We start from the raw sequence: 144,179 nt of genomic DNA, 5'->3' as shown, positions 1-144,179 counted from the left end.
GGCAGCCGCCGACAACCAGGCAGGGGTTGGGTGAAGGTTCCGGGAGATTGACTGCAGATAGAAACAAAACGGAGGTCAGTACACGGCAAGCCAACAAGGTGCAAAACAACAAAACTAACGCTAGAAACTCCAAGGCTGATACTCTGACAAACATACTGTTCATGGCTAACGATCCGGCAGGGAATGGATGTCAGGTCAGGGCTTAAGAAGGGTGATGATCAGGACCAGGTGTGCAGACCGCTGATGAGATGCAGGTGCGGTTAATCGGGAGATCTCCCGCCTAGCAAAGTCGCCCGGCAACCAGGCCGGGAGCGTTCACGAACCCTCAGGAAACTGGAGATTCCGAGCAGAAAAATGGCAACACAGGCAGGAACCGACTCAGGATGCAGGGTTCATGACAGTACCCCTCCTCCGACGAACGCCACCGGGCGGACTACCCGGAGCGCCAGGATGGAGGCGGTAGAAGTCACGAAGGAGGTCAGCATCCAGGATCTGGCGCCGAGGAATCCAACTCCTCTCTTCAGGACCATACCCCTCCCAGTCCACGAGATACTGGAAACCCCGGCATACTCAACCCAAGGCAACTGAGAGACCCAGGAGGTGGGGTTGGAGGAGACAAGGCAGCGTAGCGTGGATTCCATCTTCTGGTTGGCTCTCTCCGCCTGACCATTAGATTGGGGGTGGAAACCAGATGTGAGACTGACTGTAGCTCCAATGGCCAAACAGAAAGACTTCCAGACAGCAGAGGTAAACTGAGGGCCACGTCGGAAACTATGTCACTGGGCAACCCGTGGACCCTGAAAACCTCCCTAACCAGGATCTCGGACGTCTCAGAGGCCGAGGGAAGCTTGGAAATGGGCACAAAGTGGGCGAACTTGCTGAATCTGTCCACGATAGTCAGAATGACCGTGTTCCCCTCGGAAGAGGGCAACCCAGTGACAAAGTCCAGGGCCAGATGCGACCATGGTCGCCGGGGAATAGGGAGGGGGTGAAGTAGTCCAGAGCTGGGCCGGTTGGCACTCTTATTCTGCGCACACACTGGACAGGCAGCAACAAACCTCCGAGTATCTTCTCCCATGGCCGGCCACCAAAATCTTCTGCGAAGTAACGCCATCGTCCGGGCCACGCCAGGGTGACAAGCCATCTTGCTGGCGTGGGACCATTGGAGGACAGCAGAACGAACCGACTCAGGCACAAACAAACGACCGGCTGGACCGTTACCGGGACCGGGCTGCGTCCGAAGGGCCGCCATAACCTCCTCCTCAATCCTCCACATAACTGCTCCCACGACACAGTTCCGGGGAAGAATCGTCTCGGTCTTGGCCCCACTCTCCTCCGTCTTGGAGAACATCCGGGACAAGGCATCCGCCTTGCCGTTCTTAGACCCAGGTCGGAACGTCAGGGAAAAATTAAAGCGTCCGAAAAACAAAGCCCACCTGGCCTGACGGGAGTTGAGACGTCTAGCCGATTGCACGTAAGCAAGATTCTTGTGGTCGGTCCAGACAATAAACGGTTGCTCCGCCCCCTCCAACCAGTGGCGCCACTCCTCCAAGGCAAGCTTCACCGCGAGGACCTCCCGGTTACCCACATCGTAGTTCCTCTCCGCAGACGAAAGACGACGAGAGTAGTAGGCGCAGGGATGGAGTTTCCCGTCAGTGGAGCATCGCTGGGACAGGATGGCGCCAACCCCCACATCAGACGCATCCACTTCCACGACGAACTGACGGGCCGTGTCAGGTTGAGAGAGAATCGGTGCGTTGGTGAATCGCCTCTTCAAATCCAGGAACGCTCGGTCCGCCTCAGGGTTCCAACTGAAGGTCCTGGTATTGGAAGTCAGGGCAGTTAAAGGAGCGGCCACACGGCTGTAATCCCGGATGAATCTGCGATAGAAATTCGCAAACCCCAGAAACCTCTGGAGCTGCAATCTCGTACCGGGCTGGGCCCATTCCAGAACCGCCCTAACCTTCTCCTGGTCCATCCTGATCTCTCCCCTGGAGATGATGTACCCGAGGAAGGATGTAGTGTGGGCGTGAAATTCGCACTTCTCGGCCTTCACGAACAGGCGATTGTCCAACAATCGCTGCAGAACCTGCCTGACATGCTGGACGTGGCTGGAACGTTCCTTCGAGAAGATAAGAATGTCATCCAGGTAAACAAACACAAAGAGACCGATCATATCTCTCAGGACGTCATTCACCATACTCTGGAACACTGCTGGAGCATTGGTCAGTCCAAACGGCATCACCTGATACTCGAAGTGACCCATCGGTGTATTGAAACCGGTCAACCACTCATCCCCTTCTCTGATCCGGACCAGGTGATACGCATTGCGTAGGTCTAGCTTGGTGAACACAGTAGCACCCTGTAAGGAGTCGAAGGCAGAGCTCATCAAGGGCAGGGGATACTTGTTCTTGACCGTGATATCATTCAACCCCCGATAATCAATACACGGTCGAAGAGAGCCATCCTTCTTACCCACAAAGAAGAATCCTGCCCCCAGGGGTGATGATGAGGGACGAATGAGACCAGCCGCTAGGGACTCCTTGATGTAGGTCTCCAAAGCCTCACGTTCAGGTCGGGAGATGCTGTATAACCGTCCCTTGGGATAGACAGCTCCAGGGAACAGGTTTATGGCACAGTCATATGGTCGGTGGGGAGGGAGTGACAGAGCCCTCTGCTTACTGAACACTTCCCCCAAATCGTGATATGTCTCGGGAACCAGGGACAAATCTGGGGGTCTAGCCTCAATCACCTGACTGGGAACAGAATGGGAACAGGCAGTCTTGAGGCAGTTAGCATGACACTCAAGGCTCCAACTAGTTACCTTGCCAGTCACCCAATCGAACGTGGGATTGTGTTCTTTCAGCCAGGGGTATCCAAGGACCAGAGGAACATGGGAAGAAGGCAGAATGAAGAATGAGATCACCTCAGAATGATTCCCTGACAACAGCATCTTAACCGGTTCAGTCCTCATCGTGATACGTGCCAGACTACTGCCGTTCAGAGTGGTAGCTTCAATGGCTTCCGGTAATCGCTCCTTGGAAAGCCCCAGCTGTTCCACCACTTCTGTATTTGTTTTCTTAGTTCACCTTGAGTTCATGTACGTATCTTTCATTTTTGTTCATTGATTTCATTTATTAGTTACTCACCTGGTCTCATCAGCTCCTTATTTAGTTCAGTTCTTTCAGTTTGTGCCTTGTGAGGTATTGTTCGTTTTGACTCTACTAAGCCTTTTCCTAGATCGTTTGTGAGAACCAGTTTTAGCCTTCAGTCCTAGTTGTTTCAACAGCCTGTGTGCCTACCTGTGTATGACCATTGTCTGCCTGTGACCACGATTCCTGCCTTCTGCGAAGGCGTAATAAACACCTGCCATGCTCTGCGCGTGAATCTACACCTTTTTCTCCCAGAGTATTCATTACAAAGTCATTCAATAGTTGTACAATAGCAAATTCCTTAAATAGTCTTGCAATAGCAAAGCCATTAACTTGTCTTACAATAGCAAAGTCATTAAATTGTCTTACAATAGCAAAGTCCGTAATGGAACAGAGGCAGGAATATAGTTTAGCAAGAGAACATTTGCTACACTTGAAGCCTATTGGGTTTTGCTAATGTACAGTGGGTCTGTGATCAGAGTGAAAGCAAAGGTGAAAGCAACATTTAGTATTCCGTGCAGGCCTAAACAAGTTGTTTTCCATTGATTTTGTTGGAAGTCTCATATAGCAGAAGCCAGCATCTGAAGGCTATGAGATTTTGGGAGCTCAATATGAAAGCTTGGAGCCCCAAGTTGTTAGGATCGCTTATCGGCACTTGAACAGAACATTCCAGAAGACATTTATCCAAATTTGAAAAAAAATATTTAATATGTTTTAGGCTACGTTGCCAACCTCAAATGCGCATATATATATATATATATATATATATATATATATATATATATATATATATATATATATATATACACGAAACAAATGAACATTAGAAGAGAAGTCATAAGAGATGTTATGCACTTTATAACCACACTTGTATTGCCTACCTCAAAGTGCAGTATGCAATGCAGCATTGTATTGACAATAATAGGTGTATGGAATATCAAGTGCTGTTGTAAAATCCATGTAATGCAACGTCAACTATGTTTTTCTTGAGAATTAACTGATATTATGTGATCCCAAGGCTGGCTGGTAAGGGTTGTTTGAATTTGTTTGAAGTAAGGATTTGTTGGAATGTGATGGGATTCCATAATGATTTGTTCAGCTACAACTGCTTGTCTAATACGAAGAAGGTCATATTTATGTCAGTGTAATAACTAAGGAATATGTTTGTTTCACTATTTACTTATAGGATACATAATTTGAATCATGTTTTGACTCGTTAATTAAACACTTCCTCCATAAGAGAATGACTATGTTAATACTTGGTTTTCACATTCATGATGTTGCAAACGTCTCCAAAAAGCCAGATGTTAGATGTGTAGAGGAATATGTTTTGGTCTCATTGTTGTGTTTTCAGGTCTTATGGTTTATTAATGGGATTTTACTTTCTGATGCTTTATTCTCAAAATAGGATTGCACTTGTGTGTGCATGTGACCTTTCCAGTTAACCTGTCGCTACGGCACTCTTTCCACAGCCGTTACGACACCATAATGAGGCATAATTCCAGGTAAACTACACTAGTTTAAATGCACTGCAACCTTTTGACCCTCAGAAAATCAGAGTCCTCTGGGCACCAGAGTCTAGTGTAGAACATTGTTGTTAATGAATCAATATATCCTATTGTGCACCACTGCTATATTAACTGCAATGCCAAGATTCTTCATCTAGTCTTACTCTGACAGAGGCCACAAGAGTAATGCTTCGAGACATATCACATGAATTACCACATAGGCTACTTGATATACAGAGTCAACACAATTAGGCCTATGTGCTAAAGCAGCAGCAATTATCGGTTATTTGTAAGCGTCTAAATAGATTTGAAATTTTCAAAAAATCCTCTCCCAGCTAGGCGATCATTCTCATCATCTTCATCATTAGCGGCTGCCTGTAATGACTCCTGTCACCTTCATACCATGTGATTCTTTCAGAGCTGAGGAGACAGAAATAATTCCTGAAACACCCTATACTAAAACATACTGGAATCTAATGCAGAAATTGCGATCTAGTGCAGAAATCAGCCCATTTGTGTGCTTAAAGATTGAGAGGCACATTACCTGCCTCTCTAAAAAAAGGCCTATCTGCTTTATAAAACTGTTTCTTCCTTTTATGAATGCCTTTGATTGTGGGACTAGCTAATAAAGCCCAGTTGGAGTTGCAGTTCGTTTCAAAACGCTGTCCTATCAACATTTTAGTTGTTGACTCTGCACTGGGAGCGTCCTATTATTTCAAGTGACAGGTCACTGTCACTTTTAATTACTTCAGAGGCCCATCTACTTTCCCTGCTTGCACTTTTTAAGACAAAAGAGAGAGAGACACAATCCCTGCTGATTATTGGTTCCCTGTGTCCTCTAGTCCAGAAGGAGCTCTGTCACATATCTCCTTAGAAGACAACTGATCCCACCCTCCCACTGCATGCACCACCTCCCTCTCCTGGGCTTTCACTGGGCTCCTGCTCTTTGAAGATTCCTGCTTCTGCAGCATCTGCTCTTTTCATTCCCCCAACTCACTGCTGCCTTTATACTTTGATTGCATATCTCTCATTGGAGTCGTATGGCTAATTGCATCATTCGAATGCTCCTTTTTATGATCATACTCTCTGGGAAGTTGATGATTTATGTAACTTATTATTTCAAATTAGCAAGAAGAAAAGGTTGAGGAAGTAAAACGGAGAGAAACCGCTGATCTCAAGTTTGAATGAACAAATTGAGATTGTCTGGGTTCTGAGTATTTGGAGCAGAGTGAGATCAGGTTTAGAGAAGCTTTTCTATGAGTTTGTAATACACAGTACTTTATCTTCATGTTAGGGACTACGACAGTTTGTACTTCAGAAAGATATTTACAGTACCAATCAAAGGTTTGGACACACCTACTCATTCCAGGGTTTTTCTTCATTTTGACAATTTTCTACATTGTAGTGAAGATATCAAAACTATGAAATAACACATGTGGAATCATGTAGCAACCAAAAAAGTGTTAAACAAATCAAAATATATTTATTACTTGCTGTTGTGGCTGGTGTTGGATCTCGGTAAACATGATTATAAAAGCACAGCACCGCCACAGCCTTATCTACAGGTAGGGATCAATTGAGTGTGATAAGAAGTTCAGTCTCTTTCCTTTTTTGCAAGAGCTAACAATACTTGAGTCTGTTTTAGATGCTACATAATCAGCCTCTCCGCGGACATTGATGGAGTCGTTCAAGACGGAGAATGAAAAACTATATGAACAATTCCATACCCATACCTGTGAGCATTACATCAAAGGGAATGAGTCTGAAAGGGCATGTGTTTTAAATATGCTCAATTCCCCATTAAATAAAATCAGACAGAACATAACATGCTGCAGGGGTCCACTGTCAGACAATTCAAAAAGTTGCCCACATTGTGGACACTCGTACTTTGTCTCATGTTCTGTACTTTCTATAATGTATTGTTAAATGTATAAATCTTGAAATTCTGGGATTTTGCTAGTAACTTCTCAGCGCAGAGTGAAATAATGAAGGGCAGGTGAATCCTAGTGAATCCCTCCAAGAAGAGCCCTGTCTCACCACATCAGTCAGAATTCCTTCTTCACAATGTCAATCATGTGCTGCCTTCACCTACCCCTCTTCTCATGCTCCAATTGCCCACCTGAAACCCTGCTTAACGATTCCCCCCTATTTATGGAAGAGGGAAGCCAACTATGGCTATCCACACATGCAGTAAATCTCAAATCTCAAGGAAGTTGTTCAATTTGAACAATAACAGTGGGGTAAGCTACCAAACCCACCACAGTAGTGTCTCTTACTCATTCACCTAGCTTTAAGATAGGTAAGTAGCACTCTGCCTCCTCGTCCTATAGTCAGTTTCATAGAACTAGGCACCAAGGCAGTCTCAGCTCAGTCTTTGCTTTATGTAATGTAATTTCACAGTTCATTAGGGGCCTAGAACCACTCCTCTGAGCTGGTTTGAGTACAGGCACGGTACTTAGTTCCCATTGGCCATTGACTGCATTGGTCAGTTCATCAAATATATAGAATTACAATATTCAATGAGCTGGACTTGTCTTTATGAATACAGTATGTGTCCTTAAGTGGTTGTAGATGCTTAAATAATAGTTTCAAATGACATGGGTCACAAATGCAATTTGTCTTAAGTCTTCTGTATGCAAAAGTAATAAACAAAGTAATAAATTACATCATTATAATGAAAATTAATTACGCTTTTCCAGGAATGAATTTAGCAGCAACCACAGGAGCGCTAACATGTATTTTTTAATAGGTGTATCTTCACCGCTGAAGCTTTAGTAATGATAATTAAATGTGCACTGATAACGGTTAGATCAAAGCAAATATTATTCAGGACAAAAACAAGATAAAATATTTGTGTGTGTGCATCTGTGTGTGCATGCATGTGTGTGCCTAGGTATACTTTCTTCTAGTAAATGTCATTTTACCACCTGCTCCTGCTGGGTTGCAGATAATACACAGCAGGTCTCAGGATCAAATGAACTAATTCAGGATACACTGAACCAGTTTATTATTTTGCATTACCCTTTGACCTGCTGGTATTTTCCTCTCCTGCAAAAGGCACGGAGCACAGTCACCGGTACTCTGGAGAGGTTTTGCTCTCCCCACTCCCCACTTACCCCCTCCCACCACCCACTTGGGTGGGCCTTTGTGTGTAGAGAGGGCCATTTTGATTGGTCTCACCTCCATCAAACCAGAGACACTTGCCTTGTGTGAGGTGCCGCCATTTCAATTCCTTTCAAAATCATGTCTACTTAGTCCTTGTGTCCAACCCTCCCTCAGTCCTAGTGATGTCTCCCTGATTATTGCCAAGCATATCTCCACTACCTTCTCCTCAAATTTTTCCAGAGTATTAACGTATGACATGTCTCCGAGATTACGAATGGTGGCTGTGCAACTCTCACTTAACTCTCCATTAACCTTGTGGGATTGAAAGTGCTTCTTGTTTCTTGCTTTAGGTTTTAGGGAGCAATTGTTTCATTAGGCCATACAGGACGATAAACAGGAGTGGGGCATCATGCAATCCCAGAGAAGCATGTGAGCTGGGTAATTCGATAAGCAAAAGGTCTGTCGACCGTTTACCTTTCTGTATGGTTAACTTCTTCTCTTTTAATATATTGCAGGACATGAAAGGAAAACTCTCCCTTTGAATTAATAATGAAAGTCTGATTGATCTAGAGAGTAGAGCACATCTTACATGGCACTGACACAACAAAACACTCCTCGTCTGACATCTACCCATGTGCTCTAGTTGGCTTGTGTAAACCTCTGCCTCCAAACTCCAAGGTTTAAAAGGGCTGTTCACAAATCAAACCAAATCAAATGAAATTGTATTGGTCACAAACACATATTTAGCAGATGTTATTGTGGGTATAGCGAAATGCTTGTGTTCCTAGCTCCAACAGTGCATTAGTATCTAACAATGCACAACAATACACACAAATCTAAAGTAAAATAATGGAATTAAGAAATATATAAATATTAGGACGAGCAATGTCGGAGTGGCATTGACGTCCTCCCGAGTGGCGCAGTGGTCTAAGGCACTGCATCGCAGTGCCAGCTGTGCCACTAGAGATCCTGGTTTGAATCCAGGCTCTGTCGTAGCCGGCCGTGACCGGGAGACCCATGGGGCGGCGCACAATTGGCCCAGCGTCGTCCAAAGTAGGGGAGGAAATGGCCGGCAGAGATGTAGCTCAGTTGGTAGAGCATGGCATTTGCAACGCCAGGGTTGTGTGTTTGATTCCCACGGGGGGCCAGTATGAAAAAAAATGTTTATGCACTCACTAACTGTAAGTCGCTCTGGATAAGTATCTGCTAAATGACAAAAAAAATAAACAACAACACTTAAATACAGTAGAATATAATACATTATATACATATGAAATGAGTAAAGCAGTATGTAAACATTATTAAAGTGACTAGTGATTCCATGTCTACGTATATAGGGCAGCATCCTCTAAGGTGCAGGGTTGAGTAACCGTCTGATGGCCTTGAGATAGAAGCAGTTTTTCAGTCTCTCAGTCCCAGCTTTGATGCACCTGTACTGACCTCGCCTTCTGGATGGTAGCAGGGTGAACAGGACGTGGCTTGGGTGGTTGATGTCCTTGATTATCTTTTTGGCCTTCCTGTGACATCGGGAAGGCCAAAAATATGTGCTGTAGATGTCCTGGAGGGCAGGCAGTGTGCCCCCGGTGATGCGTTGGGCAAATGGCACCACCCTCTGGAGCAGTGGTTCCCAACCTTTTTTCCTTGGAGCTCCTTGTATCTAAGAAAAGCTGTACATCAATTAAAGTTTTTTTTTTCCTTTTGTCTCTGGTTTGCCCTGGTTATCTTTGTGTATAATTAACTCTAGGCCTATACACACACATTGTTACCAAAATAATCAGCGTAAAAAGTGATTAACAGCACCTATATAGCTCTGTCCTAGATCTCCCTCAGACCAATTAACTGAAACGGGGAAGTTTGTTGCATACACACATACACATCATGTGAACACTGGTTTTGACACAGCTATAATGTATGTGTTATAAAAATAACAATAAGTAACAATAACAAACAGTAAGTTACAATCAATAACTTTTTCCTTCCTTAAAAAACGAATGGCCACCTTGGGCCTGCATACCTCTGACCAGGGATGGGATGTCAGGTGTGATGCTTGTGACAGCCAGCCTAAAGTCCTGGTGGACATCGAGCCTGTTACGGGCTTTTGTTTTTATTGTTACAAGCGCGCTGAAGGCCATCACAGACAGGTACGTAGTGCTGAATGGTAGAATAACCCTTGTAGCTGCGTGGTTGGCCAGTCTGGGTGCAACACTGTGTCCTTTGACAATCCAAAACTTTTTGTATCCGTTCTCATGGAAATATTTATTTGACACAGAATCTGCTTGAAGGTCAGCAAGCTCATCTTCACAGCCGAGGTATTCCACGTCCTCGAGACTGCAAATGTAAGGGTCCATCACCCACGATTCCTTTGATAAGTATTCGTCAACATCGGCAAAACAGGATTTAATTGCCTCCCGAAGCATGTTCATGTGCCTGGTAAACTCAGTGCATAAAGACGCAGGCACAGTGCCACCAGACTGTTTCATCAGCAGTGGAAATTGTTGTAGCTCCCCTTTTGACATTTTCCCAACTCTGTACTCCAGTTTCTGCACAAAAGCGTTGAGAGCGTCTTTGCACTGCATAACGTTTGATTCAGGATCCTGCATCCGCTTGTTTGTCTGATTGTAGAGAGTGAATGTATCCTCTAGGTATGCCGTTTTGATCCAAAACGCATCAGTTAGCTGTTCGCACAGTGGTCGATTGTGATCTTGCAAGAATTCTTAAATTTTTTCCAGCAGTTCCATAAAATGCACAAGCACTTGTCCACGTGACAACCAGCGTATCTCTGTGTGTAACAGCAGTGTTTGATGCGCTTCATCCTCACACAGCTGGGCAAACCGTCTCTTGTTAGTAGGGCGAGACTTAATGAAGTTTTCAACTTTAACAACAGTTGCCAGGGTGTTACTAAGGTCTTCTGAAAGTTTTTTACTGGCTAATGCTTGGCGATGTAGCATGCAGTGGAAAATTGCTCACACCAGGGCTTTTTCCTTAAATCGGCTGTTAAATCCCTTGTTTTTGCCCATCAACGCTGCAGCCCCATCAGTGCAGCATGCAACAATATTCTCGTAGGGCGGATTGTTGGACGAGAGATATGAGTCCATAGCTATAAAAATATCTTGGCCTGTTGTTGTCGTTGCTAGATTGGTAGACATAAGAATGTCTTGTTTCAAGTCATCACCGTCAATATATTGCACATAAATTATGAGCATGGATTCGTCTGAAACTGTTGTTGTTTCATCCAAATGAATGGTAAAGGGAACATTCCTAAGCTTCTCGTGCAGCTGGATTTGACAATCTCCAGCCATTTTATCAATTCTGTCTTTGACAATGTTGTCAGAGAGTGGGACGGTTCTCACTTTATCCACCACCTGTGGGCCACACAGCCTCTCTACAATTTTCAGGCAGGTGGGTTTGATTAACTGCTCTCCAATATTGTGCAGCTTTTTAGCCTTGGCAATTAATAGGGAACACTCAAATGACGCCACCGTGGCGCTGTGTAAATCACTGCCTGCTCTTTCAAATGCTTTTCTGATGTCTGTGGATCTTTTTGATAGTGCCAAATGCTTCATCCTCTCAAAAAAATACTGACCTACACCAATAGTCTCCTGGTGTTTTGTTTCCAGGTGTTGTTGCATTTTGCTTGGCTTCATGCTGTCATTAGCTAGCTTCTCGCCACAAATGACACATTCTTGCCGAGTCCTATCCTGTCCTTCAATAAAACCGAAGTTGAGATAACTCTCGAGATATAGCATTACTTTCTTTTTTGATGATGAGTCATCAGCACTTTTACAATTCTTAGACATGTTGTTTTATTCATAAAATAGTGAAAAACGAGCTGCTAGCTGAAACTGATTGAGCGCGGGTCATTGACGAGTACACATTTTTTTTTCGGGGAATTACCGCTTTTATGTTTCTCTGCCATTATTATTATTTTTTAGATTGGCCTTGGCATTGCAAGCATATGATTTTTTAGAAAATTTTAAATTGTATTAATTTTACAATTAAATTATAGTGGAACATTTTATGCATGTTTCACCTCAAAGCAAATGAGATCATGCGTCCCCCCTGTGAACTCTGGCACCCCCTAAATTGGGCGTGAACCCCAGGTTGGGAGAGTCCTGCAGTTGCGGGCAGTGCAGTTGCCATTTCTGTCCACGATCAGTTTCTTTGTTTTGTTGACGTTGAGGGAGAGGTTATTTTCCTGAGCACGCACCCTTGTGGGGCCCCTGTGTTAAGGATCAGCGAAGTGGAGGTGTTGTTTCCTACCTTCACCCCTTGGGGGCGGCACGTCAGGAATTCTAAGACCCAGTTGCACAGGCCGGGGTTCAGACCCAGGGCCCAAAGCTTAATGATGAGCTTGGAGGGTACTATGGTGTTGAAGGCTGAGCTAAAGTCAATGAAAAGCATTCTTACATACAGTTGAAGTCGGAAGTGTACATACACTTAGGTTGGAGTCATTAAAACCAGTTTTTCAACCACTCCAAAAATTTCTTGTTAACAAACTATAGTTTTGGCAAGTCGGTTAGGACATCTACTTTGTGCATGACACAAGTAATTTTTCCAACAATTGTTTACAGACAGATTATTTCACTTATAATTCACTGTGTCATAATTCCAGTGGGTCAGAAGTTGACTGTGACTTTAAACAGCTTGGAAAATTCCATAAAATGATGTCATGGCTTTAGAAGCTTCTGATAGGCTAATTGACATAATTTGAGTCAATTGGAGGTGTACCTGTGGATGTATTTCAAGGTCTACCTTCAAACTCAGTGCCTCTTTGCTTGACATCATGGGAAAATCAAAAGAAATCAACCAAGACCTCAGAAATAAATTGTAGACCTCCACAAGTCTGGTTAATCCTTGGGAGCAATTTCCAAACTCCTGAAGGTACCACGTTCATCTGCACAAACAATAGTACGCAAGTATAACACCATGGGACCACGCAGCCGTCATACCGCTCAGGAAGGAGACACGTTCAGTCTCCTAGAGATTAATGTACTTTGGTGCGAAAGGTGTAAATCAATCCCTGAACAACAGCAAAGGACCTTGTGAAGATGCTGGAGGAAACAGGTACAAAGGTATCTATATCCACAGTAAAACGTGTCCTATGTCAACATAACCTGAAAAGACGCTCAGCAAGGAAGAAGCCACTTCTCTAAAACCGTCATAAAAAAGTCAGACTACGGTTTGCAACTGCACATGGTGACAAAGATCGTACTTTTTGGAGAAATGTCCTCTGGTCTGATTAAACAAAAATAGAACTGTTTGGCCATAATGACCATCATTATGTTTGGAGGAAAAGGGGGTTGGCTTGCAAGCCGAAGAACACCATCCCAACCGTGAAGCACGGGGGTGGCAGCATCATGCTGTGGGGGTGCTTTGCTGCTAGAAGGACTGGTGCACTTCACAAAATAGATGGCATCATGAGGAAGCAAAATTATGTGGATATATTGAAGTGACATCTCAAGACATCAGTCAGGAAGTTAAAGCTTGGTCGCAAATGGGTCTTCCAAATGGACAATGACGCCAAGCATACTTCCAAAGTTGTGGCAAAATGGCTTAAGGACAACAAAGTCAAGGTATTGGAGTGGCCATCACAAAGCCCTGACCTCAATCCTATACAACATTTGTGGGCAGAACTGAAAAAGCGTGTGCGAGCAAGGAGGCCTACAAACCTGACTCAGTTACACCAGCTCTGTCAGGAGGAATGGGCCAAAATTCACCCAACTTATTGTGGGAAGCTTGTGGAAGGCTACCCAAAACGTTTGACCCAAGTTAAACAATTTAAAGGCAACGCTACCAAATACTAATTGAGTGTATGTAAACTTCTGACCCACTGGGAATCATTCTCTCTACTATTATTCTGACATTTCAGATTCTTAAAATAAAGTGGTGATCCTAACTGGCCTAAGACAGGGAATTTCTACGAGGATAAAATGTCAGGAATTGTGAAAAACTGAGTTTAAATGTATTTGGCTAAGGTGTATGTAAACTTCCGACTTCAACTGTAGGTATTCCTCTTTTCCAGAAGGATAGGGCAGTGTGCATTGCGATGGCGATTGCATCGTCTCTTGATCTATTGGGGCGGTATGCAAATGTAGGTGGGTCTAGAGTGTCAGGTAAGGTGGAGGTTATATGATCCTTAACTAGCCTCTCAAAGCACATAATGATGACAGAAGTGAGTGCTACGGGGCGATAGTCATTGAGTTCAGTTACCTTTGCTTTCTTGGGTACAGGAACAATGGTGGACATCTTGAAGCAAGTGGGGAAAGCAGAGATTGAATATGTCCGTAAACAATCCAGCCATCTGGTCTGTGCATGCTCTGAGGACGCGGCTAGGGATGCCGTCTGGGCCGGTAGCCTTGCGAGGGTTAACACGCTTAAATGTCTCACTCACATCTGCCACAGAGAACAAGAGCCCACAGTCCTTGGGAGCGGGCGCTGTTTTATCCTCAAAGTGGGCGAAGAAGGTGTTCAGCTTGTCCAGGAACAAGACGTCGGTGTCCGCGATGTGGCTGGTTTTCCCTTTGTAATCCGTGATTGTCTGTAGACTCTGCCACATGCGTCTCGTGTCTGAGCCATTGAATTGCGACTCCACTTTGTTTCTGTATTGTGGTTTTGCTTGTTTGATTGCCTTACGGAGGGAATAACTGAAAACTACACTGTTTTTGTATGCAACCATATATCCAGTCACCTTGCCATGGTTAAATGTGGTGGTTCGTGCTTTCAGTTTTGCACGAATGCTGCCATCTATCCACAGATTCTGGTTTGGGTAGGTTTTAATAGTCACAGTGGGAACAACATCGCCTATACACTTCCTGTTGAACTCAGTCACTGTGTCCGTGTATACGTCAATGTTATTCTCAGAGGCTACCCGGAACAAATCCCAGTCCGCGTGATCAAAACAATCTTGAAGCATGGATTCCGATTGGTCAGACCAGCGTTGAATAGACCTTAACTTCCTGTTAGAGTTTCTGCCTATAGGAAGGGAGGAGCAAAATGGAGTCGTGATCTGATTTGCCGAAAGGAGGGCGGGGTAGGGCCTTGTAGGCATCCCGGAAGGGGGAGTAGCAGTGATCGAGCTTTTTAGCAGCAAGAGTACTAAAGTCAGTGTGTTGATAGAACTTCGGTAGAGTTTTCCTTAAATTTGCTTTGTTAAAATCCTCAGCTACAATAAATGCGGCCTCAGGATATTTGGTTTCCAGTTTCCACAAAGTCCAGTGTAGCTCCTTGAGGTCAGTAGTGGTATTGGCTTGAGGGGGAATATACATGGCTGTGACTATAACCAAATAAATTATATTGGGATGTAATATGGTCAGCATTTGATTGTGAGGTATTCTAGGTCGGATGAACAAAAGGACTTGAGTTTCTGTACGTTATCCCAATCACACCATGAGTAGTTAATCATGAAACATACACCCCCGCCTTTCTTCTTCCCGGATAGTTCTGTATTCCTGTCTGCACGATGTACTGAGAACCCTACTGGCTGTATGGACAGGGACAGTATATCTGGAGAGAGACATGATTCTGTGAAACAGAATATGTTACAGTCTCTCGGCCTGAGCTCGTATACTTTATTGTCCAGAGACTGAACATTAGCGAGTAATATACTCGGAAGCGGTGGATGGTGTGCACGCCTACTGAGTCAGACTAGAAGTCCACTCTGAATACCTCTTCTCCGCCGGCTGCGTCTTGGAGCAGCTTCTGGGATGAGTTTAATTGCCCTGGGTGGTACGAACAAATTATCCAATTCGGGAAAGTCGTATTCCTGGTCGTAATGCTGGTGAGTTATCCAAAAGTTATATCAGGCTGTATGTAATAATAAAAAAATAACGTTCTGGCCTAATAATGTAGGAAATAACACACAAAAATACAAAATACTGCAAAGTTGCTTAGGAGCTAGAAGCAGAGCTGCCATGTCTGTCCGCACCATCATTCAGACAAAATGTCACGGTTCAGACAGACGACCAGAGGACCACAATTGCGTCACACCAGAAAGTTTATTAAAACTTAAGGGAAAAGGGAAGTAGGGAGTGAATGAAGGCTCCAGGGGTAACAGGGATCCCGTCCAATGTGCTGGGTCTGTGCCCCCCCCAGTGGCAGCGATGCGTCCTATGAAGCCGGTGGTGGGTGGTCCAGAAGTCCTGGGGGGGGGAGACACAGACACAACAGGGCGGAATGAAACAAGGCAGCAGTACAGTTCAAGGGAAATCCAAAATACGTAGTAGCAAGGCAGAAGGCTGGTCAGAGTTACCGGGATTGAAGAGTAGTCAGGAGTCGTTATGGCAGAAGCAGGTCTGGATCTCCTGGGGCAGAAGAGTATCCAAAAATCAGGCAGGTCCGGGGTCACAAAACCAGGGTGAGCCAGAAGCGCGAGCAAACAGGTTCCGGGTGTGAGCTTTGCAGACGATCTGACACCGGAGAGCTGAAAGACAGGGCCTTAAATACTGGGAGAGGTAGTGGGTAATGCAGCGCAGCTGGCAGAGTAATTAGAGCAGAGCAGAGCAGGGACAGGTGGAGCTAGTTAGGCTGAGTAGAGAGAGTGGTGAGCAGAGTGGAAGAAAATTAAGGTGGTAACCCGGTGGAGTGAGAGGCTCATGACAGAACCCCCCCCCCAAGGGACGGCCCCAGAAGTCCCAAGAGCAACACCACGCCGGGCGGGAGGAGGGGAGCCGGAGGAGGGCTAGAACTCCTCCGAACGGTCCGAGTGAACGTCCTCATCCTCGGAGGAAGCCGGAGGGCCGTGGTCGGGAGATGGGACAGGTCCCGAGACAGGATCAGGCACAGGACAGGAAGCCGAGCGGGCAGGACGGTTAGGGACCCCTCTGGGGCGGCCCCTACGGATTGCAGGTTGATCAGGATGCCGTTGGTGGAAAGCGGTGATGAGAGTCCTATCCACAATCCGACTAGCTGGCACCCAGGTCCTTTCCTCAGGTCCATAGCCCTCCCAGTCAATGAGGTACTGGAGACCCCTACCCCTCCGTCTGGACCGAAGCAGGCGGCGGACGGTGTAAACCAGACCACCATCGACGAGCCGTGGAGGAGGAGGACAAGGCGCAGCAGGGACCAGCGGACTCTCATGGATGGGCTTAATCTTAGACACATGGAAAGTGGGGTGCACCCTCAGGGAATTAGGCAGTTGGAGCCGGACAGCAGTTGGGCTAATCACTCTTATGATAGGGAATGGGCCAATGAACCGAGGTGCCAGCTTCTGCGACTCCACCCTGAGTGGCAGGTTCTTCGATGACAACCACACCCTTTGACCAACATGGTAGGTGGGAGCAGGAATTCTCCGACGGTTGGCCCCGGTAGTGTAGCTGGCAACGGATCTGAGGAGTGTGGCTCGGGCTTGTGACCAGGTGCGGCGACATCGACGGGCAAAAGCAAGTGCAGATGGGCAAGTAACCTCCTCTTCCTGGCTGGCAAATAGAGGAGGCTGGTATCCATAAACACATTGGAAAGGGGACATACCGATGGCAGAGCAGGTCAGAGAATTGTGTGCGTACTCCACCCATGTCAATTGCTGCGACCAGGAGTGGGGGTTGCGTGAAGTCATGCATCGCAGTGCCTTCTCGAGCTCCTGATTAGCCCGCTCTGACTGCCCATTGGATTGGGGATGGAATCCGGAAGTCAGACTGACTGTGGCTCCCAGCAGGTGACAGAACTCCTTCCAAAAAGCGGAGGAGAATTGTGGACCACGGTCAGAAACTACATCCTTTGGCAGTCCGTGGATCCGGAAGACGTGTTCCAGGACCACCTGGGCGGTCTCCTTGGCGGTTGGGAGCTTGGGGAGGGGAATGAAGTGTGCCATCTTGCTGAAACGGTCAACTATGGTGAGAATGACGGTCATGCCACTTGAAGGGGGCAGCCCCGTGACAAAGTCAAGGGCGATGTGAGACCAGGGACGTCTGGGCACAGGCAGGGGCTGCAGCAATCCGGCTGGGGGCTGGCAGGACGACTTGTGTTGGTTGCAGATGGGGCAGGCTTGGACGAATTCCCGTACATCCTTTCTCAGAGAGGGCCACCAGAACCTCTGGGCGAGCAGGTTGTAAGTGCGGGTGGAGCCAGGGTGACAAGCTAGGCGGGAGTCATGTCCCCACTGAACGACCTGGGACCTCAGGTCTTCGGGGACAAAAAGGCGGTCAGCTGGGCAAGTGCTGGGACCTGGCTGGTTACGGAGAGCCTCCAGCACCTGTTCCTCAACAGCCCAGGTCAGAGCTGCAACGATGCAGGGACTTGGCAGAATCGACACAGGGTCCTTGGAGGGGGTGTCATCCTTCTGGAATTGACGGGAGAGGGCGTCTGGCTTGGTGTTGCGTGATCCAGGCCGGTATGACAGAGTGAAATTAAACCTGGTGAAGAACAGGGCCCAGCGGGACTGCCTGGAGTTCAACCGTTTGGCCGTGCGGATGTACTCCAAGTTCTTATGATCGGTCCAAACGAGAAATGGAATGGTGGACCCCTCCAGCCAGTGACGCCACTCCTCCAAGGCAAGCTTCACAGCCAGCAGCTCACGGTTCCCTATGTCGTAATTGCACTCAGAGGGGGACAACCGACGTGAGAAAAAGGCACAGGGATGGAGCTTCCTATCCTCCGCAGCCCACTGAGAAATCACAGCACCAACTCCCACATCCGAGGCGTCCACCTCCACAATGAATTGCCGGTCCACATCAGGCATCTGGAGGATGGGAGCGGAGGTGAACCTCACCTTGAGGGTACTGAAGGCTTTGTCGGCTGCTGGGGTCCAGGTGAAGGGTTGCTTGGTGCTGGTTAGAGCAGTGAGAGGGGCAGCAACGGTACTGTAGTTCCGGATAAACTTTCTATAGAAGTTAGCAAACCCCAGAAACTGTTGCAGCTTCTTTCTGTTCTCCGGAACTGGCCATGAAGTGACTGCTGATACTTTGGCAGGATCCATTTGGATACTTCCCTCTGCCACTATGTACCCCAGGAAGGCCACTGTCTTGACGTGAAATTCACATTTCTCTGCCTTGGCGTAGAGGGAATTCTCCAGAAGACGATGAAGGACTTGCTGGACATGGCGGGTGTGTTCAGACAGGTTTCTGGAGTAGATTAAGATGTCATCCAGGTAAACGAAGACAAACTTGTTTAACATGTCCCGCAGTACATCATTCACTAGAGCCTGGAACACAGCAGGAGCATTGGTGAGGCCAAAAGGCATAACCAGATACTCGTAGTGGCCTGTTGGTGTATTGAATGCGGTTTTCCATTCATCTCCCTCCCGGATCCGCACTAGGTGGTAAGCGTTTCTGAGATCCAACTTGGTAAAAACAGTGGCTCCCTGGAGCAACTCAAAAGCAGAGGTGAGCAGAGGCAGAGGGTAACGGTTTTTCACTGTGATGTCGTTGAGTCCCCTGTAGTCGATGCAGGGGCGAAGAGATCCGTCCTTCTTCCCCACAAAGAAGAAGCCAGCACCAGCAGGAGATGAAGATGAACGGATTAATCCTGCGGACAGAGAGCCATTGATGTAGTCCTCCATGGACTTTCTTTCAGGAGCAGACAACGAATAAAGACGACCCTTTGGAGGGGCTGTTCCAGGGAGGAGGTTGATGGCACAGTCGTACGGTCGGTGAGGGGGCAGAGATGTGGCTCTTGCTTTGTTAAACACCTCTCTGAGACCATGGTAGCATTCTGGGACATTGGAGAGGTCAGGAGCGGAGTTAGTAGGTACTGGCCGAGGGGGTAGTGCGGCAGCAAGCAGGCAGGTTCGGTGGCAGTCCTCTCCCCACTCCCTGATCACCCCGGTCACCCAGTCGAGCTGAGGGTTGTGCCGGCGGAGCCATGGGTAACCCAGGATGAGGGGTTGGCCTGGAGAGGGGAGCAGGTGAAACTGGATAGTTTCTTGATGGTTTCCGGACAGACCCATCGAGACCGGGGCCGTGACATGAGTGACCGATCCGAGTAAGTGTCCGTCCAGTGCCCGGGCAGGAATAGGAGGTGTCAAACGGAGGTTCTCCAGTCCCAGTTGGCGTGCCAGCTTGATGTCCATTATGTTGGCTTCGGCGCCAGAATCCACCAGAGCAGCCAGGGTGTGAGTTGAGTCAGAGAGGCGGAGGTGAACTTGCAGCAGGGGTTTGCGGTCGGAGGACTGGATGGTCATTGAACTCAACCGGACTCCCCCTATGCCCGGTGAGCTTCGGCCCTTTAAAGGGCAGGTTACCACACGATGTCCATCACCTCCACAATAGAGGCAGAGGTTTGAGGTGAAGCGGCGCTGGCGCTCTGCAGGAGTGAGAGAGGCTCGCCCAATCTCCATAGGCTCAGACTGATCAAGCTGACCTGGGTAAGTGGCAGTAGATGACAGGAGCCCAGTCGGATCTCTCCGAATGCCGGTAGTAGGTGGACCTTGGCGCCCCCTCTCACGACGACGGGTCTGTATCCTTCTGTCGATCCTGACAGTCAGTGCGATGGCTTCATCAAGAGTGGAAGGCAGTTCATGGGAGACCAACTCGTCCTTGATATAGTCAGCCAAACTATGGAAGAACGCGTCCACCAACGATGGTGTGTTCCAAGAACTTCGTCTAGCCAGGGTTCGGAAGTCGATGGAATGGTCTGCGACTGTACGTCTGCCTTGTCGAATACTGAACAGTTCACGAGACGCCTCTGCGGTTGGTGAATCCAGGTCAAACACCTTCAGCATCTCCTCAGCAAACAGGTCGAAGGTTGCACATGCGGGGGTTTGACGTTCGAACTCTGCTGTTCCCCAGAGTCGAGCTCGGCCCGTCAGGTGAGTGATGGCATACCCAACTTTAGCCCCCTCCGTGGCGAAGGTCCTTGGCTGCAAGGAGAACTGAAGTCGGCAGCTAGTCAGGAATGGCCGGACCTGGGTTGAATCGCCGTTGAACCGCTCGGGGTTTCCAATCTTGGGTTCCGGAGCAGCGGCTGCAATGACCGGGGCAGGTAACTCGGGGGCAGGGCTGGTGGGCAGACTGGCTGGGGTAAGGTTGGTGAGGAGTTGAATGATCATGGCGAGTTGTTGTTGCTGCTGCTGGAACTGCTGCTCATGCTCATCGGTTTCCATGTCGGGGAAAGTGTGCGCTGAGTCCATAATGGTCAGATCGTACTGTCACGGTTCAGACAGACGACCAGAGGACCACAATTGCGTCACACCAGAAAGTTTATTAAAACTTAAGGGAAAAGGGAAGTAGGGAGTGAATGAAGGCTCCAGGGGTAACAGGGATCCCGTCCAATGTGCTGGGTCTGTGCCCCCCCCAGTGGCAGCGATGCGTCCTATGAAGCCAGTGGTGGGTGGTCCAGAAGTCCTGGGGGGGGGAGACACAGACACAACAGGGCGGAATGAAACAAGGCAGCAGTACAGTTCAAGGGAAATCCAAAATACGTAGTAGCAAGGCAGAAGGCTGGTCAGAGTTACCGGGATTGAAGAGTAGTCAGGAGTCGTTATGGCAGAAGCAGGTCTGGATCTCCTGGGGCAGAAGAGTATCCAAAAATCAGGCAGGTCCGGGGTCACAAAACCAGGGTGAGCCAGAAGCGCGAGCAAACAGGTTCCGGGTGTGAGCTTTGCAGACGATCTGACACCGGAGAGCTGAAAGACAGGGCCTTAAATACTGGGAGAGGTAGTGGGTAATGCAGCGCAGCTGGCAGAGTAATTAGAGCAGAGCAGAGCAGGGACAGGTGGAGCTAGTTAGGCTGAGTAGAGAGAGTGGTGAGCAGAGTGGAAGAAAATTAAGGTGGTAACCCGGTGGAGTGAGAGGCTCATGACACAAAATGCCTTTAAAAAGGCAGTGGAAGAATGGGACCTCCTTATTCTTAGAAATACAAACATGATTTGTGAAAGAGAGTAATATAGTGTATGGGCAGCCATTATTTGAGAAGTTATTGTTCACTTCTTTCGACCATCCTTATCTATGGGTTCAATGTTATGGCACATTTTTTAGAAGCCTAATAAAGTAGGGATGTTTATTCAGAAGTGAAAAAAAGTATCACTACATGCCTCGCTTCATGATCAAAGCACTCAAATGGGTTTATGCCATTACACTAATTTGTTTTTGTTCAGAAAACCAAATAGAACCTTCCACGCCCCTCTCCTTGCCTCTCATTGGGGCTTAACAGAGCATTATGGGAAGGTAGTAATTACATGTACACAAACTGAAGGAGTTCTCAAATATTCTATTTAATTTGAATTAATCTGTGCAACTACTACTCAAGCAAGTAAACACAGATTCCCTTTCCGTGAGTAAAGCTATGTAAACTGGAAATATGGTCCAATGACTGGCGTTGTCCACAGGTATCACTGTATCATACACAGAGAGGGAATGGTTGGAGTAATGAAGCGTGTCCAACTGTTCATGACAGAGGCTGTCTGCTGCCACATCTCATCTGTTCAACCAGCAGAGAGTGTTCATTCTAAAGCATTAACGCACATTGTAACACTATTACTCTAAAACTAATACTCCCCATCTTATCCATCTCTAGAAGTGATCCTAAAGGTCCTGCCAGCTGGCAGAGAGGTAAAGAAGATGTGTTGTATCCCCAACGGATCTCAGACATCAATAGTCTGGCGGAGGCCCAATCATATGTTGTATAAAGAGCAACCAACACTTCATAAGGAAGGTGTTCCAGTATTACACAGGGAAAACAGTATTTTCAGTAATTTAGTCAAAATTGGTTTGATTAATTAAGAAACTACTGAACAGTCTATGTCATAATAAAGTCAAACTAATCAAGGGGAATGGCATTTAAAATTAAAATAAATACAGGTTTAATTATTTTGGTTATTAACAGTAGGACACATGTACTATTAAACAGTTCAGATGTGTGTCTCATGGTCAAAACTCTCCTTTAAATTGGTAGGGTTCTGTTTAATTGGATGGTTTCAACTTGGGAACCCACACATACACAACCAGTCAAAAGTTTGGACACACCTACTCATTCAAGGGTTTTTCTTTATTTTTGCTATTTTCTACATTGTAGAATAATAGTGAAGACATCAACACTATGAAATAACACATGTGGAATTTGTAGTAACCAAAAAAGTGTTAAACAAATCAAAATATATTTTATATTTGAGATTCTTCAAATAGCCACCCTTTGCCTTGATGACAGCTTTGCACACTCTTGGCATTCTCTCAACCAGCTTCATGAGGTAGTCACCTGGAATGCATTTCAATCAACAGGTGTGCCCTCTTAAAAGTTAATTTGTGGAATTTCTTTCCTTCTTAATGCGTTTGAGCCAATCAGTTGTGTTGTGACAAGGTATGTGGGGTATACAGAAGATAGCCCTATTTGGCAAAAGACGAAGTCCATTTTATGGCAAGAAAAGCTCAAATAAGCAACTAAAGTTCATCATTACTTTAAGACATGAATGTCAGTTAATACAGAACATTTCAAGAACTTTGAAAGCTCCTTCAAGTGCAGTCGCAAAAACCATCAAGCGCTATGATGAAACTGGCTCTCATGAGGACCGCCACAGGAATGGAAGACCCAGAGTTACCTCTGCTGCAGAGGATACATTCTTTAGAGTTACCAGCCTCAGAAGTTGCAGCCCAAATAAATGCTTCACAGAGTTCAAGTCACAGACACATCTAAACATCAACTGTTCAGAGGAGACTATATGAATCAGGCCTTCATGGTCGAATTGCTGCAAAGAAACCACTACTAAAAGACACCAATAATAAGAAGATACCTACTTGGGTCAAGAAACACGAGCAATGGACGTTAGACCGGTGGAAATGTGTCCTTTGGTCTGGAGTCCAAATTGGAAATGTTTGGTTCCAACCGAGTGTCTTTGTGGGTGAACGGATGATCTCCGCATGTGTAGTTCCCACCGTAAAGCATGGAGGAGGAGGTGTTATGGTGTGGGGGTACTTTGCTGGTGACTCTGTCTGTGATTTATTTAGAATTCAAGGCACACTTAACCAGCATGGCTACCACAGCATTATGCAGCGATATGCCATCCCATCTGGTTTGGGCTTATTGGGACTATCATTTGTTTTTCAACAGGACAATGACCCAACACACCTCCAGGCTGTGTAAGGGCTATTTTACCAGGAAGGAGAGTGATGGTGTGCTACATCAGATGACCTGGCCTCCTCAATCCCTCGACCTCAACCCAATTGAGATTGTTTGGTATGTGTCGGACCGCAGAGTGAAGGAAAAGCAGCCAACAAGTGCTCAGCATATGTTGTAACTCCTTCAAGACTGTTGGAAAAGCATTCCAGGTGAAGCTGGTTGAGAGAATGCCAAGAGTGTGCAAAGCTGTCATCAAGGAAAAGGGTGGCTATTTGAAGAATCTCAAATATATTTTGATTTGTTAAACACTTTTATGGTTACTACATTATTCCATATGTGTTATTTCATAGTTTTGATGTCTTCACTATTATTTTACAATGTCAAAAATAGTAAAAATAAAGAAAAGCCCTTGAATGAGTAGGTGTGTCCAAACTTTTGACTGCTACTGTATAATACTAAGGGTACCATCCCTTTGCACTGGTCGACATGTCCGAAGAGGATCAGTCAAGAGTGGGAGACGATAGGATTACTGCAGGTCAGGATATTGTCTTGAAAAGTTGTGCCTGTTAAGTCCTAGTGCAATATGTCTGCAGTTGAAATCACTTTCCCAGGTTCAAATCCCCATGGTTGCTGTGGGATGCTATGTCTGCTGCGTCAGGCTTAGAGCAATACATAGAACACAAGCAACACTCTCAGAACTCAGGGCTTTCCTTAGAATCCATTCTAGCCACTTTGAGCCATGTTAGGATCGGAGAGCAGAGCTACGGTAGTGTGTTGGTCTAAGTGTATTACTGTCTCAATACATGTGAAGGCCTGGATCACAGGCAGTCCTTCATTCATAGGTTAACTACATGGAGATGGAAGTCTGGGAACCTTTCATAGAACATTAGAAAAATAATTTAGCTATTAATAATTCAGCTTCATAAAATCAATTTAGAGAAGGGAATGTTATAGAGCAGCAATGTGGGAGTAAATGTGTGCAAGGGATTTAGTGGGATTTCCTTTGAGGAGTAGAAGATGTACTGTAAGGATCTGATCATTGTTTGACAAGTTCCTTTTGGAGAATTGCTATCTGGAAATGTACAGATTAGTACCTAAGAATAGGCCAACAAACGAAACATTACATTAACAATAGTTTCCGCTCAGTAGTGTTTCTGATCACATCCACACTTCCTTCAAATACTGTATCAATGGTGAAATCCAATGATACAAGATAATGTATTTCTGTTGACACATGCAGTCCTTTTTAATTAGTCCACTCAGACTAATACGGTGTAGATATCGAAGGCAGAGGAACTGGAAGTTGACGTTTGAACATGGAAATATGACATTACACTGTGAAAAAGGTGGCATTTGGAGAGGTCACAACCTGAATAGAAAATCACTTCATTAGGAAAGTCAAAGAATAGCTGTGTGAAAGACAGGTTTTTGGGGAATAAATCAATCAAGATAGTGTAATGTCATAGAACCCTATTATTAGTGAAGATCTAGTGAGGGCCTGTCCAGACTTCACATCCTGCCACTGTTTGACTGACGTAAACTATGCCTGAGGGTGACAAAGTAGTGCCAGACGAAGCAGCATAATTCAAATCAGTACTTGTGTTAAAAAGTAATGATCGTTGTTGACATACTGAAAGCTTGACACAATCGTGTCTGTCTGTTTTTTATTGAAAGTATGGCTTTGAATGTGCCTTCAGAATATCTACTCTCTTGACTTTCGTGACCCTGAAAATGATCTGAGCAACAACAACTGTCGGGCAAGATCTAATTAATGATGCTATTTCTGGCCTACTACATATTAAAAGTATAATAATTCATGACTAAGTAAATCTTAGACCACTGGTGCACATGGAGGCATCCCTTGGTAAATAAACTCATGAAATGGATAACGTTTTCAAGAAGGATTAGGAAATGCCAGATGCATTCGCTGACGTCAGCACGTTACTTTCTTTAGCCCTACAGCGGCATCATAACCACATCATGGAGAGGAGAAAAGGCCTGCTGCATTTCCCTGGACAGAGAGGAAGTTTTAGAAATGATATAAGCTCCACAAATTGATGACTAGCAAGATCACTGACACAGAACTTCAAAGCGGGCTGGATTCAGGTCACCTGCGAGACATTAGAACCTCCTGATTAGAGAGGGAAGTACTGATCTGCATCACTCAGCTCTGTGAGTTTGTCATATTCTCTCTATGTGACTGTGGCATAACGTCTTTCAAAAAGGAAAGCACTACAACAATCACCACTGAGACTGAATCTGTAGCAGTAACTCCTAGAGAACAAGTTTGTGACTAGTCTCATTAGCTTTGTTTTTCAAATTCAGTGACCAAGCCATGCTCCATGTCTTCAGATTACATTTGTGTACCGTATGCAAACTCATTTGTTTGCACCGATGGCTATCCGTCGCTTATGTACACGGCTTACAACACTGCTCCAGGGAGCTGCTGGACCCAACAGGCTTATAGTTAGCATTCATTTCCAGAGAAGGAGACATTCACAGAGAAGGATAGGAAGTTGTAATTTTAGTGAAGCAGTTCTGAAGTGCAGCAGTGCAATTAGTATGACAGAATGCTTTATTTCATGACTTCATGCTATATGACAGCACATTGAGCGCTATTTCCTTCCTCATTTGTGACTGCAACCCAGACATACTATGCTTAGCAAAGTATGCAGAAAGTATCTGGTCTAGAAAGTGTTGTCTGCAAAAAGAGTGGACGAAGGCATGAATAACATGTTGGAGATATGATTTACACTTATTTTATTTGTATTGATACCTTGTCAATCATAACCATCTTTTTACTCAGGCAAGTGTTTAAGAGTGGTACAGTGTTGTTCTTTTCACTCACTGGAGTGTTACAGAGTGGTACAGTGTTGCTCACTCTACCTGATATTATACAAGGGGTGGGTCTAATCCTGAAAGCTGATTGGTTAAAACCTAATTCCTGCCGGTGTCTATTCCACAAGTTACCACCAGCTAAATATATGATGTTAAAATGCCTATTTACGCTGTTCCATCTGACAGCCCAATCCACTGTCTCATCAACTCAGTCAGGCACTTTATAAACTTGATCTCCACTATAAAAAGCATCTAGACATTATCTCACATTTCTTTTAGACTAACATTTAGTTTTCAACAGTGGAGATGTGTATAAACCTTGCTGTCTGTCTCTCCGACATTTGCAACATTGTTTCAATATTCAAATTCGATCTCCTGCTGTCCCATAGTATTGAACATGTCAGGAGTCGGGACGGGACAGAAAGTCAGGCAGCGTTTCTCAGCCGGTCGAAATCATGAATCAGCTGGCATCATTTTTATGGACATATACAAAAAAAATGTCAATTGAAAAAAGGTACAACGAAACGCAGCTAATGTGCAGTCTTTCCAACTTCAGTTTGAAGTGATTGTGTTACTGTAGCTGTGTTGTTGGCTAGCTCCTCTGAACAACAGTGTCCTGACGAGTGAGCACATTCTCTATGCCAGGCGAAATCACGCCTCATTAGCTCATTGTTATGGATGTATCCAAATAAATGTCACTAGAAAACAGTTTAAACAAATGCAAATGCAGCTACTTGCTGTTATTCTGGCAGAAATGTTTGACGTGACTGTAAATTAGCCGTAGTTGGCTAGCTAGCATGCAAGGGATAAGAACGTTGCCAGCCAGTATGGCAATGGAACATTTAGAACGAACGACTGGGTTGAATCTATACATACAGAACAAAAAGACTGAATGACTGGGTCGCGTTTCTAGCAACCCTAGATTTGTGTCGGGACTATATCTTGTGTATGGATGAAATAGTATGAATAAATTCATAAAAATAATGTTTTTAATGAAAATATGTCAAGCATTATTTCAATATGTTGGTAACCCGTTGTATAAAAGTGATAATGCCCTCGAAGCCGGTGTTTGTTGGATATATTGGCACGGTTTGTCGGCCCCCAACTTCGTCTCGGGCCTAACAATACCCGTGCCAATATATCCAACAAACACTGGCTTTTCTGGCATTATCACTTAATCATAACACTATGTTTCAGCTACCACTTGACACACACACAGGCAAAGTTTGCTTTGGAAGCTACACTCTTAGAAAAAAGTGTTCCAAAAGGGTTATTCGGCTGTCCCCATAGGAAAACCCTTTTTGGTTCCAGGTAGAACCCATATGGGTTCCATGTAGAACCCTCTGTAGAAAGGGTTGTACATGGAACACAAAAGGGTTATACCTGCAACCAAAATGGTTCTTCAAAGGGTTCTCCTATTGGGATAGTCGAAGAACCCTTTAAGGTTTTAGATAGCACCTTTTTTCTAAGAGTTTACCAACACAATCTATCTAATAAGAGCAAGGCATACTTATTACTCTATCCAATGAGAATATACCAAACAAGCTTTCACGGACTTTCGAACCAATCTCTATACAAGATCACAGCTTAGTGAAGCCTGTTGAAGACAATTTAAAGTTGTGAATGCTACAATAAATTTGTGAAAATAGATTAATTATCGAAAGACATGAATTTTCCTCAATCTGGGTACTCAGACTTTAGATTAAGAACAAGCCATATACAGTTGAAGTCGGAAGTTTACATACACCTCGGTTGGAGTCATTAAAACTCGTTTTTCAACCACTCCACAAATATCTTGTTAACAAACTATAGTTTTGGCAAGTTGGTTAGGACATCTACTTTGTGCATGACACAAGTAATTTTTCCAACAATTGTTTACATACAGATTATTTCACTTATAATTCACTGTATCACAATTCCAGTTGGTCAGAAGTTTACATAAAGTAAGTTGACTGTGTCTTTAAACTGTTTGGAAAATTCCAGAAAATGATGTCATGGCTTTAGAAGCTTCTGATAGGCTAATTGACATAATTTGAATCAATTGGAGGTGTACCTGTGAATGTATTTCAAGGCCTACCTTCAAACTCAGTGCCTCTTTGCTTGACATCATGGGAAAATCAAAAGAAATCAGCCAAGACCTCAGAAAAAAAAATAGCAGACCTCCACAAGTCTGGTTCATCCTTGGGAGCAATTTCCAAACACCTGAAGGTACCACATTCATCTGTACAAACAATAGTATGCAAGTATAAACACCATGGGACCACACAGCCGTCATACCGCTCAGGAAGGAGACGCGTTCTGTCTGCTAGAGATGAACGTACCTTGGTGCAAATCAATCCCAGAACAACAGCAAAGGACCTTGTGAAGATGGTGGAGGAAACGGGTACAAAAGTATCTATATCCACAGTAAAATGAGTCCTATATCGACATAACCTGAAAGTCCGCTCAGCAAGGAAGAAGCCACTACTCCAAAACCGCCATAAAAAAGCCAGACTACCGTTTTCAACTGCACATGGAGACAAAGATCGTATTTTTTGGAGAAATGTCCTCTGGTCTGATGAAACAAAAATAGAACTGTTTGACCATAATGACCATCGTTATGTTTGGAGGAAAAAGGGGTAGGCTTGCAGAGCCGAAGAACACCATCCCAACTGTGAAGCACGGGGGTGGCAGCATCATGCTGTGTGGGTGCTTTGCTACAGGAGGGACTGGTGCACTTCACAAAATAGATGGCATCATGAGGAAAGAAAATGATATGGATATATTAAAGCAACATCTTAAGACATCAGTCAGGAAGTTAAAGCTTGGTCGCAAATGGGTCTTCCAATTGGACAATGACCCCAGGCATACTTCCAAAGTTGTGGTAAAATGGCTTAAGGACAACAAAGTTAAGTAATTGGAGTGGCCATCACAAAGCCCTGACCTCAATCCTATAGAAAATGTGTGGGCAGAACTGAAAAAGCGTGTGCGAGCAAGGAGGCCTACAAACCTGACTCAGATACACTGGCTCTGTCAGGAGGAATGGGCCAAAATTCACCCAACTTATTGTGGGAAGCTTGTGGTAGGCTACCCGAAACATTTGACCCAAGTTAAACAATTTAAAGGCAATGCTACCAAATACTAATTGAGTGTATATAAACTTCTGACCCACTTGGAATGTGATGAAAGAAATAAAAGCTGAAATAAATAATTATCTCTACTATTATTCTGACATTTCACATTCTTAAAATAAAGTGGTGATCCTAACGGACCTAAGACAGGGAATTTTAACTAGGATTAAATGTCAGGATTTGTGAAAAACTGAGTTTAAATGTACACTGCTCAAAAAAATAAAGGGAACACTTAAACAACACAATGTAACTCCAAGTCAATCACACTTCTGTGAAATCAAACTGTCCACTTAGGAAGCAACACTGATTGACAATACATTTCACATGCTGTTGTGCAAATGGAATAGACAACAGGTGGAAATTATAGGCAATTAGCAAGACACCCCCAATAAAGGACTGTTTTTGCAGGTCGTGACCACAGACCACTTCTCAGTTCCTATGCTTCCTGGCTGATGTTTTGGTCACTTTTGAATGCTGGCGGTGCTTTCACTCTAGTGGTAGCACGAGACGGAGTCTACAACCCATACAAGTGGCTCAGGTAGTGCAGCTCATCCAGGATGGCACATCAATGCGGGCTGTGGCAAGAAGGTTTGCTGTGTCTGTCAGCGTAGTGTCCAGAGCATGGAGGCGCTACCAGGAGACAGGCCAGTACATCAGGAGACGTTGAGGAGGCCGTAGGAGGGCAACAACCCAGCAGCAGGACTGCTACCTCCGCCTTTGTGCAAGGAGGAGCAGGAGGAGCACTGCCAGAGCCCTGCAAAATGACCTCCAGCAGGCCACAAATGTGCATGTGTCTGCTCAAACGGTCAGAAACAGACTCCATGAGGGCCCGACGTCCACAGGTGGGGGTTGTGCTTACAGCCCAACACCGTGCAGAAAGTTTGGCATTTGCCAGAGAACACCAAGATTGGCAAATTCGCAACTGGCGCCCTGTGCTCTTCACAGATGAAAGCAGGTTCACACTGAGCACATGTGACAGACGTGACAGAGTCTGGAGACGCCGTGGAGAACGTTCTGCTGCCTGCAACATCCTCCAGCATGACCGGTTTGGCGGTGGGTCAGTCATGGTGTGGGGTGGCATTTCTTTGGGGGGCCGCACAGCCCTCTATGTGCTCGCCAGAGGTAGCCTGACTGCCATTAGGTACCGAGATGAGATCCTCAGACCCTTTGTGAGACCATATGCTGGTGCGGTTGGCCCTGGGTTCCTCCTAATGCAAGACAATGCTAGACCTCTTGTGGCTGGAGTGTGTCAGCAGTTCCTGCAAGAGGAAGGCATTGATGCTATGGACTGGCCCGCCCGTTCCCCAGACCATCCGCCAAGCGACTAAATTACCACCTCATCAGGAGGGGGATTGCGCGATAAACTTTCGGGTAGACGCTGTACCTCCCAGGAGTCATGTGTATCCCCTGTTGCAGGCGGAAACGGAGGCTATGGTAACATACATCACAGAGTCCCTGCGCCAGGGGTATATACGTCCCTCCACTTCACCTACTTCCTCGAGTTTCTTCTTTGTGAAGAAGAAAGATGGCGGTTTACGCCCGTGCATTGATTATCGACCACTGAATAAGGTGACGGTACGATTTAATTATCCTCTTCCCCTCATTCCTTCAGTGATTGAGTCAATGCATGGGGCCCATTTTTTCACCAAATTAGACCTCAGGAGTGCCTACAACCTGGTGCATATTCGGGAAGGGGATGAGTCCGAGCATGTGTCCCTGGTTCGCAAGGTACTGGTCCGACTGCTGGAAGATGATCTTTATGCCAAGGCAAAGAAGTGTGAGTTTTTCCAGAAGTCAATCTCCTTCCTCGGATACCGCATTACTACCACAGGTGTGGAGATGGAGGGAGATCGCATTTCAGCCGTGCGTAATTGGCCGACTCCAACCACGGTGAAGGAGGTGCAGCGTTTCCTTGGCTTTGCCAACTACTATCGGAGGTCTATTCAGGGCTTTGGCAAGGTCACAGCTCCCATTACCTCCTTGTTGAAGGGTGGGCCATCCTGGCTCCACTGGTCTGTTGAGGCTGATTTGGCCTTCAGTAGATTGCGGGGTCTGCTCACCTCCACCCCGGTACTGGCTCACCCCGATCCATCACTACCATTCATAGTGGAGGTGGATGCGTCCGAGGTAGGGATAGGCGCTGTCTTATCCCAACGCTCGGGCATGCCACCCAAGCTCCGACGGTGTGGAGGCATTGGCTCGAAGGGGCGAAACACCCTTTCCTCGTTTGAACAGACCATCGTAACTTGGAGTACATTTGGGCAGCGAGGAGGCTGAATCCTCGCCAGGCCAGGTGGGCCCTCTTCTTCACCTGGTTTGATTTCACACTCTCATACATTCCGGGTATGAAGAACGTGAAGGCAGACGCACTGTCTCGGCTGTATGAAACAGAGGAGAGGCCCAGAGACAACACCCCCATACTCCCGGCCTCATGCATTGTGGCGCCGGTAGTATGGGCGATGGACGCGGATATAGCGCAGGCATTACACACAGATCCATCTCCACTGCAGTGTCCAGCTGGGCTGCAGTACGTGCCTGCACTTATCCATGATCATCTGATCTACTGGGCACACACATCACCCTCCTCTGGTCATCCAGGTATCGGTCCTACAATGCGCTGCCAGACCGAGAAGTACTGGTGGCCTACCTTGGCTAAGGACGTGAGGGTGTATGTTTCCTCCTGCTCAGTGTGCGCCCAGAGTAAGGCACCTAGGCACCTCCCAGCGGGTAAGCTACAACCTTTACCAGTTCCACAATGACCATGGTCTGACCTTAGTATTGATTTTCTTACTGATCTTCCCCTCTCCCAAGGTAACACCACTATCCTGGTTGTTGTGGATCGCTTTTCAAAGAACTGCCGCCTCCTTCCTCTGCCCGGTCTCCCCACGGCCCTACAAACTGCAGAGGCTCTGTTTACTCATGTCTTCCTGCACTACGGTGTACCAGAGGATATAGTGTCCGACCGAGGTCCCCAGTTCACGTGTAGAGTCTGGAAGGCGTTCATGGAATGTCTGGGGGTCTCGGTCAGCCTGACCTCTGGATTTCACCCGAGAGTAATTGGCAGGTGGAAAGGGTGAATCAAGATGTGGGTAGGTTCCTGCGGACCTACTGTCAAGTTGCCGGGGGAGTGTTCGGTGTTCCTGCCATGGGCAGAATACGCTCAGAACTCTCTCCGCCACTCCTCCATTAACCTAACACCCTTCCAATGTGTTTTGGGTTACCAACCGGTCCTGGCACCGTGGCAGCAGAGCCAGACCATGTCTCCTGCAGTGGATGACTGGTTTCGGTGCGCAGAGGAGACTTGGGACGCTGCCCACATTTGCCTCCAGCGCGCCGTGCATCGTCAGAAGGCGAACCCTGACTGCCACCGCAGGGAGGCCCCGGTTTTCGTACCGGGGGACTGGGTCTGGCTCTCGACCCGGAATCTACCCCTCCGCCTGCCCTGCCGGAAGCTGAGGCCGCGGTTTGTGGGGCCGTTTAAAGTTCTGAGGAGGATAAACGAGGTTACATACAGGTTGTTACTCCCCCCTGATTACCGTATTAATCCCTTGTTTCATGTGTCTCTCCTCAGGCCGGTGGTAGCTGGTCCTCTCCAGGAGTCTGAGGTGCGGGAGGTTCCTCCACCTCCTCTGGATATCGAGGGGGCCCCGGCGTACTCAGTCCGTTCCATACTGGAGGCGTCGGGTGGGGGGCCTTCAGTATCTCATGGAGTGGGAGGGGTACGGTCCGGAGGAACGGTGCTGGGGCCCTAGGAGGGACATCCTCGATCCCTCCCTTTTGAGGGATTTCCACCGTCGCCATCTGACTTCCTGCTCCTCGTCCTCCTGGCCGTCCCCGAGGCTGGGATCGGTGCACTGCTGGAGCCGCGCGTCGGGGGGGGGGGGGGGGGTACTGTCACGACTTCCGCCGAGGCTGCCTCCCCTCCTTGTTCGGGCAGGTTTTGGCGTTCGTCGTTACCGGCTTACTAGCTACTGCCGATCACATTCTCATCACTCCACTTGTCATGTCTTGTCTTGTCAATCACACACACTTGGTGCTTCTTCCCCTAATTAGTATGTGTATAAGTATTCCCCTTGTCTTTGTGAGTGATTGTTTATTGTGAGAGCGAGTAGCTCGGTTGTTAAAGTTTTGTTTTGACGCTGGGTGCATTTTATTTATGTAAACGGAATAAACTCTGGACTTCGGTGTTTTACCTCCTGCGCCTGACTCCTTCATTCACACCTCATCACACACACAATAGAGTTGATGGGGGTCTTTCCTTTTGAGTGTGAAGCGCAATTTGGAGCGGGAGGGAAATCTATGTACAGTATGCAGTAGAGTTGTGGAGTGTAGAATTTCAGATTAGTGGGCCTGTCTCTCTGCTGCTGCCCGGACTAAAAGTCCTCTCTCCATGGTTATCCCTTCACTACTCAGCCATGACTGTTGGCCACACACACACACAGACACAAGCTCAGAAGATGTCAGTACTGTAGAGCTGGGGAGAGGCACATGCAGAACAAAGACAGCTTTGGTATGGCACAGCCATGGGACTACACATTGTGGATGGAGCGGCTAGTGTTTCATTTCCCACATTACCCAGAGGTCTTAATTAGTTTAGGTTAATAATGTGCTGCCGTAATTGGCTACTCTTGTTTCTCCTTTTCATTTATCATTTTACTGCCTGGAACCAACCTGCAGTGGGGGGACCTCATTTCACATAACAACAGCGATACAGCCCAATTCCCTAGTATGAGATATGATATATTTCTTTATACATTTCTCTTTCGCTGTCTCGCTTGCTCTCACTCGCTCTCTCTCTCTCGCTCTGTCTCTATAGCTCTCTTCGCTCTCTCTATAGCTCTCTCTCGCTCTCTCTCTCGCTCTGTCTCTATAGTCTCTCTCGCTCTCTCGCGCTCTCTCGCGCTCTCGCTCTGTCTCTATAGCTCTCTCTCACTCTGTCTCTATCGCTCTCTCGCGCTCTCTCGCTCTGTCTCTATAGCTCTCTCTCTCTCTCTTGCTCTGTCTCTATAGCTCTCTCTCACTCTCTCTCACTCTCTTGCTCTGTCTCTATAGCTCTCTCTCGCTCTCTCTCGCTCTCTCGCTCTGTCACTATAGCTCTCTCTCACTCTCTTGCTCTGTCTCTACAGCTCTCTCTTGCTCTCTCGTGCTCTCTCGCACTCTCTCTAGCTCTTTATCTTTTGTATTTTGTGTGTCTTCTTTCTCACACTGATCTGGTTCCACTTTACTTTAACAAAACTTCCAGTGTTACAACTACAACTACTTCAAGTGTGATGAAAAGGAACAGTTTTTTTCTACTGAAGAGAGTCATGTCTTGGTTCTTAGAAAGAGTGTGAAGAAATTAACAACCTTCACCAATCAAAGGCTATCTTAATAATATTTGCAGAAGAAGAAGCTGCATTAGAGGAGACCTATTAAAATGATTAAGAAATCAATACTGTGTGGTTGTGATTGACTGACTGTTTCAAGGATTAACTGTTGATTGACATTGTAATTTGATTCCTAAGAATAATCATGGTTTGTGTAATGTTGTGGACTGCAAGGTATTATGCTCATATGGGGCACCATATAAGAGTTGGGAAATTGAGCACATTTGTACTTTAAAGTATGTTTTTTAAGGCAAACAAAGAGCCAAAATGATGTGAATGTCTTCCTTTTGACTCTCACATTATTCCCACAGCTCTTGTTAGAGGCAATCTACCAAGCATACCAACACATTCAGCTCTAAGGCATCCTAATCACAAGGTACATCTGAACAACATTAATCAGAGCTGGTACAAGGTACATCTGAACAACATTAATCAGAGCTGGTACAAGGTACATCTGAACAACATTTATCAGAGCTGGTACAAGGTACATCTGAACAACATTAATCAGAGCTGGTACAAGGTACATCTGAACAACATTAATCAGAGCTGGTACAAGGTACATCTGAACAACATTAATCAGAGCTGCTAATTACATTTTGTTTTCTTCCTCTCTTTATTTCTTTATTTAAATCTATTTCTTTATTTTCTTTCATGGATGGAGCGAGGGAAGGTGACTATGAGATACCTTCTGCGGCTCAAGATAAGTTACAAGATGATTACTTTTTGTGGTTTCTAAATGCTGAAGTTTAAACTATACGTTTAAGCATAGATTACACATGTTATGAATTTTGTGACTAAATACTGAAGTTTAAACTGTGTGTTTGAGTAATGATATTTAGCATAGATTACACGTTATTCCAATGTTTGTGGCTACTACATAGATTACACACTCAAAGAACACTGGTATGGTCATGTTATCAGAATCACCAGCTTCTTCTATGAATGGCTTTGTCATCATTAGTCATCATTAGTCCTTGAAATTGATGTGATCCATCATGCAGTAGACTGAGAGGCATTATCTAGTGAACAGTCCACTTTATTGAAGATCATGTGCTAGCAGAAATATTTTACGATGCTTTATTATGGAGCAACCTGGACTCAGGGGTAGACGTAACATAGTAAATGTAAATCCAAGACACTCCAATTAGTATGATCTGTAAAGTTTCATGTGGTATGTATTATTTTGTGTATGTCCATCATCCATTTTGTATGATATGTTACGAATTACAATTTGTACAATATGTTACGAATTTTCTAAAAGTATGATATGTTACAAATTCCAATTCGTTATGGCTAACATTAGCTAGGTGGCTAACGTTGACTAGGGGTTAAGGTTAGAAGTTAAGGTTAGGTTTAAGGTTAGGGTTAAGGTTGGGATTAGGAGTTAGGTTAAAGTGTTAGGGGGGAGGCTAAGCTAACATGCTTAGTAGTTGCAAAGTAGCTAAAAAGTAGTAAGTAGTTGCAAAGTTGCTGACTAGCTAAAATGCTAAAATTGTCCGTGATGAGATCATAGACATTAAAACCAGTAGATAGTGATGGAGCTGATGTCATCCAAGTATTCCTTTGGAGAAATCCCAATGGCACAAGTATTTGAATTTGAAGCGTGCCATATTGCTGAATGGGTCTGAATGGCACCAAAAAAATTGCTAAGGATCATGGTGAAAGTGGCCGTAACTAGCAAAGGATCATGGTCGATGTAATTGTTTTCATCCTACCTGAAAGAGTCAACCTTAATGTCTATGGAGCCTCCTTGTAGCTTGCCAGCCCGTGATTGGTCTGTCAGCACGTGGTCCTGTGTGACGACAAATGTGGTAGTCAGAATGGATCACTATTTAATTAAATATCTCGATTTGTAGCAAACTTTTAAATAATTCACCGTGGGGATGAAACTTGATCATAATAAACAAATTTTAGAGCCCAAAACGGGCATAAAAAAATGTTTGGTTTGGCCTTCTGGCGATCGTAAGTTACATAGGCTTTCTAGGGCAGACCAGGGCTTGTGACTTCACGCTCCAGACCGGACACTGGGGGCCTGGATGAGATTCGAACATGCAACCTTTGGGTTGCTAGACCAACCACCCTACTTTATTGTTTGCCTTAAGTAACCTTCTGTTTTATGTCCAAAAATTTATACTTTTGAGTTATCTGTCCATAGAACATTCTTCCAAGAGTCTTGATGATCATCCAGGTGATTCCAGGTGCTTTTTGGCAAACTTGAGTCAACTTTTTGGACGACATGGGTCCCATTATGCTTGGCAAAAACCAAACACTGCATTCCACAGTAAGAACCTCGGTCAACCATGGTGGGGGTTGTGTGATGGTTTGGGGATGCTTTGCTGCCTCAGGACTTGAACGACTTGCCTTAATAGAAGTAACCATGAATTCTGATCTGTATGAGAAAATTCAACAGGAGAATGTCAAGCCCTATGTCTGTGAGCTGAAGCTGAAGCACAGCTGGGTCATGCAGCAAGACAATGATCCAAAACACACAATAAAGTCTACATGAAAATAGCTGAAAGCAACACATTTGAAGTTTTGGAATGGCCTAGTCAAAGTCCAGACCTAATCCCAATTGAGATGTTGTGGCAGGACTTGAAAGGAGCAGTTCATGCTTGAAAACCTACAAATGTCGCTGAGCAGTTCTGCATGCAAGACTAGGCTAGAATTTCTCCACAGCGATGTGAGAGACTGATCAACAACTACAGGAAGCATTTGGTTGCAGTCCTTGCAGCTAAAGGTGGCACAACCAGTTATTGAGTGTAAGGGGGCAATTACTTTTTCACACAGGGGAATTGGGTGTTGCAGAACTTTTTACAAAAAAAAAAAATATGTAAACTCAGGTTCCCTTTATCTAATATTAGGTTTTGGTTGAAGATCTGATAACATTCAGTATAAAAAATATGCAAAAATAGAGAAAATCAGAAATGGGGCAAATACTTTTTCACAGCACTGTATGTGATGAGTGCAAAAAGGGTCAATGCAGATAGTCCTGGTAACTATTTGGTTAACTATTTAACTAACTATTTAGCACTCTTATGGCTTGGGGGAAAAAGCTTTTCAGGGTCCTGTTGGTTCCAGACTTGGTGCATCGGTACCACTTGCTGTGCGGTAGCATAGAGAACAGTCTATGACTTGGGTGGCTTCAATCTTTGACCATTTTTAGGGCCTTTCTCTGACACTGCCAGGTATAGAGGTCCTGGATGGCAGGGAGCTCGGCCCCAGTGTTGTACTGTGCCGTACGCACTACCCTCTGTAGCACCTTGCGGTCAGAAGCAAGACCTTGAGGGACTGTTAGTATCTACTAGCATTGGTTAGAATTCACCTGGTGCCTACATAAAGCCAGACAACATAAAGGCATTTCACACCAACTGTCTGAAGCAAATGTGTTTATTTGTTTTTTTTGTCACATTTTAATGGAGCCTGTCCCTCAAGGGAAACCTTGCTGGGGGCACTTGATTGTTTCAGATGAAAGAACATCCCCACGGTTGGGCCACACTCCAGGTAGTCTAGCCTCACTGAGTGTTTGTTTGCCAGTTGAATCGAGCCCATAGTTTGTGTCTGTCTAATTTTAGTGTGCCACTTTCTTTCTTTGGTGACTAGGTCTCTCAGGCCAATGCTAACAGACAGACAGCTGTGGCCTGGGCAGGCTGCAGGCCATAGGAAAGGGGGTGGTGCAAGGCCATCTGTTCCTCTGGAGGCTCCAGGAGAGAGGAGCCATGGTGCGGCACAACAGGAAGTCTCAGTTATTTCTGGGGTTTAGTGAGTGTTGAGTTCCAGCCCCTTGTGCCACTTGGAAATACAGGAATTAAAATGTGACAGGACAGCCATTAGAGGAAAATAGAGGACAATCATGCACAGTATTATTACAATGGAATCAAGGCCAGAATCACTGCTTTATTATTTCCCCCCAATCATTGAGCAACCCATAATGCTAGTTAAGGGTATACTCACACGGCACTACGTCAGGAGTCTCATTGGCCTGTTAATTGCATTTGTATTGATAGAATCGGGGAGATTTTCACATCTGCAACATCTGAGCTGCTTTGTTGTTCAGGTGAAAAAGGGAATGGAATACATCAAATGAACACACAGACACACACATTGTGGCACTTGGTGGATGTGGGGGGTTGCAGTCTAACTCCACAGTGAAAACACAGTATTTTTATATTGCTGCAGGACTGAAAACAACCCCTCATTAATAGGTAACACCTCTTCCCCAGTAATGTTGCAAAGAAACCTCTCTACTTTACAGGTATAGACACAAACAAGATGTGCTTATTTTATAATTGTACCTTTATTTAAAAAAAAAAATAAAAAATTTTTAACTAGGCAAGTCAGTTAAGAACATATTCTTATTTACAATGACGGCCTACTCCGACCAAACCCGGATGACGCTAGGCCAATTATGCGCCGCCCTATGGGACTCCAAATCACGTCCGGTTGTGATACAGCCTGGAATCAAACCAGGGAGTCTGTAGTGACGCCTCAAGCACTGAGATGCAGTGCCTTAGACCGCTGCGCCACTCGGGAGCGGTGTGTTGTTCCATTATGGTTGCTGATTTGTTGATTGAGCTGAAGACTCTGGATTTCATTTCCTTAATGTTCTTAAAGCCATTGTCCCCGGCATACAAAGCAGGGTGTGAATTATCTCTATTGCTCTCCTGCTGCTCTCTCCGCTCCTCTCTCAGGGAACAAACAGTGACTTTCAGACGACTTAAGTCCCAGTTCAATGACGGTGACAATGACAGGCAATAATAACACGTATAAAACAAATGCGCCAAAGCAGAACAATAGTGCAGTGCTAACAGAGAGCAACAGAGACTACTGGCTTCCATTGAGGAACTTTTCCATTGTTAGATATAATCATCTTCTGTTCTCTGTGCACAGTGCACACTGGTGGAAATCCATAGGGAGATAATTTACATGAAACTTTGCTTGGCAAATTTAGCAACTTCTCTTTAGCTCACGGCTTTGTTTTTCAGGCTAATAGATCCTGCTGTATGTGTTTCTGTGAGCAGGGACTTTTTTATTGGACCTGATTGATTGCTATGCACGCTGTATTCAAGAAAAAGAAACATACTATTAAGGTTATTGCATATAGTTTTGTTTGTGTGTGTGTGCTCAATACTAAGAAAGACGTGTGTTCAGACATTTTTTTATATATATATACAGCACAGGTCAAAAGTTTGGACACACCTACTCATTCAATGGTTTTTCTTTATTGTTACTATTTTCTACACTGTAGAATAATAGTGAAGACATCAAAACTATGAAATAACACATGGAATCATGTAGTTACCAAAATATGTTTTCTATTTGAGATTCTTCAAATAGCCACCCTTTGCCTTGATGACAGCTTTGCACACTCTTGGCGTACTCTCAACCAGCTTCACCTGGAATGCTTTTCCAACAGCCTTGAAGGAGTTCCCATCGTATGCATTCCAGGTGAAGCTGGTTGAGAGAATATGTGAAGAGTGTGCAAATTTGTGAAGAGCACAAATATTTCTGTTTCATCTTGCACTCTGGTTGACCTATCATTACAGTTCGAGTCATTTCATGATTTCTTGTTCACTGACAAAACCATTTTAGCATGGCATGTCGTGAAGTTCCACTTTCATTTTCAATAAACCATCTTTCAAATTATGAGTTATTTTCTACAACCTTCATTTACATTTTCCGAGAGAGAATGGACATTATCTGTCAAAAAGTGGCATGTGTGAATGCATCATTTAAAGACACATCAATCTCAGACATTCTTGCAACATTTATTTATTTATCAGACCTTTCTCCCTTAGCACTCAGAAATATCACGACTTGTGAACTCGTCCCTATTACACTCCATCAATTAGCCAAATGTCAAACTGACTGCTTGACAGCATGGAATGATATTTGACTTATTTTTGTATTATGTTTCAGAGTAATAGAAAGGATAAAAAGGAGCTAGTGAATAAAATGAGTTCTATCTCTAAACATTTAACAGGAGATGGGAGTTGACATATATCTCCAAACATTTAACAGGAGATGGGAGTTGACAACAATGACACATACATGGGACCTTTTCAGAATCACTCACAGATCAATCAGTTCATCCTTTTAAACATTTACAGCATAACTATTCCTAAGGGAGATAGGAAAATGTCACACTTCTAAGATGTTCTTAAAAGAAACATGACGTGTGTTGTGAAATATCTTCTGTATGAATCATTCAGATGAAAATGGAAAGAGCCTCAAACAAAACAGCTCAGTTGCTCTTGCTCAAACCTTCCTTATGAGGACACTGAGTGACTGCACAGCCAAATGCCCAACAGCTATCAGTGTTAGACCATTAAAGACACTGTAATATTCATGAAGCTCTCACCTTGCACTCGCATACACAAGTGGTTTTGAGTGTAGTCGTTATGCTATGATGACAGTGATTGTGTCTTCTGGCGCTGTGGGCGAGATCTTCTCATGTTACCTCAGACTTTTCACCAGCGAGTGAAGGAGTTCACTGTTTACATTCTACTGTAAGGTTGTCCTGTATGTATCCTCCTCTCAGCCCTTCTGACTGTGGTCCAATAATGTCTGTATACCCAGGGCCGGCCTGCCCATTAGGCAGGATTAGGCAGCCCATATGGCGTCAGATTGACGACGGCAGCATTTTCAGAGCTAAACTGACCAAGACGCACCTCCAACAACACATAGAACCTCACATAATTCTGCCCATAATTCTGGGCTTTTTAAGTGAGTGCTGATGCCATCCTGTGATAAGCAGTGCCCACTTTGTCAAAGGCAGGGGCGCAAAATATTCTGCTTGTCCATTCAAAGCGTGCCTCTCCATGGTGCTGTTGGAGAGACGCATCACTCCGGCGCTCCATCAACGTTCCGTCAAAAAATCATCTTACATAAATCATGTAGCATATAGCATATGGTAGAAAGAGTATGCAGCCTTTTCTGTAGCCTACAGGCTGGAGATAAAATATATGACAATGTAATGAGATGCACTTTCTCCGACCAAATAGCCTAACCTAAATGGGGCCCAATCAATAAAAAATTAGCTGACATGTTAACAATCACCATATCCTAAAAACAGGACAGGTCAAATTAAAATGGACAACATGGAATGGACAATCAGGCTACTTGCAACTGCTGTCCAGGAGTTTCACCCCGTGGGCTAAATTGTCATGATCAATGGTTTCAAGTTTGTATCTGTAAATGTTTGACGATCTGATCATAGCGAAAAATAAAATAGCCTACTTCTGCATTTCCCGCTGTGTAAACACATTGATTCTCATTACAAATAGGTATCTTAATGTAAAGTTGGGTAGCTGATATTCAGAGCTTATATAGCCAAATTGATTAGTCACAGGAATCAGGGCCAATAAAGCCTGTTTTACAAATAATAGGCCTATCACATGGATGGGCATTCATAAAATTCCATTGCGGTAGCCTACATCCCAGTAAGCACAAACTGACGACAACAGACGTCTTTTTATGGTATTTTACCAACTGTAGGCCTACCACATGGATGGGCACCCATAAAATACCATTGTGGGCCGAAACTGTAGGCTACACCCCAGTAAGTGCTGATGTCTTTTGGAAGTCTTATTTTGGTACTGTCCGGACTGGCCATCTATTTTGGTGCGGTCCCGAGCTGCCTGGATTTCCATGTCCACGGACGTTGATTTTTGCTCCTGTACGGACCAAATCTGAACCAATCATAGACGTCTGTGTTTGGTTCAGATTTGGTCAGGTCTGGACCAGCCTTGATTTGGCCCAAACATAAACATCTATTTTTGGTTCAGATTCTTTCCAAACATAGACGTCTATAAATTATGTATTTTCAACTTTCATTCAGAACCAAAAATAATCCTGATTTCAACGTCCGAAAAATACACCAAATGACCAAAAATATGTGGACACCTGCTCATCGAACATCTCATTCCAAAATCATGGGCATTAATATGGAGTTGGTCCTGCCTTTGCTGCTATAACAGCCTCCACTCTTCTGGGAAGGCTTTCCACTAGATTTTGGAACATTGCTGCGGGGACTTGCTTCCATTCAGCCACAAGAGCATTAGTGAGGTTGGGCACTGATGTTAAACGATTATGCCTGGCTCGCAGTCGGCGTTCCAATTCATCCCAGAGGTGTTAGATGGGATTGAGGTCAGGGCTCTGTGCAGGCCAGTCAAGTTCTTCCACACCAATCTCGACCAACCATTTCTGTATGGACCTCGCTTTGTGCACGGGGGCATTGTCATGCTTAAACAGGAAAGGGTCTTCCCCAAACTGTTGCCACAAAGTTGGAAGCACAGAATCATCTAGAATGTCATTGTTTGCTGTAGCGTTTAGATTTCCCTTCACTGGAACTAAAGGGCCTAGCCCGAACCATGAAAAATAGCCCTAGACCATTATTCCTCCTCCACCAAACTTTACAGTTATGCATTCAGGCAGTGTTGTCCTGGCATCCGCCAAACCCAGATTCGTCCGTCGGACTGCCAGATGGTGAAGCGTGATTCATCACTCCAGAGAACGCATTCCCACTGCTTCAGAGTCCAAAGGCTGCGAGCTTTACACCACTCCAGCTGACACTGGGAATGCGCATGGTGATCTTAGGCTTTTGTGCGTATTTCAGACCTATTTTCAACGTCATTTTGCTTATGGGACTATTCTAGTTTTGATTTATTTTCACCTAGGGTGGCAGAACAGCCAGGACTGGACCTGAGTATAACTCTGAGAAAGAGATGTGTCCATCAGACAGTGCCTAATGAACTATGTAGCCTTGTGCTGAGATATTGCTAGTTTCTCAGTGGGCAACATCTTCAGTTAAGGTAAAGTAACATAAAAAGTAAAGTACTTACATTTTCATCAAAATATCACAAGGTGGAACACAGGTGAGGTGCCCATTGACCTTTCTCCAGTGAGGAGTCTTTTCAGCTCAGGAATCTAATGAACCTCTTTTCAGTGATTTGAGAGCGTTAATTAATTAAAACGATAAACATCACTAATCATCCCATTAAGAGGATACATAGATCAACATGTCCCCACTATTCATTCAGAATCACACTGTCATTAAAAACCATAACTAAGGACAATAGACCTTTCTTTGAAGCATTCAGTTGATTTAAGTTTTGTGTTACTGCAACTATAAGCCTTCTTATAGAAACCGCTAGTGACGTGGATGGATTCAAACTTTACTTACTGTCTTTCTTAATATGACTAATAATAATAATGATGAATAATGATTAACATGACGAAAGAACACCCTTGCTATCATTCACACCTGCAAAACTTAAGGAAATAAAGGAAAGTTTTAAAAAACATTATGCAAAATGGTTCCACCTGAAATGAAAATAGTATTCAGCAATACGTTATCATTGCATTTTAGGATGCTAACAAACTGTTAGAACACGTTTTTTATGTTGAGAGAAAAATATTTGGTTTGAGGGGATAACACTCATGCTCACACGCACGAAGAAGCTCACACACGGTGAATGCATCCGGATCCCTCTTGCTTTTAACTTGTGTGGGTTGACACAAAGGGGTTTCTTCCTCCCACTTCAGCTGAGGAGAATGGCAATCAAAATGACAGAAAGAGCCGTCTTGGTATTCAGCTGGGGAACAACTCCTTTCTGTCACCGCTGACATGCGATGTGAGATCACTGTGGGGACCCATGACCCTCTTCTCCCCATCCCTGGGTGTTTGTGTTGTGATGTACAAGCCTCCTCTCTCTCCTCTATCAGAGGCAACGGCATCTACATGTTGCACAGTGACTTCTTCATAGACATGAGGGAGGGTGGAGAGTAGTGACACAGACCACCAGTAGCCAAGTAGGACAACTGACTAGCATTTCAAGAACTGGGAATATTGTTGTCGGCTGTGACGTGGGCCAACTTCCAAAGTGAGATCAAGTGAGTTGGGACCTAAGTGGGAGCAGACAGGATTGTGGGTAGTGACGTTGGTCTGCTTTAATCCCCTTTTGTTGGTTAATTCTTGGGAATAAAACCAAATGACTGAGAGGTCCTTGTCTGGGTTGAGAAGGGAACACTTGTTTGCCAAGAGGTGAGACGTGTAAATACGAAACATGTTTCTGTGCTAATGTGTAAAGCGGCAGAAAATCCTAATTTGGAAACTGGGGTACTCTCCGAGCGCTTTGATCAGCCACAATGGTTCCAATTCCTCCCCCTGTGTGCATGTATCTTGTTTTTGATTAGATCCAGGGCATACGCCACCACACACACAAAAGTGAGGGAATGAACGACAAGGAAATCTTTCAATCTGTCGCTACAACGTGATAATAAAATGCCATCCATCAGAGCCAAATTGGCAGGGACAAATTGGATAGGTGAAACAAAAGCAGCCAGGGGGTGTGTGCTTTCCTATTTTGGAACAGTGTGAAAGAGGAAAAGTGGAAAACATCTCCTGTCAGAGCAGGAAATGCTGCACGGCGCTCAGCTGAGGGGAGAGAATGCAAACTGTTCATGGTGGCTTAGACATTTGTCGAGGTGAGCCCCGAGCATAAAGAGGAGGATGGAAATGTCCTTCTGTCACATCTGTAGTGTAGCTTTAATATGTGGAGGCAATGCAAGGCATCGACCATCCACGAGATCACAAAACTTGAAGTTAGAGTTGAAACACCAACCACTCCTCCTGAATGGTATTGTAAGTGAAGCTGGTGGGATATTTGAGATGGTGTCGTAACTGACACACATTTGCAACGTCGCAAGGGATAAGAAGAAATCTATAATCACATTATAGGTGCCAACACATACAAAACTGGTACACAGACAGTTAGACATGGATTTTTTTGGGGGGATTTACAGGTGAATCTAATTCAAATAGTCACGCATTATAACACCACATTCCATGCACTGGAAAACACAATAGGAAATAAAACACATGCCCATTTTAAGCAATTCAGAGCTGTGTTTGTGTTATTTAATGTCCCTTGAAAAGCAATGTGCTGCACCAAAATATGAAAAAGTATTATGCCCAAGAAATCTTGAGCCAGAGAATGAGCAAAGGGATTCACTTTCTAATCCTCTTTCAAATGTTTATAACTGCTTTGGCTTTGCCCACTGTGGCCATGTATGTGTAATCCACTGTAAATTGTATTCATGCTGTTAGACAGCATCTGCCCCACCCTCCATGGTTCACACACAACATTTTCTCAGTGGTAATCCCACAATTCTCACTCCTCGACAGTGCGGTCACCTCGAAGCATGAGCCCTGCTACGGTTATCAGCCCCCGCCACATTGCATTGGACCGCTGCCACACCAACTACATGCCAACAATCCCGCTTCCCAACACAGCCGCCCCTTCCTATTTACCAGTGCTGATTGCAATCTCTCAGGCCGAACTCGGATACAGAGTGGTTCCAGCTCTGGAGAAGAGATGCCATTCTGAGCTACACCCCTCAAACAACCCCCTTTCCTTTAATTTGGGTCACTGTGTCACCTCAACTGAGAACAGAGGCCTCTCATTACCACAGCAATATGAGCTAATGTATCACTGTCCAGAGGAACAGACGAAAAAAGAACAGCCTAAGTTAAAAGAACTATGAACGAGCTAATGCAATTATGGGAAGTTATACCTGGATTATATAGAAATTTGTCATATTTTATGGCTTTCAAAAAGGCAATAAATGGGTGAGTAGGGAGGAAGTGATGGGCTATTCTTTGAAACCGAGAGAGGGCCATCAATGATTTCCATTTCACGGCCAGGTGAGCACATTCACAAAGGTCCCGATAAGGACGGAGAGAGAGGGGCTCAGTATCACCCTGGGCACCTGAGAGAGCCGGGGACAGGGACAGGGTCAGCCTGATTCACCCACTTCATCCTTAGAGGCAGCATTGCAGTGTAGGTATCCACAGAACCTGTTCTACCCCACTATGTTGTACTTGTGTCATAGATAATGAAGTCAACAGCAGCGAGGACGTTTATTTGAGTGTCAGATTGTATATGTCTAGTGTAATAGCATGATGATATCTGTGTAAGTGGCTATGAATGTGGAAATAGATGAGGTGGTTCTGTGGTGGTATTGACATTTACAGAGCTGTTTTATGTTGTGTCAATATAACAACAATATCAAGGTCATCCTATGATATAGCCTAAGCCCTAGTTGACAAATACAATTCATACAATTTATCCACTATAACTACACATTGCTTTATACGAGTGAATACATTTTTCATGAATATGATTAATTTACATTCAATTAAATGATAATGCATGCATACACTATGCACACATTCCTATCCAAATATCTATTTTTCCATTGAACACTGGTGGCCAGTGTCCTAATTAGCGCCACTCGTTGGTTGCTTCAATCACTAGTGCCATCTGCATGGCATGCATTACTAGCATCATTAACAAAACAAACTCCCACACCATTCCAAGAATGGAACGTTACCATGGCATCATGGAACACAGTTCACTGGATCACTCTCTGGATTAGCTTTAACCTCTAGAACCAAAATCTGTAAATAAAATACCAACAATAACGTTAAAGGGAATGGATTGGCATGTTGCTGAGATAGAATGATTGTATGTCTGGGGCCCTACGCTTCACCTCCCTCCAGGAACACAGCTTTATCCGCTGTTTACTCTGCTTAATTAGCCAAATTCCCCTGTCTGTGTTTCCATGAGAGCCACCTGTACGACACACCTAAGAACAGACGTGGAGTATTATGGTAGTGGATCCCAGGGGTGCTTCAAATCAGCATCTACTTATGGCTGCTCAGCTGGGACCCTGCGACATTTACTCAGGGAACTGGCAAAACAACAGCAAACAGGCATCATCACATATATGCACCACATGAGGTTGGTGGCACCTTAATTGGGGAGGACGGCCTCATAGTAATGGCTGGAACGGAATTAATGGAATGGTATCGAACTCATGAAAGACATGGTTTCCATGTGTTTGATACCATTCCATTTACTCCATTCCAGCCATTATTATGTGCCGTCTTCCCCTCAGCAGCCTCCTGTGATATGCACAGAGGCCTTGCTTGCACTCACAGACGCACAAACACACGCACACGCACACGCACACACACACACACACACCTGCAGATTATAATCAACAAAAAAAACTATAACCTACGTCACTGATCTTCACAATAATATCAGATGACGATCATTTACATTGATGAAAACCTTAATCATGTTATAGTGTTTCTACACCAAGATGAAGTATTTTACAAACCATCATTATGAGAAGATGATCCAGCAGAGTAAAGCGTGTGATATAATTTAATACTTTAGTACTTGGAGGAGTTGCCCGTGCTCTAATTTTGGTTAGAATAACATCTGTTTATTTGATTTCCTTTGCCCGATAAACCAGGGGAGGCTCAAACAGATTAAAGAGCAGCTAAGCGGCCTAAATTGCATGTCAAGGAGTCCATTACTGGGCAGGGAAAGGATTGGAGAGTTGTATGTGATGCAATGAATGGGTCGATAACAAACTAACAGAACGTAGCAGGCGTAAAATAAACTCCTGAGCGGGGTCTAACATCCGGTTTTCAGGGGAAAGGGAAGCTAGGTTGAAGATACTGTATCTCTGAAAATGGTTTCCAGTTAATGTTGACCCCGCTGCAAACAGCAAACAGACATGTTTACAACCCGCTTAATGACTTGCTGTTCTAATCTCATTGTGACACCACAGGGTACCTCCAGTTCATCACTATATCTAATGTTATCATTGCTTTGCCACTGAAGATTCGTATTTTCTAATGCTCGCTGTGCGTGAGTCTGTGTGTTTGTGTCGGTGTGTGTGTGTGTGTGTGTGTGTGAGAGAGAGAGAGAGAGAGAGCAAGGTAAGTAATTCAACGTCAAGAGATTGCTTATGTAATTCAATCCTCACCGTATTGTGTGACCCTACCCCTTATCAGACTTCAAATGAAAATAACATGAATATATATATTTCATGAAATGGTGTGATATTGGGCAGTGCATGTAATATCCCCATGGCGTGTAACTACATGTGCAAAGTTGAGTTTACTGGATACAGTAGGAAAACATTGAGATGTTAAGACTACTTATTTATTCTCAGCATCCCTCAATACTTGCCTGTATATAAGAATCCATTTTGTATATCATTGTTGATTACGTGTAAGGCATGAACTATTACATATAGAGTACCAATCAATCAATCAAATGTATTTAACAAGCCCTTTTTACATCAGCAGATGTCACAAAGTGCTGTACAGAAACCCAGCCTAAAACCCCAAACAGCAAGCAATGTAGATGTAGGACCACGGTGGCTAGGATAAGGCTACCAATGCATGACTCTCCTGTGTGTGTATTCGACCGATGCAGTTTAGCATGGAAATCGGAAGGCCTTTCTTTCAGAACAGCTAGGAGTTGACACATTACGATTTCCTGTCTTATCTCAACCCCCTCCAGTCCTATTCTCAGAAGGAGGCTTTAAGGCTTTGCGTTTCTCTTCATATGCCATTACTGGATTTGTTTAGATGCATGAAATGCAATCAATTCTAGGCGCCTCAATCTTCTTAGAAATGCCGTCCTTGGGAAGTATGCAGTCTAAAGACTAAAGACGTCATAGGGCATTGTGTTATAAGACAAAAAGAAAACTCATACCTTACCTTTTAAGCAGCCAACTCCAATAAACAAGCCAACTCAAATAGCTCTTATTTGCTTTTGTGAAGCAAGTGTCAAGACAGTCAAGTAAAAAAAAAAGATACAAATATGCAAATACAACATATCAAAGAAACAAGGAATGTCAGTAACTCTGGTATGCTCCCATGGTGATTTAAAGTGGAACTGAGAGCATTTTAACTACTCTGCAGATATGAAACAAACAGACAATCGTAATATCAGTAAAAAATATCAAATTCCCAGTTTATGCTACAAAACCAACTTTATAAGAGGTTTTAAAAATAGGTTATATTTGACTCAACATTCCATGACGTACACTAAGGCATTGTTGGCAGAAGAGATGGATGCAGTTCACTGCATGATTAATATAATTCACCAATACTGTAACGTCGACGCAGGGAGTCAGGAAGCAGGTGCAGTTAGTGAATTTAATAATAACGAACATAGAACGATACAAAACAAGAGAACCGTCTGACAAGGAAACATAACCAATGCTACCTGATAACTGATAACAAAAGAGTGCTATATAAATGGTATGTAATCAGGGAGTAATGAAGTCCAGGTGTGACTGATGAGACGCAGGTGTGAGTAAAGATGGGTTGTCAGGACCGGTGGTTAGTAGACCGGCGACGTCAATCGCCGGAGAGGGGAAGTGGGACTAGACTTTACCTTTATTTAACCAGGTAAGCCAGTTGAGAACAAGTTCTCATTTACAACTGCGACCTGGCCAAGATAAAGCAAAGCAGTGCGATAAAAACAACAACACAGAGTTACATATGGGTAAACAAAACATAAAGTCAAAAATACAACAGAAAATATATATACAGTGGGTGTGAATGTAGTAAGTTATGGAGGTAAGGCAATAAATAGGCCATAGTGCAAAATAGTTACAATTTCGTATAATACTGGAATGATAGATGTGCAAAAGATGATGTGCAAATAGAGATACTGGGGAGCAAATTAGCAAAATAAATAACAATATGGGGATGAGGTAGTTGGGTGGGCTAATTTCAGAAAGGCTGTGTACAGGTGCAGTGATCGGTAAGCTGCTCTGACAACTGACGCTTAAAGTTAGTGAGGGAGATAAGTGTCTCCAGCTTCAGAGATTTTTGCAGTTCGTTCCAGTCATTGGCAGCAGAGAACTGGAAGGAATGGCGGCCAAAGGAGGTGTTGGCTTTGGGGATGACCAGTGAGATATACCTGCTGGAGCGCAGACTACGGGTGGGTGTTGCTATGGTGACAAATACATGTACAGTGGGGGAAAGAAGTATTTAGTCAGCCACCAATTGTGCAAGTTCTCCCACTTAGAAAGATGAGAGAGGCCTGTAATTTTCATCATAGGTTCACGTCAACTATGACAGACAAATTGAGAAAAGAAAATCCAGAAAATCACATTGTAGGATTTTTAATGAATTTATTTGCAAATTATGGTGGAAAATAAGTATTTGGCCACCTACAAACAAGCAAGATTTCTGGCTCTCACAGACCTGTAACTTCTTCTTTAAGAGGCTGCTCTGTCCTCCACTCGTTACCTGTATTAATGGCACCTGTTTGAACTTGTTATCAGTATAAAAGACACCTGTCCACAACCTCAAACAGTCACACTCCAAACTCCACTATGGCCAAGACCAAAGAGCTGTCAAAGGACACCAGAAACAAAATTGTAGACCTGCACCAGGCTGTGAAGACTGAATCTGCAATAGGTAAGCAGCTTGGTTTGAAGAAATCAACTGTGGGAGCAATTATTAGGAAATGGAAGACATACAAGACCACTGATAATCTCCCTCGATCTGGGGCTCCACGCAAGATCTCACCCCGTGGGGTCAAAATGATCACAAGAACGGTGAGCAAAAATCCCAGAACCACACGGGGGGACCTAGTGAATGACCTGCAGAGAGCTAGGACCAAAGTAACAAAGCCTAGCATCAGTAACATACTACGCCGCCAGTGACTCAAATCCTGCAGTGCCAGACGTGTCCCCCTGCTTAAGCCAGTACATGTCCAGGCCCATCTGAAGTTTGCTAGAGTGCATTTGGATGATCCAGAAGAGGATTGGGAGAATGTCATATGGTCAGATGAAACCAAAATATAACTTTTTGGTAAAAACTCAACTCGTCGTGTTTGGAGGACAAAGAATGCTGAGTTGCATCCAAAGAACACCATACCTACTGTGAAGCATGGGGGTGGAAACATCATGCTTTGGGGCTGTTTTTCTGCAAAGAGACCAGGACGACTGATTCGTGTAAAGCAAAGAATGAATGGGGCCATGTATCATGAGCAAGGGCATTGAAGATGAAACGTGGCTGGGTCTTTCAGCATGACAATGATCCCAAACACACCGCCCGGGCAACGAAGGAGTGGCTTCGTAAGAAGCATTTCAAGGTCCTGGAGTGGCCTAGCCAGTCTCCAGATCTCAACCCCATAGAAAATCTGTGGAGGGAGTTGAAAGTCCGTGTTGCCCAGCGACAGCCCCAAAACATCACTGCTCTAGAGGAGATCTGCATGGATGAATGGGCCAAAATACCAGTAACAGTGTGTGAAAACCTTGTGAAGACTTACAGAAAACGTTTGACCTGTGTCATTGCCAACAAAGGGTATATAACAAAGTATTGAGAAACTTTTGTTATTGACCAAATACTTATTTTCCACCATAATTTGCAAATAAATTCATAAAAAATCCTACAATGTGATTTTCTGGATTTTTTTCTAATTATGTCTGTCATAGTTGACGTGTACCTATGATGAAAATTACAGGCCTCTCTCATCTTTTTAAGTGGGAGAACTTGCACAACTGGTGGCTGACTAAATACTTTTTTTCCCCACTGTATTTTTAGTCCAAAATATATTGCTATCAGGTAGTAAATCACAGCTGGCCTGATACATTGTTTGCTGCCTCCATTCAGGATGCACTGTTTCAGTTTCCATGACTCAATATTTTGGACAAAAATGGACGAATGTAACTAAGGATGGGAATGTCAATACAATCAAACTAGCAATGGCAATGATCACAAGTCAGTCATAACGTTGCTAATAGGCTACGTATGTATTTATGTAGCAAGCTAAAAACACGGAGCCTAACGTTAGCTAGCTAGCTGCTAGGAGGATGTCATGTCATGTCATGTCATTGGAGGAGTGGGTGAGTGACTGACAGCTAGAGATGCAGGTGTCATTAGGTTAGCAATATTTCTATAGGCTTTTCAACTGCGTGAGAAAACAGAGTGATGGCCTCTATTAAAAAGAGGATGATCCCATCAGCTTTCTATAGGCTAGGCCTACTGTATTTATTTCTCAACTTTCCTAATATTAAGCACATTGGTTCTCTTTACAACAGGAGCATAGCCTACCTGGCTGGCATGAAAATGAACCACGGGAAAAGCGTCCTCCATTCGCTATTTAAGTGCATAGATTACATATATTTTTTTCCCTGCCCCTGTTTCGAGACAGGTGCATGATAATGGTCCATTCTAAATCAAAACAAATTTCACACATATATTATTTAGTGTATGTAAAGACAATATTAAATGAAGAACAGTCTGATGGGTGACAATATTAGCCTATCACTTGTGATTGATATATTATCACTTATGAATGATGCCCCAGTTTGTTGTTGTAAGGCAAGAAACAGTGCATGCCTTTTTTTGAGACTTTTTCAAATCATAGTCGCACACCTCATGTAGCCTAGCCTATAGGCTTATATGTTTTGATAAGGTTTGTATCACAACTAAAGTGGACAAATAACTTCTTAAAATTAAGCACATTAATCCACTTTACAATGGGTGTAGAGCCTAACTGGCATACATATGCAGCGCGTGAGTTTCAAGTTTGGGGAAGATAGTTTTACCCAATAAAATGCACCTTCATAATAAAATCATTACATGCATAATAACATTTGCAGTTACTTTTGAGAATGGTGTTTTCCCGCTAATTGATTGTGTTTTGGAACATTCAAATCAAATCAAATCAAATGTGTATTTGCCACATGTAGACATTACAGTGAAATGCATTCGCGCTCATAGCCTACTGCTGTGTGCGCATTGCAGCGCTTATAATGTGAAGAAATAGCCTAATAGTTTATCAACATTTGAAGCTAAACGTTCTGATCTGTTGCGTCAGTCTCATTGCTTAAATTGTTTTATTTTTATGCTAATGTTTGTATTAATTTGGGATCTATCGCATTCCACAACTGTCCCAGACTATGTTTGGAATATTTCTTTAACACACAGAATAGAATAGGTCAACTTTTGTACAATGGGGAATAGTAGATTGATATAGACAGCCTACAGTGGGGAAAAAAAGTATTTAGTCAGCCACCAATTGTGCAAGTTCTCCCACTTAAAAAGATGAGAGAGGCCTGTAATTTTCATCATAGGTACACGTCAACTATGACAGACAAAATGAGTAAAAAAATTCCCGAAAATCACATTTTTATGAATTTATTTGCAAATTATGGTAGAAAATAAGTATTTGGTCAATAACAAAAGTTTCTCAATACTTTGTTATATACCCTTTGTTGGCAATGACACAGGTCAAACGTTTTCTGTAAGTCTTCACAAGGTTTTCACACACTGTTGCTGATATTTTTGCCCATTCCTCCATGCAGATCTCCTCTAGAGCAGTGATGTTTTGGGGCTGTCGCTGGGCAACACAGACTTTCAACTCCCTCCAAAGATTTTCTATGGGGTTGAGATCTGGAGACTGGCTAGGCCACTCCAGGACCTTGAAATGCTTCTTACGAAGCCACTCCTTCGTTGCCCGGGCGGTGTGTTTTTGTCATGCTGAAAGACCCAGCCACGTTTCATCTTCAATGCCCTTGCTGAAGGAAGGAGGTTTTCACTCAAAATCTCACGATACATGGCCCCATTCATTCTTTCCTTTACACGGATCAGTCGTCCTGGTCCCTTTGCAGAAAAACAGCCCCAAAGCATGATGTTTCCACCCCCATGCTTCACAGTAGGTATGGTGTTCTTTGGATGCAACTCAGCATTCTTTGTCCTCCAAACACGACGAGTTGAGTTTTTACCAAAAAGTTATATTTTGGTTTCATCTGACCATATGACATTCTCCCAATCCTCTTCTGGATCATCCAAATGCACTCTAGCAAACTTCAGACGGTCCTGGACATGTACTGGCTTAAGCAGGGGGACACGTCTGGCACTGCAGGATTTGAGTCCCTGGCGGCGTAGTGTGTTACTGATGGTAGGCTTTGTTACTTTGGTCCCAGCTCTCTGCAGGTCATTCACTAGGTCCCCCCGTGTGGTTCTGGGATTTTTGCTCACCGTTCTTGTGATCATTTTGACCCCACGGGGTGAGATCTTGCGTGGAGCCCCAGATCGAGGGAGATTCTTAAAGAAGAGGAGCCTCTTAAAGAAGAAGTTACAGGTCTGTGAGAGCCAGATATCTTGCTTGTTTGTAGGTGACCAAATACTTATTTTCCACCATAATTTGCAAATAAATTCATTAAAAATCCTACAATGTGATTTTCTGGAAAAAAAAATCTCATTTTGTCTGTCATAGTTGACGTGTACCTATGATGAAAATTACAGGCCTCTCTCATCTTTTTAAGTGGGAGAACTTGCACAATTGGTGGCTGACTAAATACTTTTTTCCCCCACTGTATGTCAATCTACTATCCTCCATAGTACAAAAGTTGATAGGCTAGTGCTTTTGCTGTTCGTTAAGCCTACACATCTTGTTGGCTGACGAAAAGTAAATGTGGACAGTTCTTCCAATATCTTCAATATGCACCTCGGAAATGGATAAGGACGCGTGCAGTTGTGTCTCCGATGTGTCTGTCTTCACTTGTAGCCTGTGAGAAAGACCTGATCATTTGACAGGCATTGGCTAATAAGAATTGAGCTATCTTAGAGAGCCATGTGAGTGAGAGGTGCTTCAGAGCACGCAGCCGGGAGATAATTATTATATTTAGCCCAAGGCCACAACGGCCACTGGCATGGATATTTTTAGGGGGCATTACGGCGACACAAAGGGGATGCCGCCGGGAAATCCGAGGCATTATCAAGTGCTTGTCAAATTGTGAATGAGACACTGATGAAGTGTGTGCAGCCTGCGCAAATAACAAAGCAGAGCTCATGCCTTACATATAACTTCTTTCAAATCATCATTAGAGTCGCATCATGCAGCCTTCAAATTGATAACAAATTTAAACACATAGCCCAACGTTTGTATCACAACTAAAGTTGCATAAATAACTCTAATTAAGCATATAGGAGTACCTGTTTCTTTGTTAACAGCTCAACACAGAATAACTGCATGCTATTTAGAGCAAATATCCTTTCTATATTATTCAGCTATGTTCAATTGTATTCTTCACACTATAAAATAATATAAAATAATGCCACGGAATTCTAAGCAAATCTTTTCTGCTAAATTAACTAGTGTAACCCACAGCCATATGGCATATCCAAATCAGGGCCGGACATAAGGACAACTCAGAGTATGCTATACTGTTATTCTGAAATAGACTACATTTTCTTCGTATCATGCTTCTTTAGACCTGTCTAAAATAAATAATGCATGGCTATCATGGATTTATTATGTAGATGTTTCAAAGGTCTGCATCAGTGGCTTGTAGGCTGTCCGTGGAAGCGAGGAGATGCTAAATGTGTTCATGTTAATTAACGATCAATTACCGTAAGACCGGCAGTTATTTGCTTGACAATCACCGGTTGACAAAATTTCATGACCGCCACTGCCCTACTCCCGTGGTATTGATATATTTGCAGAAATCCATTCAGGTGTATTTTGTGGCTTTTAGCGAATGCGTTCTATTGATCTAAAGTCATGCTGTTGCAACTGTCCAGTTCAATGTGAATGATGGCAGGCTTGTGAGGCAAATGGCTTCTTTAAATAAAGGCCTACTTTAGCTCTGATTGGCTATGGTGCATCCGTCTGCATAAACTCTGGTCCTGGACAATGTTTTTATTATGATTTATTTACTGCAGTGTCTATTAGTTGTCCAAAAGCACGGCCGTTTTCCCACTCTATATTACTATAGAATTTTCACAAATGCCTTAGAATAAATAATTTCCAAACATTCTAAGAATTTATATAAAAAACGTGAAAATTACCATATCTATGTGCCTGCTTGTCAGATTTTTTTTTTAAGTGTCACATTCTTCCTGGGGGTGTATATGAACAGATTTTAATAAGATTTTATGTTGCTAAAATGCTGTCAGTTCCACTTTAAAAAGACAACGTTTCGATCCGAGATGGATCTTCGTCATGTCAATCTGATCCAACTCGGCCTGAAACGTTACATTTTTTGTGCGTCTGATTAAATCACCAAGTGTGCATACCAGAGTTGCAGACATTCCTTTTTTGTAAGACAGTCAAGTAAACACTGCCAGTGGTTTTCTGTTGGACCAGCAAAGTCATCCAGCCACTGATGTGTACTGTGTTGTGTGTGTGTGTGTGTTTGTGTGTGTGTGTGTGCATGCGTGTGAGTGTGTTTTTTTGAAGGATAGATTTTTCAAAAGGGGAGAGGACTTACAGTGCATTCGGATAGTATTCAGACCCCTTAACTTTTTCCACATTTTGTTACGTTACAGCCTTATTCTAAAATGGATTCAATAGTTTTTTCCCACCCTCATTAATCTACACACAACACACAATAATGAACAAGGAAAAACAGGATTCATAAAAATTTTGAAATTTAAAAATATCACATTAACATAAGTATTTAGAACCTTTACTCAGTACTTTGTTGAAGCACCTTTGGCAGCGATTACAGCCTCGAGTATTCTTGGGTATGACGCTACAAGCTTGGCACACCTGTATTTGGGAGTTTCTCCCATTCTTCTATGCAGATCCTCTCAAGCTCTGTCAGGTTGGATGAGGAGTGTCGCTGCACAGCTATTTTCAGGACTCTCCAGAGATGTTCGATCGTGTTCATGTCCGGGCCACTCAAGGACATTCAGAGACTTGCCCCGAAGACACTCCTGCGTTGTCTTGGCTGTGTGCTTAGGGTCATTGTCCTGTTGGAAGGTGAACATTCGCCCCAGTCTGAGGTCCTGAGCGCTCGGAGCAGGTTTTCATCAAGGATCTTTCTGTACTTTGCTCTGTTCATCTTTCCCTCAATCCTGACTAGTCTCCCAGTCCCTGTTGCTGAAAAACATCCCCACAGCATGATGCTGCCACCACCATGCTTCACCGTAGGAATGGTATTGGCCAGGTGATGAGCAGTGCCTGGTTTCTTCCAGACGTGATGCTTGACATTCAGGCCAACGAGTTAAATCTTGGTTTCATAAGACCAGAGAATCTTGTTTCTCATGGTCTGAGAGTCCTTTAGGTTACTTTTGGCAATCTCCAAGCGGTCTGTCATGTGCTTTCTACTGAGGAGTGGCTTCCGTCTGGCCACTCTACCATAAAGGCCTGATTGGTGGAGTGCTGCAGAGATGGTTGTCCTTCCGGAAGGTTCTCCCATTGCCACAGAGGAACTCTGGAGTTCTGTCAGAGTGACCATCGGGTTCTTGGTCACCTCCCTGACCAAGGCCCTTCTCCCCCGATTGCTCAGTTTGGCCGGGCGGCCAGCTCTAGGAGGAGTCATGGTGGTTCCAAACTTATTCCATTGGGGACCTTCACTGCTGCAGAAATGTTTTGGTACCCTTCCCCAGATCTGTGCCTCGACACAATCCTGTCTCGAAGCTCTACAGACAATTCCTTCGACCTCATGGCTTGGTTTTTGCTCTGACATGCAATGTCAACTGTGGGACCTTACATAGACAGGTGTGTGCCTTTCCAAATCATGTCCAATTAATTGAATTTACCACAGGTGGACTCCAATCAAGTTGTAGAAACATCTCAAGGATAATCAATGGAAACAGGATGCACCTGAGCTCAATTTCGAGTCTCATAACAAAGGGTCTGAATACTTATGTAAATAAGGTATTTCAGTTTTTTATTTGATTTTAATTTGTAAAAAATACTAAACACCTGTTTTTGCTTTGCCATTATGGGGTATTGTGTGTTGATTGATGAGAAACATTTTTATTTTATCCATTTTAGAATAAGGCTGTAAAGTAACACAATTTGGAAGTGAAGGGGCCTGAATACTTTCCGAATGCACTGCATATCAGGTTTCTGTGGAAACCATATTGACCATCGTGCTGTGACTCCACACCTGAACGTGCAGCTATGTAAACGGCTCGATACGGCCCTTTTCATCAGACCTAGACGTTAAGCCCTCCAAGGTGCACAGGGGACATTGCAAAGCCACAGTATGTTTATCTGCCCTCACTTCATTCCATAGGCACACATACTTGGGTTCATTCAGTGGGATGGACAGTTCTTTCTATTTAGCAATTTTTGTGTACTTTTTAACTCTGCATTGTTGGGAAATGGCTCGCAAGTAAGCATTTCACGGTAACAGCTGTTGTGTTCGGCGTATATTTGACAAATAACATTTTATTTTATTTGGCATAACGACCGCGCACAGCAAGTTATTTGTTCCTTTTGCCACCTATTCAATGTCCCCTGAGCCACAGACAAACTGAGGGGCTGCTCCCTAAAGTTCACCGCATGACTTTCTGTGTTTACTGAATTAAAGACCACAGTGACTCCCTACTTATGTAACCCTTCCACCCCTAAAAATACCCAAACACACAGACATGCACATACACACAGGCACACACACAGGTGCATGTACACACACACACACACACACACACACACACACACACACACACACACACACACACACACACACACACACACACACACACACACCACCACCACTACCACACATAGTTTTGAGCCTTTGTGATGTGACCTTGCCTCCAAGGAACGTTATCTGTGCCAGCATCTATCTTGTTAAAAGTGAGATGGGCAGGCTAGGCAGTTTAATGTCGGCTTATTTTTCGTCAACTATAAATACAGTGCATGAAACTCAGCAGACTAAAACTCAGAAATCTTGCATCCGCCAAGATTATGCCTTGGCAGGAATGGCATATGAGATTTAGTGTCAATAAAAGTTCAAAACAAAGCATCTTTCTCTTGTCATCAGCTTCAAAGATAGGACGATAAATTCAATTTCCCACACTGTGAAACAAACGCTGAATAAATATAGCGAATCATAAATGCCATTTTAATCCAATAAAATAAGTCATTCATGTCAGTTTTTCCTCATGCTGTATTGAATCTAACTATCTTAAAGTTATCCAATATTTCAGCAAAGTTCAACTGAAAACTTGAGCAGAAGAAGTGTGAAGGTGATCTACAAAAACTCTTGCATAAAGTGTATTTTCCAGTCCATTTTAGCCAATGCTTAATCCACTGGTATACAATAGATTTAAGTGTCAAGAGCTAATTTTCCTCTGTCACACACTGTAATATATTATTTGGGCCGAGTAAAGTGATGTCAGTTGCAGTGTGATGGAGTGTTATCATTCCTTCATGACCCATGATCAGTCACCACATTCAATTTGAGGCTGATAGTCAATGCAGGCACTGCGAGCCAACAATGAGACAGGGCAAATTTAGGACAGTGCTCCATGCTGGGTGAATACAGATGAACCGGCGGAGCTAATGTTGGTGTCAATGTTTAGATTACTGCTGTAGATTACTTTTGCCATTACAGGGGAAATAGCTAGCCAACCTTTCTGACTTTTTCTGTCAAGGCTACTATTTCAATCTTTGACTGAAACAATTTCTTTTTGTGATTCATATTTTTTACTGTCACTGTACAGCATTACCTTGGTGTGCTTATTAGATCACGGGAGAAGTAATGCAGTGGGGTGTTGCCAGGATGTATGCAGCACAGCCAATCATTAGAGCAGAGTAAATGGTGATCAGAGGCAGTCCTTGCAGCTCTCCTCTCTCTCTCTGTCACTCACTCTGTCTCTCTCTCTCTCTCTCTCTCTCTCTCTCTCTCTCTCTCTCTCTCTCTCTCTCTCTCTCTCTCTCTCTCTCTCTCTCTCTCTCTCTCTCTCTCTCTCTCTCTCTCTCTCTCTCTCTCTCTCTCTCTCTCTCTCTCCACATCGCTCTCTCTCTCCCCCCAGCCCAGCAGAGCCACAGTGTAATCTCCACTCCCCGTGGGCCTGGGGAGTAAATCAGCACAGCTGGATCACAGGCATCAATCTCAGCCAGCCCTCAAGATGGGCCACTTGTGGGCCCCCAGGGAGGCATTTCTTCTTTCCTCCAAATGAAAGACAAATCTAGGAGTGAGAGAGAAGGCGTAGATGATGGGGGGGGGGGGGGGGTTCTGAGGTGGAGGGTGTGTATCAGAGAGAGAGGGGGGAAAGGGGGGAGGGAGAGAGAGAGAGGGCGAGCACATTTCAATAGCCTTAAGTGGCTTTTTCTCCTTCATTTGCATTGATCTGAGAAGACAGGTGAAAGCTGTATGGACGAAGCCTACATGGAAAGTTGCTTTTACCTATCCAGTTATATATGAAGGGCAGGAGAGAAGGACAGGATATCATTATTGAGATGCCAGAGGGATGTGAATGGTGTTGCCTGTTAAAGTCGGTGTGAAAAGTCCACATGGTTGATATTTTAATTTAGTGCTGGCAAGACACTTTTAATATGATTTGTTCTCCCATGTCTGTGTCTGTGAGTAATATAGTAGGCTGAAACCTTAGGGTGATATCTTGATTATTACTATACAATAGCAGCAGACTTATTTCCCTGATGACCATGCAAAATGAGGAAACACCCCAAGTATGCCATACAACACATAATATAGTATCAGGTGAATTTAAAAAGTAATATAAGCCACACGGTTAGATATTAATAGAATGATATTATAACTTGACCAAGCAGTATCATTTTAAGGTTTAGCATAACAAAAATTCATTGGCATATCATGCCATCACTATAGTTGAGATATGGACTGGGGGGAGACATTCAGAAATGTCTGACAATTGGAGCTGTTTTCCGATTTGGCTCATTAATTCCCAAGGTTAGAGGGTGATTACACAAAATACTCCCTCTATCGAAGTGGAAAATATAATGAACATAGCACAGCACCAACACATGGTCATCTATTTCCCAAGTCCCCCACTTCTGAACGGTACTGTAAGACAAACAATGGGACGAGTTGGCTGTAAGATTATCAGGTCCAGGGGTATTACAATGGTACATTGTTGTCCTCTGTAGCTCAGCTGGTAGAGTACGGCGCTTGTAACGCCAAGGTAGTGGGTTCGATCCCCGGGACCACCCATACACAAAAAAAAAATGTATGCACGCATGACTGTAAGTCGCTTTGGATAAAAGCGTCTGCTAAATGGCATATTATTATTATTATTATTATTATTATATTATTACATACTCATCTGGTGTCCAAAAGCCCTGAATTGGCAGCAGGGAGCTGATGCATTTTGTTGATTAAGAGGCTCAATATTTTATGGATTGTCATCCGATTTTATAAATCAGTTCCACACTGTCATCCTTCAGCCAGGATCTTGGGTACACTTTGCACTGCATTTGTCATGTAAAATGCAATCTGTACAATGCTGTGAATGAAATGGATTGTAAGAGCATTGGCCACAGCACTTTGAGCTGTATTCAGAGGGATTTCTTTGCCTTTTTCTCTTGTACACATGACTGTCACAGTGCTAAACCTTGACGATGAAACTCAGACTTTGGATAAGCTTTTTCTTTCACTTATTCTAAAAAGTGACAGATAAAAAAATGTGCCTCCTCTTTATCCCTGAATTAATTTAAACTGCAATGATTTGATAATCAAAAATGGCAAAGAAAATCTCCACAGTGACCATTTTATTTGTTGAATTCAATTTCAGCACGTGATGATCATAGAATTCTCTATGAAAGCTTTATTTATTCCCTTTTGAATGTGTCAGCGTCTGTAGTTCAAACACCCAAGATCTCATCAGCATATAATCCTACACTAACAATAAGTTATACAAGCATTCCAACTAACTAGCTCATTAAATAGGAAATAGGTTTGCCTGACAAAAGGGATACATTGATAGTCATACAGTGTTATTTTTATATAAAAATATGCAGTTTTGCTACCCCTTTCACAAATCCCACAATAAGAGTAACGTGTGATGCAGAGTCCCCGGATAGAAAATGCAGTATCTCTCTTCTGATATCTATAGATTTCATCAAAGGAATTGTTAGCCTTGTGTTACGCTTGTAAATCACCCAATTGACACTTGTGCAAGGATGTCTGACATTCGTCAGAGGCTTAGGCTGTACAAAGTCTATTTTCATGTGTATGGGAAATCATACTGTGTGTTTGGAAGCTGTCTCACAAGGGCTGGAGTGTCCAGACACAGTCATGCAGAGTGTTGACAGATCATACAGAGACCATACCTGTGTGTGTGGGAGACAAGACATCAAACCCATGGAGCCATTGGAGAAAGACACCAAACCAATGGAGGTAGAACAAAGATACAGGCTGCATGTCCTCATAGTCTCAGATGAAAAAAGTGAAGCCATGAAGGGCCATGGCCTTGCAATTAATCAATCTACAATGCCATGATAGTAAACGTGACGAGGCCATCATTCTGAATTCCACCAATCATCATTTCTCCAGGTATACTTAATAGATTCATAGAACATAATGTATGTCACATTAACAATACATTAAAGTAAAAACACTTAGACATTTATGTGTGTTTGATGGGACAGGTTCTTTAGCTAATGATATTTCAAGATGAGACCTGGTTGTAGGTCAAGCCTCATTGCAATCCACTGCAGCCACTAAGTTCTGGGAATTGGCTTTACCCATGGTACCAATGATTCATGTAAATGTTATGATGGATATGTTTTTGCTAAATGCTGCCTCTTCACTCATATGAATCCATCAGTCTCTAAAGTCTAAGCCTCCATCACTATTCCAGTCAGGCTGTTGTGGTGCGTGATGCCATTGGTGCGATGCTTTGAAAGGCCTCTGAGGAGATACAGCAGATATGCTCCTGCTATTCTGCTGAATTAATCTGCTCATGCAATCTGTGAATTAATGGAGTTTTGCAGGTGGGTATTTGAGTGAAAACCCCATTTAGAATCATGTAACCCCTCTGTCAGTACATTGTAATGTCATTGGACTGTCTCATCTGCACACAGAGTTCACTCTAGATCCTGCACAAAATAAGTATATTCCACATCGTAACCCTGTTTCAGTGTGATATTTACATGACACCTAGATACTTTTTTTTAAATGCCAGTGGTGTCTAGACTCTATGAAGTCTAGTCAGAGGAAGACAGACAGGGTGGACAAGTGGAGGAGGTTTGATTGTGGCCTTTATTGAGAAACATTTGCCGTGGAAGCAACAGCTGTCACAGGAGCAGACCCTTCATTAACAGTCCTGCTGGAATGTTCCAGGCCTCCGTGAAAATCCTAGAGTTGTGCTGCTGGAACACTCTCTAATCTTAAAGCAGGAATGATGGGGAGGGAGAGAAAATTGAAGATTTGGAAAGGATTTAGGCAGGGAAAAGATTAGAAACCCATATCTGTCTTATCGCAGTGCCTCCACACTGGGGAGTTGAATGAAGCAGCTGTCAAATTTGAAACATACAAAAGCAGTAATCCTACAGTAAACAGAATGTCAAGTTTTAAAACAGAAAAGCAGAGGGGGTAAGGAAGAAAAACACAGCAAAGAATCTATCAGCTGCAACACAGCCTGCTAGCGGAGGGAGAGAGAACTCTCTGGGAGGGAGGGACTGTTAAGGTCTGGGTCTGACTGCAATCACTGGCAGGAGCATGGGGCCGCATGGGGAGTGGGCGAAAGTGAGAGGCAACGAAGACGCTGACAAAGCCTCTTGGAAGCATCACATATGGAGAGTTGTGGTGTGACATCATGTGAAGAAGAAGGGGCCATGGCCAGGGAAGGAGCGGGTTTACATGCATCACAGACTGGAGATTAGGCTGGCGTTAACCCACCACAGGGGCCTACATATAGCTGCTGTCTGCTACTTCTGCTGGAAGTGAGCAAAAAATGTTATTTCTGTGACATATTTCTGGTTGGTTTGAAGGTTTCACACAGAGCGTTTTTATATGACTCTGAGTATATATACATATATACAGTACCAGTCAAAAGTCTTAATGTTTTACTATTTTCTACATTGTAGAATAATAGTGAAGACATCAAAACTATGAAATAACACATATGGAATCATGTAGTTACAAAAAAAAAGGGTTAAACAAATCAAAATATATTATAGATTTTAGATTCTTCAAAGTAGCCACCCTTTGCCTTGATGACAGCTTTGCACACTCTTGGCAGACTACGGTTTTCAACTGCACATGGGGACAAAGATCGTACTTTTTGGAGAAATGTCCTCTGGTCTGATGAAACAAAAATAGAACTGTTTGGCCATAATGACCATCGTTATGTTTGGAGGAAAAAGGGGGTTTCTTGCAGGCCGAAGAACACCATCCCAACCGTGAAGCACGGGGGTGGCAGTATCATGCTGTGGGGGTGCTTTGCTGCAGGAGGGACTGGTGCACTTCACAAAATAGATGGCATCATGAGGAAGGAAAATGATGTAGATATATATTGAAGCAACATCTCAAGACATCAGTCAGGAAGTTAAAGCTTGGTCGCAAATGGGTCTTCCAAATGGACAATGACCCCAAGCATACTTTCAAAGTTGTGGCAAAATGGCTTAAGGACAACAAAGTCAAGGTATTGGAGTGGCCATCACAAAGCCCTGACCTCAATCCTATAGAAAATCTGTGGGCAGAACTGAAAGAGCGTGTGCGAGCAAGGAGGCCTACAAACCTGACTCAATTACACCAGCTCTGTCAAGAGGAATAGGCCAAAACAAATTGTGGGAAGCTTGTGGAAGGCTACCCGAAACGTTTGACCCAAGTTAAACAATTTAAAGGCAATGCTACCAAATACTAATTGAGTGTATGTAAACTTCTGACCCACTGGGAATGTGATGAAAGAAATAAAAACTGAAATTCATTATTCTCTCTACTATTATTCTGACATTTCACATTCTTAAAATAAAATGGTGATCCTAACTGACCTAAGACAGGGCATTTTTACTAGGGTTAAATGTCAAGAATTGTGAAAAACTGAGTTTAAATGTATTTGGCTAAGGTGTATGTAAACTTCCGACTTGAACTGTACATGGAAACATGAATGTGCTCTGGCTTTGAACACACCCTGCAGGATCAGTCCTCTTCATATCCAGTAGCTAGTTGTATACAGTATTTCTGAACAGGTCATTTATATACTGAACAAAAATATAAACACAACATGAAACAATTTCTATGATTTTACTGAGTTACAGTTCAAATAAGGAAATCAATCAATTGAAATAAATTCATTAAGCCCTAATCTATGAATTTCACATGACTGGGAATACAGATATGCATCTGTTGGTCACAGATACCTTTAAAAAAAGGTAGGGGCGTGGATCAGAAAACCAGTCAGTATCTGGTGTGACCACCATTTGCCACATGCAGTCTGACACATGTCCTTCCTATAGAGTTGATCAGGCTGTTGATTGTGGCCTGTGGAATGTTGTCCCACTCCTATTCAATGGCTGTGCGAAGTTGGTAGATATTGGCGGCAACTGGAACACTCTGTACATGAAACATGGGACCAACACTTTACATGTTGCGTTTATATTTTTTTTCAGTGTATATGCATATTCAGCACTGTTTTTGATACCCCAGCCTCCCTCGTTGGCCGCCTGTTTGAAACAGTGCTGTTCTGCTTAGTATGTGTCTCACACATGCCCTCCTTCAGGTCCTTCAGGGCATCATCAGCGGAGGTTGATGTCTGTTAAGGAATTAGAGAAGGGTAGAAAGAAAGAGAGAGAGAGAGAGAGAGAGAGAGAGAGAGAGAGAGAGAGAGAGAGAGAGAGAGAGAGAGAGAGAGAGAGAGAGAGAGAGAGAGAGAGAGAGAGAGAGAGAGAGAGAGAGAGAGAGAGAGAGACTAGCACCATATACCCACAAAAATGTCAGCAGATCCTGATGTAGTCAATATTTTCATCACAGTCTTTTGATTTGACAATCTAGTTCTAGGACCCTAGCGCCACACCACCCCTCCAACCCCTGATTAGTATGGAGCTTGTATGACCTGACTACACTGAGATTAAGCCATTACTTGTACCTTGTCCCACTCTCTGTTAATGTACAAGCCTAATACATCAATCTACAGTATAATTACATTTTCTTGGTTTGTTCAATGTGGACTTCTGTTAAAAATGAAGTACCTCAATTGTGTTTACTCCTCATAACTCTCTGTGCTGTGACTGTGTGCTCTGACTGTGATTCATTGATTGGCCACCACTGAGTTGAACCTTAATTGCGTTATAAGTCATGCCTGGCACAGAGCTATCATCCCCCTCTCGGGCTGGTGCACTTGGCTGGCACCTTGCTCTTTGAGCACAGGTCAGGGATTTGAAGAGTAGGGCTGGAGTTGGCCCTTTTGGTTCCTCAGACCCATCTGGCCAGATGTTAGGCTCTTTTTCCCTCGCTTATGTTAATGTTAATACATTTTACATTTACATTTTAGTCATTTAGCAGACGCTCTTATACTCGTAAGTTCCTCCACATCACAATCTTCCAATGCAAAATGTTTAATGGGCAGAGTACTTCAGAGCTCATAAATGAATTGCGGCACGCTGAACTAATAAAGCGAGTCAATCTGTTTTGTAAATCCGGCTTGTGCTATTTTTAAATGAAAGGAGAACGAGAGCAAAATGAAAGAAAAATGACGGAAGAAAAAAGATTGCCTCCATTGCTGGAAGCTTCCCAGAAATCATTTTTTTCTGCTCTAAGCTTATGGGGTATATATTATTAGATATGTCTCTGCCATACACAGTTATTGTGCTGGGAGTCTTTTCCAGGCCCAAATCCCAGAAAAGCCTGTAATAATCTGTCAACTAAGGGAGATGCCCCCACAAACAAGGGGTCCTAATCCACCCAGATCAATAGCACACTCAGTCTGGTTTCTCAGCCCCCTGCGTGCCATTGTCCGCTCAGTGACAGCAGCCCCTTTGTGCCTGGTGTATCCCCTGCCATGGATCCCATTCCCCCATGGTCGCCCTGGGCCCTCAGTAGGTTAATGACTGGGATAATGGAGACATATTAAGGTCAATATCTGACCTCCGGATCAGGCTCAATGAGAGCACCTGGAGGCTAGCACACCGGGGCCAATAAAGCAGTGCTGGAACCTAATAGCCCCTTTATGGATACAGACGATCCAATTATCCTTCCTGGTTGATCACACAGACTGTCTACTGTTGGCTCCACTTGTCAAAACACAGAGGATATTCCACATCCAAGAGAGGCTCTGAATAGAAGGCTTGATTTTCATCTGCAGAGAGGGCCTGGTGGATTCCATATTGTTCTATTGATGAGACTCACTAGACTGATACTATTGCATCAGCCTGACACAAGAAGCAAAGCAGGTGGAAGTGGCTGTGACAGGCCTGGGTCTTTGTTCCCTCCAGCTCTGGAGCCAAGCCCTGGTGAAGCTCCGATGAACTCTGGATGAAGAATGACGACAGAGGCTGCGACGACAGAGGGATAGCTGGAGCTGCTTTGTTAGTGGGATTGATGTAGCTGATGATTCCTCATATAATAGGTTCATCTAGTCAATAGTCAATCATTTGTAACAAGACAGGGTCATTGGTATTGGAGTCTCTAAGGTGGGTTCCTCTAGGGACCTACAACCTAAAAATGATTACGTTGAGGGTTAATGAGCAAGGGAGGTGAGAAGGAAGACACCACACTGTAACGGACAACTGTAAATTATACTGTAATTTGGGGTATTATAAACAGTAAATTACTTTGAAACATTTTACTTACTGTAAATGATGGTACATTGTGGGAAAATGTTGTTGGCAGGGAATACATTTCTGTATTTTGAATAGTACTGTAATTCCACCCTACAGAATACAGCACTGTACCGCATCGTTGGAGCAACAAAAACATTTTGACCACTAGTGGGGGCACGGCTAATGTTGTTTCTGGCTCATTAACATATTGTGAGGCGTGCCTTGCAAGAGGCTATATTTGTTGCACCCTTGAGTGAGAATGATGTACCAATTTAACTCCTATGTGGTTATAGTATAGGAGGCAGATTGGAGTAGCAGTAAGTCTTAAACATTACATTATTGAACATTTTGCCATGTCCTTTTGGTCTGTTTTGCCCTGTAGTCACTGCACGTTTGGAAGCCTTTGTTAAGGCCTCTAGAAGTGCAAGTGGTATAAAGCACAAAATATTCATTATATACTATAATGTGTAAACACTTTACCTAGCAGCCAACCTGCTTGCACCACTCCCTTGTAATTACAGTAAAATACTGTGAAATGCAAACCCCTCCACTGAATGAATTTCATTCATTCCGATTACGGTAGCGTTTACTTTTTTACAGTATAATACATTCAATTTTACGGTATTGTACTGTGTGTCTTACACGGTACTTGATTTGATACCGTATTTATATAAAGATAGGTATACTCTAATATGAAATACACTATTTTACTTGCCACCTAGCTGCCTGTAAGCTACTGCCAAATTCACAGTAACCCCTTTACAGAGCATGACCTAATGTCCCTCTAACCTTGTAATTACAGCTTATGAGAGCATACATTATTTATTTATGAACAGACAGTGCATAAGTATGCTATCTCTACAACCTATCATTTAGGGCTTGGTACAGACAGCTGAGCTTAAAGGTATCCCAATATTTCAAGAGTTATCGTTGATTAGTCAAAACCTTGCCCTCAGGGATTGTAGCAGAACTTTACGAGAAGTTGAAGGCTGACTGTTGACATAAAGGGAACTTTATAAACCACATGTTAGCATCTTTCTCCTCTGTTAAGCCTGGGTAGACCCTCTCAGAATAAGAGCAAGACAAAGCCTACTGTATGACCATACCTGCGAGAGCCTGTGATACCACCAAACATTACCCTACATCACTGCAGATGCATCAGCCCTCAGACCTCAGACCAGCTACATCATCTCAGTAATGATGTGTGAGTGGGAGGATTTTGTTTGAGTGAACTGTTTACGAGAGACAACCTGCCACCACAAGCACTAACATGTTTCACAGGTCACTGGGGCTGCTCAGCACAAATAGCCGTGATTAATTTTGGGTTTGGCGCGTGGAAGATAAAAATAAACACAATAAAAGGAAAATACTCGCCAGAGCTGATGCATTGGACTGACAGTGACAATTTCAGGAAGTTAACTTTTCACTTCGCTGACAGACCAAAAACATTTTGATTCTAATTTGGGGTTAAGGTCAATGGCACTTCTAGATAATAGAGTTTTGTCTCATTTAGTTTCATTTGTGGACAAAAAAACGAATTGAAACCAACAAACAAACCTCTTTACAGTAAGTGTTCCCTATATTTCTAAATCAACAATTTCAAAAGTGGGCTTTTGTTGCAAGGGAAGATGGTATAAATGAAATGTTTTGTAATTTACTTTCGCTTTATGATGTACTGAAACGCCTCCAATGTCGTTTTAGAGAATTTGGTAGTGCATCCAACCGGCCTCACAACCGCAGACCATGTGTAACCACAACAGCAAGGGACCTCCACGTCCGGCTTCTTCGCCTGCGGGATCGTCTGAGACCATCCACCAGGACAGCTGATGAAACTGTGGGCTTGCGCAACCAAATAATTTCTGCACAAGCTGTCAGAAACCATCTCAGGGATGCTCATCTGCGTGCTCGTCATTCTCACCAGGGTCTTGACTGACTTCAGTGGGAAAATGCTCACCTTCGATGGAGAAGTGTGCTCTATAGAAGTATGCTCTTCATGGATGAATTCTGGTTTCAACTGTAGCGGGCAGATGGAGTCGTGTGGGCAAGCGGTTTGCTGACTTCCACATGGTGAAGGGAGTGCCCCATGGTGGCGGTGGGGTTATGGTATTGGCAGGCATAAGCTACGGACAACAAACACAATTGCATTTTATCGATGGCAATTTGAATGCACAGAGATACCGTGAAGAAATCCTGAGGCCCATTGTCGTGCCATTCATCCGCAGCCATCACCTCATGTTTCAGCATGATAATGTACAGCCCCATGTTGCAAGGATCTGTACACAATTCCTGGAAGCTGAAAATGTCCCAGTTCTTCCATGGACTGCATACTCTCCAGACATGTCACCCATTGAACATGTTTGGGATGCTCTGGATCGACGTGTACAACAGCGTGTTCCAGTTGCCGCCAATATCCAGCAACTTCACACAGCCATTGAAGAGGAGTGGGACAACATTCCACAGGCCACAATCAACAGCCTGATCAAATCTATGAAAAGGTGATGTGTCGCGATGCATGAGGCAAATGGTGGTCACATCAGATGCTGACTGGTTTTCTGATCCACAAACCTACTTTTTTTTATGTATCTGTGAGCAACTAATGCATATCTGTATTCCCAGTCATGTGAAATCCATAGATTGACTGGTTTCCTTATATGAACTGAAACTCAGTAAAATCTTTATAATTGTTGCATGTTGCGTTTACATATTTTTTTTTTTTCAGTGTAGTTAATACATTGCAACCTATGATTAATGTACATACCACAATCTAGGATGACAAGTATTTCAATGTCCGAATCACATTGAATATTTCCTTGAACGGAACATACTTCCTCTGTTATTGTATCTAAAGCAAGATGGAACTGATAGACATGGTCACCCTGTTCATGACTCCTAAGGAACTTTGCAGTATATACACTACCAGTCAAAGGTTTGGACACACCTACTCATTCAAGGGTTTTTTCTTTAATTTTAAAAATTTTTAAGCAACCAACAAGTGCTCAGCATATGTGGGAACTCCTTCAAGACTGTTGGAAAAGCATTCCAGGTGACTACCTCATGAAGCTGGTTGAGAGAATGCCAAGAGTGTGCAAAGATGTCATCAAAGCAAAGGGTGGCTACTTTGAAGAATCTAAAATATTAAATATATACATATATATATATATATATATATATATATATATATTTTTTTTTTTTTTGTTTAATACTTTTTTCTACAATGTTGAATATAGTAAAAATAAAGAAAAACCCTTGAATGAGTAGGTGTGTCCAAACTTTTGACTGGTACTGTATATACTGTATATACTGAACAGAAATATAAACGCAACATGCAACAATTTCAAATATTTTATTTATTTATTTTACCTTTATTTAACTCGGCAAGTCAGTTAAGAACAAATTCTTATTTACAATGATGGCCTACCCCGGCGACGCTGGGCCAATTGTGCGCCGCCCTATGGGACTCCCAATCACGGCTGGATTCTGATACAGCCTGGAATCGAACCAGGGTCTGTAGTGACGCCTCTAACACTGACATACAGTTCCTGAGACCACTGCGCCACAATTTTACTGAGTTGCAGTTCATATTAGGAAATCAGTAAATTGAAATAAATTAATTAGCTCCTAATCTATAGATTTCACATGACTGGGAATACATACAGTACATGCATCTGTTGGTCACAGATACCTTTAAAAAAAAGTTGGGACTTGAATCAGAAAACCAGTCTGGTGTGACCAGCATACATCTCTTTCGCATAGAGTTGATCAGGCTGTTGATTGTGGCCTGTGGAATGTTGTCCCACTCCTCTTCAATGGCTGTGCGAAATTGCTGGATATTGGCTGGAACTGGAACACGCTGTCATACACATCGATCCACAGGATCCCAAACATGCTTAATGAGTGACATGTCTGGTGAGTATGCAGGCCATGGAAGAACAGGGACATTTTCAGCTTCCAGGAATTGTGTACAGATCCTTGCGACATGGGTTCAGGCATTATCATGCTGAAAAATTAGGTTATGGAGGTGGATGAATGGCACAACAATGGGTCTTAAGATCTTGTCACGGTATCTCTGTGCATTCAGATTGCCATCGATAAATGCAATTGTGTTCGTTTTCCATAGCTTATGCCTGCTCACACCATAACCCCACCTCCACCATGGGGCACTCTGTTCACAATGTTGACATCAGCAAACTGCTCACCAACACGACACCATTTGCGTTGTCTGTGGTTGAGGCTGATTGGACGCACTGCCAAATTCTCTAAAATGACGTTGGAGGTTGCTTATGGTAGAGAAATGACCATTCAATTATCTGGCAACAGCTCTGGTGGACATTCCTGCAGTCAGCATGCCAATTGCACGCTCCCTCAAAACTTGAGACATCTGTGGTATTGTGTTGTGTGACAAAACTGCACATTTTAGAGTGGCCTTTTCATGCTGTTTAATCAGCTTCTTGATACATGGGACCAACACTTTAAACGTTGTGTTTTATATTTTTATTTAGTGTATATATTCCGGACTCTGACATTGCTCGTCCTAATATTTATTACTTTCGTTTTAGATTTCAAATCAAATCAAATGTTATTTGTCACATGCGCCGAAAACAACAGGTGTAGACCTTACCGTGAAATGCTCACTTACAAGCCCTTAATCAACAATGCAGTTAAAAAAAAAACAAGAGTTAAGAAAATATATACTAAATAATCTAAAAAAGTTACAATAAAATAACAATAACGAGGCTATATAGAGGGGGTACCGGTACCGAGTCAATGTGCAGGGGTGCAGGTTAGTCGAGGTAATTGAGGTAATATGTACATGTAGGTAGGGGTAAAGTGACTATGCATAGATAATAGACAGCGAGTAGCAGGAGCGTAAAAAATGGTGGGTCAATGCAAATAGTTTTATTAGCTGTTCAGCAGTCTAATGGCTTGGGGGTAGAAGCTGTTAAGAAGCCTTTTGGACCTAGACTTGGCGCTCCGGTACCGCTTGCCGTGCGGTAGCAGAGAGAACAGTCCATGACTAGGGTGGCTAGAGTCTTTGACTATTTCTAGGGCCTTCCTCTGACACCGCCTGGTATAGAGGTCCTGGATCGCAAGAAGCTTGGCCCCAGTGATGTACTTGGCCGTACTCACTACCCTCTGTAGTTCCTTGCTGTGATGCAACCAGTAAGGATGCGCTCAATGGTGCAGCTGTAGAACTTTTTGAGGATCTGAGGACACATGCCAAATCTTTTCAGTCTCCTGAGGGGGAATAGACGTTGTTGTCCTCTTCACGACTGACTTGGTGTGTTTGGAACATGATAGTTTGTTGGTGATGTGGACACTAAGGAACTTCAAGCTCCACTACAGCCCGTCAATGAGAATGGGGACGTGCTCGGCCCTCCTTTTCCTGTAGTCCGCGATCATCTCCTTTGTCTTGATCACATTGAGGGAGAGGTTGATGTCCTGGCACCACACTGCCAGGTCTCTGACCTCCTCCCTATAGGCTGTCTCATCGTTGTCTGTGATCATGCCTACCACCGTTGTGTCGCCGGTAAACTTAATGATGATGTTGGAGTCTTGCTTGGCCACGCAGTCATGGGTGAACAGGGAGTACAGGAGGGGACTAAGCACGCACCCCTGTGGGGCCCTCGTGTTGAGGATCAGCATGGCAGATATGTTGTTGCCTACCCTTACCACCTGGGGGCGGCCCATCAGGAAGTCCAGGATCCAATTGCAGAGGGTACCCAGTAGGCTACCCAGTAGTCATTTAGGCAGACTCCCTACCTTGGTGTTCTACCTACCTTGTTGTTCTTGGGCTCAGGGACTATGGTGGTCTGCTTGAAACATGTAGGTATTACAGACTCAGTCAGGGACAGGTTGAAAATATCAGTGAAGACACTCTCCAGCTGGTCAGCGCATTGCTCTGAGTACATGTCCTGGTAATCCGTCTGAATGTTGACCTGTTTAAAGGTCTTACTCACATCGACTACAGAGAGCGTGATCACACAGTCACACAGAACAGCTGGTGCTCTGATCATGCTTCAGTGTTGCTTGCCTCGAAGCGTGCATAGAAGTAATTTAGCTTGTCTGGTAGGCTCGTGTAACTGGGCAGCTCGTGGCTGGGCTTCCCTTTGTAGTCCGTAATAGTTTGCAAGCCCTGCCACATCCAACGAGCGTCATAGCTTCCAGACAAGCTAAACACCTTCTTCGCCTGCTTTGAGGATAACACAGCGCCACCAACGAGGCCCACTACCAAGGACTGTGGCCTCTCCTTCTCCATGGCCGACGTGAGTAAGACATTTAAGCATGTTAACCCCCGCAAGGCTGCCGTCCCAGACGGCATTCCAAGCCGTGTCCTCAGAGCATGCGCAGACCAGCTGGCTGGTGTGTTTACGGACATATTCAATCTCTCCCTTTCCCAGTCTGCTGTTCCCACATGCTTCAAGATGGCCACCATTGTTCCTGTACCCAAGAAAGCAAAGGTAACTGAACTAAATGACTATTGCCCGGTAGCACTCACCTCTGTCATCATGAAGTGCTTTGAGAGACTAGTCAAGGATCATATCACCTCTACCTTACCTGTCACCCTAGACCCACTTTTTTGCTTACCGCTCCAATAGATCCACAGACGATGCAATCGCCATCACACTGCACACTGCCCTATCCCATCTGGACAAGAAGAATACCTATGTAAGAATGCTGTTCATTGACTATAGCTCAGCATTCAACACCATAGTATCCTCCAAGCTCATCATTAAGCTCAAGTCCCTGGGTCTGAACCCCGCCCTGTGAAACTGGGTCCTGGACTTCCTGACAGGCCGACCCCAGGTGGTGAAGGTAGGATACAACCTCTCCACTTTGCTGATCCTCAACACTGGGGCCTCACAAGGGTGTGTGTTCAGTCCCCTCCTGTACTCCCTGTTCACCCATGACTGTGTGGCCAAGCACACCTCCACTCAATCATCAAGTTTGCAGATGACACAACAGTAGTAGGCTTGATTACCAACAATGACAAGACCACCTACAGGGAGGAGGTGAGGGCTCTGGGAGTGTGGTGCCAGGAAAATAACCTCTCACTCAACGTCAACAAAACAAAGGAGATGATCGTGGACTTCAGGAAACAGCAGAGGGTGCACCCCCTTATCCACATCGACGGGACTGCAGTGGAGAAGGTGGAAAGCTTCAAGTTCCTTGGCGTACACATCACTGACAAACTGAAATGGTCCACCCACGCAGACAGTGTGGTGAAGAAGGCGCAACAGAGCCTCTTCAACCTCAGGAAGCTGAAGAAATTTGACTTGGCACCTAAAACCCTCACAAACTTTTACAGATGCACAATTGAGAGCATCCTGTCGGGCTGTATCACCGCCTGGTACAGCAACTGCACCGCCCCGCAACCGCAGGGTTCTCCAGAGGGTGGTGCGGTCTGCCGAACGCATTACCGGGGGCAAACTACCCGCCCTCCAAGACACCTACAGCACCCGATGTCACAGGAAGGCCAAAAAGATCATCAAGGACATCAACCACCCGAGCCACTGCCTGTTCACCCTGCTATTCCCAGAAGGAGAGGTCAGTACAGGTACAAAGCTGGGACAAGAAAATGAAAAACAGCTTCTATCTCAAGGCCATCAGACTGTTAAATAGCCATCACTAGCACATTAGAGGCTGCTGCTGCCTATTGAAATCAATAGTCACGTTAATAATGTTTACATATCTTGCACTACTCATCTCATATGTATACAGTATACTGTATTCTATTCTATAATATTCTATTGTATCTTAGTCCATGCCGCTCTGTCATTGCTTGTCCTTATATGTATATATTCTTAAATTCCATTCCTTACTACATTTGTGTGTATTGGGTATATGTTGTGAAATTGTTAGATATTACATGTTAGATATTACTGCACTGTCGGAGCTAGAAGCACAAGGATTTCGCTACACCCTGTCACGCCCTGGCTCTGGGGACTCTGTTATGTTGAGCCAGGGTGTGTAGAGTCTATGTTTTGGTGTTTCTATGTTCAGGATCTAGTTCATTGTGTTTCTATGTTGGCCGGGGTGGTTCTCAATCAGAGGCAACGAGAATCAGCTGTTGCTTGTTGTCTCTGATTGGGAACCATACTTAGGCAGCCTTGTGTGCATTTGGTATTTTGTGGGATCTTGTTCGTGTAGGTTTGTGTATGTTACCGAGGACTTCACGTATCGTTTTGTTGTTTTTGTTCGTGTGGTGAATTATAATAAAAGTATGTACTCATATCACGCTGCGCCTTGGTCCGCTCCTTTTGACGATTGTGACACACCCGCAATAACATCTGCTAAACATGTGTATGTGACAAATACAATTTGATTTGATATGATTTGATTTGCTAGCCGGTGTAATATTTTTCAATCTTCATCCTGTATTGACGCTTTGCCTGTTTGATGGTTTGTCGGAGGGCATAGCGGGATTTCTTATAACCGTCCGGGTTAGAGTCCCGCTCCTTTGAGTCCCAGCTCTACCCTTTAGCTCAGTGCGGATGTTGCCTGTAATCCAAAGCTTCTGGTTGGGTACGTACGGTCACTGTGGGGACGACTTCATCGATGCACTTATTGATGAAGCCGGTGACTGATGCATTTTCTTGTTTGCTTATGGCCTTATACAGCTCGTTGAGTGTGGTCTTAGTGCCAGCATCGGTTTGTGGTGGTAAATAGACACTACGAAAATAGTGTGGTCTACAGCTTATCATGAGATACTATACCTCAGGTGAGCAAAACCTTGAGACTTCCTTGATATTAGATTTCTCGCACAAGCTGTTATTGACAAATAGACACAGACCACCACCCCTTGTCTTACCGGAGGCAGCTGTTCTGTCTTGCCGATGCATGGAAAACCCAGCCAACTGTATATTATCCATGTCGTCGTTCAGCCATGACTCGGTGAAACACAAGATATTACAGTTTTTAATGTCCCGTTGGTAGGATAGTATCGAACAGAGCTCATCCAGTTTATTCTCCAATGATTACACATTGGCCAGTTGTACGGATGGTAGAGGCAGGTTACCCACTCGCCGGCAAATTCTCACAAGGCACCCCGACCTGCATCCCCTGTATCGGCATCTCTTCTTCATGTGACTGACAGGGATTTGGGCCTGGTCCGGTATCAGCAGTAAATCCTTCGCGTCCGACTCATTAAGGAAAAAATCTTCATCCAGTTTGAGGTGAGTAATCGCTGTTCTGATATCCAGAAGCTCTTTTCGGTCATAAGAGACCGTAGCAGGAAAATTATGTACAAAATAAGTTACAAACAACGTGAAAAAACACGTTTCCATCCATACATTTGTGTGTATTGTTGTGTATTGTTAGATATTACTGCACTGTTGGAGCTAGGAAGACAAGTATTTTGCTATACCCGCAAAAACATCTGCTAAATATGTGTGTGCGACCAATAACATGTGATTTGATTTATCTGTGTGTATGTACTTATAATACAACACTGGTTTTTTATATGACTATTTATTTCCCATCTTATTCACTGGGCAATTCAAGGTACTGCTGTACCATGCTTTCTACTCTACAGTGTCTGCAGTGGACAGTATCAAGGCAAGGCAAGGCAGTGTTCAGCTGGTTGGTTTGTGCTCCACTCCAGCACATATTTACAGTAGCAATACGGGGGCTGGTGCTCTCTAGGGAATGAGTTAACCATGTTAATGAAGTTGGAGTGGAACTGCATCATGGCTTAAGTGCATCTCCTCTGCTCTGGCCTTCCATGAACCCTGAGGATGTATAGAACCCTGCATGTCCTGATGTGTGTTCATTACATAGTGTTGTATCAGCGTCATAAATATTTTTGTTGGCATAATTTTAACCAATGTGAAACATAAGAGCAGAGAGAAATGGCATAATATTATGCCCACCCTACCATTACAGAAGTCTCTCTTTTTTTTTCTCCCAATAAGCCTGCATTACATTTCTCAGTTGGTGTAGACATAAAGTACATTTGTTAGTGAAAAGTTTTACTTGTTGCCTAAGGCTATGGATTTCATATACAAGCCTGTTGATGATTATTTTTTGAATAATCAGTCCATTACAAGAACATGTCTCTAAGGCATAGTGTGTTTCCTCAAAATAAACATGTTTTCTCAAGGCAATATTTTTTCCATCCTGCTTTGACAAAAAGTACATGTTTAAAACATATGGCAAACAATGGAAAGATCTAGCAACACAGTTGACAACGTCACAGTAAAATGTGTTGTTTGAAAAAGGATTTGGTTTGTAAACCTCCATTTTACAGTGAATTCACTAAGATCGTACTCATGTTTAATGCCACTCCCATTAGTTGAAATAACAAATATTTAAAAGACATGAATATAGAATGCTTACACATTACTAAAAAGTGTCCGATTATGTTAACAAGTTATCCTATTGATCAGTAGCTACGGACCGACTACTGTGTGCTCAATTAACATGCAGAGTGGATTCATCACACATTACTTAACTGTTGTTTCAACTTAAGGGCATCTGTTTACCTATTCCCTTTTATTAGAATCAGCATAAACATTGCACTAATGTATTTTCATGAATCCCTAGGGGTGAGGGGGTTATATACAGTGGAAATTGGATCTAACAATATACATTCTTTATATGCACCAGAGAAAAAGTATTTGTGTTTTACACCCAGAGCCCAAACAAGACATATATAAATGATCCAGAAGATAAGGCAGTGCTCACAGTTTTCCTAAAGGAACAGTAATGCATATGTAAACTTCTGAAAAAACGTGCTAAGCTACATGGTAATGTGTTTTGAACTAGAGTGCATGTGTGCTATTTATTCCATGAATTTTTTATGTCTGGTGTGAAACACCTCATCTCTTTTAGGCATATTTTGATTTGTTCGTTGTTTTGCATTTCAGTCCTGTTTTGCGACACATTCGATTTTAGAAGTGATATCTGCAATGTGACAATGTTTGTTTCTGCCACTGCTCCAAGTCAACAAATAGTAAGCCCAGCACTCTGACATACTTTGTATTTTTATGAGGTGGCTACTCTGATTCGTGACAAAACTCTAAGATTAGAGGTGTATTGTATTAGTAGGTGACTCAGTGTTTAGAGTATGTGCTGAGGATGTTTGGGTAAAACGTACATTTTAACCATGTTCATTGGTCTTTTATTAATATAGAAAAATAAAAATGTTCAGTTCATTTTATGTTTTTGAAAGGCCACAACTGACACACCAATGTGACAACAACACATTTTAGTTCATGTTAATCAAAACATGTATTTACACACTGAATGCCGTTGTCAACATGAGTCAAGGCAAACAGGCCCAAGCTTCATTCAATTTTATTCTAGAATTAAAAACACATTTATTTATTTTTTCTCCCACCCTATGGGTGATGATGAATGGGCATCATGCACACTCTCGACGGGAACTGCATTGTTCATGGACAATCAACTTCCACAGAAATGTGCGAGCAAAGTCTGGGGTAATGATGTGTTAACATACCCTCCTGAGATGAGTCACACTGATGCCTTCTGACAGGCTTCATTCCACTGGTGAGAGAGGCAGAGGCTAACCAGGAGTGCAGCTCTGCCCAAACACATGCTGCGGGCCAGCCTCCATCTGGCTCCAATGTGATGAGAGTACGGGAGGTAAAAATAACAAGCTGGGTAGGTACTGTAACTGTACAGTACAATATGGGAGATGAAAAAGTGGGCGCTAGCTGCTGGTAAATCAGGGAGGAACTGTGGAAGACCTTGGTGGTAAACATGCAGTCTCTTTTGTTTTGGTTTAGTTTAGTTTTGTAGGCCTATATAGTTTCATCAGAATATAGCAGCACAATGCCATATGTAAAGCTTATTCAGAAAAACAAGTTGCACACTCAGAGCTGTCTTCTTATCCATCAGTTAATCCAAGCCCTGTTAAAAAAAAGTTCATGTTATTTTCAGACCATGCCAGGGCTATATTGTGTTGCACATATACATCTGAATGATACATACTGTAAATCCACTGGATTAATTTCTAATCCATCATTTGGAATTTTAGAAGGATCACAGTCAATCTCCTCATCATGTAAGTCTACATTACTAAAGCAATATGGCTTTTTATAATTTGGTAAACTGGCATATCAAATAGATAATAAACAAAAAATGTATGTTCAAATCTTTTTACCTCGCAACAATGTATTGTACTCTCTTGCACAGTCTCCATGTACACTCACTGTACACTCACTGGACTCTAACCACACACTCACACATACTGCACTCCACTCCAACATGCACACACACACACACACACACACACACACACACACACACACACACACACACACACACACACTCACATTCCTTCACATTCTTAATTTATGCTGCTGCTACTCTATTTATTATCTATGCATAGTCACTTTACCCCTACCTACAGTTGAAGTCAGAAGATTACATACACTTAAGTTGGAGTCATTAAAACTAATTTTTCAACCACTCCACAAATTTCTTGTTAACAAACTATAGTTTTGGCAAGTCGGTTAGGACATCTACATTTTGCATGACACAAGTCATTTTTCCAACAATTGTTTACAGACAGATTATTTCACTTATAATTTACTATATCACAATTCCAGTGGGTCAGAAGTTTACATACACTAAGTTGACCGTGCTTTTAAACAGCTTGGAAATTTCCAGAAAATGATGTCATGGCTTTAGAAGCTTTTGATTGGCTAATTGATATCATTTGAGTCAATTGGAGGAGTACCTGTGGATGTATTTCAAGGTCTACCTTCAAACTCAGTTTCTCTTTGCTTGACATCATGGAAAAATCTAAAGAAATCAGCCAAGACCTCAGAAAAAAGATTGTAGACATCCACAAGTTTGGTTCATCCTTGGGAGCAATTTCCAAACGCCTGAAGGTACCACGTTTATCTGTACAAACAATAGTACGCAAGTATAAACACCATGGGACCACGCAGCCGTCATACCGCTCAGGAAGGAGACGCGTTCTGTCTCCTAGCGATTAACATACTTTGGTGCGAAAAGTACAAATCAATCCCAGAACAACAGCAAAGGACCTTGTGAAGATGCTGGAGGAAACAGGTACAAAAGTATCTATATCCACAGTAAACGAGTCCTATATTGACATAACCTGAAAGGCCGCTCAGCAAGGAAGAAGCCACTGCTCCAAAACTGCCATAAAAAAGCCAGACTACGGTTTGCAACTGCACATGGGGACAAAGATCATACATTTTGGAGAAATGTCCTCTGGTTTGATGAAACAAAAATAGGACTGTTTGGCGATAATGACCATCGTTATGTTTGGAGGAAAAATGGGTAAGCTTGCAAGCCGAAAAACACCATCCCAACCGTGAAGCACCGGGATGGCAGCACCATGCTGTGCGGCTGCTTTGCTGCGGGAAGGACTGGTGCACAGAAAAGAGATGGCATCATGAGGAAGGAAAATGATGTGGATATATTGAAGCAACATCTCAAGACATCAGTCAGGAAGTTAAAGCTTGGTCGCAAATGGGTCTTCCAAATGGACAATGACCCCAAGCATACTTCCAAAGTTGTGGCAAAATTGCTTAAGGACAACAAAGTCAAGGTATTGGAGTGGCCATCACAAAGCCCTGACCTCAATCCTATAGAACATTTGTGGGCAGAACTGAAAAAGCGTGTGCGAGCAAGGAGGCCTACAAACCTGACTCAGTTACACCAGCTTTGTCAGGAGGAATGGGCCAAAATTCACCCAACTTATTGTGGGAAGCTTGTGGAAGGCTACCCGAAACGTTTGACTCAAGTTAAACAATTTAAAGGCAATGCTACCAAATACTAATTGAGTGTATGTAAACTTCTGACCCACTGGGAATGTGATGACAGTAATAAAAGCTGAAATAAATCATTCTCTCTACTATTATTCTGACATTTCACATTCTTAAAATAAAGTGGTGATCCTAACTGACCTAAGACAGGGACTTTTTACTAGGATTAAATGTCAGGAATTGTGAAAACCTGAGTTTAAATGTATTTGGCTAAGGTGTATGTAAACTTCCGACTTCAACTGTACATGTACATTGCCTCAATTACCTCGAGTAACCCATACCCTGCACATTGACTCAGTAATGGTACCCCTTGTATATAGCCTCATTTTTGTTATGTTTTTGTTGTCTATTTTTCCTTTAGTTTATTTAGCAAATTTTTCTTACCGACTTTTTAAAACTCTGCATTGTTGGTTAAGGGCACGTAAGTAAGCATTTCACAGTAAGGTCTACACCTTTTGTATTTGGCGCATGTGAAAAATTAAATTAGATTTTGATTGTGTTTATTCAGAGTATCATAGACAACGCAACAGTCAAAATAACATATTCAAATTGATTAAGGGCTTTGATGTTGACATCATTGCATATTATCCCTCAAATAGCATTGTTGGCGTAGTTTCAAATGTGTAAAAGCATCATTCTGATAAAAGTGAGATATGTGCCTAGAGATAGATTTAACAGAGATTGGGGGAGAGATGGGAGAGTCCCCCACACTGCTCTAATGTCTAAAGGCAGCAATGCTTTAAGAGGAATAACTATGATTAAGATTCTGAACTAACTAAAAAACAATTTTGAAGAGCAGAATGTTAAGCATTGCCCACACACTTTGAGTGGTTTGGTGAACCACACATACACTACTGTTGGTTTCCTAGTTTAAAGGGATAGTGTGAGAAGCTCTTTCTCTTTCTCCTTCAACTTCCTTCAAACTGCATGCAAAGACATACAAATGGTATCCGTTGTGGAAAGAGATCTATCCATTCCCTGCAAAATGTTCATGGTTCAGTTCAGTTCAGACTTAGCAGCACCGCCCAAAGCCCCACATTACCCACTCGCTGCTCCCTCCCCCAACCTCCTCTGGCCATCTTGCCCAGATTGGGATCTCTATGCGTGGATGGGAGTGAGACTTGGATTGGAGAGGGGGTGGGTGGGGGGGGGGGATGAACTGACAGGTTATTACTGGCTTTGTAGGGGATTAGTCCATAAAAGCCCTCTCAGCCCCACGGCCAGCGTGGCCAGAACCGGGCAAATAAGATAAAATAATCTCTGTAAAAATGGTCTGGAGAGAGAAAGAGGGAGAGAAAGAGGGAGAGATGAGGAGAAAAAAAAACACCATCCCAAATAAAATCAGTGCTTGGAAAAAATACATTAAATCTTCACTCTGTCCTAATTTCTGTTGTTTCAGTTTTTTCTGAAAACCCCTGCCTGGGGATACGTCAATTGGAATGAGATTAAACTCCCACAATATAGAGATGAAAAAACGGACTGGAACACATCTAAAATGCTCAGAGCCCCCTTTAGAAAGCTATGTTCTTCCCTCTGGTTCAATAGATGAGCATCTGACTCATATGCGTTGTTGCGTAAGCAGGTACACACATCAGGGATCTGCTTCGATTTTAGATCCCTGTGGTGAGAGCTAGATGTGTCGGTTCACCTGACATGTTCTGGAGAAATTACAACATGTTTTATGTAACACTTAATCATGTTCTCTTCATAACCTTATACTATTTGTATTACCAAGGGGTGCCTTGTCCTTGTAGGCTCCCACAGGAGGAAATGTGGACTAAATATACACTGAACAAAAATATAAACGCAACATGCAACAATTTAAAAGATTTTACTGAGTTACAGTTCATATAAGGAAATCAGTCAACTGAAATTAATTAATTAGGCCCTAGTCTATGGATTTCACATGACTGGGAATACAGCTATGAATCTGTTGGTCACAGATACCTTTAAAAAAAGTAGGGGCGTGGATCAGAAAACCAGTCAGCAATTGGTGTGACCCCCATTTGCCTCATGTAGTGTGACATCTCCTTCACATAGAGTTGATCAGGCTGTTGATTTTGACTCTTCAATGGCAGTGCGAAGTTGCTGGATATTGACGGGAACTGGAACACACTGTTCCAGAGCATCCCAAAAATGCTCAATGGGTGGAATGTCTGGTGAATATGCATGCCAAGGAAGAACTGGGACATTTTCAGCTTCCAGGAATAATGTACAGATCCTTGCGACAGCATTATCATGCTGAAACATCAGGTGAAGTTGGCAGATGAATGACACGACAATGGGCCTCAGGACATCGTCACGGTATCTCTGCGAATTCAAATTGCCATTGACAAAATGCAATTGTGTTTGTTGTCTGTAGCTTATGCCTGCCCATACCATAACCCTACCGCCACCATGGGGCACTTTGTTCACAATGTTGACATCAGCAAACCGCTCACCCACAGGACGCCATACACGCTGTCTGCCATCTGCCCAGTACAGTTGAAACCGGGATTCATCCGTGAAGAGCACACTTCTCCAGCGTGCCAGTGGCCATCGAAGGTGAGCATTTGCCGACTGAAGTCGGTTACGATGCCAAACTGCAATCAGGTCAAGACGATGAGCATGCAGATGAGCTTCCCTGAGATGGTTTTTGACTGTTTGTGCAGAAATTCTTCAATTGTGAAAACCCACAGTTTCATCAGCTGTTCGGGTGGCTCGTCTCAGACCATCGCGCAGGTGAAGAAGCCGGATGTGGAGGTCCTGGACTAGCGTGGTTACACGTGGTCTGCGGTTGTGATGCCGGTTGGACGTACTGCCAAATTCTCTAAAATGACGGAGGCGGCTTATGGTAGAGAAATTAACATTAAATTATCTGGCAACAGCTCTGGTGGACATTCCTGCAGTCAGCATGCCAATTGCACGCTCCCTCAAAACTTGTGGCATCTGTGGCATTGTGTTGTGTGACAAAATGGAACATTTTAGTGGCCTTTTATTGTCCCCAGCACAACGTGCACTTGTTTAATGATCATACTGTTTAATGAGCTTCTTGATATCCCACACCTGTCAGGTGGGCCTCCTGAGTGGCGCAGCGGTCTAAGTCACTGCGTCACAGTGCTAGAGGCGTCACTACAGACCCTGGTTCGATCCCGGGCTGTATCACAACCGGCCGTGATCGGGAGTCCCATAGGGCGCAGCACAATTACCGGGTTAGGGGAGGGTTTGGCCGGGGGGGCTTTACAAGTAGGCTGTATTTGTAAATAATAATTTATTCTTAACTGACTTGCCTAGTTAAATAAAGGTTTAAAGAAAAGCTCACTAACAGGGATTTAAACACATTTGTGCACAACATTGGAGAGAAATAAGCTTTTGTGTCTTTATATTTTTGCTCAGTATATTTTGTGAGGGCATTTCTCCTGGGTTTAGGAGAAAAGGTATGTCAGGTTGTTGTTAAGTCATATCACGTAGCACTACAACCCATTTCCTGTTTTAGAGGATTTACATTTAGAGGTCAAGAAATGTAAGCTCAAAAACAAATTCCTTCCAAACTCACCTTCCAAACTAGATCAATTGGCAACTTGCACTTCAAAGCAAATGCATGTGATGCATGTTAGGGAATGTATAGCAGGAAACTATAAAAACATAAATAAAGGGCCAAAAACAAGAAACGATGACATATTTCCCCTAGAAGGAGTGCAGGTGGCACCCAGAGGCAAAAACAATAGCATGAAGGTAAAGCAGACATCATACACAACATATTTCTATGAGGAGGGTCTAACTGATTTGATGAAACCCCTCCAAAGTCAACATTCTGGATGATTTTAATTGCATTGGAATTGACCCAAATCCATTGAGCATTTGAAGACAGCAAAAACACATTCTGTTCTGTCTGTCATTAACATTTTCAAACATAGAGAAAAATACTTTGCTTCTATACTATATTTATTTTTAGATACAAATGTTACTTAAAGAAATCGGCACCATATTAGAATGCATTTGTCATCATAAAAACATCTGATTTTGAAAATCCTGTCAAAACCCTAAAGTAGCGTGACAGCTGGCAGTGAGATTACCCATCCTAGTTCAAAATACCATCCAGGTAAATTGTGTGAAAATATGCTTGATATTGGGTAGAATAGTCTTCACATGCTACACTAATATCAATAACAAACCCTAATCTACAATTTACCATAAGGAGAGGAACATTTACGCATGTTGCATTTTTCTCTCCATCAGAACATACAGTTCAGCTGAGTGGGACATTTTGATATGAGCGTTTGGAAAAAATTACATATTCAAGAATCAACTTAATACATTTGTAAACCAATTTCTCAAAGCATGGAAAATAGAATAATACATTAAACCTAAAGGCTTAAGTGACAATACATTGAAAACAGTGAAGCAATTTTCCCTTGAGCGAGCTATGAACTGGGGGAAAATGAACACATCATCTGATAGCGTGAAGGGTAGAATGTAGAGTTGCAGAGGTTACAGATGATATTATGAGGTTTACAGTAATGCAACATTCACTTTTTCATGACTTATTTTCAGATCCTTATGAAATGAAAGGAGATTCATTGTAATTCCCAGAAAATGCATAGAATCACTGTAATAAGCTCATTCTTATAGTCATTTTTTAGGCAGTGGAAAATACAGTAGGTCATATTCATATTGACCCCTAGACCAGTGGAGGCTGGAGTGAGGAGCCATAGGAGGAAGGGCTCATTTTAATGGATGGAATGGAATTAATTGAACGGTATCAAACAGATCAAACATATGGAATCCATGTTTGACTCCATTCCATTAATTTCATTCAAGCCATTACAAAGAGCCCGTCTTCCTATAGCGCCTCCCACCATCTTCCACTACCCTAGACATTTTTGTCAAATAACAGAGATCCCTTATTTACATAAGTATTCCGACCCTTTGCTATGAGACTCGAAATTGAGCTCAGGTGCATCCTGTTTCCATTTATCCTCCTTGAGATGTTTCTACAACTTGATTGGAGTCCACCTGAGGTCAATTCAATTGATTGGACATGATTTGGAAAGGCACACACCTGTCGATATAAGGTCCCACAGTTGACAGTGCATGTCAGAGCAAAAACCAAGCCGTGAGGTCGAAGGAATTGTCCGTAGAGCTCCAAGACAGGATTGTGTCGAGGCACATATCTGGGGAAGGGTACCAGAAAATGTCTGCAGCATTGAAGGTCCCCAAGAACACAGTGGCCTCCATCATTCTTAAATGGAAGACGTTTGGAACCACCACGACTCTTCCTAGAGCTGGCCGTCTGGACAAACTGAGCAATCGGGGGAGAAGGGCCTTGGTCAGGGAGGTGACCAAGAACCCAATGGTCACTCTGACAGAGCTCTCTGTGGAGATGGGAGAACCTTCCAGAAGGACAACCATCTCTGCAGCCCTCCACCAATCACGCTTTTATGGTAGTGGCCAGACGGAAGACACTCCTCAGTTAAAGGCACATGACAGCCCGCTTGGAGTTTGCCAAAAGGCACCTAAACACTCTCAGACCATGAGAAACAAGATTCTATGGTCTGATGAAACCAAGATTGAACTCTTTGGCCTGAATGCCAAGCGTCACGTCTGGAGAAAACCTGGCACCATTCCTACGGTGAAGCATGGTGGTGGCAGCATCATGCTGTGGGGATGTTTTTCAGCGGCAGGGACTGGGAGACTGGTCAGGCTGGAGGCAAAGATGAATTGAGCAAAGTACAGAGAGATCCTTAATGTAAACCTGCTCCAGAGTGCTCAGGACCTCAGACTGGGGCAAAGGTTCCGCTTCCAACAGGACAAAGACCCTAAGCACACAACCAAGACTTTGCAGGAGTGGCTTCGGGACAAGTCTTTGAATGTCCTTGAGTGGCCCAGCCAGAGCCCGGTCTTGAACCTGATTGAACATCCCTGGAGAGACCTGAAAATAGCTGTGCAGCGACGCTCCCCATCCAACCTGACAGAGCTTGTGAGGATGTGCAGAGAAGAATGGGAGAAACTCCCCAAATACAGGTGTGCCAAGCTTGTAGCGTCATACCCAAGAAGACTCGAGGCTGTAATCACTTCCAAAGTACTGAGTAAAGGGTCTGAATACTTATGTAAATGTGATATTTCTGTTTTTAAATTTGTATAAATGTGCAAAAATTTCAAAACACATGTTTTGATTTGTCATTATGGGGTGTTGTGTGGAGATTGATGAGGAAAAACAACAATTTAATCAATTTGAGAATAAGGCTGTGACGTAACAAAATGTGGAAAAAGTCAAGGGGTCTGAATACTTTCCAAATGCACTGTAATTTACGAGCATTTTACTTTCCGTTTACCTAAACTGAAAGAAGGGATAAAAGCTACTTTCTAAATGGCAAGAGAAAACCTCTTTCACCTTCAGTCTAACACTGAATACTGCTAGCCTATTGCAATCAACAGGTCTCTCCATCCAGTCTTGGCCAAGACTATGTTATCACACTGTATTGTCCTGATAATTGACTATTGCAGTTGGCCTTTAAGGCTGCAGGTGTGGGTGTGGTTGGTGGCATGTCTAACCCACACCACAAGTGCCATCTTGAATTAGGCCGCTGGCCAATTGTTGGGAGAGCCTAGCATTTTCTCCATTATTCAGTACTGCTTTAGTGGCAAATAGACATTGAATCGTTCATCTTCCATTGGACCTTTACATTTTCAGCTGGATTATTGACTTTATATCTAAAATAGCTTTGGGATTTCCTTTATTATTCTTTTTTTATTTTGGGGGGGGGGGGGGGGATTATATATATTTCCCTGGATTTGGATTTAGACTTTCAAAGGTTCAAAGACTCAATCCAGAGGTTATGGTTAGGATTTACAAAGTAGTGACAAATACAGTATCTCCTAACTATTTTGGTATTTAAATTCAAAACTGGTTGATTGACGTTGAAAGAAAGTCTAAATCAAAATCCAAGGAAATAGATACAATCCTCCCCCCAAAAAAAGAAATCCCAAAGCTATCTCAGATATAAAGTCAATAATCTAACTGAAAATGTAAAGGCCCAATGGAAGATGAAGACTGAACGATTCAATGTCTATTTTCCACTAAAGCAGTATTGAATAATGGAGAAAAGAGTCCTGAAATCCCTCTTTGTAGCAAACAATGCTAGACTCTCGAAACAATTGGCCTGCGGCCTAATTCAAGATGGTACCTGTGGTGTGGGTTAGACACGCCTCCAACCACACCCATGCCTGCAGCCTTAAAGGCCTACTGCAATATAGTCAATTATCAGCACAATATAGTTAACACTCCTTGCTGAGTAAAAAAATATATAATTAATAGAAGCTAGGTAATAATATCGACGTGGACAACACTGATCCAATCTGGTAACAAAGGCCCTATTGCCTCCTCACAATAGAATTTTCATAGAGCAAAGCATCTTACGTGTCATTACTGCTTACACTATACAGTATGTCGCACAAAATTCAATTCCATTTTCATTCGTCTCGTTATTGATCTCAATATAGTACAAGTAAAAACCCTGTCCATGTCTGGTAAATTAAAATGGATCATTGAGATTTAAAAAGTTTGACAAAATATATAATAGGCTTATTTAGAACAATTAAGGTTATAAAGTTATAACTTTCTTAACTGTTCAATTCAACTTTATCAAAGAACGATAGAATGAGAAAAGAGAAAAGGATGACGTGAAAAGAAAAGAAAAAGCACTGTAGCTAATTTTACATATTGTCTCAAATACTGGAGACTCATATATAATATTTGTTTAATATGCCAGTGAAAGCGAATGGTAATCATGTGGGTCATTCACATTATCTCAGTGTATGAAATGAAGATTAATGCAAATTCAATTAGTATTTACAACGTGTATTACCATTAGATTATATTTTCACAAGTCTGAATATATGATGTGATGAATCAGTGATGAATAAGCCTCTGCATGTTTCCTAGCAATTAAAAAATGATGACAACTTTGTAAAAAAAAGTGAGACTTGATTAAAGATTGTAGAAGCAAATGCAGCTTCGCAGGTACCCATTATTAACACAACTCATTAATCTTGATCCATAAAGGTTGCGATAAGACTATTTATGAATGAGTGCAAAATGAATTATGTCGCCTAATTTCTGTGAGACTGGCAGCCTCTGTACTCAAACTGTCAGCACAGAGCACTTGATGACCTGGTTACAACGCTGACGTATTCAGTCTACTGTAACCAAACATGATTGGCAGGGAAAGAAAGTGTAGCCAAACGCGCTTCAGCCAAGCTAAAACAAAAATGGAACCACTTGACTGAGGGACTTGGAAAACCCCTGGACACTTCAAAGGGTGACTAACCATTAAAATAAAGACAAAAGAGAACTCTGTTTCTGCGTAGATTTGATTATTTATTGGTGGGACATACAAACAGGCTTACGATTGGCACCAGGCTCTGCTTTCCAACACATCCTTTAGTCTGACTAACATTACTACATAATGCAAGCTCACCTCACTTGAGATGACCCGAGTAAGTAGTCTCTAATCCATGGACTCACCTACCAGTTGTTCAACAAGGCATTTCTCCTGATCACGCTCCTGGACACAAAGCCGTGATGGGTATAATTGTATACGCACTCCAAAACAAGTTAATGAAAGGTATACTGTACATAGGTTCATGCACCTGTAGAATAAAAACTAACATATCCATCTGAGATATTCAGTACAAACAAAAGTGTTTTCATATGCATTATCTTAAAGCAAGGCCCGAGGGGGTGTGGTATACGGCCAATATACCACAGCTAAGGGCTGTTCTTATGCACGACGCAACTCGTAGTGTCTGGATACAATCCTTAGCCGTGGTATATTGGCCATATACCACAAACCCCTGAGGTGCCTTATTGCTATTATAAACTGGTTACAAACTTAATTAGAATAGGAAACATAAATGTCTTGTCATAACCCTGGTATAAGGTCTCATATACCATGGCTTTCAGCCAGTTAGCATTCAGGGCTCAACCACCCAGTTTATAATTAGAGATAGATAAATAAATTAAATGATGAAATTATCATAATGAAACATTCATTTGTTGTTTATATCCCAACCATTTGTCAGTTGACTTAATGGGGCCTCTGTGGAAGTTAATGGCCTTGTCAGAATGTTCTAACAGGGCTGATGCAATATTGTTTTTCTCTCAGCAAGAATGGGTTGCATATCCTGTTGTATGTTCTTTCTTTTTAAAAAAGGCATTCAAGGCAGTACAATCCTGTGAGGTCTTGAACAGAGTCACGTTCCTGGAGATTCTGGAGTATAATTTTCCCTGGTTATTATTTCATTCAGTGACGCATACCCATCCATCTGCCCTCTACAGCGGTAAACTTAAAAGCTAGTTTCAGCGATATTAATAATGACAATCCAATTATAAATAGACACATGTTGACTAATCCAACCTGCCATATGCTCTGTGTGACGTACAGTACAGTTCATCCCTTTAGATAAACAATCAGCATCATTCAGAATACCACAATGCTAATTCCTCCTTTGAAACGAGATGTTGTTTCCACTGACCCTTTCTCCCGTGTGACCTCAGAGGGACCGGTGTATGAAATATGTCTTACTGACTGACAGAGTTATCAAAGAAACAGAAAAGAGCAAAGCAGCCGCTGGGAGAAATGGTGTGATGGTTTATTGAAAGCTTTGGCGAGCCTTGATGTCCTTGACAGGTTTGAAATACCGTCAGGCCAATGTCCACGTTTTTGATTCGAGACACAAAGCTGAGGAACAGGTGACATTTTCAAGCAATTTCCTATTCTCCGGCAAAGTTCAAGTGACAATGTAAAAAACGGAAAGGCAGCCTTCGGATAATGGCCTCCCCTCCTGGCCATAGAAAAAATGTATTCTACCAAAATTTGAGAGCAAAGTAGCTCAGTCCTCTGCTGAAACATCCCCCCTTCTACTGTAGGAAGTTGGTTGCAGTAAAGCCCCACTGGGCACAGATGTCAATTCAATGTCTATTCCACATTGGTTCAACATAATTTTATTGAAATGACGTGGAAACAACGTTGATTCAACCAGTGTGTGCCCAGTTGGGCATTATATTAAATATGATTGTTTCCTATTTCCCAGTGGGCGAGTTGTTTATTGATTTGCATATTTTATTGAAAGACAAAGTTCTATTTTATTGAGGGAAGACAAAGTTTGGGAAATGTAACAGGTGTATATTTAACCTAATTGGAATTGGTTGGGGAGTGAAGTCCACCAGACAGTGCTGCTGGTATGAACTGATGAACAGGTTACCATGACTGGCAGCTGGGTGAAGCAGGGCAAGCATGTGGGAGGTGGCCTGCTGCACAGTCATTTGGATAGCACTTTCAAAAACAAACAAATACAGCTCAAACTTTTGCACACTGGAATAGCAGAACTAATGGCTCCTGAAATAAAGAATGAATGCTGCACATATGAAGAGTGCATTTGGTTCAAGGGACTGCCTTTTGTCTGTCCACCTATTTGAATGCTGGTCATGGCTCACATCAACAGCATTATCCCAGAAACCCTAGACCCACTCCAATTTGCATACCGCCCCAACAGATCCACAGATGATGCAATCTCTATTGCACTCCACACTGCCCTATCCCACCTGGACAAGAGGAACACCTACGTGAGAATGCTATTCATTGACTACAGCTCAGCATTCAACACCATAGTGCCCTCTAAGCTCATCACTAAGCTAAGGATCCTGGGACTAAACACCTCCCTCTGCAACTGGATCCTGGACTTCCTGACGGGCCGCCCCCAGGTGGTAAGGGTAGGTAACAACACATCTGCCACACTGATCCTCAACACGGGGGCCCCTCAGGGGTGCGTGCTCAGTCCCCTCCTGTACTCTCTGTTCACCCATGACTGCATGGCCAGGCACGACTCCAACACCATCATTAAGTTTGCCGACGACACAACAGTGGTAGGCCTGATCACCGACAACGATGAGACAGCCTATAGGGAGGAGGTCAAAGATCTGGCCGTGTGGTGCCAGGACAACAACCTCTCCCTCAACGTGACCAAGACAAAGGAGATGATTGTGGACTACAGGAAAAAAAAGAGGACTGAGCACGCCCCCATTCTCATCGACGGGGCTGTAGTGGAACAGGTTGAGAGCTTCAAGTTCCTTGGTGTCCACATCACCAACGAACAATCATGGTCCAAACACACCAAGACAGTCGTGAAGAGGGCACGACAAAGCCTATTCCCCCTCAGGAGACTAAAAAGATTTGGCATGGGTCCTCAGATCCTCAAAAAATTCTACAGCTGCACCATCGAGAGCATCCTGACTGGTTGCATCACCGCCTGGTATGGCAACTGCTTGGCCTCCGACCGCAAAGCACAACAGAGGGTAGTGCGTACGGCCCAGTACATCACTGGGGCAAAGCTTCCTGCCATCCAGGACCTCTATACCAGGCGGTGTCAGAGGAAGGCCCTCAAAATTGTCAAAGACTCCAGCCACCCTAGTCATAGACTGTTCTGTCTGCTACCGCACAGCAAGCGGTACCGGAGTGCCAAGTCTAGGTCCAAAAGACTTCTCAACAGCTTCTACCCCCAAGCCATAAGACTCCTGAACAGCTAATCATGGCTACCCGGACTATTTGCACTGCCCCCCCACCCCATCCTTTTTACGCTGCTGCTACTCTGTTAAGTATTTATGCATAGTCACTTTAACTCTACCCACATGTACATATTACCTCGACTAGCCGGTGCCCCCGCACATTGACTCTGCAACGGTACCCCCCTGTATATATAGCCTCCCTACTGTCACTTTATTTTACTTCTGCTCTTTTTTTTCTCAACACTTTTTTTGTTGTTGTTGTTGTTGTTTTATTTTTACTTTTTTTGTTTAAAATAAATGCACTGTTGATTAAGGGCTGTACGTAAGCATTTCACTGTAATGTCTGCACCTGTTGTATTCGGCGCATGTGACCAATAAAATTTGATTTGATTTGATTTGATTTGATTTGAAGAAATATAAAGTGGTGCAGATGTGGTACTTGAAAAAGCAAGAGTGTAGATGTGAGTGATTTGTATCTCGCCACATTTGTGTGTCGTTGTGAGTTTACTTGCAGATGCATATCAGCCATCAGAACAAACACATGTTTAGCTCACGAATGGACAGTTAGCTCCCAGAGTATAGAGAGTGGGCTATATGTAGCTCTGTTAATGTCTCCTGGTGAATCACAGTCATTATCTCCAAATTTGAAATTTGATTTGATTAAGGTGTGCACTTGCATGCACTCATTGACACCATTGGATGCTAACCATTATCTTTTAATTAGAGCAGAGAATTAACACCCAGAATCACACAGTCTACTGGTTACTGAGGTGGGGATTAGCCAGTGCGATGGATGCCAGACAGGATTGCAATGCAAACTAAAGACTCTCGTTAACTTAATTTACTTGAAATTAAAACGGAGGGATAATGTGATGAATGTGCATTAAAACAAGTCTGAATTAGCCGTCTATTTTATCTGGGCTTACCCTGCTACAATTCAGAGGACATTGTAAATGTAGCCTCTCTCCCCTTTACCACATCAGGGCAAATGTCTATTGGATGTCATTTGTGAGGAAAAAAATCTTAACAACCACATCTTGTTATTTTCTCCTATTTTTCATTGTTATCCCCTCTCATCCTATACCTTTTAGTTTTTACTATGTTTCTGTCTTTCTATTCCTGTTCTGTAAGTGGAGCTGTAACATAACCAAGTTGTGGATGGACCTCACTTTGGGCAATTGGTCAGTGTTTTTGTGTAATTTAGATTAATTTCTTATAGCTTGCACTCTTACCAATTACTCCAGTGTGGACTACTGTGTGAATACAATTGGCTAACACAGGGGTTGCCGGGCACGTCCTGGTGCTGAGGCTGAGGCTGGCTCTGTGATTGTCCATTGGCGAGGGGTCCCAGTGGGGTACAGATTGATCACATTGGGCCGCTACACAGTTTATTACCAAGAATTGAGAGGAAGAAAATAATTACTTTTATCAACAACAATTGCAGTATTGTTTTGTGAAAAATTACTACCTTTTTGTATTTATTTTCTCCCGAGCATGTCGGACTAAAGGGAGCCGGTCAGTACATTAGTTTAAGTAAGAATCAAAGGGGTCACTGCATCATCATACAGGTCCACACTCACCTGGTGTGTGGTGCGTGACCTATCCAGTCAGTGAGACAATATCAAACTGTACATTTGAGCTGTGCTGTTTGGTGAGATCATCCCAAGGCATTAAGTGTCCTGAGTTTTCATCATTTGCAAACATCTACATTTTAGTCATTTAGCAGAGCAACTTACAGGAGCAATCAGGGTTAAGTGCCTTGCTCAGGGGCATATACTTTTCTCCTAGGCGGCTCATGGAATCAAACCAGCAACCTTTCGGTTATTGGCCTAACGCTCTTAACCGCTAGGCTAACTGCTGCCATCTTCCAGGCATCTTTAAAAAGCTATGGTACAGGTTTTATGTAAATATACAAGATACATTCTCAAGTAATGTCAAAGTAAACATTTTAAAATGACAATTTATATTGAAGGGGTGAAAGTCAAGACCTTTAAAATGTCAAATTGGAAATGTCTGATGAAACTTGGAAAAACGTAACTGGTAAATGGACTCTGGAATCCTAGTCCATTCACTTTTAAACCCTTCAGGACATTCTTCAGGTTAAATGATTCTCTACATTTGGACATGTATCTCATGACCTGAGGCGTCTAGCACAGCTAATGCTCTCTGTACTGACCCAACTCCATTTCTTCCAATCATCACCAATCTGACTGGTTCTCCTTAGCCTCCAGAGACCCTTCCACCTGGGCTTAGAGAGCAACCTTGAGCCACTGAGCCCCCAAGCGTCCCCCAGAGAAACACAGCACTTGACTCAACATGGATTCTGATGGGGAGAGCTGTATAAGTCAGGGACTGGTATCAACTTTTCCATTTTCTGATAAAACTCTACCCAGCTCTCAATTCCTGGCTGACCCCACTTCAACCCCCCCTGCGTCTCAATCACCACCAGGAGGGACAGCTCTGGGGAGCTTATCTGAGTCCCCACACCGCCTGTAATTTCCTCCTATTTAAAACGGACACCCCCTGATTCATGAAATGTGTAAAAAACAGTAACCCGATGTGTCCAAATACTAAATATGGTACGATACAGAAAAGGCTGTAGTTCACAAATGACAGTGAGTTTAATCATATATTTGGGCATGGAACTGGTCAAATAACACTACTATATTATTTTACAGAATAACCCAGTTTTTTCTTCTTCACATTTTCTCAAAATCCCAACTTTGATTGACACTGGAGGCATGATAAATGTCAATGTGGCCTGTCTAGACACTTGTATTTACTATGTTGAAACCAAATGTCATGCATTTACACCAAGCAGAATTTGTTCTGTGGTGCATTTTGATATTGTACTGAATATAGTACAAGGACGTGAATGGGTTACAAGCTTGTATGGGATCCATAAATATATATATTAAATTATGAGCCTAGTTTAGCCAAGGAGAAAGCACTGAGCTACAGTGGCTTGCAAAAGTATTCATCCCCCTTGGTGTTTTTCATATTTTGTTGCATTACAACCTGTAATTTAAATGGATTTTTATTTGGATTTCATGTAATGGACATACACAAAATAGTCCAAATTGGTGAAGTGAAATGAAGAAAATAATTTGTTTAAAAAAATTCTAAAAAATAAATCATGGAAAAGTGGTGCGTGCATATGTATTCACCCCCTTTGCTATGAAGCCCCTAAATAAGATCTGGTGCAACCAATTACCTTCAGAAGTCACATAATTAATTAAATTAAGTCCACCTGTGTGCAATCTAAGTGTCACATGATCTCAGTATACAGTGGGGGAAAAAAAAGTATTTAGTCAGCCACCAATTGTGCAAGTTTTCCCACTTAAAAAGATGAGATAGGCCTGTAATTGTCATCATAGGTACACGTCAACTATGACAGACAAAATGAGAAAAATAAATTATGGTGGAAAATAAGTATTTGGTCAATAACAAAAGTTTCTCAATAATTTGTTATATACCCGTTGTTGGCAATGACACAGGTCAAACGTTTTCTGTAAGTCTTCACAAGGTTTTCACACACTGTTGCTGGTATTTTGGCCCATTCCTCCATGCAGATCTCCTCTAGAGCAGTGATGTTTTGGGGCTGTCGCTGGGCAACACAGACTTTCAACTCCCTCCAAAGATTTTCTATGGGGTTGAGATCTGGAGACTGGCTAGGCCACTCCAGGACATTGAAATGCTTCTTACGAAGCCACTCCTTCGTTGCCCGGGCGGTGTGTTTGGGATCATTGTCATGCTGAAAGACCCAGCCACGTTTCATCTTCAATGCCCTTGCTGATGGAAGGAGGTTTTCACTCAAAATCTCACGATACATGGCCCCATTCATTCTTTCCTTTACACGGATCAGTGGTCCTTGTCCCTTTGCAGAAAAATAGCCCCAAAGCATGATGTTTCCACCCCCATGCTTCACAGTTGGTATGGTGTTCTTTGGATGCAACTCAGCATTCTTTGTCCTCCAAACACGACGAGTTGAGTTTTTACCAAAAAGTTATATTTTGGTTTCATCTGACCATATGACATTCTCCCAATCCTCTTCTGGATCATCCAAATGCACTCTAGCAAACTTCAGACGGGCCTGGACATGTACTGGCTTAAGCAGGGGGACACGTCTGGCACTGCAGGATTTGAGTCCCTGGCGGCGTAGTGTGTTACTGATGGTAGGCTTTGTAACTTCGGTCCCAGCTCTCTGCAGGTCATTCACTAGGTCCCCCCGTGTGGTTCTGGGATTTTTGCTCACCGTTCTTGTGATCATTTTGACCCCACGGGGTGAGATCTTGCGTGGAGCCCCAGATCGATGGAGATTATCAGTGGTCTTGTATGTCTTCCATTTCCTAATAATTGCTCCCACAGTTGATTTCTTCAAACCAAGCTGCTTACCTATTGCAGATTCAGTCTTCCCAGCCTGGTGCAGGTCTACAATTTTGTTTCTGGTGTCCTTTGACAGCTCTTTGGTCTTGGCCATAGTGGAGTTTGGAGTGTGACTGTTTGAGGTTGTAGACAGGTGTCTTTTATACTGATAACAAGTTCAAACAGGTGCCATTAATACAGGTAACAAGTTGAAGACAGAGGAGCCTCTTAAAGAAGAAGTTACAGGTCTGTGAGAGCCAGAAATCTTGCTTGTTTGTAGGTGACCAAATACTTATTTTCCACAATAATTTGCAAATAAATTCATAAAAAATCCTACAATGTGATTTTCTGGATTTTTTTTCTCAATTTGTCTGTCATAGTTGACGTGTACCTATGATGGAAATTACAGGCCTCTCTCATCTTTTTAAGTGGGAGAACTTGCACAATTGGTGGCTGACTAAATAATTTTTCCCCACTGTAAATACACCTGTTCTGAAAGGCCCCATAGTCTGCAACACCACTAAGCAAGGAGCACCACCAAGCAAGCGGCACCATGAAGACCAAGGAACTCTCCAAACAGGTCAGGGACAAATTGTGGAGAAGTACAGATCAGGGTTGGGTTATAAAAAAATATCAGAAACTTTGAACATCCCACGGAGCACCATTAAATCCATTATAAAAAAATTGAAAGAATATGGCACCACAACAAACCTGCCAAGAGAGGGCCGCCCACCAAAACTCACGGACCAGGCAAGGAGGGCATTAATCAGAAAGGCAACAAAGCGACCAAAGAGAACCCTGAAGGAGCTGCAAAGCTCCACAGCAGAGATTGGAGTATCTGTCCAAAGGACCACTTTAAGCTGTACACTCCATAGAGCTGGGCTTTATGGAAGAGTGGCCAGAAAAAAAGCCATTGCTTAAAGAAAAAAATAAGCAAACACATTTGGTGTTCACCAAAAGCCATGTGGGAGACTCCCCAAACATATGGAAGAAGGTACTCTGGTCAGATGAGACTAAAATTGAGCTTTTTGGCCATCAAGGAAAACACTATGTCTGGCGCAAACCCGTAACCTCTCATCACCCCGAGAACACCATCCCCACAATGAAGCATTGTGGCGGAAGCATCATGCTGTGGGGATGTTTTTCATCGGCAGGGACTGGGAAACTGGTCAGAATTGAAGGAATGATGGATGGCGCTAAATACTGGGACATTCTTGAGGGAAACCTGTTTCAGTCTTCCAGAGATTTGAGAGTGGGATGGAGGTTCACCTTCCGGCAGGACAATGACATTTAAATTTTTTACATTTTAGTCATTTAGCAGACGCTCTTATCCAAAGCGAATTACAGTTAGTGATTGCATACATCATTCTTTTTTTTCTTTTTTTTCTTTTTTTGTTTTACTGGCCCCCCGTGGGAATCGAACCCACAACCCTGGCGTTGCAAACACCATGCTCAACCAACTGAGCTACATCCCTGCTGGCCATTCCCTCCCCTATCCTGGACGACGCTGGGCCAATTGTGTGCCGCCCCATGGGTCTCCCGGTCACGGCCTGCTACGACAGAGCCTGGATTCGAACCAGATTAAATTGATTTTTATTTGGATTTAATGTAATGGACATACACAAAATAGTCCAAATTGGTGAAGTGAAATGAAAATGACCCTAAGCATACTGCTGAAGCAACACTTGAGTGGTTTAAGGGGAAACATTTAAATGTCTTGGAATGGCCTAGTCAAAGTCCAGACCTCAATCCAATTGAGAATCTGTGGTATGACTTAAAGATTGCTGTACACCAGCGGAACCCATCTAACTTGAAGGAGCTGGAGCAGTTTTGCCTTGAAGAATGGGCAAATATCCCAGTGGCTAGATATACCAAGCTTATAGAGACATACCCCAAGAGACTTGCAGCTGTATTTGTTGCAAAAGGTGGCTCTACAAAGTACTGACTTTGGGGGGGGGGGGGTGAATAGTTATGCACGATCAAGTTTTGTGTTTTTTTGTCTTATTTCTTGTTTGTTTCACAATAAAAAATGTGTTGCATCTTCAAAGTGGTAGGCATGTTGTGTAAATCAAATAATACAAACCCCGCAAAAATCCATTTTAATTCCAGGTTGTAAGGCAACAAAATAGGGAAAATGTCAAGGGGGGTGAATACTTTCGCAAGCCACTGTAATTATTCAGACCCTTTACTCAGTATTTTGTTTAAGCACCTTTGGCAGTGATTACAGCCTCGAGTCTTCTTGGGTATGACGCTACAAACTTGCCTCACCTGTATTTGGGGAGTTTCTCCCATTCTTCTCCGCTGATCCTCTCAAGCTCTGTCATGTTGGATGGGGAGCATCGTTGCAAAGCTATTTTCAGGTCTCTCCAGAGATGTTCGATTGGCTTCAAGTCCGGGCTCTGGCTGGGCCACTCATTGACATTCATACACTTGTCCCGAAGCCACTCCTGCGTTGTCTTGGCTGTGTGCTTAGGGTCATTGTTCTGTTGGAAGGTGATCCTTCGCCCCGGTCTGAGGTCCTGAGTGCTCTGGAGCAGGTTTTCATCAAGGATCTCTCTGTACTTTTCTCTGTTCGTCTTTGCCTAGATCCTGACTAGTCTCCCAGCCCCTGCCACTGAAAAACATTCCCACAGCATGATGCTGCCACCACCATGCTTCACCGTAGGGATGGTGCCAGGTTTCCTGCAGACGTGAAGCTTGGCATTCAGTCCAAAGAGTTCAATCTTGGATTCATCAGATCAGAAAATGTTGTTTCTCATGGTCTGAGAGTCTTTAGGTACCTTTTGGCAAACTCCAAGCAGGTTGTCATGTGCCTTTTATTGAGGAGAGTCTTCCATCTGGCCACTCTACCATAAAGGCCTGATTGGTGGAGTGCTGCAGAGATGGTTGTCCTTCTGGAAGGTTTTCCCATCTCCACAGAGGAACTCTGGAAGTCTGTCAGAGTCACCATCGGTTTCTTGGTCACCTCCCTGACCAAGGCCCTTCTCCCCCGATTGCTCAGTTTGGCCGGGCGGCCAGCTTTAGGAAGAGTCTTGGAGGATCCAAACTTCTTCCATTTAGGATTGATGGAGGCCACTCTGTTCTTGGGGACATTCAGTTCTGCAGAAATTGTTTGGTACCCTTCCCCAGATCTGTGCCTCGACACAATCATGTCTTGGAGCTCTACAGACAATTCCTTCGACCTGATGGCTTAGTTTTTGTTCTGACATGCGCTGTCAACTGTGGGACCTTATATAGACAGGTGTGTGCCTTTCCAAATCATGTCCAATCAATTGAATTTACCTCAGGTGGACTCCAATTAAGTTGTAGGAACATCTCAAGGATGATCAATGGAAACAGGATGCACCTGAGCTCAATTTCAGGTCTCATAGCAAAGGGTCTGAATACTTATGTAAATAAGGTATTTCTGTTTAAATGTTTAATACATTTGCAAACATTTCAAAATCCTGTTTTCGCTTTGTCATTATTTATTTTATTTAAGCCATTTTAGATTAAGGCTGTAACGTAACTAAATGTGGAAAAAGTCAAGGGGTCTGAATCTGAATACTTTCCGAATGCACTGTATGGCGGCAGGTAGCTTAGTGGATAAAAGCTTTGTGCCAGTAACCGAAAGGTCGCTGGTTCTAATCCCTGAGCCAAATAGGTGAAAAATCTGTTGATGTGCCCTTGAGCAAGGCATTTATCCCTAATCACTCCTGTAAGTCGCTCTGGATAAGAGCGTCTGCTAAATGATGTAAATGTAAATATGATATGGTAATTATTTGAACAGGCTAGCCAGCTAACTTAACGTTAGCTAACAAGCTAGAAACGAACCAAAACATTGTTTAGAAAGTTGTTTTTAGTTGCCTGGTTTGCTAGATTAATTTTTAAACTGATGGTTTTATTGGTGTTAAAATACACCAGTTATGCTATTTTGGACCACCATGCTGCTTATGTCATGCATCCTGTAGTTTTTGTGTTTATACTTTTTAATAACGATAACGACAAGTTTGATGTCGGATGACAATATAATGTTAATGACATCACTGCGACAACTGTCTACTTGCATGTCGATAGACGGAGTGTTAACCAGCCTTTAATCTTGAAATCTTTGGTTGTTTAGTACACTAGCATACTCACTCTGTTTAACACATTCCCTCACATGTGCATCCTTAAAGAGATGGGTGGGGTTAAGGCTTAAGAAGGTGCGAACGATGCTGAATGGGTTTAGACAAAGAAGAGCTCTCCAGTAGGTGTACCAAAACATTCAAGGGCCATTTTCTCAAAAGTGGGGTTAGAAGTTTATCAACTTTCAAAGCAGAATTACTTTCCCATTATTCCTCAACTATAGTGTATGATACACCATTTTCTAGCTCGGAGTCTCTACATTTATCCAATGTTAAAAACACAATTTCAAATTTTGCTACATTAGACCAAATCGAGTCGGTCGTTCACATTTTATGAGGTTTTACACTGTTACCATAAATGTGAAAAAGAGATTATCTTCATTACCCTTTTTAATCTTTCAATGAGGCAACATCTCTAGCAACCACTTAAACAGAATATGCTGAATTGCCTAAGAACTCGTGTGAAACTCTCCTTCAAGAACACTAAACAAAAACATAATCCAGTTGAAAGCTGGGGTTTAACTGTGCAAATGATTCACTAAAATAGCACAATCATACATTTAAGCAACCCTGAGCATGTGCTTCGCATACATTTGTATTTTAAATCCTCTACCTGCGAGAGAGAGAGAAGCAAAGACCAATCTGCTTTTTACCTTCACCCCATGAACTTGGATATAAAGCAGCCAACGTTTTCTCACACCTCCTGCTAAACATATCCTTCCAAGAGATCTAACGATATCTGACTCTGCAAATTAGTTGTCATTAATTTAAGTCACCAGTCAGCGATTTTTTCTGACCTTGAGCTGCATAGCCTACTTGGTAGACATATTTATTTTTATTACAGAGGAGAAAGAATGCAGAAAACAGATTTGCGCCCAGGGTATTCACATCAACTTCAACATAGCAATACGCATCATATATACAGTATTTCATACATAACCCAATTCCATTGAATCTTAGGAGACAAAGAAGGCAGAGAATGTAGACCTGGATAATTAATTTGTGGTTGGAGATTTGTGAAAAGTTGAAGACTTAACCTTGATGCCTCCAAATGTGATTTGTGCGCTTGGGATTGATAGGATCTAGTCTGCCGATGGCAGAAAGAGGGAAGAAACTAAATAAATAAATCGGCCTGTTTAATTAAAGTGGCGATTTAGAATAATTGGTGGAATTCCAAAGACAGGGAGGGATTAGATGAGGGTGTAGAGCCAAGAGAATGGAAGGGGAGAGCCATGCCCAGTCGGATGTGTCTCTTTGTTAATCCTCTACTCAGACTTTTCCCACATTGGGTCTGAGTTGGAATTAATTAAAGAATACTGTACATAGTAGAAAAGGGGTTCTAATCTCTAGATGTGTCTGAAAATGTGCCTTAATTTCACCTTCATGTTTTATAAGCAGAGGTTGATAATGCTCCTTTTGCCAACATATTCCTCTCCTGCTTACTCTCTCTATCCATCTCTATACTTCCTCCCCATCTCTCTCTCTCTCTCTCTCTCTCTCTCTCTCTCTCTCTCTCTCTCTCTCTCTCTCTCTCTCTCTCTCTCTCGCTCTCTCTCTCTCTATATATATATATATTTTTATGTTGCTCTCTTCTACTTTTTTGCTTCTATTTGTTGCCTGGCTTTCTTTCTTGCCATCTCTTCAAGGTGTGATCTATATTCAATGACAGTTTAATGAGCGTTTTCCTATTTCGGGGACCCTTATCACGTCCTTAGAAAAAAAGCCCAATGAATAATACATCTGAAGGTGAGACAACCCAGGCAACATCACACAAGGGTTCTGCTGGAGAGACGAGGGGAAGAGACAAGGTGCTTTTGTTTTACAGGACTGCTTTTCCAACTAATTAACGGATCCTGGCTGCTCTTACATATATTTCAGAGGACAACTGATGGAAAGTGGGGAAGATGGAGGAATATGCACGTATAATGCACATTTACACTTCGCTATTGTTTTCTGTCCTCAAAAGGGGGCCTCTTCTGGAGCTGTGTGGTGTCACTTCACACCCGAATGGGGTTGGTGAGTGGGCTAAAGCGAGCGTGAGCCTCGCATGGCTCCCTGTGGTTCCTGCCGCTCCCACACCCTGCCAGTTTCCATCCCTGCGCAGGAGTTTCAGCTCCGTCAGCTCAATTGGCCCGCTTCCCGTCGTCGAGATACCCCAGCCCCATCCTAATTGGCTCCCTTTTAACCACCCAGCCAATCCCATTGTATGGGTACACAGTGTGTCGCCATGGACACACCGATCACACACACATGAATTTCAGGACAAAGATGGGTGGGCCGTTTCTCAACCAGCATCCTGAGCTGGAGCCATATTTCTGCCAATGTGCCAACGACACCCAATGTGCCAACAACACCCAACCAATACCCTGCTGCCACATTGCCGGAGGTAATGTATTCATCACTACCTTCGCTTCTACCCACAACCAGGACCACAGGCCAACAAATCAAATCAAATCAAATGGTATTTGTCACATACACATGTTTAGCAGATGTTATAGCGGGTGTAGCGAAATGCTTGTGCTTCTAGCTCCGACAGTGCAGTAATATCTAACAAGTAGTATCTAACAATTTCACAACACACACCTAATACACACAAAACTAGTAAGGAATGGGATTTAAGAATATATACATATATGGACAAGCAATGACAGAGTGGCATGGACTAAGTTACAGTAGAATATTATATAATATGATGCAAAAATTAAGAGAACACTGCAAAAATATACGTTTCTCTGGTTTTACTATTTATAGGTATGTGTTTGGGTGAAATTAACATTTTTGTTTTATTCTACAAACTACTGACAACATTTCTCCCAAATTCCAAATAAAAATATTGTCATTTAGAGCATTTATTTGTGTCACGATCGTCAAACACAGTGGACCAAGGCACAGCGTGATATGCGAACATACTTTTAATGAGTACTTTAATAACAATCACAAAACAACAAAACAATACGTGAAGTCCTTGGTTTACAACACAAAACCAACACGGAACAAGATCCCACAAAACACTGTGGAAAACAGGCTGCCTAAGTATGGTTCCCAATCAGAGACAACAAGCAACAGCTGACACTCGTTGCCTCTGATTGAGAACCACCCCGGCCAACACAGAAACACATGAGCTAGATAAAGAACCTAGAACACAAACACATAGAAACTACACACCCTGGCTCAACATAACAGAGTCCCAGAGCCAGGGCGTTACAGTACCCCCCCCCCCAAAGGCGCGGACTGCGACCGCGCCAAACATAAACTGAACAGGGGAGGGCCGGGTGGGCATTCCTCCTCGGAGGCGGTTCCGGCTCCGGGCTTGACCACCACCCTCCAACAATCCCCCCGTAGCGCCCCTGGTCCGGTCTGGCCCCGCTGGCTGGAGCTGGACTGGACATCGGTGGAGCGGATTGCTTAGGTTCCGATGTGGAGCAGCTGACCGGTACCTGACCAGGCACCGGTGACCCAGGCACGGGCTGTGCTGGACTGACGACGCGCACCACAGGCTTGGTGCGGGGAGCAGGAACGAGCCGGACCGGGCTGACGACGCGCACCACAGGCTTGGTGTGGGGAGCAGGGACGGGCCGAACCGGGCTGACGAAGCGCACCACAGGCTTGGTGCGGGGAGCAGGAACGGGCCGGACCGGGCTGATGATGCGCACCATTGGCTTGGTGCGGGGAGCAGGAACAGGCCGGGCCGGGCTGGCGACGCGCACCATTGGCTTGGTGCGGGGAGCAGGAACAGGCCGGGCCGGGCTGGCGACGCGCACCGTAGGCTTGGTGCGAGAGGCAGGAACAGGCCGGACCGGGCTGGCGACGCGCATCACAGTCTTGGTGCGAGGGACAGGAACAGGCCGGACCGCACTGGGAAGACACACCACTGGCCTTACCCGGGGATCAGGAACGGGCCGGACCGGACTGGCAACACACCTCAGTACCTCTCGCCGTGCCTCTACATTTTCCTTCCCTCTACTCGCCAATGGCTCCCGTAACCCGGTGGCCTTCTCTCCTCGTCCACTAACTCGCCCCTTATCTGCCTCCAGCAGCCCCGTCATCCACGGTGTGAGCCCCCCCCTAAAAATGTATTGGGCTTGTCTCTCCCCCGTGGATATGGCCTCCATGGCTCTCGCCAGACTCTCCATCCTCTGCTCCCAAGTCCAACCTATCTCCTCCTCACGCTGCTTGACCCAGTCGAGGTGGACATCCGCTAAAGTTACCTCCGGCGTGTACTCCTGGACACGCTGCTTGGTCCAGTATTGGTGGGATCTTCTGTCACGATCGTCAAACACAGTGGACCAAGGCGCAGCGTGATATGCGAACATACTTTTAATGAGTACTTTAATAACAATCACAAAACAACAAAACGATACGTGAAGTCCTTGGTTTACAACACAAAACCAACACGGAACAAGATCCCACAACACACTGTGGAAAACAGGCTGCCTAAGTATGGTTCCCAATCAGAGACAACAAGCAACAGCTGACACTCGTTGCCTCTGATTGAGAACCACCCCGGCCAACACAGAAACACATGAGCTAGATAAAGAACCTAGAACACAAACACATAGAAACTACACACCCTGGCTCAACATAACAGAGTCCCAGAGCCAGGGCGTGACAAGATGACAACTGGTCAAAATAACAAAAAAGATGCAGTATTGTCAGACCTCGAATAATGCAAAGAAAATGAGCTCATGTTCATTTTTAAACAACACAATACTAATGTTTTAACTAAGGAAGTTCAGAAATCAATATTTGGTGTATTAACTCTGATTTTCAATCACAGCTTTCATGCGTCTTGGCATGCTCTCCACCAGTCTTTCACATTGATGTTGGGTGACTTTATGCCACTCCTGGCGCAAAAATTCAAACAGCTCGGCTTTGTTTGATGGCTTGTGACCATCTTCCTCTTGATCACATTCCAGAAGTTTTCAATGGGGTTCAGGTCTGGAGATTGGGCTGGCCATGACAGGGTCTTGATCTGGTGGTCCTCCATCCAGACCTTGATTGACCTGGCTGTGTGGCATGGTGCATTGTCCTGCTGGAAAAACCAATCCTCAGTTGGGGAACAATGTCAGAGCAAAAGGAAGCAAGTTTTCTTCCAGGGCAACCTTGTACGTGGCTTGATTCATGCGTCCTTCACAAATACAATTCTTCCCGATTCCAGCATTGCTGAAGCACCCCCAGATCATCACCGATTTTTCACAGTGGGTGCGAGACACTGTGGCTTGTAGGCCTCTCCAGGTCTCCGTCTAACCATTAGACGACCAGGTGTTGGGCAAAGCTGAAAATTGGACTCATCAGCGAAGATGACCTTACTCCAGTCCTCTACGGCCCAATCCTAATGGTCTTTTGCAAACCTCAGCCTGGCTCTTCTTTGCTTCTCATAGATGAAGGGCTTTTTTCTAGCTTTGCACAACTTCAACCCTGCCCCTAGGAGCCTGTTTCGAACCGTCCTCTCCGTGCACTTCACTCCAGCTGCCGTTTGCCATTCTTTTTGTAGGTCACTTGATGTCATCCTACGGTTGTTGAGTGACATTCGAATGAGTTGGCGGTCATCCCGGTCAGTAGAGTCGTTTTCGCCCTCTGCCGGTCTGTAGCTTTGTTGTCCCCAATGTCTGCTGCTTGACCTTGTTCTTATGAACCGCCGTCTTTGAAATTTTAAGGATGGAAGTAAAGCCAGAATTGAACCCTTCTTTTCCTCACTCAAAACTTTCCTTTTCAACTCTTTTGGCATGGTCAATAGTTATTTTTTTTAATTAACATTACTTTTGAGGTACTATTAGCACTGTTTTTGCCATCCAGCTGGTCCTATTGCAAGAGGATAGTGATGACCACAGCAGTGGATTTTATACTTTTCCTCATTAAATAAGATTTGGTTCATGTGATCACCTAATCAGTACCTAATTCAGTAGAATGAGGTGTGCCTGTGTTGGAATTCAACATACACTGGAATGGAATGGCTGTCATACATGTAGAGATGCTGTTTTAAGAAACATTTGCAGTGGTCTCTTAATTTTTTCCAGAGCTGTACATATGAGATGAGTAGTGCAAGATATGTAAACATTATTAAAGTGACTAGTGTTCCATTTCTTAAAGTGGTCAGTGATTTCAATAGGCAGCAGCAGCCTCTAATGTGCTAGTGATGGCTATTTAACAGTCTGATGGTCCTTGAGATAGAAGCTGTTTTTCATTCTCTTAGTCCCAGCTTTGATGCACCTGTACTGACCTCGCCTTCTGGATGATGGCGGGGTGAACAGGCAGTGGCTCGTGTGGCTGATGTCCTTGATGATCTTTTTGGCCTTCCTGTGACATCGGGTGCTGTATGTGTCTTGGAGGGCGGGTAGTTTGCCCCCGGTAATGCGTTCGACAGAACCCCACGACCCTCTGGAGAGCCTTGTTAACCAAAGACTGAACATTAGCGAGTAGTATACTTGGAAGCGGTGGATGGTGTGTGCGCCTCCTAAGTCGAACCAGCAGGCCGCTCCGAGTGCCTCTCCTCCGCCGGTGATGTTTTGGGTCAGCCGCTGGAATCAGTTCAGTTCCCCTGGGGAGAGCAAACAAAGGATCTGCTTCGGGAAAGTCATATTCCTGGTCGTAATGCTGGTGAGTTACCGCCGCTCTGATATCCAATAGTTTATCCCGGCTGTATGTAATGATGCAAAGCACTTTCTGAGCTAATTATGTAAAAAATAATACATAAAAAAACAAAATACTGCAAGTTTCTTAAGAGCTAGTCGCAAGGCCGCCATCTTCGTCGGCGCCAGGAAATCAACTAAATCTGTGACATCCCCACTACATGGTGTGTTTAAGCTCATCCTGTGTGATATTTGCATAGGAAGATCACATAGAGTGCCACTGAATACCAGTCAGAGTACAGAGAGCTGTCCTGGTCCCACCACATCGACGCTAGCTCCACCTGGTTCTGTCTGGGTATTGGCAGTAATGTCACCCTGGTAGACTCCATGGCCTGGCCTTGTCCTATTCCCTGCCAGTCAGTAATGAGGACTGGTGACTGTGTGCTCCCTGCTCCCCTGTGCCCCGGTCTGTCTCTCCTAATGAGACTCTGAATACATCACCACCAACCACCTCCCCCCACCCCACCCCTCCTCCCCCAATTCCCTCACCCCACTCCTGACTGTCCAACGTTGTCACCCTATCCCGTAATGAGCCCGGAGAACACCACACACCTTCTCACGGAGATCTACCGCTCCCTGTTCACCATCCGCGCCATCCGCTGTCTCCTAATTGTGTGTGTTTGTTTGCCACAGCGTCTGCCTTTCTTAAGGCTGTAGCATACAAATCTCCTGATGTGTCGCTGGCGCCTGTAGCAGTTCCTGAGTCTCTGTGCTGATAGAAGACTGACGGAAGCTCAGTGTGATACACTAAAAACTCTTCACTGGCAAGCTGCTAGACCTTTTTCTTCTCTCACACTGTGCCTTCAGTGGTTGAAGGAGGAAAAAATAAAATGCCTGTTGATCCCACATAGCTTACTAGTCCTGTCTTCATTTGGTTTTCATTTAGTATGTGGAGGAGGGAATCTGTATTTGAGAAGATAGGCAGCTTGCAAGAGCGATGAGAAGAGCAGGAGAGAACGGATACAACCCAGCTCCCCTCTGGCCATTCCCTCATCAAAAGCTTCTCTAACAGAAGGCTTTTGAGTGATCAACCATTTTGAGTGATCAACCATTTTAGCATGGTTGTTTCCTCAGGTGTGAAATAAGACATCACCAGGGGCAGGTAACTCTGGCCACTGCATGCATTACATGTATGTGATGTCAGATATCACAAGTCTACACAGAAAACTCTTCAAGGGGAATGGTTAGTAATCATGATTTCTCAACACATGGTCTACCATGACATGTATTTAAATGTAGTAGAAATGTAGTACATAGTAGAAATAACTTTCAAATGTTACCATGTGATTTTATGTTGAGGTACCCGCCTGACAAACAGAAGAACAAGACTGCACACAATATCTGTGCCTGCTGCTTTCCTCTCCAAGGGTACTGCCTCAAAACCAGTGTTGCTGTGATGCATCAAGTTCCAACGTTGTTTTTCCTTCACCTCAACACATTATTTTCTCTGCAGAATGCCTACCACAGCAAACTTATCAGTCGGGCTGGGAGAATCAATCAGGGGCGACACCATTCCGGCCAGAGCGTTGTTTGTGAATCTGTTGTCTGCAGCGCCTGAAAATCTCTGTCTTTGATTGCAAGCACCTCGAGGTGTTGGATTTGGAGTTATTTTTCATTTTAGGCCTATCTCTCTGTCTCTCTCACTTTGGTTCTCCCCCAGTTTCTTGCTCTTGCCTCCCTCTCCCTTCAAACTGTGTGCAGTATTGATGTGGCGAGTGCCAGCTTTGTTTTGGGGGATGGTAACAAATAAGCCTGCTGCTAGAATGCAAAGGAGCTGCAGGAAAGATGAGGGGGAAAAAACGCTGGAATCAAAGCTCGGTCTGAGCAAAGAGAAACACCATCCAATCCAACAGCTTTCTCCCTCCTTCATCTGATTCATGTGTTGTCATTTTTTCTTTTTATAATTCTCTCTTTGCAGTTTGGCAAGATGATTCACCGCTTTATGCAGCTCCCTGCTATCTGTCCCTCCTGGGGGGAAACCAGAGCCTTTTTACATCTGTCTTTGATTAGAGGCACCTCTCCCAAGTCAATGCTCATTCACGGAAGGAAAACAAAAGTAAGCATGGGCCTTGACTTGAAATATTCAGTCATAAACAAGTATGGAGTCTTTTTTCCTAGAATCGGTTGGCGTTTGTTGTTGTTAGTGAGTGGTTTACTGTTGCTCATGCACTCCCATCAGCCTGCTGGAGTGATATAAAGATATAAACTGCATTCAATGTTCTAAATCCAAACTCCATTATATGTACAGTGCCTTGCAAAAGTATTAACCCCCTTGGCGTTTTTCCTATTTTGTTGCATTACAACCTGTAATTTAAATGGATTTTTATTTCGATTTCATGTAATGGACATACACAAAATAGTCAGAATTGGTGAAGTGAAACGAAAAAAATATCTTGTTTCAGAAAATTATGAAAAATAAATAACGGAAAAGTGGTTCGTTTATATGTATTCAACCCCTTTACTATGAAGCCCCTAAATAAGATCTGGTGCAACCAATTACCTTCAGAAGTCACATAATTAGCTAAAGAAAGTCCACCTGTGTGCAATCTAAGTGTGACATGATCTCAGTATATAGACACCTGTTCTGAAAGGCCCCAGAGTCTGCAACAATACTAAGCAAGGGGCACCACCAAGCAAGCGGCACCATGGAGACCAAGGAGCTCTCCAAACAGTTCAGGGACAACGTTTTAGAGAAGTACAGATCAGGGTTGGGTTATAAAAAAATATCCGAAACTTTGAACATCCCACGGAGCACCATTAAATCCATTATTAAAAAATTGAAAGAATATGGCACCACAACAAACCTGCCAAGAGAGGGCCGCCCACCAACATTCACAGACCAGGCAAGGAGGGCATTAATCAGAGAGGCAACAAAGACACCAAAGATAACCCTGAAGGAGCTGCAAAGTTTCACAGTTGAGATTGGAGTATCTGTCCATAGGACCACTTTAAGCCTTACACTCCACAGAGCTGGGCTTTATGGAAGAGTGGCCAGAAAAAAGCCATTGCTTAAAGAAAAAAATAAGCAAACACGTTTGGTGTTTGCCAAAAGCCACGTGGGAGACTCCCCAAACACATGGAAGAAGATACTCTGGTCAGATGAGACTAAAATTGAGCTTTTTTGCTATCAAGGAAAACTCTATGTCTGGCGCAAACCCAACACCTCTCATCACCCCGAGAACACCAACCCCACAGTGAAGCATGGTGGTGGCAGCATCGTGCTGTGGGGATGTTTTTCATCGGCAGGGACTGGAAAACTGGTCAGAACTGAAGGAATTATGGATGGCGCTATATACAGCGAAATTTTTGAGGTAAACCTGTTTCAGTCTTCCAGAGATTTGAGACTAGGATGAAGGTTCACCTTCCAGCAGGACAATGACCCTAAGCATACTGCTAAAGCAACACTCGAGTGGTTTAAGGGGAAACATGTAAATGTCTTGGAATGGCCTAGTCAAAGCACAGACCTCAATCCAATTGAGAATCTGTGGTATGACTTAAAGATTGCTGTACACCAGCGGAACCCATCCAACTTGAAGGAGCTGGAGCAGTTTTGCCTTTAAGAATGGGCAAAAATCCCAGTGTCTAGATATGCCAAGCTTATAGAGACATACCCCAAGATACTTGCAGCTGTAATTGCTGCAAAAGGTGGCTCTACAAAGTATTGACTTTGGGGGGGGGGGGTGAATAGTTATGCACGTTCAAGTTTTATTTCTTGTTTGTTTCACAAAAAAATATATTTAGCATCTTCAAAGTGGTAGGCATGTTGCGTAATTCAAATGATACAACCCCCCCAAAAAATCCATTTTAATTAAAGGTTGTAAGGCAACAAAATCGGAAAAATGCCAAGGGGGGTGAATACTTTCGCAAGCCACTGTATGGGCCATAATTTTCTAGAGGACATTGAAGACAGAGTTACGGTCTTAGTGTTGATTTGGATCCTTATCAGCAGACTATATGGAGACTACCATCAGATGCACACCCTGTGACTGCCCTATGCTGGACACCGGGTGGAAAGAGAAAGCCAGGACGCCCAAAAGAAACACGGAGAAGAACGTAAGAAAAGGAGATGAAGGAGTGTGGACTGACCTGGGGAACCCTCACCAAGATGGCTGCAGACCGGAAGCAGTGGTGTTCTCTTGTGGATGCCTTATGTGCCTCAAGGCATGAAGAGGATTAAGTAAGTAAGTAATCAGCAGACTTCACAATGACACACACCTAGACACCCACAAAATGTAAAACAGTTTAGCTATGGCATTACAAACAACTCCACTAGAATAGACAAGTTATTTTCTAGTCAAATCTTTAGACATTCTCTATCAACGTTTGAATAAGTAATTTAAAGTGTCACTGTCATTTTCTTCTGATAATAATTTTGTTATTAATTTACCAGATCTCATTATCTCTTTGACATAACCTCAGACTTTGAAAGAGCAACACATCATCTCTAATTCCTAGATTAGTTTTGCATGGCTAAGCTTAGCGCTGCTGGAATCAATCTTAGTTTATGTTGTCTCTAGAGGTCATTTTAGATCAACGGAAATTAAGAAACTCTTACCAGAATGTCGCAAAGCCATATCAAGCATATCAGTTTTCAGGTGTTAAGAGTTATGATGTGTTCTTCCCATGTTCTCTGTGTCACTTTCAATGTCAATGTCTTTGTGTAACACAATGTCTTAGTAGAGTGATAACAAGCTAATCCATCAGTGTCATAGGGAAAGGAGAGGAGTAGTGTAGAGCCAAGCATATTGAAATACTTGACAGGGAGTTCAGCCTTCATAATCTGCATAATTTGAGAGCAGAGGATAGACATTAGCATGTGGGGTTATAATATGTGTGGCTTGGTGGTGCAGTTCGCTTTGTTCCTCACTTGCAATCCAGTGAACAATAACTACTGCAGGTAGTGTTAATTAAGTACAGTGGCTTGCGAAAATATTCACCCCCCTTGGCATTTTTCCTATTTTGTTGCCTTACAACCTGGAATTGATTTACACAACATGCCTACCATTTGAATATGCAAAATATATTTTATTGTGAAACAAACAAGAACTTGAGCGTGCATAACTATTCACCCCCTCCCCAAAGTCAATACTTTGTAGAGCCACCTTTTGCAGCAATTGCAGCTGCAAGTCTCTTGGGGTATGTCTCTATAAGCTTGGCACATCTAGCCACTGGGATTTTTGCCCATTGTTCAAGTCAAAATTGCTCCAGCTCCTTCAAGTTGGAGCAATCAAAGTCATACCACATATTCTCAATTGGATTGAGGTCTGGGCTTTGACTAGGCCATTCTAAGACATTTAAATGTTTCCCCTTAAACCACTGTTGCTTTAGCAGTATGCTTAAGGTCATTGTCCTGCTGGAAGATGAACCTCCGTCCCAGTCTCAAATCTCTGGAAGAGTGAAACAGGTTTCCCTCAAGAATTTCCTTGTATTTAGCGCCATCCATCAATCCTTCAATTCTGACCAGTTTTCCAGTCCCTGCCGATGAAAAACATCCCCACAGCATGATGTTGCCACCACCATGCTTCACTGTGGGGATGGTGTTCTCGGGGTGATGAGATGTGTTGGGTTTGCGCCAGACATAGCCTTTTCCTTGATGGCCAAAAAGCTACATTTTGTCTCATCTGACCAGAGTACCTTCTTCCATATGTTTGGGGAGTCTCCCACATGGCTTTTGGTGAACACCAAATGTGTTTGCTTATTTTTTTCTTTAAGCAATGGCTTTTTTCTGGCCACTCTTCCTTAAAGCCCAGCTCTGTTGAGTGTACGGCTTAAAGTGGTCCTATGGACAGATACTCCAATATCCTCTGTGGAGCTTTGCAGCTCCTTCAGGGTTATCTTTGGTCTCTTTGTTGCCTCTCTGATTAATGCCCTCCTTGCTTGGTCCATGAGTTTTGGTGGGCGGCCCTCTCTTGGCAGGTTTGTTGTGGTGCCATATTATTTCCATTTTTTAATAATGGATTTAATGGTGCTCCGTGGGATGTTCAAAGTTTCTGATATTTTTTTAAAAGTCAACCCTGATCTGTACTTCTCCACAATTTGTCCCTGACCTGTTTGGAGAGCTCCTTGGTCTTCATGGTGCCGCTTGCATGGTGGTGCCCCTTGCTTAGTGGTGTTGCAGACTCTGGGGCCTTTCAGAACAGGTGTATATATACTGAGATCATGTGATACTTAGATTGCACACAGGTGGACTTTATTTATCTAATTATGTGACTTCTGAAGGTAATTGGTTGCACCAGATCTTATTTAGGGTTTTCATAGCAAAGGGGGTGAATAGATATGCACGCACCACTTTTCCGTTATCTATTTTTTTGAATTTTTTTAAACCAGTTATTTTTTTCATTTCAGTTCACCAATTTGGACTATTTTGTGTATGTCCATTACATGAAATCCAAATAAAAATCAATTTAAATTACAGGTTGTAATGCAACAAAATAGGAAAAACGCCAAGGGGGATGAATACTTTCGCAAGGCACTATAGCACCAATGTTGGTTCATCTGGAGTGGCTAATCTGTAAAGTAGGCCTCCTATAGTTAGATTAAAATCCCTTATGTTCACAACATTAAAAGGTGTGTGTACTCTGCAACATGTCGCAAACATTTTCAGACGTCGTCCATGGTGGTTGCAGCTGCAGAAAGTCAAGGAGGTTGTATATCTACATTAATATTCCCACCCACATTAACATTCTCATAAATGTTAACCTGCTGAAAGAACACCTTGGATGGGTTTGTGTATTTGCATGCGTTGGTCATGCATGCAGTCGGACACCCACCCACACTTACAGATACGGTTCCAGCTCCTGTGACATTGCCCTGGGCTGTGTACCCAGTAATGAGTATGTACCCAGCCAGACGATCCAATCACAGAGTGGCGTTAGCCGTGTACCTGGAGCCCACTGATCTCTGATCAGCAAAGTGCTAGAATGATTCTCTTCTCAGCAGCCAGTAAATAATTATATGTCCAGGATTTCAATTAAGAGGGAATGTTTCCTTCTCTGTGGGAAATGTTAGTGCTTTTAGAATCACTATTAATCAACCGGTCTGATCTGCTGTAATTACCCACATCAAATCTTCCCTGTAGACAGATTGGGGTGAGATAATTATTCCTGATTCCCTTCTGGTGTTTAAAGGCTAGCTATTTTTATTTAAATACATTTTTAGATTGTACAGGATGTGTTTTTTGTCTTGCAAGTCATACTATGTTAAAACATGCCTTTGAGCAATACCCCCCAAAAGCTATTTTACAGCTTTGACGGGGATCTGTTGAGCTAAAAATAGCGGTGTAAGGATCAATCGTAACATGACTGTGAAACACTCCCCCATAGTTTAATTTCCCTCAAAAGTGGTTACAATCATGCTCTTTTTGGAGGAAACGTAAAACACTTCTCACCATAGCCAAAGGGCATAAAGGTTGGATGTGCTACAACAATGTGTTTCAAGCTAATTTAACATTTCTTCCAGTTAAGTGATTTTAATTTACTTTCACTCCACTTCAGCCTTTGATTCATGTCCCTGGAATATTTCAAACCAATTAATTTGATGTTTATCAGATTAATCATTACGCCCAAAATAGCTAGACGGCTATAATCAGTGTGTTCATTTCCCACTGTGTCTGATGGATTTTGAGGAATAATCAGGAGGATCCATGGACATATGGATTGAAGTAATAAAGTGAAATACGTGGTGGGGATGGCAAGAAACATTGTGGACAAGACATGACGGATGGCATCTAACTTTCTGGCGCCATACAGCAATAAATCAATGATTTAACCTGGTAGATCAGAACCGAAAATGAAGCAAAGAGTAACATAACCGAGTGAATTCATTGTCCCTTACAAGTCTCACATAAACCTTCTCGAAAATCCATGTTTTTAACGGTTTTTGGTAATTGGAAGGAATTGTATCAACATTTGGACAGTAAGAAAGAACTGGAGAACTAGCAAGCTAATTACAAGTCAAAACATTTGCCAAGTGACTTGTTTAATTACCTGGGTTTGTCAACAGAGACAGAGGCAGGGGGAGAGTAGAGGCCCCTGTTCTCAGGAACAAAGTTATCTTCTGGGTCCGAGAGGCAGTGGAGAAGGGTGTTGCAGCAATTAAACTCATTTGTTGAACCGAGACCAGTGTTTAGACATAGTATTTTAACTGCCAACCACTGTAAGTCAAAAGTAATGACTCCTGGGTCTGGATTTACTGTTTTGAGTGAATAGTGGTTGTATCTCAGGATTCAGCATTGTTTACTGTCAATTAATTTAACTGTTGGTAACATACAGTATATCAGCACAGATTGTTCTGCAATGCCCAATTCATAAGGCAGACGCCTTGATGATAGTACCAAGCTACTGTCCACTTGTTCTGTAAATAACATACACATCACTTACTGACTAGGTACTCGATTCCACTCCATGTAACCATTGTTTGGTGTTCTGGAAGTACCAAGCTTATTTCTTCTCTGAATCCACCCCCTAATAATACCACAAATTTTTTTGGGGGGGGACAAAATTGGGGTCATGTCATTTTATTCTTCTCCAACGGCGGGACAGCACACCCTTATGACCTCAAAAAATACTTCACTCAACACAAAATGTCCTATTTAGCCAAAGGTCTGTGAAAAGATGTAGCCCCAACTGAACAACAAATAGTGCCCTAAGACAGCAGTTTCACACCTGAGGCTATGCTGTAGTTGTGAGGCTTTTTTTTTCTCCTGCTGTCCTCTGGGAAAATAGGGATACCCTTCTAGTGACACAGAGCATACATTTTCAGCGGGATCAAATGGATAAACCAGGGTAGGTGTGAATGGGGGTGCAAATGGTTCCTTTATATACCTCTGGTGAGGCAACAAGCATGGCTGAAAAAGTAGTTTTGCTGGTCTACTGTTTGTTGCAGTACAGTACAGCATTGATATATATCCTATGTGATGTGTTGCCGTGTAGTGAGCAACTCAACTATCTGACCAGATGGAGAACCTTTGCCAAGAGGGTGACTCACTCTTCCATGATACTCCTACCACCACCGACCGCATCACATCTCCTCCACACACCCACCATTACTGCTGCCCCCACCTTTCCAATTGCTATATTTGTGACTGTGCCCACTGATGTGGAAAAACCCATCATATGGGCCAGTAGATCTGAAAATAGAGTACTCGCCGTGGTCGGCCTGAGACAAGGCCTGCTCCTTGAGAGCTCACCTTTTGGGAGTGATGAGGGCAATGAGTTCCAGCTTGGGAGAATTGGAGGTCTCCGATGGCTATTTTCTCTGTGCTTGCTCCTGGGACCCGGTGCTAAGACAACACTTCCCATTGGCTGAAGGTACTTCAGGCCTCCAGGCTCCTGTGCCTGCAGCGCCGGGAGATGTGCTCAGAAATGCAGCGCCCTCTTAAGATGCTGCCTACTGCCTCAAATTTGAATTGCTAAATTATTAGCTCGAGTGGACGCTCCAGGCATGAATCGATAAGTCATCGAGATGCTGGGCAGCAAAGCCAATTAAAGCAACCGGGAGCTTTTGACAAATAATGTCACGACTTCGGCCGAGGCTGCCTCCCCTCCTTGTTCGGGCAGGCTTCGGCGTTCGTCTTCACCGGAGTGCTAATCACTGCCGCCCCAATAATCATCACAATTGTCTTGTCTTGTCAATCACACACACCTGGTTCTAATCCCCAAATGAGTCCGTGTATAAGTGTTCCCTCTGCCCCCTTGTCCTTGTGGGTGATTGTTTATTTGTGGAGGTTAGTGAAGCTCGGTGGAGCTCGTGTATTTTGTATCGACGGGAGTATTTCCCAAGTGCCTTGTATTTTCCAGTGCACCTGTTTTGTGCCCTGGAGTGTGTTTGATGCATTTCTGCGTAAATCTGTAATTTTGTGGATTAAAGCCTGTTATTCTGCGCCTGACTCCTTCAACACCACCTCATCACAGAATCACTCACCCGTGATGGAGCCAGCAGGAGAAGAGCGCATGCCTGGAGTGCCAGGAGCATTCCACGATGCTGGCCAGCTTGGGGGAAGCGATGGATCGGGTTCTTCAGGTCGTTCAACGCCTGGAGAGGAGAGAACCTGATCTGTCGAGACCAGCTGGCCAACTGGATCCAGCCACCTACACCCCAGCACCCGGAGGGATCCAGATATCCCGACCACGGGCGTTTGATGGGACGGCGGCGCTGCCAGGGATTCCTTCTCCAATTGGAGCTTTACTTCGCCAGCATCAGGCCAGAACCATCGGAGCAGGAGAGGGTGTCCGTCCTCGTTTCCTGCCTCTGTGGGAAAGCCCTGGAGTGGGCCAACGCGGTGTGGAACGAAGGAGGAGCCGCGTTGGAGGACTACAGGGTGTTCGCTCGCCTCTTTCAGGCAGTCTTCGATCACCCACCCGAGAGGCGGGTGAGTGACTGGTCCACCTGAGGCAGGGGACGAGGACCGCGCAGGACTTCGCCTTGGAGTTTCGAATGCTAGCAGCAGGGTCTGGGTGGAACGAGCGGGCCCTGTCCAACCAATGCCTTTCGGGACACCATGTTGTCCTTCAATAAACTGGTGGACTTGGCCATTTGGTTAGACAACCTGCTGGCAGCCAGAGGACGTCCTGGTAGGGGTCTTCCCATTTCCACCCCGGACAACTCGGATCCCGAGCAGATGGAGCTGGGTGGAGCTGCCAGCCGAGAGAGTGGAGGAGGACAGCGACAGTGCCACTCTGGTGGCACGAAGGGACAGTACACCACACGTCGTATTCAACGTTCTTTTGGGCCTGGAGGCGGCAGGCATGGCACTCACGTATCACCCCAGGTATCGTACACCCACACTTGTTCAGAGCCCTCTGTTGCGCACTGTACCCTACCTATCCACTTTCCCGATCACATGGTAGTTCCCCAGTGTAAGGCGCTAGTCGATTCAGGCGCAGCTGGGAACTTTATGGACAGGGCATTCGCACGCCGTCAAGGCATTTCATTGGATCCCCTATCCATTCCACTCCCCGTCAGAGCACTCGATAGTCGAGTTTGTTACGGAAGTCACGATACCAGTCATCATGATCACCCAGGAGTCTTATTGTGAGCAGGTAATTTTTTCGATTATTGAATCTCCTGCTTTCCCTGTGGTATTAGGTATCCCTTGGCTAGCACTCCACAACCCCACTTTCTCATGGCCGCAGAGGGCTCTCACAGGGTGGTCGTGAGAGTGTCAGGGTAGGTGTCTAGATGTTTGTGCATTGTGGCGACGGTAGTATGGGCGATGGACGTGGATATTACGCACAGATCCATCTCCACCGCAGTGTCCAGCTGTGCTGCGGTACGTGCCTGCTCTTATCCGTGATCGTCTGATCTTCTGGGCACACATGTTACCCTCCTCTGGTCACCCAGGTATCGGCCGTACAGTGCGCTGCTTGAGCGGAAAGTACTGGTGGCCTACCTTGGACATGATGGTGTACGTCTCCTCCTGCTCGGTGTGCGCCCAGAGTAAGGCACCTAGGCACCTCCGAGCGGGTAAGCTACAACCATTACCAGTTCCAAAACGACCATGGTCTCATCTTAGTATTGATTTTCTGACTGATCTTCCCCTCTCCCAAGGTAACACCACCATCCTGGTCGTTGTGGACCGCTTCTCTAAGTCCTGCCACCTCCTTCCTTTGCCCGGTCTCCCCACGGCCCTGCAGACTGCGGGGGCCCTGTTTACTCACGTCTTACGGCCCTACTGGGTGCCAGAGGATATCGTGTCCAACCGAGGTCCCCAGTTCACATCAAAGGTTTGGAAGGCGTTCATGGAACGTCTGTGGGTTTCGGTCAGCCTGACCTCTGGGTTCCACCCCGAGACAAATGGGCAGGTGGAACGAGTAAATCGTGATGTGGGGAGGTTCCTGCGGTCCTACTGCCAGGACCGGCCGGGGGAGTGGTCGGTGTTCTTGCCATGGGCAGAATACGCCCAGAACTCTCTCCGCCACTCCTCTACTAACCTAACACCATTCCAATGTGTTTTAGGTTACCAACCTGTTCTGGCACCGTGGCACCAGAGCCAGACCGAGGCTCCTGCGGTGGATGACTGGTTTCGGCGCACGGAGGAGACGTGGGACGCTGCCCACGTCTCCTCCGCTGTTGATTCCCCTCCGCCTGCCTGCCGGAAGCTGAGCCCGCGGTTTGTGGGGCCGTTCAAAGTCCTGAGGAGAATCAACAAGGTTACGTATAGGTTGTTACTCCCCCCTGATTACCGTATTAACCCCTTGTTTCATGTGTCTCTCCTCAGGCCGGTGGTGGTTGTTCCGCTCCAGGAGTCTGAGGTGCAGGAGGTTCCTCCACCTCCTCTGGACATCGAGGGGGCCCCGGGGTCTGGAGATGGAGATCTGTAATAACATAGTATTTGCTGTTATTAAATTCAGAGGGAGTTCGGACCTACCTTACAGCACCTTTGTTGCAGCTTATTATTCTAATGAATGAGTTGAGAGAGTGCATCAGATTTTTTTTGGTTAAAAAGGTTTGCTTTCATGTAACTGTCAATTTCTACCAACAAGTAAATTGATATGAGTTTTGAAATAACATATACTGTACATGAGTCAGTGAATTGCAATCTATAAGAGGACTGTTTTGCATAGAGATGTGATATAAGGCCGTAGCTGAAGTAATCACTAGTTTTCAGAAAAAGTTCCAACATGATTTTTTAAATTGAGTAGTTTACTTTTATTGGCAGGTTCAGAAGTCAAGGTGGTTCGTATCGCAGTGCAGACCAACATAATATGTTGCTGTTGTGCTCTTGGATTTGGTCCTACTGAAAAATCCCTCCGACAAACAGACTCAAATGAGCTGTTGCACTTGAGTGTGAGGTAAGGTTCATGCCTGTGGTAGGGTGTTACTTCAATGCCATTAGTCAAGCTTGTGAGCCAAAGGGATGTATGATAGTAACAGTTACCAGTTAGGATGCCTCATCTGGGAATGTAGTGTGCACTAACCTCTTATGTACTATACTATAGCAGCCCCTTTGGCCTGCACTGGACCTTATTTGACAGAGTGCACCAGCATTAATTATTAACTGTGCTTACATTCCCTCTAAACTTGCCATCACATCAATATTTAACCATTTACTGGCTCGGGGGGACTGGATGAGTTTGACCTAAACGGGATGGATTTTGCATCGCATACAGGTATCCAGAGACACATCATCAACCAAGGAAGAACGTGCTGTTCCGAAAACATCTGACTCAATAAAAATGGAGTCTAATTTTCTGCCGGTACAATCAACACATCTACAGTTAAGTGCCAGTTGAGACAGATTGTAACAGTGAGTTGTGATGCTCCTCCTAAGTCCTTTACGTTGACACTGTAGGGACACCTTGAGCCGAACACTTAAAGTACCAAGGGATTTATAACATAATCTTCAACGGGAAGGAATCCAAGATCTGAAATCAATGGCCAAAAAAGTGCATCTATATGCCATAAAACCTGAAAGACCTTGTAAACCATTTGGGCTATCATTGCTAGACTCTAAGGCATTTCAATAGTGTAGCGTCGACACAGAATGCTGAGACGGTAATAGCTTCCTTGAATCTTATTGGAGCTATTGTATTCACCCACCCCCCCAGGGTAGCTCATTGAGAGTTGAGGTTTCAGAGTGAATCTGAGTCTTTCCTAGGGTTCATGTTATTGCTGATTCCCTTGCCTATAAGCAGTGAGTTTGACCCAAGCAGCCACCAGCCCATCTGTTATAGGCAAATGAGTCAGAAAGCCTTTAAGCTATTTCATCTATGCAGGCCTGTACACATCAGCAGTGAATTAAGACCCCTCGAGAGTAGCCATGCATAACACACACCATTCAGATGATGGGTTGTTGACGGAATACAGGAGAGTGAGGATTGCACACTGGAATTGTAGCTTCCAGTCGGCTATGCCTGATATGGAATTGAATGAAATGACATAAAAGGTAGGGGGGAAGAGTGTTGAAATAGGCTTGTTCCACGCTGAGAAGCAAAGCAAAAGCATACCAAAAAAAACAGTGAGGCATGAAAACTAATCAGATGGCTGTGATTGTACATGGAAATGAACTCTATATGGGGTTGTGTTTTCAGAACATGGTAAGTTATGTTTATATTTGGTCTGTCACATCTACACATAGACAACGGAGGGTGATAAAGCATGTTAAATATCCTTATTTAATATCAGATCAGATATGAATAATGTGTGAGTAGTTTGATTTATGTTATTAAGACATGAAATGTACAGCTCTCTCTCTCTCTCTCTCTCTCTCTCTCTCTCTCTCTCTCTCTCTCTCTCTCTCTCTCTCTCTCTCTCTCTCTCGTCTTCTCTGCCTGCTTCTTTCCCTGACTGACTCAATCTCCTCATCTCCTTGGGCTCTGTGAGAATGTCACATAGGTCCTCCACCGTCTCATCCTTTCCTCTCTGACTATATCAAGCAGTTTGTTCCAGCCTTAACAGACTGTCTGCTCTCATATACAGTATCTCTCCCATCATGAGATTGACTGCCTGAACAGTGTCTCCACACTACTCATCTCCTCAAGAGCCACTCCTCTCTTCATCATCCTCATGAACTCTAATGCCCCTGAATCAGAAGCACGCAGGTAATTACCAATCCATCGTCTCCTGGCACTTCTCCACACATCTATCAATAAGCCTTCTGTGGTGCCTCCCATCCCATCCACCTCCCCCTCACATTCCTTTGGGCCCTATCTCATAGTCAGCAGCACTAGCCCTGCAATGGCAGCAGACAGCTTTCCACATTACCTTCCACATCCAATAGCATTCCACCGAGTAGAAGAGTATAACTATTTCCAGAGATCAGCACTGATTAACTAGTTCTGCAGTTTGAACTGGAACTGTATAATAATATAATAATATGCCATTTAGCAGACACTTTTATCCAAAGCGACTTACAGTCATGCGTGCATACATTTTTGTGAATGGGTGGTCCCGGGGATCGAACCCACTACCCTGGCGTTACAAGCGCCGTGCTCTACCAGCTGAGCTACAGAGGACTTGTGTGTTTTGTATGATGTCGGGTTAGATGGTTAGGGATAGATGATTATTGCTGATTCCCTTGCATATAGGATGAATTACTGTCTGTTTAACCTACAAGACAGTGGAGGACATGGCTGGCCCACCTAGGCTGTGAAGAGGCTCTGGACATATGGCACTCACAGCTTAATTACACTCATTTTACATAAATATCCTCAGGGTTTTTACTCCGCACTACTATGCTCTTCATGGGCTTCACTTTCATTACACTCAATTAAGGCTGCCACACATTTGTGTACAGTGTATTGCAGTTCTTTGACATTTAAATAACTGGACAAAGTGGAATGGTAGTGATCTGTGGTAAAGCAATGAACTGACATTAAAAAAATAGAAAACAGTATTGAAAAAGCACAAAATAAAGTGTGGCTCTAAATAACAAAATGTGTTGTGATTACCATTTAACTTTCAGTGTATGCATGCATTTGTTGCCATTTGAACTGCTCATCAATCTTCCTTCTCTTCATATGTGAGCACTGTGTAAGAATCTTATTTTTGCAAAGATTGAGATTATGCCCCAAACTATTCTTAACTCTTTGCGCAGTGGGGTACATTATGGCTATTTGTGTTCTAATGCTAATTTCTCCATAATTGTTAAAGCTTTAGACTAGCATAGTAATTCAAATGTCCATATTAATGGGCACTTAACTATTTCTATTTTGAGTATGTCAGCACCTCTCAGCAAAGTCGGTATCTTCAAAAAGACACTCTAACAATCATTACAGCTCAGAGCGCCATGGAAATTTAACAATCTATTTTTTAGTCCACTCTGTCCTTTCCACATTGTGCAATGCCCACACAATGACTTGGTTTTATGCAAAACTATTTTACTGAGATCAAATATTGACAGTTCTTGGAAAATATTGTCTCAATGTAACTATAGCCTAACACTGCAAATAAAAATTTTTTCAGCAGATAATTTTTACTTTTTTTACATGTGAATAGCCCTGACAATTCAGCACAGATCACAGTTGGGGGAGATTCAGACCCAAGTTATGCGCACGAAAATGTAACTTAATTCCCTTTTAATGCCCTTTTTTCTCTACCATATTCTGACCTTGAATTTAAGCATGGGGAAATGCCAGTGCCAGCCAGGTACACGTTTGAAGTTGAGGTCACAGATATGGAGTGTGGCGGAGGTGTGCCTACAGATATGGAGGTGTGTCGGAGGTGTGCCTACAGATATGGAGGTGTGGCGGAGGTGTGCCTACAGATATGGAGGTGTGGCGGAGGTGTGTCTACAGATATGGAGGTGTGTCGGAGGTGTGCCTACAGATATGGAGGTGTGGCGGAGGTGTGCCTACAGATATGGAGGTGTGGCGGAGGTGTGTCTACAGATATGGAGGTGTGTCAGAGGTGTGCCTACAGATATAGAGGTGTGTCAGAGGTGTGCCTACAGATATGGAGGTGTGGCGGAGGTGTCCCTACAGATATGGAGGTGTGTCAGAGGTGTGCCTACAGATATAGAGGTGTGTCAGAGGTGTGCCTACAGATATGGAGGCGTGGCGGAGGTGTCCCTACAGATATGGAGGTGTGGCGGAGGTGTACTCACAGACACCATATTCTGACCTTCACTTAATTCCCTCATAATTTCACTACCCTATTGCCCGAGGAAACCATGAATAAGCGTACCTGCCCGTTCCAAGTGGAAAAATATCTAGGAGTACTTAATTTTTTTCAATAGAAATAACAGCATTCTCCATGCACTGTAATTTATATATTGATAAGAGCTATTGATAAGAGCTAGGTAAAATATGTTTGTATAAAGGGATTGTAAATATAGGCTAAATTACAGTTGTTTTACCTTATAATCGCTGGAGATGAATGTGAGACCATTCATATGGCAGGAAACTGACCTGACATGTATTTACTGTATGCCCTTTCCCACAGTGAAACGTGAAATGTTTTGCCGTCATGCAGAATTTTCATTGTATGGTCTTATATTCCCACGGGGGGCCAGTATAAATATATATATATATATATATATATATATATATATATATATATATATATATATATATATATATGTATTCACTAACTGTAAGTCGCTCTGGATAAGAGCGTCTGCTAAATGACGTAAATGTAAATGTAAATGTTATAACTTGCATGGATTACATTTGGAGACGCAAGCCAAATGGGAAGACAAGGCAAAGAGTCACGCCAAATGTAACCTTTGTAGTCTCTAGAATGTTTTAATCATATGCCCCGCCTTTTCCTGTTTCCTTCAATTTGTAGACTATACTGAATGTTAAATATTATTAGCCACTATCGGTAGCAACCGTAAATAATAATCAGGTATATTTAACTGCCAATTTAGTGTTCAATCCCTTCAGTTGGTAGGCCCTGCCCTACATTCGTATCATTCCATTACATAGTTTCATTTTGCCTACCTTTATCTGTTTCCTCTTTAAATGCTGTCACTTCCTTGTGGTTGTGGTTGAGGGTCAATTAGTAGTGGGTACTATTTAATGAATGCCAAATACAAATTTGAGTAAAAATGTATCGGAACATGTCGGCTTATTAAATAATTATGGAACACAAACCGTTAGTTTGAAGTTAGACTTGGCATTCATCGCACAGTTCCATGATCAGTGCGGCCAATTAGAGTATATTTATTATATCATACTATTGTATACTATTCTCCATATTATAATGACATTATACACTACTTCCAACAGTACCATTGATGAACAGAATGAATCAAACCACCTTTTATTCATTCGTTTGTTAACACTCTCCAACCCTATTTTTCCATGAATTAGGATTCATGATTATGGCATTAAAAATAAATAAAGTGTAAAATCAGAGTGTTTTTAACCCTCCCGTTGTCCTAGGGTCAAAATGACCCGCCACTGTGTTGAACCAACTTTATTTAATTTTTATATTTTTTGGATCATTTGTGAGAAGGAGGCAGTGATACTTTCTTTAAAGTCTCACTGCCTCCTTCTCACAAATGATCCCAAAAATATAAAAATTTAATAAAGTTGGTTCAACACAGTGGCGGGTCATTTTGACCCTAGGACAACGGGAGGGTTTTAAATCACCCATGGGTTCTGAAAAGGAGACAAATATACATATGTTTTCATGGCTATCTTTCTAAACTGAATGAAAATATAAATGCAACATGCAACAATTTACATTTCTTACTGAGTTACAGTTCATATAAGGAAATCAGTCAATTGAAATAAATCTATTAGGGCCTGATCTATGGATTTCACGACTGGGCAGGGGTGCAGCCATGGGTGGGCCTGGGAGGGCATAGGCCGACCCACTTGGGAGCCAGCCCCACCCACTGGGGAGCCAGGCCGAGCCAATAATAATTAGTTTTTCCCCCACAAAAGGTATTTATTACAGACAGAAATACTCCTCAGCTTCATCAGTTGTCCGTGTGGCTGGTCTCAGACGGTCCCGCAGGGAAATAAGCTGGATGTGGAGGTCCTGGGCTTGCGTGGTTATTCAGTTGAAGTCAGAAGTTTACATACACTTAGGTTGGAGTCATTAAAACTCGTTTATCAACCACTCCACGAATTTCTTGTTAACAAACTATAGTTTTGGCCAGTCGGTTAGGACATCTACTTTGTGCAAGACACAAGTCATTTTTACAACAATTGTTTACAGACAGATTATTTCACTTATAATTCACTGTATCACAATTCCAGTGTGTCAGAAGTTTACATACACTAAGTTGACTGTGCCTTTAAACAGCTTTGAAAATTACAGAAAATGATGTCATGGCTTTAGAAGCTTCTGATTGGCTAATTGACATCATTTGAGTCAATTTGAGGTGTACCTGTGGATGTATTTCAAGGCCTACCTTCAAACTCAGCGCCTCTTTGCTTGACATCTTGGGAAAATCAAAAGAAATCAGCCAAGACCTCCGAATTTTTTTTTTGTAGAACTCTGGTTCATCCTTGGGAGTAATTTCCAAATGCCTGAAGGTACCACGTTCATCTGTACAAACAATAGTACGCAAGTATAAACACCATGGGACCATGCAGCCGTCATACCGCTCAGGAAGGAGACACGTTCTATCTCCTAGAGATTAATGTACTTTGGTGCGAAAAGTGCAAATCAATCCTAGAACAACAGCAAAGGACCTTGTGAAGATGCTGGAGGAAACAAGTAAAAAAGTATTTATATACACAGTAAAACGAGTCCTATATCGACATAACCTGAAAGGCCGCTCAGCAAGGAAGACGCCACTGCTCCAAAATCGGCATAAAAAAGCCAGACTACGGTTTGCAACTGCACATGTGGACAAAGATCATACATTTTGGAGAAATGTCCTCTGGTCTGAGGAAACAAAAATATAACTGTTTGGCCATAATGACCATCGTTATGATTGGAGGAAAAAGGGGGTCGCTTGAGAGCCGAAGAACACCATCCCAATCGTGAAGCACGGGGGTGGCAGCATCATGCTGTGGGGGTGCTTTGCTGAAGGAGGGACTGGTGCACTTCACAAAATAGATGGCATCATAAGGAAGGAAAATGATGTGGATATATTGAAGCAACATCTCAAGACATCAGTCAGGAAGTTAAAGCTTGGTTGCAAATGGGTCTTCCAAATCTACAATGACCCCAAGCATACAGTGAGGGAAAAAAGTATTTGATCCCCTGCTGATTTTGTACGTTTGCCCACTGACAAAGAAATGATCAGTCTATAATTTTAATGGTAGGTTTATTTGAATAGTGAGAGACAGAATAACAAGAAAAAAATCCAGAAGAACGCATGTCCAAAATGTTATAAATTGATTTGCATTTCAATGAGGGAAATAAGTATTTGACCCCCTCTCAATCAGAAAGATTTCTGGCTCCCAGGTGTCTTTTATACAGGTAACGAGCTGAGATTAGGAGCACACACTTAAAGGGAGTGCTCCTAATCTCAGCTTGTTACCTGTATGAAAGACACCTGTCCACAGAAGCAATCAATCAATCATATTCCAAACTCTCCACCATGGCCAAGACCAAAGAGCTCTCCAAGGATGTCAGGGACAAGATTGTAGACCTACACAAGGCTGGAATGGGCTACAAGATCATCGCCAAGCAGCTAGGTGAGAAGGTGACAACAGTTGGTGCGATTATTCGCAAATGGAAGAAACACAAAAGAACTGTCAATCTCCCTCGGCCTGGGGCACCATGCAAGATCTCACCTCGTGGAGTTGCAATGATCATGAGAACGGTGAGGAATCTGCCCAGAACTACATGGGAGGATCTTGTCAATGATCTCAAGGCAGCTGGGACCATAGTCACCAAGACAACAATTGGTAACACACTACGCCGTGAAGGACTGAAATCCTGCAGTGCCCGCAAGGTCCCCCTGCTCAAGAAAGCACATATACATGCCCGTCTGAAGTTTGCCAATGAACATCTAAATGATTCAGAGGAGAACTGGGTGAAAGTGTTGTGGTCAGATGAGACCAAAATCGAGCTCTTTGGCATCAACTCAACTCGCCGTGTTTGGAGGAGGAGGAATGCTGCCTATGACCCCAAGAACACTATCCCCACCGTCAAACATGGAGGTGGAAACTTTCTGCTTTGGGGGTGTTTTTCTGCTAAGGGGACAGGGCAACTTCACCGCATCAAAGGGACGATGGACGGGGCCATGTACCGTCGAATCTTGGGTGAGAACCTCCTTCCCTCAGCCAGGGCATTGAAAATGGGTCATGGATGGGTATTCCAGCATGACAATGACCTAAAACACACGGCCAAGGCAACAAAGGAGTGGTTCAAGAAGAAGCACATTATGGTCCTGGAGTGGCCTAGCCAGTCTCCAGACCTTAATCCCATAGAAAATCTGTGGAGGGAGTTGAAGGTTCGAGTTGCCAAACATCAGCCTCGAAACCTTAATGACTTGGAGAAGATCTGCAAAGAGGAGTGGGACAAAATCCCTCCTGAGATGTGTGCAAACCTGGTGGCCAACTACAAGAAACGTCTGACCTCTGTGATTGCCAACAAGGGTTTTGCCACCAAGGTTTGCACACATCTACGTCATGTTTTGCAGAGGGGTCAAATACTTATCTCCCTCATTAAAATGCAAATCGATTTATAACATTTTTGACATGCGTTTTTTTGGAAATTTTTGGTGTTATTCTGTCTCTCACTGTTCAAATAAACCTACCATTAAAAATTATAGACTGATAATTTCTTTGTCAGTGGACACACGTACACAATCAGCAGGGGATCAAATACTTATTTCCCCTACTGTACTTCCAAAGTTGTGGTAAAATGGCTTAAGGACAACAAAATCAAGGTATTGGAGTGGCCATAGGGTTTTCCTTGATGGCCAAAAAGCTCAATTTTAGTCTCATCTGACCAGAGTACCTTCTTCCATATGTTTGGGGAGTCTCCCACATGGCTTTTGGCAAACACCAAACGTGTTTGCTTATTTTTTTCTTAAAGCAATGGCTTTTTTCTGGCCACTCTTCCGTAAAGCCCAGCTCTGTGGAGTGTACGGCTTAAAGTGGTCCTATGGACAGATACTCCAATCTCCGCTGTGGAGTTTTGCAGCTCCTTCAGGGTTATCTTTGGTCTCTTTGTTGCCTCTCTGATTAATGCCGTCCTTGCCTGGTCCGTGAGATTTGGTGGGTGGCCTTCTCTTGGCAGGTTTGTTGTGGTGCCATATTCTTTAAATTTTTTAATAATGGATTTAATGGTGCTCCGTGGGATGTTCAATGTTTTGGATATTTTTTTATAACCCAAGCCTGATCTGTACTTCTCCTTTGTCCCTGACCTGTTTGGAGAGCTCCTTGGTCTTCATGGTGCCGCTTGCGTGGTGGTTCTCCTTGCTTAGTGGTGTTGCAGACTCTGGGGCCTTTCAGAACAGGTCTATATATACTGAGATCATGTGACAGATCATGTGACACTTAGATTGCACACAGGGGGACTTTGTTTAACTAATTATGTGACTTCTGAAGGTAATTGGTTGCACCAGATCGTATTTAGGGGCTTCATAGCAAAGGGGGTGAATACATATGCACGCAGCAGTTTTCAGTTATTAATTGTTCACATTTTTTGAATTTTTGTCATTTAACTTCACCAATTTGGACTATTTTCTGCATGTCCATTACATGAAATCCAAATAAAAAATCCATTTAAATTACAGGTTGTAATGCAACAAAATAGGAAAAACGTCAAGGGAGATGAATACTTTTGCAAGGCACTGTATACCAACATACATTTATAATTGCCACTTTAGTGTAATTTTCCTTACATTTTGCACATTCCATTACATCGTTAGTTGACATTTTTTTTCCACTGTCATGTTCGTGTTGTTGTTCTTGAGGATTAATAGCAATGGTGGATCATATTAGGCTAACGTATTGCAAGTTGTGCAATAATTTGGAACATATAGCCTATTTGAATTATTATGGAACGCAGGCCATACATAGCAGTTTAAACCTGGAGTCTGGCGCACGGTTCACTTCAACTGGACCATTGTCGTCACAGTTCCAAGATTAGTGAGGCTTATTAGGGTAGATTGTTAATACTACTGTTCAACCGCTATTGTACTTTTCTCACCTTCCAATATTTCATGGATTGAACAATTGAATATGGCAACTTTCCGGATGATTCATACCACTGTATATTGATTCACCAATAGCTTTAGTGTTTAAAGGCTCTGCAAAGTTTTTATTTATTTTTATTCATAAATACTTTCCTAACCCTAAATAATATTCAAGATCGGAGTATTTTTAAATCTACCAATTGGTGCTGAAAAGTAAACAAATATGCGTGTATTTACATGGCTTTCTTTCATTGATCCCTAATATTCTGAACTGTTCTCTCCATATATTGTAGTGAGTTTGTCGAGAAATGTCTAATTAAAGGTACACCAAATTTAAAGGGATGGCTTTAGATGTACTGAAAATTCTGAATCGGCCCATTGTGACCCATGACAATGGCTTTGTATGTTTAAATGCAAGGCCTGTTTAAAAATCAATAGCACAAAAAAACATAATCGCATAATTGGAAAAAGTGCCAAAGTTGACATTTTCAAGGCCCTGAGATAGCTAAGGAATTGAATAGTTCATTTTATTTTTGTTTATATATATATATTTGAATCTGTTGTGGAATGTATTTCTTTCCAAATGAATGAATCTCCTCATACAGATGTAGGGTCTTAATTTGAACACCCTGTTGCAGGAGAACTTTCCTTGATGTTTAAAAAGGCTTCTGAAGTTTGTCATTTCCACTTTGACATTTCAGACTTGATTTCCATTATGAAACATTTATCAACCCCTGCAGAAATGTACATTAATTTTAATACATATAATAATACAAATTTCCTGTTGCTGCAGGATTATTTTCTTGCTGTAGCAAACTGGCTCAAATTAAGATTCTACAACTGTATAAAAGTACAGGCATTTACAAATTATCTTGCATCTGTGCCGACATACCAAAAAAACACAGGCTACAGAGAGAAGGTCATTAGCTGAAAATAATGTTTTTGAAAAACCTCATCCAAAAAGTGTCAAGATAATCCATCCACCTGACAGGTGAGGCATATACAGAAGCTGATTAAACAGCATGATCATTACACAGGTGCACCTTGTGCTGGGGACAATTGAAGGCCACTCTAAAATGTGCAGTGTTTTCACACAACACATTGTCACAGATGTCTCAAGTTTTGAGGGAGCGTGCAAATGGCATACTGACTGCAGGAATGTCCACTAGAGCTGTTGCCAGAGAATTGAATGTTCATTTCTCTACCATAAGCTGTTTTAGAGAATTTGCCAGTACGTCCAACCGGCCTCACAACCGCAGACCACATATAACCACGCCAGCCCAAGACCTCCACATCTGGCTTCTTCTCCAGCCACCTGGACAGCTGATGAAACTGTGGGTTTGCACAACCGAATAACTTCTGCACAAACTATCAGAAACCGTATCATGTGCGTGCTCGTCGTCCTCACCAGGATCTTGACCTGACTGCAGTTCGGCGTCGTAACCAACTTCAGTGGGCAAATGCAAATGCTCACCTTCGATGGCCAATGGCAAATGTACCGGACAGATGGCGTCATGTGGGCTAGCGGTTTGCTGATGTCAACGTTGTGAACAGAATGCCCCATGGTGGGGGTGGGGTTATGATATGGGCAGGCATAAGCTACGGATAACGAACACAATTGCACTTTATCAATGGCAATTTGAATACACAGAGATACTGTGACGGGATCCTGAGGCCCATTGTCGTGCCATTAATCCGCCGCCATCACCTCATGTTTCAGCATGATAATGCACGGCCCCATGTCGCAAGGATCTGTACACAATTCCTGGAAGCTGAAAATGTCCCAGTTCTTCCATGGCCTGCATACTCACCAGACATGTTTGGGAGGCTCTGGATCGACGTGTACGACAGCATGTTCCAGTTCCTGCCAATATCCAGGAACTTCGCACAGCTATTGAGGAGGAGTGGGACAACATTCCACAGGCCACAATCAACAGCCTGATCAATTCTATGCGAAGGAGGTGTGTCGTCTGCATGAGGCAAATGGTGGTCACACCAGATACTGACTGGTTTTCTTATCCACATCCCAACCTTTTTTTTAAGGTATCTGTGACCAACAGATGCAAATCTGTATTCCCAGTCATGTGAAATCCATAGATTATGGCCTAATGAATTTATTTCATTTGACTGATTTCCTTATATGAACTGTAACTCAGTAAAATATATTTTTGTTCAGTGTAGGTTTTATTTTGTACGATGAAGTATATGCCAAAGCAACAGCAGTAGTCAAACAGTAGTTACATTTCACTACATCTCATACTAATTCACTGCCCTCTTTCCTCTCTTTTTACCTACCTCGCCGCATATCCACTCATGTCAACAAGGGTGGGTTTGGAGGTACAGTAATTTATTTGCATTAATAATATTATAATTTCAATGAAGCACCTCACCTTAGTTTCCCTGCTCTGACTTTGTCCTGGGTGAGTGTTTGCCCACGGCATTACTTTTGAGAAAGGCTCTCGGTTCTATTATGCTAACTTGAATATAAGGGTGAGAAGAAATAGCACTTCATAATCAGATTCTTGGAATGCTATATATGACCTTGAAAAGCCCAAGAGTTGGTCCATGTGTCGATGGATAACTTCCATAAAAAGGGAAAATGTTAAATATAAAACCTCAATCAAATGTCCTACTTAGCATACACCCATCAAGTTTCCATTTCAGCAAGTAAACTATAAATCTAAGACAGTATTTGGAAAATAGACCAACATATTGTATTAAACTAGCAAAGAGCTATACATGCACATATTTATTTACCCTCTCTCTGATATACTGAGGACTCTATAGCAAATACAACATAATTACAAAATTCTATCTAATCTGTAAACTCTGGGGACCATCCTGAAATTGTGCTGCTTTGAGGTTTCTGATGGTTCAGCCATTTGAATAAACTGCTTGTGTTCCAAGAGCTGCAGTAATTGAGGGGAGTTTGTGAGCAGGCTGCTTGTTTGTGGTTTTATGCAGATCACAGCGTTTTCTCCCCCTCTTTCCCCCAACTGGTGTTTCTAAGCTAATGCAGTAGCCTGGATCAGAGGAGGAATGCTGATGATGCCGGCCCCATCCTCTGGTCCTGACAAGTTAATATGGACAAACAGAGCACTCCATCCTCACTGCAGCCATGGCTAGCAGATCCCACCGGACTAGGCGGCGTGCATATCATTATGGATGCCTCTCATTTCCCATGGATGACCTAACTTCAGAATGTTTGTGGAAATATGTAATGTGGGGATGTGAGAAAAGGGGGAAAACAAGTGTGTGGAAAATAAATGTTGGTTTGTCTGAACTGAACTGCTTACAATTTGTAAGCATCCGGTGAAATATACAACTTTCTTTAATGTTTGTTTGTTTCTTATCCCATGGTCATTTTGTGCTTAACCCAGACTATTTATTTGTATGTAAAAAAAAAAAAAGAGTAATGTTCCCTGTACATAGTCTGTCTGTGTCCTGTCTTACCACAGTGGGGCCAGGGGAAGAAGTCTTGTTGTGTTACTTTTAACATAAGGTGTTGGAAAATTAACACAAATCATGTGTTAAATGAGCCAACAGGGTGATTGTGTTAAAAGTAACACAACATGTGTTAAATGAGCCAACAGGGTGATTGTGTTAAAAGTAACACAACATGTGTCTAGACACATGGAAGTTTAACACAAGGTATTGTTTTTAACACATCTGTTCTAAGAGAACAGATTTGGATGCTGACGTGTGTTAATATTTCCTAAACGATGGAGCATGGCATGGACCTAGAAATAGAGGCAGGAGGTATGAAACAACTGAATCGAGACAATATCCTCCACATGGAGCAAAAGTATGAGAGTCCTCATTTGTGTAATGCTTCTGGAGACAGCACAAGAACCTTCCAAATATAATGAGAAATGGGGTAACCCATGCCTTTTGAGGTGCACCTCTACAGAAATAGAGCTGAACTGGCCTAAGACTGGGCTATAACCTGGTTGTTAAAATCACAGAAAGAAAACTTTTCCACCCCATCAGTGCCTGGTCCACCCGTCACAGAGAGGATCAAACAGCTCAGAGAAGACAAAACAAAATCCTACAGATAAAGCAACGGACTGAATCATCCGGAAACTTTTTTGATGCCTAATAGAAAAAACAGTGGATGAAAGAGAAGTCAGTACGAGCACTGCTGAAAACCCCCACATCCACTACAAAGGTAGGGTTGGCGCAAATGTGTGTTGGGCAAGGGGGAGGAGGGAGAGGTCAGGGTAAAAATAGAGTGGATTTACAGGGCCATGCAGGGAGTGCTCTGCAGAGCGAATGGTCTGCCAAATTACCGCATGGCCCTAATAATTCATAAAGAATGTGCTCATAAAAAGAATGGGGAAAGTAGACGTTTAATATTCATTATCGTCCCCCTGGACTACAAACCTGCAGGAATACGATTAACTTTATTTTTCAGCACATTATTCTTGTATCACCTCTCTGCACACACCGACCGTGGAGGGGCTCAATTGCCTCCATACTGTCACCCTCCCATTGAAAGTCACTGCTATTTGTCGAGGGTTTTGTGGGTCCTCTTAATAGAGGGTTCCTGAGTGTGCTGTCACCGTCTCCCGTTGGAGCTTGGCAGACATGTTTGATATGTTCATTATGTTACTGGCACTGTGAAGCGCTGATGTTGGTGGTGCTTTATGTGACGACCATGTCACCCAGGTCCCAGAATCCTATTAAAAACATTTAACTGGAGAAAGTGATGCTGTAAGCAGAGCCACCGCTGCCAGATGGCGCCAGGAGAAGGGGAGGTATACGCTGGGTAATAAAAGACCAAGGTCCTGATCAAGCAGACTTGTGTATCAAGTGCCACAACTTCAAGTGCATGAGCGGGAACACTGGAGCCCCTCCATTTGACAGGCTGGAGTGGACATTATACCTCAGATGACCTACAGTCAGGTTTTAATTAAAAAGTTGTGGGTAATTCAGACCTTTTAGGAACGTGCTACTGATAGCGCAATTGGAGCTCTCCAAGTGGAACAATGCCAACAGAACAGAAGCCATGCAGCTAGGCTGCAGCAGGTCAAGTACAGTCAGTCACCTGCTCAGCTCAGCTGATAACCTTCTATCATCCCAGTGAAATGAGGAGCGTATTCCTGACAGATCAACGACCTGACGGCAGTGAGAGGAGAGATTAGGAAACAAAGACGGAGAGATTGTTTCCTTTTGAAATGACATTATGTAGGTCCGGCTCAGGCCCGTGTTCTGATAGTAACTGAGGAGAGAGCGCAATTTGAGAAGGGATAAATGGTCATTTAATTTTAAGGAAAGGGGAAAGCCGCCCTGAGGTAGCGGGACAGGTATGTTAATTAATATTGGGGCGGCAGGTAGCTTAGTGGTTAAGAGCGTTGGGCCAGTAATCGAAAGGTTGCTGGTTCGAATCCCCGAGCCAACTAGGTGAAAAACCTGTCGATGTGCCCTTGAGCAAGGCACTTAACCCTAATTGCTCCTGTAAGTCGCTCTGGATAAGAGCGTCTGCTAAATGACTAAAATGTCAAAAAAAAATGTAATACAGATATCATAAATCACCAGCATCCTCAGCACTGGGAACCCAGAACTGCTGACTGTGTGTGTGTGTGTGTGTTGGGGGTGTGTGAGTGTGTTTGCGCATGTGTGCGTGCCCCTGTTTAATCCTACGTGTGTGTGTGCGCGCCTTCCTGCATTTTTGTGCATGCATGTTTGTGTGTGTGTTTGCGTTTTTTTTTTTTCAGACTCTTAATTTGTAATAGAGGAGAACCTGCTGGCCCCCTCCTGGTCTACACCCTCCCTCCGTTCCCACAGCAGCCCCCTGAGTAGGCGATGGGATGCGTCTGTTTCTAGGAGATAAAGGGTTGCTCACCGCGTCCCCAGAGCTGGCACAGTTGGCACAGAGCACACTGGCAGTCTGCTCATGTAACAAGCCATGTCACTGAAACTGAGAGAGGGAGAGAGGAGTAGGAGGGAGGGAGAAGGAGGGGTATGGGTAGAATAGAGGGATGGTAGGAGAGAGAGATGGTAGGTGAGAGGGATGGTAGGAGAGAGGGATGGTAGGAGAGAGGGGTGGTAGGAGAGAGGGATGGTAGGAGAGAGGGATGGTAGGAGAGAGGGATGTAGGAGAGAGGGATGGTAAGTGAGAGGGATGGTAGGAGAGAGAGATGGTAAGAGAGAGGAATGGTAGGAGAGAGAGATGGTAGGAGAGAGGGATGGTAAGTGAGAGGGATGGTAGGAGAGAGAGATGGTAGGAGAGAGATGGAAGGAGAGAGGGATGGTAGGAGAGAGGGATGGTAGGAGAGAGATGGTAGGGGAGAGGGATGGTAGAAGAGAGAGATTGTAGGATAGAGGGATGGTAGGAGAGAGAGATGGTAGGTGAAAGGGATGTAGGAGAGAGGGATGGTAGGAGGGAGGGATGGTAGGAGAGATATATGGTAGGAGAGAGGGATTGTAGGAGAGAGGGATGGTAGGTGAGAGGGATGGTAGGAGAGAGAGATGGTAGTTGAGAGGGATGGTAGGAGAGAAGGATGGTAGGAGAGAAGGATGGTAGGTGAGAGGGATGGTAGGTGAGAGGGATGGTAGGAGAGAGATGGTAAGAGAGAGGGATGGTAGGAGAGAGGGATGGTTGGAGAGAGGGATGGTAGGAGAGAGGGATGGTAGGTGAGAGGGATGGTAGGAGAGAGGGATGGTAGGAGAGAGAGATGGTAGGAGAGAGAGAGATGGTAGGAGAGTACAAGTGCTCCATCTGAGGCAAGCATATTGTAACATGCTTTACCAAAAAGCATAAAAGTACCAATGAATGCAGTAGGCTTTAAGTCTGTAGGTATGTGTCTGCAGTATGTATGTGGCTGGAGGGGTGTCCATTCCAATCTATAGGTGCCAAGCATTGTTTGCTAAAAATAGGGATTTCAGGCCTCTTTTCTCCGATCGATATTACACAAATAATAGTTCAAATAGTTATTTTGTGTCTAATGATTGGATTATATTGATTTCTTTGGATTTGGGCTTGGACTTCCTCCTCAAATACTCAACCAGACGTTCTTGTAAGAATAATTTATTCAATTACATTGTAGATTTGCTCTTTGGACTGTTCATATTTTGAGTATTGAATAATTATTTTGTTGATTATGCTGAACCCCTATGATCTTTCTATCAATACACTATTGTTGCCCTGAACAAGTTCCCCAAAGTTTGTGATCTACGACATTCTGTTACAATAAACATCATATCCCTAATGCCCTTATGGCCACTGCACACAGGCATTCTATTATCAATATCCCACGCCACAAGAAATATGCAGCACAGCATTGATTACTAGAGTGGATGGAGGGTGACTGTAAGGGTTGGTGTGAGGTGTGACCCAGGTGCGGTGCAGGATATACAGTAGGCAGTAGGCAGAGATGGTGAAACAAGGATCTTTACAGGTGGTCCCGAAGCCAAAATACAAAATAACGGACTTATCACGATAAAAGAAAACCGTCTGACAGCCAAAATACGAAATACTACCTACGACTGAAACAAATAACGGAACAGAGAGAACACTTCTCAAGTACCTGTACATAGGTCTCCGATCAGACACTGAGTAGTACTGCTGGACATAGAGAAACTAACAGAGAAAACTGAGCAAGGGAACACAGGGAAGTGAGGGCATAAATACACAGGTGAACAGGTAGACACAGGTGACACCAATAGGATACTGATTAGTCCAGACTGTGAGTGAGGAGGTGCCTGAGGTTGTCGGAGGATGACACCTAGTGGGTTGCTCTGGAACTGCGACCCCCTGCTGTAACAGGTGACCAGGTTAAACAGAATACTGTCTCTGGTCAGGGGACTTCTAGAATCAGACTGAGAAAACAGAGAGTGATGCTACATTTCATTTAACACAGCCTTGCACATTTGTCTTTGAAAGTTTGTTGTTTGTACCTCCATTTCTCAACACAAACTGCAGAGTCAGGCACTGCACCCTTTTAGTGATTTCACAGCTTCACAGGTGAATGATCCGGCTGATTTCATACCGCCACCTCTGGCAGAATGTGCTAATGGCACACCTTCACTGGATGAGCTGCTGAGACAGATTGGTAACTAACAAGGGCACAATAAATTAGAAGGTCAAATTGGACCCAAATTGCTGTGCATACTAAATCTGAACAATCGCAAAATAATTTGATATTAAAACAAAGTCTGAGTAGTTACCTCAGCCTCCTGTATTTGTTCATAAACACTTTTCTTCATTATTGAGGATCCATCTTCAATCACAGCCTCCTAACTAATACCAATAAGCCATTAATCTCTCCAGCCTCTTCATTCATGAATGCATGTGTATGGAGGGGCAAACACACACATACACACACACATAGCATTGTTTTCACACACACACAGTCGTAACCCTCAGAGACCAAGCTCAATATTGCAGTGTTCAGGTTTCCACTCAGGCCGATATGCCTTCATTTTACCAAATGTGGTGTGTCCTATATGCTCCACCAGTGGGAATATCAATAGCCAGCTACAGTATTAGCAAAAATCAATAGTGTAGAATACATAAGTACAAATCTCTCTCCCCAGACTATTGGGTCCTTTTGATATAGAGTCACAGTGACACACATCCTAGCTGCTCTTATTCTGCACTCCCCTAAATCATATGCTTGGTGACCAACGGACCGTGTGACCTAAATAACAACTAAATGGTCCCGTCCATTGGTGCCCAAGTTATAAGAAATTTGGAGAGAAATGAAAAGACAGTATACTATATCATGTCATAAATGGAACATGAATGTATGGTTTATTGCATCTATTCTGAGGCATGGCCCCCAGCTGGTTAGTGTATGGAGTATAGCATTCATGTTACTCATCCCCTCATGCTCTGCTGGATATACACCGCAGCAAAACAAAGACAGTTAGTCCCAATAAATAATTGTATTCAGAAGAGATGCATTTCCTTTGGTCACATTTTTTCTATATGAAAGAAAAAATCAAGAAATATCCCACTTGTCGCAGACGTTAATTTAACGTCTATTCCACGTTGGTTCAATGTAATTTAATTGATTCAACCAGTGTGTTCCCAGTGGGATGATACAAAGACCAAGAGCAGACAACTAGTGTACTGGTTCACCAATCCACTTTCCCATAGTTTATGAGTATAAAGGTAATTAGTAGGCCTATATAGTCTGCCCAGCCTAAGCTTAAAGGACAGTTCCACCCAAAAACTATATTTTGGTATTTGTTTCATTAGTCCATTGTTGGCATTGTCCCAAAATGTTTTGCTTGTCATATGTAACTTTCAAAATACAGAGATCATCCCCGCATGACGCATTTTGCATCATATGATGCGTAGTTACAAATCTTGAAAACTTGATTGCTGACAAGCGAAACATTTTGGGACTATGTCAACAATGGACTAATGAAACAAACACCAAAAGATAGTTTTAGGGTAGAGTTTTCCTTAATTTATGAATGACAATTTTATGAGTTTTAGCTAACATTTCCCATCCACAGACACAACAATCTTTAGATAATACAATATGTTTTCCCTCTTTACTTTCAGCTGTATTCAGCACTCGGATCATCTGCTCTTTCTTAGAGGTTGTTGCCTGGGACAGATTTTACTCGGTTCGGAATGCACTTGCTCGTCAGTGACCCGGAGTGCTTAATTCACCACAATTCATAATTGTTTTCAGTATCAACTGTATAAAAGCACAAGCAGCCTCAGAAAATATGCATCATTATCTCCATTTCATTTAATTCCATCGTCCTCTTTCTCCTCCGTGGCATTTCTGTGTGCATACGATTAATTCTGAGTGTAATCACTCGATACACAGCAGATCAAAGTAATCTCTATAGGACCTCTGATACAAGAGATACATTCCTCCCAGCCAATTATTGATTGGTTGAAACTGGAAATATACACTTTCTATGTGGGTGTTGTTTTCCTCAGAAACAGGCTTGATGTAGGAAGCATATTCATAGTTGTAATCTTTGTTTTCTAATTATGTAATGCATGTCTTGTTTATTTGTCCTTCTGATTAAGATTAAAGATAATGATATGCATGCAATGTTCAATATTCCACTTCCTAATTTCCATATTGAATTGCTAAATGTAATTTGAAGTATGACTGTATGGATTTGATTATTAGTTTTTTTTTCTTCCTCCGATACCCATGATAAGACAGATGCATGCAGGGAGGCAGGCGTTGGGCCTGTAACCGAAAGGTTGCTGGTTCGAATCCCCGAGCCGACTAGTTAAAAAATATGTCGATGTGCCGTTGAGCAAGGCACTTAACCCTAATTGCTCCTGTAAGTTGCTCTGGATAAGAGCTAAATGACTAAAATCAACAACAACAAAATATGAGATGCCCCACGCAACCAACCACATCATTCACAGACTTCATTATCAGTGGATATGTACTGTCTGTGGTCTAATTCTCCACAGTACAGTTAATAGAACACACTGTTCAGTTGTACTCCTTTACACTAAAATAATTATCTATTCAATACATGCACCTGATGGTTGAGTCTATTTGATCTGGACAGCTGGTTTTCTTCCTTGACCATGGAAGAAATGTGGACTCTAATACAAGAAATATTCTGGAAGTTGGCTAAAAGACCATTTACTACTAATCAAATAATACAGGAGTATTAGGGGCTAAGTCTGAAAATGACAACACTATTTCAATCCAGTCCATTTCAATTCAGCCAAGTAAATAGCGGCACCTGATATTGTATTGCATTAAATCCTTAGGAAATTATCAGTTCTAATCACTATGATTGCACTCAGCAGAATATTAATCTAATTCTCATTTAAAGCAGCTGCCAGTTATTTAAGGAGTGACTCCCCAGCTCTCTCTAGGCCATGGTTAATTAAAATGGGAAGGGAAGGGGGTGTATACAGTATAAAGATATGCAGTCAGTAATTCAGGTCAACTTGTTATACTACTTTTTTTAATCGTTGATTGTGAAAGTATATTAATAGCCTTATCAAACAACTGTACTGATATGAGCGAAGAGTAAAGGTGCTAGGATGAATCTACAGCATCACAACCTCCAATTCAGTTTCAAGGTCATAGAGTGGATAGAGCAAGTTACAGTTTATAATGTATTTACAATGAAAGACATACCCTAGTTTAAGTACTTTATGTGCAACAATGGCCTTCCTGACTTGGTCTTTGTGATTGTAGCCTTGGACCTGCTAGATTGTCCAAAAAAACTCATAATTGCGTAAAAAACCTTACAGTTCTGGCACTGCTACATTGTAAGTAGCCTAACTAGCAGACAGAGATGGGCAGACAAAGAATAGATGAAGCCTGAGAAATGTGTGACAGTGACTGACTGCAGCTACACAAGGGGTCTCTGTTGTTTGGTCCAGCCATTGGCGGCTAGCTTGACTAGCCTGGCTGGCTAATCGTGATAGACAAAATAAACTTTCCATCAGTGCTGACCTAATTGGCAGAGCCCACAGTCAAATGCTAGAAGCCAGATGGAGCACAATGTAGCCATTGTCAGGGCCTGGGCCCTGGGCTTGTTGTCATTCTGTTGGCTAGAGCAGGAGAAGCAAACACCCAGCTCCCCCAGTCCCCTCGCCACCACCACTCCCCCCAAAAAACACATTTTCCCATGTCTTGGAGGCAGACTTTCCATCATTTCAATCACCATGTGGAGCAATGTGTCAGACAAAGAAGCCTGTAGGCATTCCCTTTACGTTTTGTTTTGCACCCTGAATGTATAGATTCCCACACCATATTATTATTGCATGGGATACACAGAAAAAGCAGGGAAGCAGACATACTAGTGATAAACCCAAGGTATGAGTTTCGTAACAACGTATATATTTTAGGTACATTGATTTGATAATAAGAACAATCATATCTTTCATAATACTTTCCTGCTGCACTGTAAATATCAAAATTAAAATGGACTCATGCTCCTTCAGTAGAAACAAGTGTTTTTTACTATATAATAAAACAAATGTGCAGCTGTAATCATTTCGTATGGAGCCGTATGGTGAAAATTGCCTGTAATATAATTAGTGGGACTGTCAAGGTATTAAAGAGAGACATATAAATCTGTTATAGAAGATACGTAAAAATATGCTGCATAGTATTATCCACCAAATGTGCACCATGGGATCATTACCACCATTTTACATTTAAAAAGCAAATCAGCCTCCAGGTACAGATATGGCTGAAAATGCATTTGTACATTTTCTACTTAAGTAATTACAAGCAGCCCAGTCTTCACCATAGACTCAAACTGGCATCATGAGGATACAAAGGAATTCAATTTCTTAGTTACAGTTGAAGTTGGAAGTTTACATACACTTAGGTTGGAGTCATTAAAACTTGTTTTTCAACCACTCCACACATTTCTTGTTAACAAACTAAAGATGACTGTGCCTTTAAACAGCTTTGAAAATTCCAGAAAATGATGTCATGGCTTTAGAAGCTTCTGATAGGCTAATTGACATCATTTGAGTCAATTGGAGGTGTACCTGTGGATGTATTTCAAGGCCTACCTTCCAACTCAGTGCCTCTTTGCTTGACATCATGGGAAAATCAAAAGAAATCAGCCAAGACCTCAGAAAAAAAAATAGTAGACCTCCACAAGTCTGGTTCATCATTGGGAGCAATTTCCAAATGCCTGAAGGTACCACGTTCATCTGTACAAACAATAGTACGCAAGTATAAACACCACGGAACCACGCAGCTGTCATACCGCTCAGGAAGGAGACGCATTCTGTCTCCTAGAGATTAATGTACTTTGGTGTGAAAAGTGCAAATCAATCCCAGAACAACAGCAAAGGACCTTGTGAAGATGCTGGAGGAAACAGGTACAAAAGTATCTATATCCACAGTAAAACGAGTCCTATATCGACATAACCTGAAAGGATGCTCAGCAAGGAAAAAGCCACTGCTCCAAAACCGCCA

The sequence above is a fragment of the Coregonus lavaretus genome (assembly GCF_964263955.1).
Source record: "Coregonus lavaretus genome assembly, chromosome: 30".
In the NCBI taxonomy this organism is placed as follows: domain Eukaryota; kingdom Metazoa; phylum Chordata; class Actinopteri; order Salmoniformes; family Salmonidae; genus Coregonus; species Coregonus lavaretus.
The sequence above is the reverse complement of the archived record's forward strand: the minus strand, read 5'-3'. Positions refer to the sequence as shown.